General features: G+C 48.5%; 1 protein-coding gene across 2 annotated transcripts; it reads left to right on the forward strand.

The window, feature by feature from the left end:
• The first annotated feature begins 16,055 nt into the window (after positions 1-16,055).
• Positions 16,056-94,842, forward strand: LOC140399166 (uncharacterized). 2 transcript variants are annotated; one of them, XM_072488443.1, is made up of 6 exons: positions 16,056-16,265; positions 28,987-29,156; positions 50,887-51,032; positions 58,352-58,522; positions 72,222-72,387; positions 91,874-94,842. In XM_072488443.1, exons 1-6 carry the CDS (start codon positions 16,176-16,178, stop codon positions 92,487-92,489), a joined length of 1,359 nt encoding a protein of 452 aa, XP_072344544.1. In that variant the 5' UTR covers positions 16,056-16,175; the 3' UTR covers positions 92,490-94,842. The 2 variants fall into 2 exon arrangements, with proteins under 2 accessions (XP_072344544.1, XP_072344545.1); XM_072488444.1 differs by lacking the exon at positions 58,352-58,522.
• Positions 94,843-144,179: the final 49,337 nt, after the last annotated feature.

Here is a 144,179-nt window from a genome sequence, read left to right on the forward strand (position 1 = left end):
GGACATCACTCCTTCTCAGTGCACAAAGATGTGAATGTGGGGGGTATGATCAGTAAGTTCACAGATGACACGATAATTGGTGGTGTGGTAAATAGCGAGGAAGAAAGCTTTAAATTACAGGATATAGACAGGCTGTTCAGATGGGCAGAACAGTGGCAAATGGAATTTAACCCTGAAAAGTGTGAGGTGATGCGTTTTGGGAGGACTAACAAGGCAAGGGAATACACAATAAATGGTAGGATGCCAGGAAGTACAAAAGACCAAATGGAACTGGGGTGCATATCCAAAGATCCCTGAAGGTAGCAGTCAGCGAGATAAGGTGGTTCAGAAGGCATACGGGACACTTGCCTTTATTAGCCGAGGCACAGAATATAAGAGCAGGGAGGTTATGTTAAAGCTGTATAAAATGCTTGTTAGACCACAGGTAGAGTCCTGTGTGCAGTTCTGGTCGCCACACTATAAAAAGAATGTGATTGCACAGGAAAGAGTACAAAGGAGATTCGCCAGGATGTTACCTGCCCTGGAGCTATGCAGCTATGAAGAGAAGCTGATCATAACATGATAAAATTGGGGCAGCACGGTGGCGCAGTGGTAGCCCTGCAGTCGCACGGCCCTGCAGTCGCACGGCGCCGAGGTCCCGGGTTCGATCTCGGCTCTGGGTCACTGTCCGTGTGGAGTTTGCACATTCTCCCCGTGTTTGCATGGGTTTCGTCCCCACAACCCAAAGATGTGCAAGGTAGATGGATTGAACATGCTAAATTGCCCCTTAATTGGAAAAAATGAATTGGGTATTCTAAATTTATTTTTAAAAATAACATGATAAAATTTAATATTCAATTTGAGAGTGATAAACTTGTGTCAGAAACAGCTGTATTTAACTTAAATAAAGGGAATTACAATGAAATTAGGACAGAGTTAGCTAAAGTGGACTGGGCATAAAAATTGGCAGGAAAGATAGTAAATAAGCAGGCAGACATTTAAGTAGGTAATTTATGACTCTATGCAAAAATATATCCGAATAAGGAGGAAAGATTATAAGGAAAGGCAAGATGCAAGAGAGATACAAACAGTTTGCAAAGCAATGTTAAGTGGTTAAGTGGGCAAAAAGTTGGTAAATGGTATACAATGTAGAAAAATGTGAAGTTGTTCATTCACAGAGAACAGAAGAACAGAGTATTATTTAAATGGAGAAAAACTGCAGAAAACTGCAACACAAAGGGATTTAGGTGCTCTTGTGCACAAAACACAGAAAGCTAGCACACAGGTGCAACAGGTAATCAAGAAGACTAATGGAATGTTGGCCCTTCTTTTAAGGGCCCCCCTCCCCCAGCCAGACTGGCCAGTATTAGGACCGGCAGTCCATGGGTTGCACCTCTTCATCTCCTATCTCCTCTCTCTCCCACATCAGCCATGGCGCCTGTTTCCCGATTTTTATAAGTACAAGTGAACCTCGCCATCAGGAATTCCCCCCAGCTGACGCAGAGAATCGCAGAGTCCCTCGAGAATACTGTGTCAGGCCCGCTTATTGTATGTTAATGGCGTTTACTCTATGTGCAGAGTGGAATGCATTGACGTCGCTATCGAGGCACCGAAGAATTGGGATTTGGCGTGAACCCAGCGCCCGCCACAATTTCGCCGTCAAGACCAATTCTCTGCCCAATCGCCTTTCCCGATCATGCCGTTGGCCGACGGAGAATCCCGCCCATTATTTCATTGGAGGCGGTTCAGGGAAGGTTCACTAGGATGATTCCTGGTATGGAGTGATTGTCTTATGATCAAAGGTTAAACAGGTTGGGACTCTACTCATTGGAATTTAGAAGAATGAGATGATCTCATTGAAGCATATAGGAACATAGAACATAGAACATAACAGCGCAGTACAGGCCCTTCGGCCCTCGATGTTGCGCCGACCTGTGAAACCACTCTAAAGCCCATCTACACTATTCCTTTATTGTCCATATGTCTATCCAATGACCATTTGAATGCTCTTAGTGTTGGCGAGTCCACTACTGTTGCAGGCAGGGCATTCCACGCCCTTACTACTCGCTGAGTAAAGAACCTACCTCTGACATCTGTCTTATATCTATCTCCCCTCAATTTAAAAGTATGTCCCCTCGTGCTAGACATCACCATTCGAGGAAAAAGGTTCTCACTGTCCACCCTATCCAATCCTCTGATCATCTTGTATGCCTCAATTAAGTCACCTCTTAACCTTCTTCTCTCTAACGAAAACAGCCTCAAGTCCCTCAACTTTTCTTCATAAGATCTTCCCTCCATACCAGGCAACATTTTGGAAAATCTCCTCTGCACCCTTTCCAATGCTTCCACATCCTTCCTATAATGCGGCGACCAGAATTGCACGCAATACTCCAAATGCGGCCGCACCAGAGTTTTGTACAGCTGTAACATGACCTCATGGCTCCGAAACTCAATCCTTCTACCAATAAAAGCTAACACACCATACGCCCTCTTAACAACCCTCTCAACCTGGGTGGCAACTTTCAGGGATCTATGTACATGGACACCGAGATCTCTCTGCTCATCCACACTGCCCAGTACTCTGTCTTCCTGTTATTCCTTCCAAAATGAATCACCTCACACTTTTCTGCATTAAACTCCATTTGCCACCTCTCAGCCCAGCGCTGCAGCTTATCTATGTCCCACTGTAACTTGTAACATCCTTCCGCATTGTCCACAACTCTACCGACTTTAGTGTCATCTGCAAATTTACTCACCCATCCTTCTACGCCCTCCTCCAGGTCATTTATAAAAATGACAACAGCAGTGGCCCCAAAACAGATCCTTGAGGTACACCACTAGTAACTGGACTCATCTGAATATTTCCCATCAACCACCACCCTTTGTCTTCTTCCAGCTAGCCAATTTCTGATCCAAACTGCTAAATTACCCTGAATCCCATGCCTCCGTATTTTCTGCAGTAGCCTACCGTGGGGAACCTTATCAAACACTTTACTGAAATCCATATACACCACATCAACTGCTTTACCCTCATCCACCTGTTTGGTCACCTTCTCAAAGAACTCAATGAGGTTTGTGAGGCACGACCTACCCTTCACAAAACCGTGTTGACTATCTCTAACCAAATTATTCCTTTCCAGATGATTATACATCCTATCTCTTATAAACCTTTCCAAGATTTTGCCCACAACAGAAGTAAGACTCACTGGTCTATAGTTACCAGGGTTGTCTCTACTCCCCTTCTTGAACAAGGGGACAACATTTGCTCTCCTCCAATCTTCTGGCATTATTCCTGTAGACAAAGATGACTTAAAGATCAAAGCCAAAGGCTCAGCAATCTCCTCCCTAGCTTCCCAGAGAATCCTAGGATAAATCCCATCCGGCCCAGGGGACTTATCTATTTTCACACTTAAGTTCTTAGGATTCTTAAGGAGCTTGACAGGGTAAATGCTGAGAGGATGTTTCCCCTCATGGGAGGGTCTAGGACCAGAGGCATAGTCTCAGAATGAAGGGGTGCCTATTTAAGTCTAAGATGAGGAGGAATTTCTTCTCTCAGATGGTTGTGAGTCTTTGGAACTCCTTGCCACAGAAAGCTGTATGTTTAAGGCTGAGATAGACATTTTCTTGATCAGTAAGGGAATCAAGGGTTACGGGGAAAGGGAGTGAAAGTGGACGTGAGGAATGTTGGTTCAGCCATGATCCTACTGAATAGTGGAGTAGCTCGAGGAGGCGAACAGCCTACTCCTGTTCCCATTTCTTATGGTCAGGTTGGGTTGTACAAAATTATGAGGGACATAGATAGGTGAAATAATCCAAGCGACATGAAGATGTAAGTTTAAACAGATTTATTCTAAACACAAAAGTAACGACGCCCCCGCGACGCACAACATAAGTGACCCAGCCCAGAATTAATAAAACACCCGGTCCGGGTCTCCCACAGCGCGCGCCTCCACCCGTTACCATGGGAATTCGTACTCCATCGAGTTCCACAGGAACATGAATGAGGGATCCTCCATGGCCCTTGTAAGGGTTATCACATCCGCATCTCCCTCCCCATCCAAGTCCCTCCTCTTACGATAATGAACAGGGCCTTGAATCCACCGTCACCGTCAGCGGATCCGGTTCTGGAGGTGTGAAGCGGATCGTCGCTCCCATGCTGAGTTTCAAAGGGCCACTGATGGAGGCTCTTCCTTGACGTTGACTTCCAGCTGCGGATCAGTCACTTCAGCCTTCATTTCTTTGGCTTCTTGGGAGTGACTCTTGGGTTCTTGAGTTCAACATGGGTTGAGTGCCTTGCCTGGAGGTAGGATCCAAGTATATTGAGGGCATTGTCCTTCCCAGAGTAGATTCTGCAGTAGGGGGTCCTCTGCTCCTGAGATGGTCCACGTGTTTTTTTACGGTCCTCTTCCTGGTCTTGGCCTTGTGCAACATGGGGCCAGTATTTTCCACTGCAACTCCAGGGATTTAAGGGATCCGTCTCCAAAATTACGAACAGAGACGATATCTTCCGGCCTGAAGGTCTTGCCGGTCGTCGGATATCATAGTATTTTTTCTGGTCCTATTGTTTTGGTCCGCTTTCCCAGCTAGGTTGAGAAACAATAGACTAAATCTGGTCCGGAGGCATCAGCCCATCCGCAATTCTGCCAGTGCAATCCCTGTCGTAGTATGTGGCATGGTCCTATAATTGAAGAGGAACCGAGACAATTTGGTGTCGAGCGGGCCAGCCGTCAGTTTCTTCATGCTGCTTTTAAATGTTTGGATGACCTGTTTGGCCAGGCCATTAGAAGATCGGTGGTATGACACCGCTCAGATGTGTTTCATCTTGTTGGACTTTGTGACCGCCTGGAGTTCTCTAATAGAGAAGGGGGTCCAGTTGTCCAATATTCTATGAGTGCAAAATGATTGTTGGATTTCCTCTATAGTGTGCTGGAAGTCGTGGAGGACATCCGATGTATGTCCATACATTTAGAATGGGCTTCAATCAAGATCAAAAAAATTAAGCCTATGAACGGCCCAGCGAACTTGTGGATACCCGTACCCAAGGTATCCCTGGCCATTCCCACTAGTGTAGCGAGACCGAAGGGAGCTTTTGATTTTCCTGACGTGACGGGTACAGTTTTACCAAATTTTTAATGTCAGAATCAAGCCCGGGCCACCAGTCACAACTCCTCGTGAGCATCTTCATTTTGGAGGCTCCTGGGTGAGCACTGAATCGCTCCTTTAAAATTGGGCGTGGCCTGGCTCTCTACAGGTTGGATACTGTCGTCCACACCGAATTCTATGCATTTAGATAGGAAGGGTTTTGGGTCTTCTGTAAGGTGTCCTGAATTCCGCAGTTTAGGATCACATGGCATAGTTTTGCAACAGTGGGGTCATTCTGGGTCCATGTCTGGATTTGCTTGGCGGTTATGGGCAGGATGTCCATGAAGTTTAAAGTCATGGGGTACTAGGGGTACACATCTCCACAAATCTGTCCTGCTCCACCCACGTTGACGCTACCACCAAGGAAGCACAACAGCGCCTATACTTCCTCAGGAAACTAAGGAAATTCGGCATGTCCACATTAACTCTTACCAACTTTTACAGATGCACCACAGAAAGCATCCTATCTGGCTGCATCACAGCCTGGTACGCCAACTGCTCGGCCCAAGACCGCAACAAATTTCAGAGAGTCGGGAACACAGCTCAGTCCATCACTCAAACCTGCCTCCCAAGTGTTGATTCCATCTACACCTCCCGCTGCCTGGGGAAAGCGGGCAGCATAATCAAAGACCCCTCCCACCCGGCTTACTCACTCTTCCAACTTCTTCCATTGGGCAGGAGATACAAAAGTCTGAGAACACGCAAGAACAGACTCAAAAACAGCTTCTTCCCCGCTGTTACCAGACCCTAAACGGCCCCCTTATGGATTGACCTCATTAACACTACACCCCTGTATGCTTCGCCCGATGCCGGTGTTATGTAGTTACATTGTACCTTCTGTTGCCCTATTATGTATTTTCTTTTATTTCCTTTTCTTTTCAAGTACTTAATGATCTGTTGAGCTGCTCACAGAAAAAATATTTTCACTGTACCTTGGTACATGTGACAATGAACAAAATCCAATCCAATCCAATGATAGCTTCCTCCATCACTGGTGGGTGGGCGGGCATGCTTGTGGGCAGTGGTAGGCAACTCAGGGCGTCGGCATTGGCTATGTGTGTTTCTGGGCTGTACTTAGAGAGTACTCATAAGCCACCAACAATAGTGCCTAGCGTTGGATCCAAGCCAAGGTAATGTGAGGAGCACTTTCTCCTCCTTAAAATGCCCAACAGTGGTTTATGATCCATGATTATTGTAAAGTGTCAACCGTAGATGTACGGGTTGAATTTCTTCACTCCAAATGTCACGGTCAAGGCCTCTTTTTCGATTAGCCCATAGCGTCATTGCGTATGCGTATGCAATCGGTCACTGGGTGGCATCATCACATCAACGTGAGAGGACGGCGCCTCCTCCGTAAAGAAAGGCATTTGTTGCATTTTATTACCAGTGGCCTTGTGAGATCGTAGTGTGCCAAGATGTTGGACAACAGCAACTGCTGCTATAGGTTTGTGAATGCTTCGTTCTGTGGCGCCTGCCACGACCACTTTCGGTTCTTCAACAATGTGAGAAATAGTCAAAAATCAAAAAGGGCCACAGTACAGGGTACAGTGACTGAGGAGAGTGTGAAAAGGGAGGTGGCCAATGCAGGATTGAGGGTGTTGTACCTAAATGTGCGCAGTATACGGAACAAGGTAAATGAGCTTGTTGCGCACATTGAAATTGGCCGGTACGATTTTGAGGGCATCACAGAGACTGGGTGCAAGGGGATCAGGGCTGGGATCTTAATATCCAAGGATATATGTCCTATCGAAAGGACAGGCAGATGGGCAAAGGGGCGGGGTTGCATTGTTAGTAAGGAATGAAGTTAAATCGATAGCAAGGAGCGATATAGGATCAGAAGGCATAAAATCTCTGTGGGTAGAGTTGAGGAATCGCAAAGGTAAAAAGACCCTGATGGGAGTTATGTACAGGCCCCCAAGCAGTAGTGAGGATGTGGGGCAGAAAATAAATCAGGAGATAGAAAATGCATGTAAAAAAGACAATATTACAATAATCATGGGGGGACTTCAATACGCAGGTGGACTGGGAAAATCAGGTTGGTAGCGGATCCCAAGAAATGGAATTTGTGGAATGTCTAAGAGATGGTTTTTTGGAGCAGCTTGTGACAGAGCCTACTAGGGAACAGGCAATTCTGGATTTGGTGATGTGTCATGAGGCAAACTTAATTAGGGAACTTAAGGTGAAGGACCTTAGGGAGCAGTGACCACAATATGATAGAATTTACCCTGCAGTTTGAGAGGGAGAAACTGCAATCAGATGTAATGGTATTACAATTAAATAAGGGTAACTACAAAGACATGAGGGAGGAGCTGGCCAGAGTTGATTGGAAAAGGAGCCTAGCAGGGAAGACAGTGGAACAGCAATGGCAGGAGTTTTTGGGAGTTATTAGGGAGGCACAACAGAAATTCATCTCAAGGAGGAGGAAACATGCTATGGGGAGGACAAGGCATCCATGGCTGACAAGGCATGTCAAGGACAGCATAAAAGCTAAAGAAAAAGCATACAAATTGGCGAGGATTAGTGGGAAACCAGAGGATTGGGAAGCCTTTAAAAGCGAGCAGAGGACAACTAAAAAAGCAATAAGGAGGGAGAAGATGAAGTACAAGTGCAAGCTAGCTAGTAATATAAAGGAAGATGGGAAGAGATTTTTTCAATATATAAAAGGTAAGAGAGAAGCAAAAATAGACATTGGACCACTAGAAAATGTGGCTGGAGAAGTAATAATAGGAAACAAAGAAATGGCAGACGAACTGAATAGTTACTTTGCATCAGTCTTCATGGTGGAAGACACCAGTGGGATGCCAGAGCTCCAGGAGAACCAAGGGGCAGAGGTGAGTGTGGTGACCATTACTAAGGAAAAGGTTCTGGGGAAACTGAAAGGTCTGAAGGTGGATAGGTCACCTGGACAGGATGGACTACACCCCAGGATCCTAAAAGAGATTGCTGAGGAAATTGTGGAGGCATTAGTGATGATCTTTCAGAAATCACTGGAGGCAGGGAGGGTCCCAGGGGACTGGAAGGTGGCGAATGTAACACCACTGTTTAAGAAGGGAGGGAGGTAGAAGATGGGAAATTATAGGCCGGTTAGCCTGACTTCGGTCATTGGTAAGATTTTAGAGTCTGTTATTAAAGATGAGATCACGAAGCACATGGAAATGCATGGTAAAATAGGACAGAGTCAGTACGGCTTTGTCAAAGGGAGGTCGTGCCTGACAAATCTGTTAGAGTTCTTTGAGGAGGTAACAAGCAAGTTAGACAAAGGAGAACCAGTGGACGTGATTTATTTAGATTTCCAGAAGGCCTTTGACAAGGTGCCGCATAGGAGACTGTTAAATAAGTTAAGAGCTCATGGTGTTAAGGGTAAGATCCTGGCATGGATAGCGGATTGGCTGACTGGCAGAAGGCAAAGAGCGGGAATAAAGGAGTCTTTTTCAGGATGGCAACCGGTGACTAGTGCCTCAGGGGTCTGTGCTGGGACCACAACTTTTTACAATACACATTAATGATCTGGAAGAAGGTGCTGAAGGTATTGTTGCTAGGTTTGCAGATGATACAAAGATCTGTAGAGGGACAGGTAGTATTGAGGAAGCAAGGGGGCTGCAGAAGGACTTGGACAAGCTAGGACAGTGGGCAATGAAGTGGCAAATGAAATACAATGTGGAAAAGTGTGAAGTTATGCACTTTGGAAGGAGAAATCTAGGCATAGACTATTTTCTATATGGGGAAATGCTTCGGAAAACAGAAGCACAAAGGGACTTGGGAGTCCTTGTTCACGATTCTCTTCAGGTTAATGTGCAGGTTCAGTCGGCAGTTAAGAAGGCAAATGCAATGTTAGCATTCATGTCAAGAGTGCTAGAATACAAGAGCAGGGACGTACTTCTGAGGCGGTATAAGGCTCTGGTCAGACCCCATTTAGAGTATTGTGAGCAGTTTTGGGCCCCATATCTAAGGAAGGATGTGCTGGCCTTGGAAAGGGTTCAGAGGAGGTTCACAAGAATGATCCCTGGAATGAAGAACTTATCGTATGAGGAACATTTGAGGACCCTGGGTCTGTACTCGTTGGAGTTTAGAAGGATGAGAGGGGATCTTATTGAAACTTACAAGATACAGCGAGGCCTGGATAGAGTGGACATGGAGAGGATGTTTCCACTTGTCGGTCAAACTAGAACCAGAGGGCACCATCTCAGATTAAAGGGATGATCCTTTAAAACAGAAATGAGGAGGTATTTTTTCAGCCAGAGGGTGGTAAATCTGTGGAATCTTTGCCTCAGAAGGCTGTGGAGGTCAATTCACTGAGTGTCTTTAAGACAGAGATAGATAGGTTCTTGATTAATAAGGGGATCAGGGGTTATGGGGAGAAGGCAGGAGAATGGGGTTGAGAAAATATCAGCCATGATTGAATGGCGGAGCAGACTCAATGGACCAAGTGGCCTAATTCTGCTCCTATGTCTTATGGTCTTATGATGTGCAGGGCTGCCAATAAGATGGCATTTACTTTGCCCTCTACCAGGTGCAGGCTGTCTTTATCGACCCGGTATCCAAGTTATGTTACCTTGCCTTCTGGAAACACACACTTTTGCCGCATGAGGCGGAGAATCACTACAAGACTTCCTCTAAGTTTGCCAGGTGTTCTTTTCTGGTGGCCCCTGTGATTAATACATCATCCAGATACACTGCCACCCTAGGCAGCCTTTGAAGGATATTTTCCATTATGCTCTGGAAAATGGCACACACCAATGAGACTCCGAAAGGCAAGTGTCATGTGAGTGTCCCTTTAAGAATAGTTTTGTTTGACCACATGGCTTGTAGCTCGGCTTCAGTGATGTCATTTGTGGGTGGAGCTGGCTGTGGCTGTCAGGTGAGAGAGGGTTTAGGGTTTTGGTTTCCTTTTCAGTTTGTTGCTTTGGACTGCAGAAGAGAAGCAGTGTTTCCCTGTTTTCATTTTAAAGCTGTTCCAGTGAACTGAGAGCACACTGGGTGTGGGAAACTGCCTTGGTAACTTTAAAGGTAGAGTTGCTTTCCGGAAGGAGTTTTGAATCTGCTGGTTGGAGGCTGGATCTCAGGGAAAGGACCAGTCCCATTGAAGTGAGATTACACTGGTGCTGGCCCTTGAAAGGGGTTTTAGTTTTGTTGGATTTTGTATTGAATCAGAACAGCTAAGGGGGATTCATTAAGAGTTATATACATAGATTACTGTAGCTGTTGTGTGTTTTTTCACGTTTGTAATTGAAAGCAACTTCTTGCTAACTGTTTTCTATATGTTAACTACATTCTTATAATAAACTTTGTTTTGATAAAAGCGCCTAGGAAATCTGATGAATCACAAGTGAAGTGAAGGCTCTTGTGCTCATCCTAGCCAAATTCAACATAAACGTTATAGGTCAGGTGAGCTTCATAATACACTGTGGAGTTTCTAAACCCTGGCCAATAACACAAGGGTATTCATATAACCCTTATGGCTGTTGATGTTGACATATTTTCTGGATGCATATTGAGCTCTAGCTGGAGATATACATGCCTATTGTCCAGCTTGTAAATGTGGGGCCTCCAGCCAGTTTTGCGTACAAGTCTTCGATGCGCGGCATGGGGTATCGGAAGGCTCTGTTGATAGTTAATTTATAGTCTCCACAAAGGCTTTAGTACCAGGACCACTGGCGCAGTCCATTCCACAAATTGTACCGGGCATATAATGCCTAGGCTCTCCAGCTGCCCAGGTTCGACCACTACCTTGGGGACTGGTCACGTTCTGAAGTACTTAGGTATGGCCTCCCTCCGGATCTATGTAGATATTTGCCCTTGCTTCTTTAATTTTACCGAACAATTGAACATAAACGCAAGATTGCAATCATGGTGTGTTATCATATGGTGTATTATCACTTCTTGCTGTTTTTGACTTTTCAGCAGCCTTTGCAAGCAGCTACATCTACCCACATTCAAACAGACTGGCAATATTTGGTTGGCCAAGATTTGTTCAAAATATCTGTACGACCAAACTTTTCTCAGTGTACATTTGAGATTATATTTGGAGGGACGCCTTTTATACCATGTGGTAGTCATATGTATTGTGGCACTGCCCGTATAGTAGAGGTACATGGGTAAATCCCTGCCTGCTGGCTCCACCCAGAAGGCGGCGTATAAATGTGTGTGCTCGTCAGTGCTGAAGCCATTCTGGGTCCAGCTACAGGAGGCACCACAAGCTTGCTCGATAAAGCCTCGATTATTCCACTACTCTCGTCTTTGTGGTAATTGGTAGTGCATCAATTTATTGAGCAAAGATTTTTTTAAACGATGGATCTCCACATCAAGCCTGATCGCCTGCAGCTGAGCCCTCAAGCAGCCAACGCTACGTCCGCCTTTGACCACTGGCTAGCCTGCTTCGAAAGCTACCTCAGAACATCCGCTGAGGAACCCTCGGACTCGCAGAAGCTCCAAGTCCTCCATTCACGGGTGAGCCCTGACATTTTTCCTCTCATCCGCAATGCGCCCACTTATTCCGAAGCGATGGAGCTCCTGAAGGGACACTACGTTCGACCAGTCAATCACGTATTCGGCAGGCACTTCCGGGCCACGAGACAGCAACTCCGCGGAGAGTCTCTGGACGATTTCTGGCGTGCCCTGCACATCCTAGGTAGGTAGGAACTGTGACTGCCAGGCAGTTTCGGCAGTCCAGCACACCAAACTTTTAATTCGAGACACTTACGTTACGGGCATGAAATCTGCGTATGTCCACCAGCGGCTACTGGAAGGGGGTATGCTTGATCTTACGGGAACTAGGCAGCGCGCTAATTCGTTAGAAGTGGCCTCCCGTAACGTCCAGTCCTACGCCCCCGACCGCGCGGCACCCACCAGCTGCCAACTCCAGCTCACCACAAGCCTGCGGCGCGCGGCAGCCAGCCATTTCTGGTGGGCCCAAGTGATATTTTTGCGGGCAAAACAAACACCCCAGGCAGCGCTGCCCAGCGCGGAGTGCGACCTGCAATGGCTGTGGGAAGAAGGGACACTTTGTTTCTGTTTGCCAGGCCCCGTCAGTCGCCGCTGTTTCCAGGCGTTCCTACACTTCCCACGTGCGACCCACGGGTGCCGCCATCTTCTTCACCGCGAGCCACGTGCGGCCCGTGGGCGCCGCCATCTTTGATGTCGCACGCCATGTGCGCCCTGTGGGCGCCGCCATCTTCAGCGACATTTTGGACGGCGTCTCAGGACCCCTGTTCGTCTGGCCGTTCACCGCCTGCCGCTACCTCCACCACCGCTGACCAGCCCGGGACCTCCCAGCATCTGCCGCAGCTCACCTCTATCACCCTGGATCAGTCCCGGCCCCGCAACCTCGCGACCGCGACGGTGAATATCGATGGGCACGAGACGACCTTGCTTTTTGACTCCGGGAGCACAGAGAGCTTCATCCACCCCACTATGGTAAAGTGCTGCTCCCTCCCGGTACACCCCGTCACCCAGAAAATCTCCCTGGCCTCCGGATCCCATTCCGTGGAAATCCGGGGATACTGCATCGCAACCCTCATCGTCCAAGGCATAGAGTTCAGCAACATCCGGCTCTACGTCCTCCCTCACCTCTGCGCTGCCCTGTTACTCGGCCTGGACTTTCAGTGCCATCTCCAAAGCCTAACCTTAAAATTCGGCGGACCCCTACTCCCCATCATCGTATGCGGCCTCACGACCCTTAAGATCGATCCACCTTCCCTGTTTGCGAACCTCACCCCAGATTGCAAACCCGTCGCCACTAGGAGCAGAAGGTACAGTGCCCAGGACAGGACCTTCATCAGATCGGAGGTCCAATGGCTTCTGCAGGAAGGGGTCATTGGGGCCACAGCCCCTGGAGAGCTCAAGTGGTAGTAGTAAAGACTGGGGAGAAGCACAGGATGGTCATTGACTACAGTCAGACCATCAATCGGTACACGCAGCTCGACGCGTACTCCCTCCCATGCATATCTGACATGGTCAATCAGATTTCGAGTCTTTTCCACAGTGGACCTAAGTCCGCCTAACACCAGCTCCCCATCCACCCAGAGGACCGCCAATACACTGTGTTCGAAGCAGATGGCTGCCTCTATCACTTCCTTAGGGTTCCCTTCGGCGTCACTAATGGGGTCTCGGTCTTCCAGCGAGAGATGGACCGAATGGTTGACCGGTACGGACTGCGGGCCACCTTCCCGTACCTAGATAACGTCACCATCTGCGGCCACGATCAGCAGGACCACGACGCGAACCTCCAAAAATTCCTCCAGATCGCCAAACTCCTTAATCTCACATACAATAAGGAGAAATGCGTGTTCCGTACCAACCGCTTAGCCATCCTTAGCTATGTCATGGAAAATGGAGTCCTTGGGCCCGACCCCGACCGCATGCGCCCCCTCATGGAACACCCACTCCCCCACTGCCCCAAGGCCCTGAAACGATGCCTGGGGTTTTTCTCCTACTATGCCCAGTGGGTCCCTAATTATACGGACAAGGCCCGCCCACTCATTCAGTCCGCAGTTTTTCCCCTGACGGCTGATGCCCGCCAGGCCTTCAACCGTATCAAGGCAGACATCGCTACGGTCACGATGCACGCGGTCGATGAGTCCCTCCCCTTCCAGGTGGAGAGAGATGCATCGGACGTAGCTGTGGCCGCCACCCTCAACCAGGCGGACAGGCCCATGGCCTTCTTTTCCCGCACACTCCATGCCTCCGAAATTCGGCATTCCTCTGTCGAAAAGGAGGCCCAAACCATAATGGAAGCTGTGCGACATTGGAGGCATTACCTGGCCGCCAGGAGATTCACTTTCCTCACTGACCAACGGTCGGTCGCCTTTATGTTTAATAATACACAGCGGGGCAAGATCAAAATTGACAAGATCTTGAGGTGGAGGATCGAGCTCTCCACCTATAGTTATGTGATCTTGTATCGCCCGGGGAAGCTCAACGAGCCCCCTGATGCCCTATCCCACGGTACATATGCCAGCGCACAAGTGGACCGACTCCGGGCTCTCCACTATGACCTCTGCCACCCGGGGGGTCACCCGGTTCTTCCATTTCATCAAGGCCCGCAACCTGCCCTACTCCATTGAGGAGGTCAGGACCGTCACCAGAGACTGCCAGGTCTGCGCAGAGTGCAAGCCGCACTTCTACCGGCCAGATCGAGCGCACCTGGTGAAGGCTTCCCGCCCCTTTGAGCGCCTCAGCAAGGACTTCAAAGGGCCCCTCCCTCCACCGACCAACACGTACTTTCTGAACGCGATTGATGAGTACTCCCGGTTCCCTTTCGCCATCCCATGCCCCGCTATGACTTCCGCCACGGTAATTAAAGCCCTCCACAGCATCTTCACTCTGTTTGGTTTCCCACCAACATCCACAGCGATCGGGGATCCTCTTTTATGAGCGATGAGCTGCGTCAGTTCCTGCTCAGCAAGGGCATTGCCTCGAGCAGGACGACCAGCTACAACTCCCGGGGAAACGGGCAGGTGGAGAGGGAGAATGGGACGGTCTGGAAGGCCGTCCTGCTGGCCCTGCGGTCTAAAAATCTCCCGGTCTCCCGCTGGCAGGAGGTCCTCCCCGACGCGCTCCATTCCATCCGATCGCTCCTCTGCACCGCGACTAACGAGATCCCTCACGAACGTGTGTTTGCCTTCCCCAAGAAGTCCACCTCCGGGGTCTCGCTACCAACATGGCTGACAGATCCTGGACCCGTCTTCCTTCGGAAGCATGTGCGGACCCATAAGTCAGACCCCTTGATCGAAAAAGTCCACCTCCTACATGCAAACCCGCAGTATGCCTACATGGCACACCCCGACGGGCGCCAGGACACAGTCTCCCTCCGGGACCTGGCACCCGCTGGATCCCCCTCCCCCGGTTGCTTCATTCACCCCTGCGCTACTCACCCTCCCTCCAGCGAACCTCACCGCAGCCCCCAGTAGGATCCGTCCTCCCACTGGTTCCACTCAGGGGTGACGAAGACGAGGGCAACTCGCTCCCGAAGTCACAGGTGACCAAGTCGGCGCCCACATCACCACGAGGACTGAGGCGATCGCAGAAGAGGGTCAAAGCCCCCGACAGACTGAACTTGTAATGTTTTCCACCACCCCCGCCGGACTCTTCTTTTTAACAGGTGAATGTGGTAGTCACCACTAGTAGTATTTTACATGTATTACGGCACTGCCCGTATAGTAGAGGTACATGGGTAAATCCCTGCCTGCTGGCTCTGCCCAATAGGGGGCGTATAAATGTGTGTGCTCGCCGGTGCTGCAGCCATTCTGGTTCCAGCTACAGGAGGCACCACATCTTTGCTCAATAAAGCCTCGATTATTCCACTACTCTCGTCTTTGTGGTAATTGATAGAGCATCATACCAGTTAAAATAAAATGTAGCACCAGAGTTGCGTCCATATTAGGTTAGGTGGATTGGCCACGCTCAGTTGCTAATTAGAATCCAAAATCTAGATAGGGTTACGGAGATAGGGCGGGCAGGGGGCATGGGCCTAGGGTCGGAGTAGGCTCGATGGGCCGAATGGCCTCGTTCGGCACTGTAGGGATTCGATGATAATGTTACACAAGAATATTCTTTCAATTCACCTTTCTCAGATCTATGTGAAAAGTGTGACATCAGTTGTATGACAGGCAGATTGAGCTAACGTGGGGGGCAGAGTGAAATGGCGGGGTTGTGGTGGAGGCGGGCCTCTCTCTATCACCTCACTGACGGCTCCCGCGAACATGGGTGCTCTTCTTAGTTCTAAATTAAAAACTTACGTTTTCGATGGATAAATTGACGGACCCACAGAAATGCAAGCATCAATTTTGGCACATGGCAAATTGACAGCGAAAATCTCCACCCCCCCCCCCCCCCCCCGCCGCCCATACAAATAAACGCTAAACAAAATCAAACCCGGCGTCCGTTAGTGCGCGCGAGCGCCGTTACCATGGCGACGCGAACACGCTCGAGCGGCTGGTGCCAGCGAACATTTGGGAGCAATTAGCCCGTGCGAAGAGCGAGAGAGTTCGGCGCCGGCGCCGCCGCCGCCGCCTGAAGTAAATGAGAACAGCTTTCCAGCGAAGAGCGGAAATCCGATGGAAAAGTGCGCAGAAATTAACCGCGGGCGGAGAACTTTGCTGAGCTGCAGAGAAGTATGCGGGAATCCGGCAGCGCTGCATAAAAAGGTATAACCGAGCTCCCCGCGGGGAACAGATTGGAGGACTTCAGGTCACACTCAGCTGAACCCCCCGCCCCCCCCCCCCAATCTCTCTCTCTCTCTCTCTCTCTCTCTCTAAAGTTCCTTCTGTCAATGAAAGCTACTAATTTATCTATTTTTCAGTCTGGTAAATTGAAGCAAAAATGGAAGCCTTGCATTTATATAGCCGCCCTTCATCACCGAGGCATGGGCATGGTCGCACATCGACTGCAGGTTAATGGAGTGGAATCCTTTGCACACATCCGTTTATATGCCAGGTTTGCGTTCAGTCGAAAACTCTGTCCACCAATGGCAATGCCAAGTGCCCATTCCTTCTGTTTTTCTCTGGTCATCGAGAAGACTTGCGGCTAGATTCTGCGTTCCTGAGACTAAGTGTTGACGACAGGGCACTAATTGCGGACTTTCATGACAGCAAAACCGGCGCCGCACCTGGATTTATTGAGCGACCTTTAAGGGGCTAACACCGGCGCCGTGTTGAACACAATCGATTCCAATGAGAAACAGTGTGGGGTTCGCGATTGACACTCAGGAGGCTGACAAGATGCAGCTGCGTATACAAACTTCACTCTCCACACACACACACCAGCCCAGCCAACAAGATGGTAGCCAGGAGAGTGGCACCCTGTTTTACAGATGCCGAGCTCGAGACCCTGTTGGACACCGTGGTGGAGAGGCGCGTGACCCTGTACCCTGGCCCAGGAAAGAGGCGGTCCGCACCAACAGCAACACCGTCAGGACCGGATAGCAGTGCCGAAAGAAACTGCACAACCTCCTCAGCGCAGCCAGGGTGAGTAGGCAGCATTGTGCTATTAGAACCAACCCCTATCCCACACACCCATAAGGCCCCCCCCCCACCCCACCCCACCCTCCCAGGAGAAGGCCGCCCATAACCACCGGGAGCATGAGAAGACTGGAGGGGGGCCGCCGGACCTGCGGCCCCTCACCACAGCTGATCTGGACCTGGTCGGCGGGCTCAAAGAAACGGCAGTCACCAAGATGGAGGTCAGCATCAGGTGAGGAAGTAAGACTTTGCTGCGTTGCAGTTCCCCGTGATATGTGTGTCACCCCGGCCTGCAGGCTAAACATGTGTCTTGTGTGTCTTGCAGGACCTGCTAGCGATGAGGTGGGCCTTCTGGTGTCTCCCGACCCCAGCCACTGCCCGAACCCCAGGTGCGGACCCACGACATGACACTGACACGGACGTGAGCCATAGACACCCAGGACACCACAGAGCTCGAGACCAAGGATGACACAGATTTCCCATCATGACTGTCTCCAACACCCTCCACCATCCTAGAGACGCTCATCTCGGTTGGGCGTGTAAATGAACCTGGTGCGTGCCACACACATGCTCCAGTACAGAATGCGGAGGTAGGAACTCCCAAGGGGGCCGATCCCAGGGCTGTCCAAACGGGATTCGGACTCCTAGAATGGTCAATCCCATCAATTGTGGAGATGCAGTCGCAGAGCCAGGAACTGCATGAGGGGTTGTCTGCGAGCATCCAGCATCTGCAGGTGGAGGAGTCCAACCTCGTGCAAGAGCAGGAGGTGGTCCCGACCATGCGTGTCACCCAGACCAACACCGCACCGGTGGCGTCCGCAGTGGAGGCCTTGGGGGCAAATGTTCCGCCCATAGATCAGCATCTCCAAGACTTGGAGCAATCTGTGCAGCTGGTGGCTGAAGTCCAGGACAGGGCTGCCCTCTTACAGACAGCCATGTGCCAGAGCCATCTGGACATTGCAGCGGCAGTCCTGAGCGTGGCCAAGTCACAAAGGGCCATGGCTGAGAGCGTGGGCTGCATTGCCCAAGACACTGGCTGACATGGCGCAGACACAGAGGGAGATGGCGCAGGCAATGGCTGATGTGGCACAGACGCAGACAGTCATGGCACAGTCACAACATAATGTCCACCAAAACCGTAGTGTTAGGACGCGTAAGACCAGAAAAGTAGACACCAGTTAAGTTGGCATGGGCGCAGGGCACAGTTTAGCGATCGGGACTAGGGCACAAATCTGCACAAATGTTCTCCCATTAAACGCCTGTGCACAATGTTACAACCTGCCTCGATGCCCTGTCAAAAGGGAGAAGGGTGTGAGGGGTGGGCTGCTCCAAGCTAGCCATAGAATATAGAACATACAGTACAGAAGGAGGCCATTCGGCCCATCGAGTCTGCACTGACCCACTTAAGCCCTCATTTCCATCCTATCCCCGTAACCCAAGATACACTCTAGAGTGGGGAGGGGAATGTTCGGAGGTTGGGGTGGGTTTGGTTCAGGAACCGCAGTTCAGTCAACGCTCGCCACTCCGGTGTCCCCAACTCCACCACCCCAGGAATTCAATAGGACCATGTGATGGAATGGACAGGTCGCATGCAGGGATCATACAGGTGGATGGTGGAATGTGCTACCCTGGGCAGGAGTCACAACGATGCAAAGCACCAGAGCTCATCGCAGAGTGGGATATCATCATCCTCTAGCCCATGGACCATATCCGCTGTTACTGCCAACCCAGGGTCTGCACATTGTAGTGCAGCAGGTATGTATCACGGAGGGGGTTGCAGGCGGATGGGGGGATGCGGTGTCCATGCCCCCACCCCAGTCAGTAAACCTGGAGGCAATCAGAGTGTTCTGTGTGCATTGGACCTGGTTGTGCGGCCTCCCGTGCCTGTCCAGGCCCTGTCCAACCTTGCCCTCCCCTGCATCCTCCTCGTCGGACGAGGCCTGGCGTTCATCATCCTTCTCCAGCACATCGCCCCTCTGCTGTGCGATGTTGTGAAGGATGCAGTAAGCCACCACGATGCACCAGAGAATTGTGATTTGGTGTGAAACCGGCACCCGCCACAATTTCGGTATCAAAACCGATTCTCCACCCAATCGCGTTTCCCGATTCTGGTGCCGGCCGACGGAGAGTTCCGCCCATGAAGTCTCATTTCCTGACACAAATGTGATATTGCAGTCAGTTATTAACTTACAGGCTGACTCCAAATAAAAAGACTACGATGCTGTACCTGACCTGTGACAGCCAATTAAAAACACGCCAAAATTCCAAGAAGCTGTCAGCATTCTGGAGTAGCATCTCCCGGGAGTATCTAATGCTGAGTAAAACAAGCATTTTGTTGCTATTGCCGTCAACGACGACCTACATGTGCTACGTTGGATTTTCCATTCTCACAAAGATGAAGAAGGCACAAAGGAACTAGCTGAACTCTGCACCTGATATGCGCATTGCCCTCTACCTGTGAATCTGATTGGAGTGAGTTCACGAGGACCAAGCAAGCACCCCTTTCGCATTAAAGGTAAGCGAACATGACGTGGGTCGCGAAGGTCGGCTGGTTGGTAAAAGTGAGCCCTGGGAACAAAGGTTTAAAAAAACACTGGTCTATTATATGCTGTTTCCGCTGTATGGCATAGAACATAGAATATAGAAAAATACAGCACAGAACAGGCCCTTTGGACCACGATGTTATGCCGAACCTTTGTCCTCGATTAATCATAGATTATCATAGAATTTACAGTGCAGAAGGAGGCCATTTGGCCCATCGAGTCTGCACCAGCTCTCGGAAAGAGCACCCTACCCCAAGGTTAACACCCCCACCCAACACTAAGGGCAATTTTGGACACGAAGGGCAATTTATCATGGCCAATCCACCTAACCTGCAAGACTGTGGGAGGAGTGACCTGTGTTGTAGCTTCACCAGGTTGGCATCTCATTTTTAGGTAATAAAAGCTGAAAAGCACAGCAGGTCTGGCAGCATCTATGGAGAGAAACAGAATTAACATTCTGAGTCTGAAATAACTTATTTGGAGCAGGCCTGAAGAATCATACAGGCTCAAAATGTTAACTATGCTTCTCTCTCCACAATGCTGGTTTTTCCATCATTTTCTGTTTTTACTACAGATTTCCAGCATCTGTGGTATTTTGCTTTCATTTTTAGGTATGCCTCATTCTTAGGTGGCGCTCCTGGCATGCCACATGACTGCTTCATTTCACTCGTCTGTCTATTCCCCTCTGAAGTGTTATCTCTAATCTGTAACACACTTCAGCAATTTTGTTTCATTGTATGTGACCTTAGCTATTTCAAAATGCAGTTCAACAAAATGTTTTCTGAACAAGACTAAAAATCGTTGCAGTTTAAAAAAAAATAAAATCACAAATTTCCATGAATGAAAGGAGAATAAGTCGAGGGTCCTGGAGAGTGTTTTATCACATATGTGTTTTGCTTCCCAACCTCACCATGTATAGAAAAATAAAGATTTAAAACAAATTCTTCCTTGATGGTGAAAGTATATTTTAATATTCATTCATGTTGAAGGCCTATAAATTTGATTTGTGAATAGGACTGGATTACAATGGAAGGACGTCGGGTAAAGATTGTCCGGGAAAGACTTCCGGTTGCGGCTATGCAGAGCTAAGTCGCATGTTCGGCAGCTCCCGCTTGGAACGGACTTTTGGGCTCTTTTCAGGGCCCCCAACCGCACTTTTTCGACATTTCCCGGTGTGGGAAGAAGATTGCAATATTCCCCCGACAGTGTATGGCTTGGACCAGGAGTGGGGTGACTAAAAAAGTGGTGGTGAACCCAAAGAAAGTGCGAGGGAAGAAGAGCAAGATGGCGGCGGGCGGGGACCAGGCAGCGTGGATGCAGTGAACGCAGGAGGCAATCCAGCGCAGCTTCAGGGAGATCAAAGCGGACCTGCTGAAGCCGATGAAGGCTTCTATCGACAATCTGCTGGAGACCCAGACGGCCCAGGGGGTGGCGATCCGCGAGGTCTGACAAAAGATCTCTGATAACGAGGACGGGATCTTAGGCCTTGCGGTAAAGGTGGAGGCGCACGAGGCGCTCCACAAGAAATGGCAGGAACGGTTCAAGGAGATTGAGAATCAGTCGAGGCGGAAGAATTTGCGGATTCTGGGCCTCCCGGCGAGGCTGGAGGGGTTGGACGTGGGGGCCTATGTGGTCACCATGTTAAACTCGCTGATGGGAGCAGGGTCCTTCCAGGGGCCCCTGGAGCTTGAAGGGGCCCATAGAGTGCTGGCGAGGAGGCCCAAGGCTAATGAGCCGCCGCGGGCGGTGCTGGTGCGGTTTCATCGGTTCGCTGATCGGGAGTGCGTGCTCAGGTGGGCCAAGAAAGAGAGGAGCAGCAGGTGGGAAAACGCGGAGGTTCGAACATACCAAGACTGGAGTGCAGAGGTGGCAAAGAAAAGGGTCGGGTACAACCGGGCGAAAGCAGTGCTGCACAGGAAAGGGGTGAAGTTTGGCATGCTGCTGCCGGCGCGACTCAGGGTCATCTACAAGGACCGGCACCATTATTTTGAGTCTCCGGAGGAGGCGTGGGCCTTTGTTCAGGCCGAGAAGCTGGACACAAACTGAGGGTCGGGATGGGTAGTCGGGGATTGCTGTTGGTGTGTTACATTTTGAGGGGGGGTTCTTTGCACTTGTTTCTTTTTGGTTCGGTGTGGGTGGTTAGGGTGGATTGGGCACTGTTTTGGTTGGGTCTGTCGGGTGGGCTCTTGGAGGGGGGTAAGTAGATGGAGTAGGGGGGGGATGGCCGGTTGGGGGGGTGGCTGGTAGGGGGGATGGGGCCCCGCGGGAGAGGGGGAGGGGGAGGCCCGAGTCGGGGGTGAGGGGACTGGGCCTGTAAAAGGAGCTGCGTCAGTGGTGGTGGTGGTGGTGGCGGGGCCGGGCAGGTGGAAAGCGCAGGCTTTTTCCCGCGCTGAAGGCTGGAGGCGGCGGGGCGGGGAAGCAAGAGTTGTTTCCCGTGCTTGGGATGGAAGGGGGAGGCGGAGAGCCTGCTGATGAGTATTGGAGGAGGAGGGTATGTCCCACAATGGGAGGAGTCGAAGGAGAGGCGGGAGTGGCCGGGGTCAGCAGGAGTCAGCTCACTTGCGGGAGTGCAATGGGGGAGCAAAGCAGCTAGGAGGGGCCCTAGGTGGGGGTGGGGGGGGGGGGGGGGGGTAGGGGGGTCTGCCGCCGTGGGGAACGGGCTGGGCGTGGGGTGCGGGCGCGTGGCTGGCCGAGGAGGGGTTATGGCTAGTCAGCGGGGGAGGGGGGCGGGTAGCCCCCTGATCCGGCTGATAACCTGGAATGTAAGGGGACTGAACAGGCCGGTCAAGCGGGCCCGGGTGTTCGCGCAACTGAAGGGGCTGAAGGCGGATGTGGTCATGCTCCAGGAGACACACCTGAAGGTGGCAGACCAGGTAAGATTGAGGAAGGGGTGGGTAGGTCAGGTGTTTAATTCGGGGCTGGATGCCAAAAATCGGGGGTGGCGATCTTGGTGGGAAACAGGATGTCGTTCAAGGCGTCGAGCATTGTGACAGACAATGGCGGCAGGTACGTAATGGTAAGTGGTAAGCTGCAAGGGGAGAGGGTGGTGCTGGTCAACGTGTATGCCCCGAACTGGGATGATGCGGGTTTTATTCGGCGCATGTTGGGTCGGATCCCGGACTTGGAAGTGGGGGGCCTGCTAATGGGGGGGGACTTTAACACAGTGTTGGATCCGGCACTGGATCGCTCCAGGTCTAGGATGGGTAGGAAGCTAGCGGCGGCTAAAGTGCTGAGGGGGTTTATGGACCAGATGGGAGGGGTGGACCCTTGGAGATTTGCAAGGCCGGGGGCTAGGGAATTTTCATTCTTCTCGCATGTTCATAAGGCTTATTCCCGGATCGGCTTTTTTATTATGAGTAGGGCGCTGATAGCGAGAGTAGAGGATACCGAGTAGTCGGCGACAGCCATTTTGGATCATGCCCCGCATTGGGTAGACCTAGAGCTGGGGGAGGAGAGGGACCGGCGCCCATTGTGGCGCTTGGAGGTGGGGCTGTTGGCGGACGAGGAGGTGAGTGAGCGGGTCCGAGGAAGCATAGAGAGATACCTGGAGGCCAACGATAACGGGGAGGTCCAAGTCGGGATGATATGGGAGGCGCTGAAGGCGGTGGTTAGGGGAGAGCTGATCTCCATTAGGGCCCACAAGGAGAGAAGCAGGGAGAGGGAGAGGCTGGTGGGGGAGATGGTGAGGGTAGACAGGAGGTATGCGGAGGTGCCTGAGGAGGGACTGTTGAGGGAGAGGCGAAGCCTCCAGGCCGAATTCGACCTGTTGACCACCAGGAAGGCAGAGGCGCAGTGGAGGAAGGCCCAGGAGGCGATTTATGAGTATGGGGAAAAGGCAAGTCGGATGCTGGGGCATCAGCTTCGGAAGCGGGATGCAGCTAGGGAGATCGGGGGAGTTAAGGATAGGGGAGGGAGTGTGGTGCGGAGTGGGGTTGGCATCAATGGGGTCTTCAGGGACTTTTATGAGGAACTGTATCAGTCCGAGCCCCCGCTGGAGGAGGGAGGGATGGGCCGCTTTCTGAACCAATTGAGGTTTCCGAAGGTGGAGGAGGGACTGGTGGCGGGATTGGGGGCCCCAATTGGGCTGGAGGAGCTGTCCAAAGGGATAGGGAGCATGCAGGCGGGGAAGGCACCGGGGCCGGACGGTTTCCCGGTCGAATTCTACAAGAAACATGTGGACCTGTTGGGCCCATTGCTAGTTAGGACCTTCAATGAGGCAAGGGAGGGGGGGTCTTTGCCCCCGACGATGTCCCGGGCACTGATCTCCTTGATCCTGAAGTGGGACAAGGATCCCCTGCAGTGTGGGTCTTATAGGCCGATTTTGTTATTAAACGTAGATGCCAAGGTGCTGGCGAAGGTCTTGAGGATTGTGTGCCGCAGGTGATCCACGAAGACCAGACGGGGTTCGTGAAGGGGAGGCATTTGAACGCGAATGTGCGGAGGCTCCTGAACGTTATTATGATGCCGGCGAGGGAGGGGGAGGCAGAGACAGTGGTGGCGATGGAAGCTGAGAAGGCCTTCGATAGGGTAGAGTGGGGGGTACTTGTGGGAGGTGCTGAAGAGGTTCGGGTTTGGGGAGGGGTGTTGCTCTTTTTAGCCTTAGTTTATTAGCTCTGATTACGTCACCTTTGCTCACGAGTCGCTAGGTATCTTTCTGATACCGCCACGTGGTTCAAGTTCAAGTTATGATTAATAAGTCAGCACACCGCTTAGTAAGATTGAAATCAACGGTCATTTATTATATACAAGTAATGTTTACACAATAATCCTACTATCTATATAATAAACCTATCACTACTGGCCAATACTTAACTTTAGGAAGAGCCCACCAGGTCAGGGAAACGAATGGCTTATCCAATCGGATCTGGCCCGCGGGATTCAAAAGGCTGATACAGGTCGATGGCTAGGAGTCTTTATCGGATAGCGATCGCTGGATTCAAACTTACAGTTGCCGGTTGATGTTCTTGCGAAGGTCTCGAGCAGGCGAAGAAGGGAGAGAGAGAGCGATCTGAACTTGGCCCCTCACTTTATAGGGCCCAGGGGCTTCCCGCCTCCCAGGGCGGCCCTTGTCCCTGAGTCCCAAGTGATTGGACTTGTTCCCAATCACTGGGTTCGATACGTCCAATTGCGAGGCGATTCCCCGATCGGGGGGTGGTCGTTCACCTGCCTTTGTTTCGGCCACTGCAGGCGCCGACAGGTCTGGCCCGGTATTCAATTGCTAATATGTTGCAATTGTTCCCGGGGATAGCCGATTAAACTGCAGATGTCTGGGTTGATGGGCTCCTAATAGTCCTGAGTATAACTGCAGATGTCTGGGTTGGTGGGCTGTTCATAGTCCTGAGTATCGATCTGGGCCGACTTCCCCAGAGCCGAATATGATATTCTGCCTGCAGCTGTCCGTTTGTGTCTTGTTCCCTGCTTTTCCCATCAGCCTTTTTGGTTGGCCATTTTAAATCCGGTTTTGGCCAAATTAATAGGGAAGCAGCCATCTTACGGTTTGTTAGGTGGGTTCGGCTGTTGTTCGAGGTCCCGATGGCGAGTGTGGCCACGAACAAGAGGAGGTCTTTTTTATAAAAATATATTTATTAAAATTTTTTAACACAATTTTTCTCCCTTACAAACAATAACCCCCCCTCCACCTCGTAACAAAAAAAACCGAGAAATCGCGCAGAGCAAGACATGGCAAAATGATATATTTATACAGCTTTGTACACTGGCCCTCAACGTACGTGCCAGTTTCCCCAACCCTTCATGTTATCTCTTGCTCATCCACCCTCCCAGGCAGTCCCCCCTTTCCCCACCCCCCCCCCCCATCCCCCCTCTCCCCCGGCAAGGTTGCTGCTGCTGCTGACCGACCTTCCTCTAACGCTCCGCGAGATAGTCTAGGAACGGTTGCCACCGCCTGTAGAACCCCTGCGCAGACCCTCTCAAGGCGAACTTAATCCTCCCCAACTTTATGAACCCAGCCATATCATTTATCCAGGCCACCAGGCTGGGGGGCTTCGCCTCCTTCCACATTAGCAAGATCCTTCGCCGGGCTACTAGGGACGCAAAGGCCAGAATGCCGGCCTCGTTCGCCTCCTGCACTCCCGGTTCGTCCACTCCTCCAAATATTGCTAGCCCCCAGCTTGGCTTGACCCGGACTTTCACCATCTGAGATATTGCTCCCGCCACTCCTCTCCAGAACCCCTCCAGTGCCGGGCATGACCAAAACATATGGACATGGTTCGCTGGGCTCCCTGAGCACCTCCCACATCTGTCCTCTACCCCAAAGAACCTACTCAACCTCGCCCCCGTCAAGTGCGCTCTGTGGACCACCTTAAATTGTATCAGGCTGAGCCTGGCACACGAGGAGGAGGAATTAACCCTACCTAGGGCATCAGCCCACAGACCTTCCTCGATCTCCTCCCCCAGCTCCTCCTCCCATTTACCCTTCAACTCTTCTACCAGCACTTCCCCCTCTTCTTTCAACTCCTGGTGTATTTCCGACACCTTGCCCTCCCTGACCCATACACCCGAGATCACCCTATCTTGAACTTCTTGTGCCGGGAGCAACGGGAGTTCCCTCACCTGTCGCCTCACAAAAGCCCTCACCTGCATATATCTAAAGGCATTTCCCGGGGGTACAAGAGGAGGTCTGAGTACCTTCGGTTGCATCGAGGGACGAGGCAGGGGTGTCCCCTGTCTCCCCTGCTCTTTGCACTGGCGATTGAACCCCTGGCTATGGCACTGAGGGAGTTGAGGAACTGGAGGGGGTTGGTGCGGGGTGGGGAGGAGCATAGGGTGTCGCTCTATGCGGACGACTTGCTGCTATATGTGGCGGACCCGTTGGGGGGAATGCCGGAGGTAATGAGGATCCTCAGGGTGTTCGGGGATTTCTCAGGGTACAAGCTCAACACGGGGAAGAGCGTGTTGTTCGTGGTTCACCCAGGGGACCAGGAGAGGGGGATTGGCGAGCTCCCACTAAAAAGGGTGGAGAGGAGCTTCAGGTATTTGAGGATCCAGGTGGCCAGGAGCTGGGGGGGGCTCTGCATAGACTTAATTTCACGAGGCTGTGGAGCAAATGGAGGAGGCGTTCAAGAGGTGAGACGCGTTGCCGCTGTCCCTGGTGGGTAGGGTGCAGTCAGTTAAGATGACGGTGCTCCCAAGGTTTTTGTTCCTGTTCCAGTGCCTTCCCATTTTATCCCGAAGACCTTCTTTAGGCGGGTCAACAGGAGCATAATGGGGTTAGTGTGGGCGCGAGGGACTCCGAGGGTGAGAAGGGTGTTCCTGGAGCGGAGTAGGGATGGGGGTGACTGGCACTGCCCAACCTCTGTGGGTACTACTGGGCTGCCAATGCGGCGATGGTGCGCAAGTGGTTGATGGAGGGGGAGGGGGCTGCATGGAAGAGGCTGGAGACGGCGTCTTGTGAGGGTACGAGTCTGGAGGCGCTGACAACGGCGCCGCTGCCGCTCCCTCCAATGAGGTATACCACGATCCTGGTAGTGGCGGCTACCCTCAAAATCTGGGGGTAGTGGAGGCGGCACAGGGGGGAAGTTGGGGCCTCGGTGTGGACCCCAATATGGGGGAACCACCGGTTTGTCCCAGGGAGAATAGATGGAGGGTTTCCGAGGTGGCACAGGGCAGGGATAAGAAGGTTGGGTGACCTGTTTGTGGATGGGAAGTTCGCGAGCCTGGGTGAGCTGGAGGAGAAGTATGGGCTCCCCCCGGGAACACCTTTAGATATTTACAGGTAAGGGTGTTTGATAGGCGGCAAGTGGTGGAATTCCCGCGGCTGCTGCCACGCACAGTACAGGACAGGGTGCTCTCGGGGGGGGGGGGGGGTTGGAGAGGGGAAGATCTCGGAAACCTACCAGGTGATGCAGGAGGAGGAGGAGTTGGGGGAGGAGATTGAAGAGGGGACGTGGGCAGATGCCCTAGGGAGGATGAACTCTTCCTCTTCGTGAGCGAGGCTCAGCCTCATACAGTTTAAGGTGCTGCACAGGGCACACATGACCGGGACAAGGATGAGCCGGTTCTTTGGGGGTGAGGACAGGTGTGTTAGGTGCTCAGGGAGCCCAGCAAATCACACCCATAAGTTCTGGGCATGCCCAGCGCTGGAGGAATTTTGGAAGGGCATAGCGAGGACGGTGTCGGGGGTGGTAGGAACCAGGGTCAAACCGGGCTGGGGGCTCGCAATATTTGGGGTTGCAGGGGAACCGGGAGTGCAGGAGGCAAAAGAGGCCGGTATTCTACCCTTTGCGTCCCTGGTAGCCCGGCGAAGGATTCTTCTTCAGTGGAAGGATGCGAGGTCCCCAAGCGTGGAATCCTGGATCAACGATATGGCGGGGTTTATTAAATTGGAAAGGGTGAAATTCACCTTGAGGGGATCGGTACAAGGGTTCTTCAGGCGGTGGCAACCGTTCTTGGACTTCCTGGCAGAACGGTAGACAATGGTCAGCAGCAGCAGCAACTCGGAGGGGGGGTGGGGGGCGGTTCTATTTTATTTTTGTTTGTTTACACTGGGGGATATGAGGGGGTGTATATATTTGCTATGTTTGCTTTGTGTTAATTCGGGGTGTTAATTTATTATTTATGTATGGGGGGAGGGGGGCACGGGGGTTGTTTTATTTTGTTCTGTATTTAATTCTATTGGGTTCCTTTTTCATTCTGTTGTTGATATTTTGTGAAATCCTCAATAATAATTATTTTTTTTAAAAAAAGATTGTCCGGGAACAAAACTTCAGAACTGCCATGAGAATGTCGCTTTAAGAAATGTTTGGCTGCTCATATTACTGCAGTGATGTCAGAGTGTGGGTGGAGCTGGGCTGTCTGTCAGCTTTTTACTTTTGTTTAAGGCTGTTTGCTGCAGGGTGTGTTTTAGTTTCGATTGCAGTGTTGGAGCTGAATTCAGACAGAGCAGGTGTACTGTTGATCTCTCTGCCATGAAAAGCCTATCTCTTGATCATTTGGTGAATTCAGAATTATAAATGTTTTCAGTAGTGACTTTAACCTGATGTGCTTCTGTTAAAGGTTTTGTTTTCAAGTCGTATGGATGTTAAAAGGAAAGTTTAAAGGATTACTTAGTGTCGTAGTCTTTGGGGGTTGTATTTGAATTGATGGTTGCTAAGATGTTCACTGTATGTTTTAAAAAGGTTAACTTGAGTTCATAGAATAAACATTGTTTTGCTTTAAAAAAATACTTTTCCATTTCAGCTGTACTACACCTGTAGAGTGGGCCGTGTGCTCCCCATACCACAATCCATTAAACGTTGTGGGTCAGGTGAACTCCTTGATACACTTTGGGGTTCTCTAAACCCTGGCCCGTAACAAGAACACATGAACATATATAATTTGCGTTAATAAATAATTATTTCTTTTTATAGAGCCAGTTAAATTCTTCTGTAAACTGTGTACAAACCGTAGCGCCGATCAAGCCAACAGTCTTTAAAGTTGCCATCAAGAACAAGTATGAAATTAGAGCAACAGAACAATGGCCATTTTTCAAACAAGCTCCTGATTCTTCTCAGCCAAATCTAGGTAAAGTAACACCATGGTAAGTAACCAATATAGTCATTTTTATTTTGTAAAATGAGAAACTCTTAAGTGTGATGCACATTGTAATTTTATGGCTCTAAACATTGTAAATAAGTCATTTTCATATCATATTTTGGATACATATGTTTGGCAGGACAGGCCACAGTACTTCAGGCAAATGATTGACCTGTTTAACTGGTTCAGGTGTATACTCATCATCGAGTGATGTCTCATAACTTGGGTTCATGGGATGTGTTCAAGTAGGAGGAAAATGAAAATTCTTAAGCCATCTAGAATAGAGCCTATGTGAATGTCATACATGACTGGTTTCTGATCTGCAGCGCAATTTTCAAAGAAAATGACCAGGTATAATTGTGGTTGGGAAAACCGGTGATTCCCACCAGATTGGCCAGCCTGAAACTGATCGCAATCTTCCGACACTTAGTGCAATAAATGAAACCCCATGCAAAACACGCTGAGCTGGAGTCTCCAAGCGTCTAATTCGCCTGACCTGGGGCTCAGCTGTGCACTGCAAACAAGGAGGAGCTGTATTAAAACAGTCCCTCTGCGCTCACTCCCAGTCATGCCAAGAGGATGACAGCTTAGAGACCTGTTCTCCGCTTCATGGTGGGAGACCTGAACAGGCTTCTGGATGCCATGGAGGAAAGACTGGGCACCCTGTACCCCCATGTGGGTAGGAGACTGGGATGTGGTGGCAGCTGCAGCCAGTGCCACCAGCCTGACCAGAAGGACCGGGGTCCAATGCGGAAAGAAAATGAATGAACTCCTACGAGCTGGCAGGGTGAGTTCCCACTTGTCTCTTCCTGGCATGAGTACCATCAGTCACCACTGGAATGTCACCAGTAATCCACTCTTGGCCACCTCGCAGCCTCACAACCCTGTCCTCCCAGCATCTTACTCAAAAACAATTCCCCCAGCACTCCACATTATAATCCTTTTAGGTGAGGTATCCACATATGCCACTTACTGCACACCCTTAACCTGCCAAATGTCCAGGTCACAATATCTTCTTTGTGCCCACGCAGGAGAAGATAGTCTATAATTAAAGGAACAGGAAGAAGACGGTGGGGGGATTCCCAAGTTACTCCTCACCCCCTATGAGTGATTAATTATTAATTTTTAATTATTGCAATTTAGCGTGACCAATCCACTACTCTGCACATATTTTGGGTTGTGGAGGTGAGACCATGCAGACACAAGGAAAATGTGCAAACTGCACACGGACAGTGACCTGGGATTGGGGTCGAACCTGGGTCCTCGATGCCGTGAAGCAGCAGTGCTAACCACTGTGCCACCGTACCATCCCGAGTTTGCACTTTCTCCCCGTGTCTGCGTTGATTTCCTCCGGGTGCTCCAGTTTCCTCCCACAGTCCAAAGATATGCAGGTTAGGTGGATTGGTCATGTGTCCAAAGATGTGCAGGTTAGGTGAGGTTAAGAGGATAGGGTGGGAGAGTGGGCCCAGGTAGGGTTCTCTTTCAGAGGATCATTGCAGATTTGATGAGCCGCATGGTCTCCTGCACTGCAGCAATTCTATGATTTTATGAAACACTCTCGGCTTTTTGGAGTATCATTGGCTAATGGACTTTTATTTATATTAAGAGGGTTCCCTGGGGAGGGGATAATTAGAGTAATTGTGTTCAGTTTAGTAAGATGGTGTAGTTAATGGGAGGAGCCAGGGACTGAAGCAATCAGTTGTTGAGGTTTTCCGAGTATGTTTGTGGCTGGAAGGGAAGCTGAGACGCTTTTTAAAGAATACAGCCAGAGATTCTGCATTATTATAGCAGGGTGTCAGGTCTCTTTCTTGCAAACAGTCTCAAAAGATCTCTTTATCTCAAAGTGGAGTATCAAAGACATCTCTTTACAGAAAGTATTCCTGAGTCTGCCAACTGTATTCAAAAGTGGATTGTGACCTGAGATGGTTTTGTCAGTTGAATGGAAATAAAGGTAGCAGCTAAGCTGCCATTATATTGATTAGCATTGTTCAAAGGATTATTGTAAGCTATTTTAATGATGTTAAAGATTTTTTTTAAAATTATTTTTTAAAAACATTTTGTTTCCAATTATGTGGCAATTTAATGTGGCCATTTAGCATCGCCAATCCACCTACCCTATGCACCTTTGGGTTGTGAGGGTGAGACCCACGCAGACACGGGGGAAATGTGCATACTTCACATGGACAGTGACACCGGGCCAAGATTGAACCTGGGTCCTCAGCGCCTTGAGGCAGCAGTGCTACTAACCCTATGCCACCCCGTTAACCATATTTCAATACTGTGTTAGTAATAATGTTTGTTTCAATATACCACAACACTATTTTGCATGAAACCATTCCTGAAGCGAGGTATCCTTTCCTCACAGTCTTACAAAACTAAAATTAAATATTTGGGTTTCTTTCCAGTATCCCAGCAACAATTGGGATCTGGTTTGAGAGCCGCCAAGGTCAACTAGGGCTAGAGGATACGGAAGGCAGCAGGCCACTGATATGCATCCTGGGGTCACACCTAGACGTAGCAGTAGGCCTCAGAGGATTAAGAAGTTTTAGGAGCAGAGTGGCATGGGTGAAGTCAGACATCATTCGAAAGGGAATAGATAATGTAGCACTGTAACAATTCACAACATTAAAGAATCTCGCACCTCAAAGCCACCACACCTCTGTTTTTGACCCCTATCCCACAGGTAGGGATTATCTCCCAATCTGAAGTCAGATCCTCCTGGAGGACCTCCAAGTAATCCCATCAGTTAGACCCATAGAGACAGACATCCTGCAAACATTGCTTCTTCACTCAATGAACCCTTGGCCTTGCCCCCTTTCCCCCTTGGCAAAGTGGGACAAAGAAATGAACCTTCGATTGTTACTCAGAAATGAGCCCAGGAGTCAGACGTAAGCCAAATCTGAGGAGCATCACATCTTACCTCACAGCAAGTAGTCATCACCCTCCTGCCTTTACAAGTGATTCACTCACGCTGCTGACCAGGCCCATCGCCCTGGTGTGCTGGCAAATAACCCCTTGGTTTCAGGAGGTAAGGCACTGCCAGACCAGACCTGGCAGCAGAATTGCATCTTCAGCAGCCCAATGCACCACTCAATCACTGTCCAGGTGTCACTTGAGCTTCATTATCTCAGTATCAGGCCTCTGTACTGGCATCATCAGCCATGACCTCAACGGGTAACCCTTGTCCCCCATGAGACATCCTGGAAATCTGGAGTAGTTTGTCCTCTAAGACCCTGGGGAGGGAGTGTCCCAGGTTGTAGCTAACATGCACATTTTCTGGGTAGTGTCCACACATATATGATGTTGAGGTGGTGGTCACACACAAGTTGGACATTGAGGGGGTGGAACACCTTTCAGTTGACACAGGGCATTCCCAGTCCCAGGCCCTGGTGCTCTCAAGGTAACATGCATGCTGTCAGTGGCTCCCTAGAGCTGAGACATCCCGTCAATGGCAGTGAATCCTGCAGCCAGGGAATCTTGATGGGCTTGGTCCAGGTCGAAGTGGATGTATTCGGAGGCCTGGGCATACACCTCTCTGATGCGCTTGTGTGGCACTTCTCAATCCTCAGCCCACAAGTCCCTGCTGAAGCCTTGAAATGACCCAATGACAAAAAGGTTCAGGGCTGCCGTAAGCTTCATGACCACCAGGAGCGGGTGTCCTCCCCCACAAGGTGCCAGGTCCATAAGGATGTGACAGACTCCTTTGGTCAACCGGAGTCTTTGAGCTAAAATTCTCTGGCCATTCGCTGGTGGCGGGATTCTCTGGTTTCTCGGTGGCATGGGGTGGCTTCAATGAGATTTCCCATTGACCACGGCGGGAGCAGAGAATCCCACCACTGGTGAAGGGTGCACAACCTCTCGCCACCAAGAAACACGCAGCTGGGTGGACGGAGAATCCCACCCATGGTGTTCAACAGCTCGTTGAAGGACAAGTGGGTCCTGTACACCTGGGGTCTTCTTTTTCCGCTGTCTTTTTCTAATTATTACAAACATGTGTAAAAAGAACCGTAACATACACAACACACTCAATAACCTTATTATCTACAGTTTGTACAATTTGTACCCCCTACCCTCCCTCCTCCCCCGCGACGAACAGTTTCTTAAACAAAGAACAATACAGCACAGGAACAGGCCCTTCGGCCCTCCAAGCCTATACCGATCACGATACCATCCTTGGCCAAAACCCACAGCACTTCCTTGTGCCGTATCCCTCTATACCCATCCTATCATTTTCATTTTCATCCATGTATTTGTCGAGATGCTTTCTGAACGCCGTTAATGCATTTGCTTCCACAACGTCCCCTGGCAAAGCGTTCCAGGCACTCGCCACCCTCTGTGTAAAGAACGTGCCTCGCATGTTTCCTCTGAACTTTGCCCGTGGACCTTAAACCTATGCCACCTGGTGACTGACCCCTCCACCCTGGGAATGAGTGCCTGCCCATCCACTTGATCCATGCCCCTCATAATCTTGTAGACCTCTAACAGGTCACCCCTCAACCTCCGTCATTCTAATGAAAACAATCCAAATCTATTGAGCCTCTCTGCATAGCTAACACCCTCCAGATCAGGCAACATTCTGGTAAACCTCCTCTGCACCCTCTCCAAAGCCTCCACATCCTTCTGGTAGTGTGGCGACCAGAATTGTGTGCAATATTCCAAGTGCGGCCTCACCAAGGTTCTATATAACTGTAGCATGACTTGCCAGTTTTTATACTCTATGCCCTGTCCAATGAAGGCAAGCATTCCGTATGCTTTCTTGACTACCTTGTCCACTTGTGTTGCCACTTTCAAGGATCTGAGGATCTGCACGCCCAGATCTCTCTGACTTTCTATATTCCTAAGAGTGTTGCCATTTACGGTATATTTTCCTCTCTATGTTAGACCTACCAAAATGCATTACCTCACATATGTCTGGATTAAACTCCATTTGCCATTTTTCTGCCCAAGTCTCCAACCTATCTATGTTCTGCTGTATCCTCTGACAATCCTCAACATTATCTGCCACTCCACCATCCTTGGTGTCATCCGCGAACTTGCGAATCAGACCAGCTACATTTTCTTCAAAATCATTTATGTATACTACAGACAACAGAGGCCCAAGCACAGATCCCTCTGAAACACCACTAGTCACAACCTTCCATTCAGAAAAACACCCTTCTACTGCTACCCTTTGCCTTCTGTGCCTGAGCCAGTTCTGTATCCACCTTACCACCTCATCTTTGATCCCGCGTGACTTCACCTTTTGTACCAGTCTGCCACGAGGCACCTTGTCAAAGACTTTACTGAAGTCCATGTAAACAACATCCACCACCATCCCCTCATCAATCATCTTTGCCACCTCCTCAAAAAACTCAATCAAGTTAGTGAGGCACGACCTCCCCTTCACAAAACCATGCTGTCTATCGCTAATGAGTCCATTTGTTTCCGAATGTGTATGAATCCTGTCCCTGAGAATTCTCTCCAATAATTTACCTACAACCGACGTGAGGCTCACCGGCTTATAGTTTCTTGGTTATCTCTGCTACCTTTCTTAAACAGCGGTACCACATTAGTATTCTCCAGTCCTCTGTGATCACCTGTAGCAGATGAGGATACAAAGATGTCAGTTAAGGCCCCAGCAATTTCCTCCCTTGCTGCCCTCAGTATTCTGGGGTAAATTCATCAGGCCCAGGAGACTTATCTACCTTAATGTCTTTTAAAAGAGCCAATACCTCGTCCTTTTCGATGTCAACATGACTCTGACTGTCCACACACCCTACCCAAGAATCATCTTCCACAAAGTCCTTGGACTGTATTCTCCGTTTCTGAGACTATGGGCTAGATTCTCCGATTTTGCAGCTATGTCCGGAGGAAGTGTCTGGTCTTATGACCAAAATGTCAGTGCCACCAACACACCGATGCTCCGCTCGTTGGGGGACTAGCAGCTGCGCCACGTAAAGCCCACGGCTTTACCTGCAGATACGGAAGGAGAATGATGGCCAGGTCCGTGGCCGCGCATGCACATGGCAGCACCCGGTGGCGGCTGCGCCGTACAACATGGCGCTGGCCACGCGCGGACCCAGCCTGCCAGATAGTGCCCCCCTGTAATCCCCCGAACCACCCCGTCACCAGTCCCCCCAGCCCCCACCGATACAACCCCGGCCAGCGGAACGCCTCTCCCCCCCCCCCCCCCCTCCCCCCCCCCCCCACACCCTTCCCAACTGTGGCGGCGCTGCATACAGTCCACAGCTGCCACACGAGGTCCCTGAAAACTGAGAGGACACACGACTGACGAAATCGGGAAGTCGGCCCATCGGGGGAGGGCCTCAGGTGACGTCCTGAGGCCGTTCGTCCTGAGGCCGTTCCAATGGCATGCGGCGTACTCAGCGATTATGCCGTTTTTGAGGGGGCAGAACATCTGAGAAGTGGCACCGCCCCCGATTTCGGCATAAAAACTGATTTTCCGGCCAATCACCGAATGAGATTTCGGCGTCGGCAATCGGAGAATCCCGCCCTAAATGTTGACGCCAACGGAAAATCCATGGACTTCCACGACAGAAAGATCGGCGCCACACCTGCACCGATTGCACTGCCACTAATGGGCTAGCACCGGATGCATCATGTGGAACACAATCAGTCCTAATGAAAATCAATTCCTGATTCACTGGGTTCGTGATTGCCACTCAGGAGGCTGACAAGCCACAGCCGCACATAAACGATTCTCCCTCCCACATACACCATTCAAACCAACAAGATGGCTGGAAGGAGAGCGGCCCCAAGATTCAGAGACGCCGAGCTGGAGACCCTCTTGGATGCAGTGGAGGAGAGGCGGATGACCCTAAACAACGACCCGGGAAGGAGGTTGCCAGGCGCCGCTGTCCGTCGTGCCTGGGCTTAGATGGCAGAGGCAGTCAGCGCCACGGACATCGTCGCCCAGACCGGCATACAGTGCCAGAAGAAACTCCACGACCTCCCCAGGTCGGCCAGATTGAGTTGGCAGCGCTGCACCCCGGCACTAACTCCGCCGCCCCCACATCCCGCTGGGGGATGCCGAAATCCCCATCCTGCCCCACATGCCAGCACCCATGCGAGCCACCATGGCTGGGTGCCCTGACCACTGAGGCCACCATCTACCCAGCCCCTGAGCTGCATGCGTCAGACTGTCTAACAGTGTTGCTGTATGGACTTCCGGTGGCGGCTATGAAGCAGTAAGTCGCACATTTGGTGGCTCCCGCTCTGGTCGAACTTTTGGTCCTTTTCCCTCGATTTTTTAATGGTCTTGAATTGTAGAACGGATGTTAGTGGCAATTCTCTACTGAATTCCCACTTCGGTGCCTGGAGAAAAGGACTAGAAGTGTTCCTGAGGGCAGAAACAAAAAGACAGAGAAGACTTGTGCTGTAGTTGCAACAGGAGACAGCATGGCAGAGGGGCGAACCTCTGGCTTGTCGACCTAGCAGCCTATGGAGCAGCGGATGCAAGTCATTCAGGAGGGCTTTGCTACGCAGAAACGGGACTGCTTGGACCCGATAAAAGCGTTGATTGAGCAGTTGGAGCTTAGATTGGACGCCCAGGATCGGGCGATCCAGAAGGTGGAGAAGATGCTGGTTGAGCAGGAGGAGCATCAGACTGCGGTGGAGCTGGAGGTGGGGATGCTGAGGGACCAGCAAAAGAAGCTTCTGGAGAAGGTGGAGGACCTAGAGGATAGGTCCCAATGGCAGAACCTAAGAATTGTTGGGCTCTCGGAGGGGTCCAAAGGAACGGACGCTGGGGCATACGTCGCAGGCATGTTTGAGAAGCTGCTGGGGAATGGGGCATTCTCCTGGCCCTTGGAGGTGGTTAGGGCTCACAGAGCACTCGCGAAGAAACTGCGAATGGGAGACCCCCCCCCCGAGGGCTATGGTGGTGAGATTCCACAGGTTCTCGGATAAGGAGCATATTCTGCAGTGGGCCAAGTAGACACGGAGCTGTAAGTGGGACAATAGCATCCTGCGGGTTTACCAAGACCTGAGTGTGGAGGTGGCCAGGAGGAGGGCAGGCTTCAACCAGATCATGGCGATCCTTTTCAAGAAAAAGGTGAAGTTTGGACTGTTATACCCAGCCCGTCTCTGGGTCACGCATGAGGATCAGCACTTTTACTTCGAGTCGCCTGAGGACGCGTTGGACTTTGCAAGAAAGAAACGGCTGGCGAAGGACTGAGAACTTTTGAACTTGGCTGCAATGTTCTTGTTTTTGTTTTCTCTGTTTTGTTTCTCTGTTTCTGTAAAAAGTTTCTCGTTATGCGTTTTATGGAAGATGTTTGTCGTGCTGTTTGCATTGATTTGGAACCAGCAATAGAGCTGAGGGAGTTAAGGTTTTCATTTGCACTGTTGGGGGATGGAGGTGTGCTTGTTTTGATCTTGTTGTTTTTCTGTTGGGCAATTGTGTGGGGATTGTTTGATGTTGGAATTTGTTTGTATGAGGGGGGGAGGGAACAATAGGTGGGAGACTATCTGGCACCAGGGATGGGGGCCACCAAGCTAGCTGGGTGAGCTAGCTCTCGGGAGCGCAGTGGAGGTGTGCATATGTTTGGTTTAGGAAAGGGATTGGGTTACAGGGTGTTGTTGCTCGGGGAGGAAGGGGGGTGAATGTTCTGCTGACGAGGGAGGGACTTGGGCTGAGGGACAGAGAGGAGGTCGGGGGCGGGGGCGGCCTGGGGATGGACCAGTGGAGGCGTGGATCACGGGCTGGAGGCAGGCCTAAAAAAAGGGATGACTGATCGGCGGGGGGGGTGGGCGCAATGAGCCCCCCAACTAGGCTGATCACCTGGAATTTTCAAGGGTTAAATGGGCAGGTCAAAAGGGCACATGTGTTCACGCATCCTAGGGGATTGAAGGCGGACGTGGTAATGTTGCAGGAGATGCACCTTAAGGTAACAGACCCGGTTAGACTGAGGAAAGGCTGGGTCAGCCAGGTGTTCCACTCGGGACTAGATTCAAAGACTAGATGAGTCGCGATCCTGATCAATAAGCGGGTGGTGTTTGAGGCGGGTAGAATAGTCTCGGACATGGGAAGTCGGTACATTATGGTCAGTGGGAAACTTGAGGGGGTGCAGGTGGTATTAGTAAATGTGTATGCGCCAAACTGGGATGATATGTAGTTTATAAAGAGGATGCTGGGAAAGATTCCGGACCTGGACTCGCACCGGTTGGTCATGGGAGGGGACTTCAATACAGTTATGGACCCTGGCTTAGACCGGTCAAGCTTGAAAACGGGCAGGATGCCAGGAATGGCAAAGGAACTAAGAGGGTCATGGAGCTGATGATGGGGGGGGTGGATCCATGGAGGTTTGGGCAGCCGAGGGTGAAGGAGCTCTTCTACTCACACGTGCATAAAATGTACTCCCGGATTGATTTCTTTTATTTTGAGCAGAGCTTTCTGGCTGGAGTAGTGGACAAGGGGTATTCGGCAATTACAATCTCAGTCCATGCACCGCACTGGGTTGACCTGCAGGTTAGCAAAGACGTTAACCAGCACCCGCACTGGAGGTTGGATGTGGGGCTTTTGGTGGATGAAGGGGTGTGCGAGCGGCTGAGGAAATGCATTCAGAGCTACGTGCAGGTCAATGACACAGGGGAAATTTCGGCAGCGGTGGTTTGGGAAACACTGAAGGCGGTGGTAAGGGGGAGCTGATTTCGATCCAGGCTTATAGGGAGAAGGTTGACAGGGCAGAGACGGACCGACTGGTAAAGGAGATATTACAGATCGATAGGAGGTTGCAGGCGGAGTTTAGCTTGCTGCTGGTGGAGCAGCTGAGAAAGGTGAGGGGGGCGATTTATGAACATGGAGAGAAGGCCTGCAAAATGCTTGCACAGCAGCTTAGGAAGAGGGAGGCAGCTAGGGAGATAGGGAAAGTAAAGGACGGTGAGGGGAACCTGGTTGGTGATTCGGTAGGGGTGAATAAAGGGTTTAGCGATTTCTACAGCAGGTGTACAGGTTGGAACCCCCTACGGGGCTGGAGGGGATGAGGCGCTTCTTGGAGGGGCTGAATTTCCCAACGGTGGACGGGGAGCGGGTAGAAGGGCTGGGGGCCCCAATTGGGCTGGAAGAAATAATGCAAGGGATGAAGGCCATGCAGGCGGGTAAGGCCCCGGGTCCGGACGGGTACCCAGTGGTGTTTTATAAAAAGTTTGCTGATATACTGGGGCCAGTGTTGTTGAGAATGTTCAATGAGGCAAGGGAAAGAGGGGTGCTGCCCCTGACGATGTCACAGGCAATGATTTCGCTGATTCTTAAGCGGGACAAGAATCCGGAGCTGTGTGGGTCCTACAGGCCGATCTCCCTGCTGAATGTGGATGCCAAGTTGCTGCCAAAATCTTGTCCTCCAGGATTGAGGATTGTGTTCCGGACATTATTGGGGAGGACCAGACGGGGTTTGGTAAGGATAGGCAGTTGGTGGCCAATGTAAGAAGGCTGGTAAATGTGATTATGATGCCCCCGGATGGTAGGGAGGTTGAGGTAGTGATCGCAATGGATGCGGAAAAGGCTTTTGATCGGGTAGAATGGGATTATCTGTGGGAGGTACTGGGACCATTCGGATTCGGGCGGGACTTTATTGACTGGGTCAGGTTACTGTATCAGGCTCCTGTGGCAAGTGTACAGACGAACAGAATAACTTCGGACTATTTTAGGCTCTACCGGGGAACGAGACAGGGATGCGCCCTCTACCCACTGTTGTTTGCGCTGGCTATAGAGCCGTTGGCAATTGCTCTGAGAGCTTCAAGGGTCTGGAAGTGACTGATCCGGAGGGGTGGAGCACAGGGTTTCGCTCTATGCGGATGATCTGCTTCTGTACGTTTCGGACCCAGTAGAGGGGATGGAAGAAATCATGAAGATTTTAGGGGAATTCCGTCGGTTTTCGGGGTATAAGCTAAATATGGAAAAGAGTGAAATGCTTGTGGTTCGGCCAAGGGTCAGGAGGGGCGACTGGGAGAGCTGCCGTTTAAGTCAGTAGGGGGTAATTTAAGGTACCTGGGCATCCAAGTGGCGTGGAAATGGGATCGGCTGCATAAATTGAATCTGGCCCGGCTAGTGGACCAAATGAAGGACGATTTCTGGAGATTGGACGCGCTTCCGTTGTCTCTGGCCGGGAGGGTGCAAACAGTGAAAATGACGGTCCTCCCAAGATTCCTATTTGTATTTCAATGTCTCCTCATCTTTATGCCGCCGTCCTTTTTTAAACAGGTCAACAGAGTGATCACGGGCTTCATCTGGGCAGGCAAGACCACACGGGTAAGAAAGGTAATGCTTGAGCGGAGTCTGGGAGAGGGGGTGGGCTGGCGCTGCCAAATTTTAGCAACTATTACTGGGCGGCTAATATAGCCATGATCAGGAAGTGGGTGGTGGGGAAGTGGTCAGCATGGGTGCATATGGAGGCAGCTTTTTGTAAGGGCATCAGTCTGGGGGCGTTGGTAACTGCGCCTCTGCCGCCCCAACCGGCATGGTACTCCACCAGCCCCGTGGTGGTGGCGGCCCTGAGAGTTTGGGGCCAGAGGAGGCGGCATGTGGGAGCATCGGCCTGGGCCCCAATTTGTGATAATCACCGGTCTGCCCCGGGGAGGATGGATGGGGGGGTTCCGGTTATGGCGGAGAGCGGAGATTGAGAGGATGGGGGATGTGTTCATAGAGGGGTGCTTTCCGAGTATGAGGGCGTTGGAGGAAAAGTTTGGGCTGGCGAGGGGAAACAAATTCAGGTATCTGCAGGTGCGGGACTTCCTTCGTAAACAGGTGTCAGCCTTCCCGCTCCTACCGCTAAGGGGGATTCAGGACAGGGTAATTTCCAGAGGGTGGGTGGGGGACGGAAGCGTCTCGGACATCTATAAGGAGCTTATGGGGTCGGAGGAGACGCAGACCGAGGAGCTGAAGCGCAAGTGGGAGGAGGAGCTGGGAGGTGAGATAGAGGATGTTCTATGGGCAGACGCGTTGAGTAGAGTCAACGCATCTGCAACATGTGCCAGGCTCAGCCTGATACAATTTAAGGTTGTGCACCGGGCTCACATGACAGTGGCCTGGATGAGCAGATTCTTTGGGGTGGAGGACAGGTGCACAAAATGCGCGGGGGGAACAGCGAACCATATCCACATGTTTTGGACATGTCCAAAGCTTAGGGGATTTTGGCGGGGGTTTGCGGAGGTCATGTCCAAGTTTTAAAAACAAGGGTGGCGCTGAGTCCAGAGGTGGCGATTTTCAGGGTATCAGTAGACCCGGGAATCCAGGAGGATCAAGAGGCAGACATTCTAGCCTTTGCTTCCCTGGTAGCCCGGAGACGGAACTATTAGCATGGAGGGACTCAAAGCCCCCAAAGTCGGAGACCTGGCTATCGGACCTGGCTAGCTTTCTCTGTATGGAGAAAATTAAGTTCGCCTTGAGAGGTTCACTGTTAGGGTTCACCCGGAGGTGGCAACCGTTCGTCGACTTCTTCGCGGAAAATTAATCGTCAGCAGACGGGGGCGGGGAGGAGTAGTTTAGGCTAGAGTAGGGGGGTAATAAGGGTGGGACCTGTACGAAAGGTAAACGGCTTTTGCACTATGTTTATGGTTTCATGTATATTGTTTATTTTGTTCTTGTTACTATACCAAAAATACCTCAATAAAATGTGATGTGACTCCTGCCCTGTGACAAGGGTCTCCATTGGTGGGTGCCTTAAGGGATGGCTCCGCTCGCACCCCCGCCCCATGGAGTAGCTCAGGGGCCATCGGGCAAACTGAGGGAGGGGGAAGTGATGGGGCCCGTGACAATGACTCCTGTAGGAAGGTGCAGAACACCGCAGCACCTCGGGCTACCTGCCTGTCCCTGATGCATCTGGTGGGTACCGGGCAGAACAAGGTGGCACCATGCCACCTGGGTCACCCGAGCAGCGGCCGACCCATTCAGGCTTGGTCGCCCCGGAAGACACCCACCAATGGAGACCCTTGTCACAGGGCAGGAGTCACATCAGGCTGCCTTCGTTCCTGCTGTACTGTCTGGGGAACCAAGTGGACATAGTGTTAGGACCATGAGGCCAGAAAGTTAGACACGAGTTAAATTGGCACGGGTGCAGGGCACAGTTTAGTTCTAGGTGCTAGGGTACAGATCAGTCAATGTTCACAATAAACACCTGTTACCACCGTTACATCCTGCTTCGGTTCTCTGTCTGATGGGTGGTGGGCTGGCCCGGGAGGAGGGGGGGGCGGGGAATGTTGCAGGCCCTGTGGGTGGCCCATGTTCCCCACCGCCACCCCAGGGATTTGGTGTGACCGTGGCCAGCTCGCATGCAGGTGGCTAGGCAGAAACTGCCTTCTGGAGGTGGCCCGGCAATACTCCAAGACTGTAGAGCTTATGGCGGAGAGGAAAAAGCTATAAATGGACTTTAACCTGCTCTCCACTAGGAAAGCAATGAACCAACTCCGCCAGACACGGGGGGCCTTTTACGAACACGCAGATAAAGCCAGCCGCCTGCCAGTTCACCGGCTGAGAATGCAGGCAGCCACGAGGCAAAGAGCACAGATTAGGGAGAACAACAGCAGACTGGTAGCCGAGCTGGAAAAGGTCAATGAAGCATTCAAGACTTTCTACCGAGGGCTGTACATCTCCGAGCCCCCTGAAGGGGACTCAAGAATGAAGCAGTTCCTCGACGAAGTGGACACGCCATCGTTGGGGAGGATAGGAAACGCGGGCTGAAAACACCATTAGAACTGGGAGTAGTCATGGAGAGTATTAACTCCATGCAGGTGGGGAAGGTACAGGGGCCAGATGGATTTTCGGCAGCCTTCTACAAAATATTTGTGGCAGCACTCGGCCATACTTGTGGGAGATGTTCACAGACTCTGCCTCCAACGCCAGCACATGCCTCAATCTCGCTGATACCCAAGAAAGATAAAGACCCGACTGAATGCGGGTCTTACAGGCCCATCTCGCTGCTAAATGTAGATGCGAAAATACTGCCGACTGGAGAACTGTGTACCAGAGGTAGTCGCAGAGGACCAGACGGGCTTTGTTAGGGTAGGCAGCTAACTTCGAACATCAGATGTCTGCTGAACGTGATAATGACCCCATCCGGGGAGAGACCACCAGAGGTGGTCATCTTTCTGGACACAGAAAAGCCTTCAACAGAGTCGAGTGGAAGTACCTCAAGTGTGGTACTAGAGTGGTTTGGAATCAGAGCAGGGTTCACCTCATGGGTGAAACTTCTGTCCAACGATCCTATGGCAAGCGTGCAGACTAACACCACCAGCTCTAAATAATTCTAGCTGCACAGGGGCACATGGCAGGAATGTCCGCTGTCCCCACTTCCATTCGCCCTGGCAATCGAGACCCTGATGATTGCCCTCAGAACGATGATAAATTGAAAGGGGATCCAGTAGGGAACAGAGAGCACAGAGTCTCACTCTATGTGGATGATCTGTTCCTCTACATCTCGGACCCCCAAAGCAGCATGGAGGGGATTATGAGGCCCTGAAAGAGTTTGGAGCCTTCTCGGGCTACAAAATCAACCTGAGCAAAAGTGAAATCTTCTCGATGAACCTGCAAAGGAGAGGGGCAGAGCTGGAGGGAATGCTGTTCAAAAAATCCAATACAAATTCCGCTACTTGAGGATCCAAATTGCCCACTACTGGACACGGATCCACAAATGGAACCTGACAAGTCTTGTGGGGGAAGTAAAGAAGGAACTGCAGAAGTGGTGCACACTCCCATTCTCTCTAGCGGGGAGGGTGCAAACGATCAAGATGAATATGCTGCTTAGGTCCATACCTATCCACATCCGCAAGGCCTTTTTCACACCGTATACAAAATGATTATGGTGTGGAATCCAAGGATCCCAAAAAAAGTCCTGCAAAGAAAAAGAAGCCCTCCTAAAAATTTCAATACTACCACTGGGCGGCAAGAACAGAAAGATTGATGCAAAGGGTGTCCCTCCAAGCTCTTGCCACAACAGCACTCCCAGCCTGGCCAAGGAACACTCAAGCCCATTGGTAATAGCCACGCTCCGGGCATCGAACCAGCTAAGGCAACACTTCGGCCTGACCAAAATGCCCACCACAGCCCCAATTTGCAGCAATCATGGGTTCACGCCAGCCACAATGGATGCCACTTTTAAAAGGTTGAGACAGTACAGGAGACATTGACAGTTAGTGACTTTTACATGGATGATAGACTAGGCGACTTGAGAAGAATTGACTGAGAGGCTTCAACTGCCCAAAGGGAATGAGCTACGGCACATACAGATCAAAAACTCTTCCATAGGGAAACAAAGACGAACCCAGACGCTGGGACACCCGCTGGTAGAGGAACTGTTGGACGTGGGCAACTTAGGGGGGGACAACTGCAGGCAACGTTTGGAGGAGGCACTCTCCCCACTGGACGAGACAAGGTAAAAATGGGAGGAAGAACTAGGGGACTCTGGAGTGAAGTGCTGAACAGGGAAAACTCCACCTCCACATGCAAGGCTAAACCTCATGCAGCTAAAGGTGGTACACAGAGCGCACCTGACCAGAACCCGAATGAGCAGGTTCTTCCTGGAAATGGAGGACAAATGTGAACCATGCCAGGGGGGGTGAGGCCACCCACACCCACATGTTCTGGGCATGCCACAGACTTGCCGGGTTCCTGACTGCCTTCTTTGAGGCAATATCCACGGTTGTGAGAGTGGAGCCGTGCCCAAAAGTGGTGGTCTTCGGGGTCTTAGAACAGCCAGAACTCTTCATGGGGAGGAGGGGCCAGTGCCCTAGCCTTCGCCTGCCAAGAATCCTGCTCAGCTGGCAAACAGCAGCACCACCCAAAGCTGCAGACTGGCTGTCCGACCTGTTTGAAATTCCCCAACTGGAGAAAATCAAATACGCCATCCGGGGGTTGGACGAGGGCTTCCACATGACATGGAAACAATTCACCAACTTGTTCCAGGACCTATTTGTAGCCAACAGCCAATAGAGCGAGAGTGAGGGGGATCCACAGATGGACCACAAAGAGAAGGAAGAAGTGGAAGAGGGGGGATGATGAGATCTACCATGAGGAATTAGTGAAGTCTTGCGACACTAAAACTCAGTAGAAATTGGAGTTAAACGTCTCGGTGCAAACAAGAATCTTTATTGCCTCTATTTGATTACAATTAGGAGAAACTTAAATCTATTCTCAATAAAGTTCGGCTAGCAAAACGACTTAAAGAGAAGTAACTTATACACAATTTAACTTTCAGAATAATACAGAAATGGTCTCTTGCTTACGGCAAAACAGCTTACATTTACTTCAAGAGTTAGAGTGGAAAAGTGAAAATAGGAAAATAGAGATAGCGAATAGTTAGGTCAAAGTATATGATGATCCCGGAATAAAGTTGGCCATACGGACCATCATGTTTATAGGAAATCTTATCAGTCTTGAACCATCTATCTACACCTCTATGTTGTCCTAATTGGTTTGGGTTAGAATTAAATGTGTTTGATTCGACGGTTAGCTGTCAATCCTTAATGTGCAACGTAAGTTCTGAATGTTTCATGTTTGAATATTTGTGTATGTTATGGAATGCGATTCTGTGCTATTATCAAGACTAATTTCGACTGGTTTTCTGCTGACTTCGCTTTATCCACATTATGAACAATAGTGCCTTCATGTTGCCATGGTGCCTGCTTCATCCTTGATCAGATTACTGGTACAGCTCATGTCTTAATGTCAAACTGTCTTTGAAAATATGTTTTCTGGGAAAAAGCAGTCAGTGCAGGGATCCCCTGCGGTCGTTCCCCTGAGAAACAAGTATACCGCTTTGGATACTTGTGGGGGGGGGGGACTTACCAGGGGTAAGCCATGGGGTACGGGCCTCTGGCACGGAGTCTGTCCCTGTTGCTCAGAAGGGAAGGGGGGAGAGGAGCAGAGCATTAGTAATTGGGGACTCTATAGTCAGGGGCACAGATAGGAGATTTTGTGGGAGCGTGACAGACTCACGTTTGGTATGTTGCCTCCCAGGTGCAAGGGTACGTGATGTCTCGGATCGTGTTTTCCGGGTCCTTAGGTGGGAGGGGGAGCAGCCCCAAGTCATGGTCCACATTGGCACTAACGACATAGGTAGGAAAGGGGACAAGGATGTCAGGCAGGCTTTCAGGGAGCTAGGATGGAAGCTCAGAACTAGAACAAACAGAGTTGTTATCTCTGGGTTGTTGCCCGTGCCACGTGATAGTGAGATGAGGAATAGGGAGAGAGAGCATTTAAACACGTGGCTACAGGGATGGTGCAGGCGGGAGGGATTCAGATTTCTGGATAACTGGGGCTCTTTCTGGGGAAGGTGGGACCTCTACAGACAGGATGGTCTACATCTGAACCTGAGGGGCACAAATATCCTGGGGGGGAGATTTGTTAGTGTTCTTTGGGGGGGTTTAAACTAATGCAGCAGGGGCATGGGAACCTGGATTGTAGTTTTAGGGTAAGGGAGAATGAGAGTATAGAGGTCAGGAGCACAGATTTGACGTCGCAGGAGGGGGCCAGTGTTCAGGTAGGTGGTTTGAAGTGTGTCTACTTCAATGCCAGGAGTATACGAAACAAGGTAGGGGAACTGGCAGCATGGGTTGGTACCTGGGACTTCGATGTTGTGGCCATTTCGGAGACATGGATAGAGCAGGGACAGGAATGGATGTTGCAGTTTCCGGGGTTTAGGTGTTTTAGTAAGCTCAGAGAAGGAGGCAAAAGAGGGGGAGGTGTGGCACTGCTAGTCAAGAGCAGTATTACGGTGGCGGAGAGGATGCTGGATGGGGACTCTTCTTCCGAGGTAGTATGGGCTGAAGTTAGAAACAGGAAAGGAGAGGTCACCCTGTTGGGAGTTTTTTATAGGCCTCCTAATAGTTCTAGGGATGTAGAGGAAAGGATGGTGAAGTTGATTCTGGATAAGAGCGAAAGTAACAGGGTAGTTATTATGGGAGACTTTAACTTTCCAAATATTGACTGGAAAAGATATAGTTCGAGTACAATAGATGGGTCGTTTTTTGTACAGTGTGTGCAGGAGGGTTTCCTGAAACAATATGTTGACAGGCCAACAAGAGGCGAGGCCACGTTGGATTTGGTTTGGGGTAATGAACCAGGCCAGGTGTTGGATTTGGAGGTAGGAGAGCACTTTGGGGACAGTGACCACAGTTCGGTGACGTTTACGTTAATGATGGAAAGGGATAAGTATACACCGCAGGGCAAGAGTTATAGCTGGGGGAAGGGCAATTATGATGCCATTAGACGTGACTTGGGGGGGATAAGCTGGAGAAGTAGGCTGCAAGTGTTGGGCACACTGGATAAGTGGGGCTTGTTCAAGGATCAGCTACTGCGTGTTCTTGATAAGTATGTACCGGTCAGGCAGGGAGGAAGGCGTCGAGCGAGGGAACCATGGTTTACCAAGGAAGTGGAATCTCTTGTTAAGAGGAAGAAGGAGGCCGATGTGAAGATGAGGTGTGAAGTTTCAGTTGGGGCGATGGATAGTTACAAGGTAGCGAGGAAGGATCTAAAGAGAGAGCTAAGACGAGCAAGGAGGGGACATGAGAAGTATTTGGCAGGAAGGATCAAGGAAAACCCAAAAGCTTTCTATAGGTATGTCAGGAATAAGCGAATGACTAGGGAAAGAGTAGGACCAGTCAAGGACAGGGATGGGAAATTGTGTGTGGAGTCCGAAGAGATAGGCGAGATACTAAATGAATATTTTTCGTCAGTATTCACTCAGGAAAAAGATAATGTTGTGGAGGAGAATGCTGAGCCCCAGGCTAGTAGAATAGATGGCATTGAGGTACGTAGGGAAGAGGTGTTGGCAATTCTGGACAGGCTGAAAATAGATAAGTCCCCGGGACCTGATGGGATTTATCCTAGGATTCTCTGGGAGGCCAGGGAAGAGATAGCTGGACCTTTGGCTTTGATTTTTATGTCATCATTGGCTACAGGAATAGTGCCAGAGGACTGGAGGACAGCAAATGTGGTCCCTTTGTTCAAAAAGGGGAGCAGAGACAACCCCGGCAACTATAGACCGGTGAGCCTCACATCTATAGTGGGTAAAGTCTTGGAGGGGATTATAAGAGACAAGATTTATAATCATCTAGATAGGAATAATATGATCAGGGATAGTCAGCATGGCTTTGTGAAAGGTAGGTCATGCCTCACAAACCTTATTGAGTTCTTTGAGAAGGTGACTGAACAGGTAGATGAGGGTAGAGCAGTTGATGTGGTGTATATGGATTTCAGCAAAGCGTTTGATAAGGTTCCCCACGGTAGGCTATTGCAGAAAATACGGAGGCTGGGGATTGAGGGTGATTTAGAGACGTGGATCAGAAATTGGCTAGCTGAAAGAAGACAGAGGGTGGTGGTTGATGGGAAATGTTCAGAATGGAGTACAGCCACAAGTGAAGTACCACAAGGATCTGTTCTGGGGCCGTTGCTGTTTGTCATTTTTACCAATGACCTAGAGGAAGGCGCAGAAGGGTGGGTGAGTAAATTTGCAGACGATACTAAAGTCGGTGGTGTTGTCGATAGTGTGGAAGGATGTAGCAGGTTACAGAGGGATATAGATAAGCTGCAGAGCTGGGCTGAGAGGTGGCAAATGGAGTTTAATGTAGAGAAGGTGAGGTGATTCACTTTGGAAGGAATAACAGGAATGCGGAATATTTGGCTAATGGTAAAGTTCTTGAAAGTGTGGATGAGCAGAGGCATCTAGGTGTCCATGTACATAGATCCCTGAAAGTTGCCACCCAGGTTGATAGGGTTGTGAAGAAGGCCTATGGAGTGTTGGCCTTTATTGGTAGAGGGATTGAGTTCCGGAGTCGGGAGGTCATGTTGCAGCTGTACAGAACTCTGGTACGGCCGCATTTGGAGTATTGCGTACAGTTCTGGTCACCGCATTATAGGAAGGACGTGGAGGCTTTGGAGCGGGTGCAGAGGAGATATACCAGGATGTTGCCTGGTATGGAGGGAAAATCTTATGAGGAAAGGCTGATGGACTTGAGGTTGTTTTCGTTGGAGAGAAGAAGGTTAAGAGGAGACTTAATAGAGGCATACAAAATGATCAGGGGGTTGGATAGGGTGGACAGTGAGAGCCTTCTCCCGCGGATGGAAATGGCTGGCACGAGGGGACATAACTTTAAACTGAGGGGTAATAGATATAGGACAGAGGTCAGAGGTAGGTTCTTTACGCAAAGAGTAGTGAGGCCATGGAATGCCCTACCTGCTACAGTAGTGAACTCGCCAACATTGAGGGCATTTAAAAGTTTATTGGATAAACATATGGATGATAATGGCATAGTGTAGGTTAGATGGCTTTTGTTTCGGTGCAACATCGTGGGCCGAAGGGCCTGTACTGCGCTGTATTGTTCTATGTTCTATGTTTGTTAGAACAATAGCTTTTTCATCTTTGCTTAGTAAAAATGTTGTTTTAATCTCCAATGAGTTTATGCATGTGTCAGGCTTATTGTGTCCCTGTTGAAGCTATGTGTTTTATCATGACCTGAGGTTATGAGTGTGGAAATCTTCAATTTAAAATGGGTATTAAAACTGGGGCTTAATATTTACACTAAATAGCGTTCTTTTACCTATCCGATCTATCAGGAAGTAGTCGATTCCTATCAGGGGTAAAGGGAGGGGAGTAGGGGAAGCTGTCGGAAACCAAACAAGGTAGACCGTGGAAGGTCAAAAGCACGGCCGCAAAGGAAGGACCCAAAAGCAAAGCTTCTAGGGAAGTACAAAAATATATACACACCTACCACACTCTGTACGGAGTGCAGAGTGCAGCCACCCCATCCCCAGATAGAATCTTGTAAATATGTTAAGTAGATTAGGGTTGGACTATTGTCATGCCTTATAATCTGTTACTGTATGACCATGCTTTCCACAGTGCGCTCTATATACACTGATGTAAAATAACGAAAAGCCAATAAAAACATGTTTTTCTAAAGTAATGGGTTGAAGGGTTACAGAGAAAATGCAGGACGGTGGAGATGAGGCCATGATGAGATCAGCCATGATCGTATTGAATGGTGGAGCAGGCTCGAGAGGCTAAATTGTTCTAAGAAAGAACTATTCTGTCCAATTCCACCTTCAGCTCTTGGTCTGTAACAGCACCTTATGAACAAATCTGGTGTTCTTGATTAATAAAGGGATTTGTTGATTAATAAGGAGATCAGGTGTGAGGGAGATGGTAGGAGAATGGGATGAGGAACATATCAGCCATGGTCGAATGGCGGAGCAGACTCAGTGGGCCAAATGGCCTAATCCTGCTCCTATTTCTTATGGTGCCGGTTCCCTGTTTTTCAAGACCAGTAGTAATTTGTGCCCGGGTAACACCCTGCTGGTGGGCGGGAAGCTTGTCTGAGGCCAAAACACCTGACTTTAATCTTACTGATGAGATTACAATGAAGTCAAATGCATGCTCATCTGGTTCTCCCCTTTTCTGGGCAAGATCCGGTTCACGCCAGCTTGAAGAACCCAGGAAGATCGCAAATTGATTTGCGCCCAACCAAAATCCCGCTTTGGGCCTCATGCCAAATTTTCCTGACACAACGGGATTTGTGCCGTGCATGACATGGCTGGAAAATCAATCCCCCTAATGTTTCGGTGAGAGGAGAGCGAATTCACATCATCCTGGTAATGAAAGTAATATTCCTTGGTTCGCACTCATATAGCACCAATTATATAATGAAATTTGCTTTAATCATCTCAGGTAAATCAATGGTATAAACCAATACTTGAGTGTATACCAGCTGATAAATAATTTATACCTATTTATTTTAACTATAAGGAGAATTTCAAATTCCACGCCTGCATTACTAAACGAACAAACAACTCAAAGTAGGCATACAACCACAGAATCTCGAAGATGTCCTTCCAGATCAACAAGTGCAATAGCCAAAACACCAGCTGAGAACAAAATGTCCTTCATAACAGGTAATGGTACGAATGTAACATTAATTTAAGAATTTTTGCCAAAATAATGTTTGGTCCCCAAGTGGAAAAGGAATGCCTTGAATTAGAATTTTTATTAAGCTATACATTAAACTAAATATTGAATTTCCTACATAGTGGTCCCGATAGCAAAATCTCTGTTTAACGGACTTAAACCCGATCCATCCCTTGATTGGATATGATGGGTCAGTGCAGCTATCTGTCATAACTTATTTCCAGAATTCATTGTGAAAACCAATGTCTAGAATGTCTAATTTAATTTTTCTAATTATGCACATGAGTTGGGGGCAGTGATTTTTTAAAAAAAAATAATTTTTATTAAAGGTTTTCATAAAATATCAATAACAAAATGAAAAAAAGAACCCAACAGGGTTAAGTACAGAACACAATCTAGAAGAGCAACCCCCCATACCCACCCCCCCTGTACATAAATAATAAATTAACCTTGTACTGACCCTCTCAAGGCGAACCTCACCCTCTCCAACTCAATGTACCCCGCCATATCACCGATCCAGGACTCCACGCCTGGGGGCCTCGCATCCCCTCACCGAAGAAGAATCCCTCGCCGGGCCACCAGGGATGCAAAGGCCAGAACTCCAGCCTCCCTTGCCCCCTACACTCCTGGCTCCCCTGCCACCCCAAATATTGCGAGCCCCCAGCCCGGTTTGACCCTGGATCCTACCACCCTCGACACCGTCCTCGCTACGCCCTTCCAAAATTCCTCCAGCGCTGGGCATGCTCAGAACATATGGGTGTGGTTTGCTGGGCTCCCTGTGCACCTAACACACCTGTCCTCACCCAAAAAAACCGGCCCATCCTTGTCCCGACCATGCGTGCCCTGTGCAGCACCCGAAACTGTACGAGGCCGAGCCTCGCGCACGATGAGGAAGAGGGGGGGGGCAGTGATTGAAGAACAAATATTTGCTACCCTAATAGTTAGCAGTTGTATTGCTTCAATCAGTATTTGCATAATGTGGCAGTCAATATGATTTACCCTCATGAGAAACATTTTTTTTTTTTATTAAATATTTTATTGAAAATTTTTGGTCAACCAACACAGTACATTGTGCATCCTTTACACAATATTATAACAACACAAATAACAATGACCTATTTTATAAACAAAAAATGAATAAATAATAAATAACAAAAATGAAAACTAGCCCTAATTGGCAACTGCCTTGTCACAAGTAACACTCTCCAAAAATATAATTTAACAGTCCAATATATAATTATCTGTAGCAACGACCTATACATACTATACAGGATATATTAACAACCCTGAGAGTCCTTCTGGTTCCTCCCCCCCCCCCCCCCCCCCCCCCCCACCCCTCCCGATCCTGGGCTGCTGCTGCTGCCTTCTTTTTCCCATTCCGTCTATCTTTCTGCGAGGTATTCGACGAACGGTTGCCACCGCCTGGTGAACCCTTGAGCCGATCCCCTTAGGACGAACTTAATCCGCTCTAGCTTTATAAACCCCGCCATGTCATTTATCCAGGTCTCCACCCCCGGGGGCTTGGCTTCTTTCCACATTAGCAATATCCTGCGCCGGGCTACTAGGGACGCAAAGGCCAAAACATCGGCCTCTCTCGCCTCCTGCACTCCCGGCTCTTGTGCAACCCCAAATATAGCCAACCCCCAGCTTGGTTCGACCCGGACTCCTACTACTTTTGAAAGCACCTTTGTCACCTCCATCCAAAACCTCTGTAGTGCCGGGCATGACCAAAACATATGGGTATGATTCGCTGGGCTTCTCGAGCACCTCGCACACCTATCCTCCACCCCAAAAAATTTACTGAGCCGTGCTCCAGTCATATGTGCCCTGTGTAATACCTTAAACTGAATCAGGCTTAGCCTGGCACACGAGGACGACAAGTTTACCCTGCTTAGGGCATCTGCCCACAGCCCCTCCTCGATCTCCTCCCCCAGCTCTTCTTCCCATTTCCCTTTTAGTTCACCTACCAGAGTCTCCCCTTCATCCCTCATTTCCCTATATATATCTGACACCTTACCATCCCCCACCCATGTCTTTGAGATCACTCTGTCCTGCACCTCTTGTGTCGGGAGCTGCGGGAATTCCCTCACCTGTTGCCTCGCAAAAGCCCTCAGTTGCATATACCTGAATGCATTCCCTTGGGGCAACCCAAATTTCTCGGTCAGCGCTCCCAGACTCGCAAACTTCCCATCCACAAACAGATCTTTCAGTTGCGTTATTCCTGCTCTTTGCCACATTCCATATCCCCCATCCATTCCCCCCGGGGCAAACCTATGGTTGTTTCTTATCGGGGACCCCCCCAAGGCTCCAGTCTTTCCCCTATGCCGTCTCCACTGTCCCCAAATCTTCAGTGTAGCCACCACCACCGGGCTTGTGGTGTAGTTCCTCGGTGAGAACGGCAATAGGGCTGTCACCATAGCCTGTAGGCTAGTCCCCCTACAGGACACCCTCTCTAATCTCTTCCACGCCGCTCCCTCCTCCTCTCCCATCCACTTACTCACCATTGAAATATTAGCGGCCCAATAATACTCACTTAGGCTCGGTAGTGCCAGCCCCCCCCTATCCCTGCTACGCTGTAAGAATCCCTTCCTCACTCTCGGGGTCTTCCCGGCCCACACAAAACCCATGATGCTCTTTTCAATCCTTTTAAAAAAAGCCTTCGTGATCACCACCGGGAGGCACTGAAACACAAAGAGGAATCTCGGGAGGACCACCATCTTAACCGCCTGCACCCTCCCTGCCATTGACAGGGATACCATATCCCATCTCTTGAAATCCTCCTCCATCTGTTCCACCAACCGCGTTAAATTTAACCTATGCAATGTGCCCCAATTCTTAGCTATCTGGATCCCCAGGTAACGAAAGTCCCTTGTTACCTTCCTCAACGGTAGGTCCTCTATTTCTCTACTCTGCTCCCCTGGATGCACCACAAACAACTCACTTTTCCCCATGTTCAATTTATACCCTGAAAACTCCCCAAGTATCCGCATTATTTCTGGCATCCCCTCCGCCGGGTCCGCCACATATAGTAGCAAATCGTCCGCATACAAAGATACCCGGTGCTCTTCTCCTCCCCTAAGTACTCCCCTCCACTTCTTGGAACCCCTCAACGCTATCGCCAGGCGCTCAATCGCCAGTGCAAACAATAATGGGGACAGAGGGCATCCCTGCCTTGTCCCTCTATGGAGCCAAAAATATGCAGATCCCCGTCCATTCGTGACCACGCTCGCCACTGGGGCCCTATACAACAGCTGCACCCATCTAACATACCCCTCTCCAAAACCAAATCTCCTCAACACCTCCCACAAATAATCCCACTCCACTCTATCAAATGCTTTCTCGGCATCCATCGCCACTACTATCTCCGTTTCTCCCTCTGGTGGGGCCATCATCATTACCCCTAACAACCTCCGTATATTCGTGTTCAGCTGTCTCCCCTTCACAAACCCAGTTTGGTCCTCGTGGACCACCCCCGGGACACATTCCTTAATTCTCATTGCCATTACCTTGGCCAGGACCTTGGCATCTACATTTAGGAGGGAAATAGGTCTATAGGACCTGCATTATAGCGGGTCCTTTTCCTTCTTTAAGAGAAGCGATATCATTGCTTCAGACATAGTCGGGGGCAGTTGTCCCCTTTCCTTTGCCTCATTAAAGGTCCTCGTCAGTACCGGGGCGAGCAAGTCCACATATTTTCTATAGAATTCGACTGGGAATCCATCCGGTCCCGGGGCCTTTCCCGCCTGCATGCTCCTAATTCCTTTCACCACTTCTTCTACCTCGATCTGTGCTCCCAGTCCCACCCTTTCCTGCTCTTCCACCTTGGGAAATTCCAGCCGATCCAAGAAGCCCATCATTCTCTCCCTCCCATCCGGGGGTTGAGCTTCATATGATTTTTTATAAAATGTCTTGAACACTCCATTCACTCTCTCCGCTCCCCGCTCCATCTCTCCTTCCTCATCCCTCACTCCCCCTATTTCCCTCGCTGCTCCCCTTTTCCTCAATTGGTGTGCCAGCAACCTGCTCACCTTCTCCCCATATTCGTACTGTACACCCTGTGCCTTCCTCCATTGTGCCTCTGCAGTGCCTGTAGTCAGCAAGTCAAATTCTACATGTAGCCTTTGCCTTTCCCTGTACAGTCCCTCCTCCGGTGCTTCCGCATATTGTCTGTCCACCCTCAAAAGTTCTTGCAGCAACCGCTCCCGTTCCTTACTCTCCTGCTTCCCTTTATGTGCCCTTATTGATATCAGCTCCCCTCTAACCACCGCCTTCAACGCCTCCCAGACCACTCCCACCTGGACCTCCCCATTATCATTGAGTTCCAAGTACTTTTCAATGCACCCCCTCACCCTTAGACACACCCCCTCATCTGCCATTAGTCCTATGTCCATTCTCCAGGGTGGGCGCCCTCCTGTTTCCTCCCCTATCTCCAAGTCCACCCACTGTGGAGCGTGATCCGAAATGGCTATAGCCGTATTCTCCGTTCTACAAAGAACAAGAACAAAGAAATGTACAGCACAGGAACAGGCCCTTCGGCCCTCCAAGCCCGCGCCGACCATACTGCCCGACTAAACTACAATCTTCTACACTTCCTGGGTCCGTATCCTTCTATTCCCATCCTATTCATATATTTGTCAAGATGCCCCTTAAATGTCCCTATCGTCCCTGCTTCCACTACCTCCTCCGGTAGCGAGTTCCAGGCACCCACTACCCTCTGCGTAAAAAACTTGCCTCGTACATCTACTCTAAACCTTGCCCCTCTCACCTTAAACCTATGCCCCCTAGTAATTGACCCCTCTACCCTGGGGAAAAGCCTCTGACTATCCACTCTGTCTATGCCCCTCATAATTTTGTAGACCTCTATCAGGTCGCCCCTCAACCTCCTTCGTTCCAGAGAGAACAAACCGAGTTTATTCAATCGCTCCTCATAGCTTATGCCCTCCATACCAGGCAACATTCTGGTAAATCTCTTCTGCACCCTCTCTAAAGCCTCCACATCCTTCTGGTAGTGTGGCGACCAGAATTGAACACTATACTCCAAGTGTGGCCTAACTAAGGTTCTATACAGCCCTACCCAGCACAAAAAAGTCTATTCGCGAGTAGACTTTATGGACATAGGAGAAAAACGAGAACTCCTTACTCCTAGGTCTGCTAAATCTCCACGGGTCTACACCTCCCATCTGCTCCATAAAATCTTTAAGTACCTTGGCTGCTGCCGGCCTCCTTCCAGTCCTGGACTTCGACCTATCCAGCCCTGGTTCCAACACCGTATTAAAATCTCCCCCCATTATCAGCTTTCCCATCTCTAGGTCCGGAATGCGTCCTAGCATCCGCCTCATAAAATTGGCATCATCCCAGTTCGGGGCATATACGTTTACCAAAACCACCGTCTCCCCCTGTAGTTTGCCACTCACCATCACGTATCTGCCCCCGTTATCCGCCACTATAGTCTTTGCCTCGAACATTACCCGCTTCCCCACTAACATAGCCACCCCCCTGTTTTTCGCATCTAGCCCCGAATGGAACACCTGCCCCACCCATCCTTTGCGTAGCCTAACCTGGTCTATCAGTTTCAGGTGCGTTTCCTGTAACATAACCACATCTGCCTTAAGTTTCTTAAGGTGTGTGAGTACCCGTGCCCTCTTTATCGGCCCGTTCAGCCCTCTCACGTTCCACGTGATCAGCCGAGTTGGGGGGCTTCCTACCCCCCCCCCTTGTCGATTAGCCATCACCTTTTTCCAGCTCCTCACCCGGTTCCCACGCAGCTGTATCTCCCCCAGGCGGTGCCCCCCCGCCCATCCTCTCCCATACCAGCTCCCCCCTCTCCCCAGCAGCAGCAACCCAGTAATTCCCCCCTCCCACCCCCCCCCCCGCTAGATCCCCCGCTAGCGTAATTACTCCCCCCATGTTGCTCCCAGAAGTCAGCAAACTCTGGCTGACCTCGGCTTCCCCCCGTGACCTCGGCTCGCACCGTGCGACGCCCCCTCCATCCTGCTTCTCTATTCCCGCCATGATTATCATAGCGCGGGAACCAAGCCCGCGCTTCTCCCTTGGCCCCGCCCCCAATGGCCAACGCCCCATCTCCTCCACCTCCCCTCCTCCCCCCATCACCACCTGTGGGAGAGAGAAAAGTTACCACATCGCAGGATTAGTACATAAAACCCCTCTTTGCCCCCCACATTCGCCCCACCACTTTGTTCGAACGTTCTTTTTAATAACCCGCTCATTCCAGTTTTTCTTCCACAATAAAAGTCCACGCTTCATCCGCCGTCTCAAAGTAGTGGTGCCTCCCTCGATATGTGACCCACAGTCTTGCCGGTTGCAGCATTCCAAATTTTATCTTCTTTTTATGAAGCACCGCCCTGGCCCGATTAAAGCTCGCCCTCCTTCTCGCCACCTCCGCACTCCAGTCTTGATAAACGCGGATCACCGCGTTCTCCCATTTACTGCTCCGAGTTTTCTTTGCCCATCTAAGGACCATTTCTCTATCCTTAAAACGGAGGAATCTCACCACTATGGCTCTGGGAATTTCTCCTCCTCTCGGTCCTCGCGCCATCACTCGGTATGCTCCCTCCACCTCCAACGGACCCGCCGGGGCCTCCGCTCCCATTAACGAGTGCAGCATCGTGCTCACATACGCCCCGACATCCGCTCCCTCCACACCTTCAGGAAGACCAAGAATCCTCAGGTTGTTCCTCCTTGCATTGTTTTCCAGTGCCTCCAACCTTTCCACACATCGTTTCTGATGTGCCTCCTGCGTCTCCGTCTTCACCACCAGGCCCTGTATATCGTCCTCATTCTCGGCTGCCTTTGCCTTCACGACCCGAAGCTCCCGCTCCTGGGTCTTTTGTTCCTCCTTTAGCCCTTCGATCGCCTGTAGTATCGGGGCCAACAGCTCTTTCTTCATTTCCTTTTTGATCTCTTCCACACAGCATTTCAAGAACTCTTGTTGTTCAGGGCCCCATGTTAAACTGCCACCTTCCGACGCCATCTTGGTTTTTGCTTGCCTTCCTTGCCGCTGTTCTAAAGGATCCACTGCAATCTGGCCACTCTCTCCTCCTTTTTCCATCCGTATCCAGGGGGGGATTCCCTTCTGGTTTATCGCACAGTGTTTTTAGCCGTCAAAATTGCCGTTGGGGCTCCTATCAAGAGCCCAAAAGTCCGTTTCACAGGGAGCTGCCGAAACGTGCGACTCAGCTGGTCATCGCCGCACCCGGAAGTCCTCATGAGAAACATTTAATACAGTTTTTCTTTTCTTGGTTTTATTCTCCTCCCCAACCTCCCCACCCCCAATTTCCAAATGCAGCTTATGGGAAAAAATGTGGCCTTCTGGAGCGAACAAGCAGCAGAGCATCTTCATGCTGTAGCGCTATGTCCGCAAAGAATGAATCACAAATCAGGGAACTCAAATTTCAAAGTTTAGATGATGAACTAGAAAAACTTATTCAGCAGATTATTGATGAACAGCATATTACAAGTATGTATAACATTCAAAAATTTGTTGAAGGCAATTAATTTATGCCTAAATTTAGAAAGTGAGTGCAAACAAATATATTTCTTTGAGTGCTCCTGAATATGTGTATTGCGTGCAGGATTTCCCATTACTGTATTGAACTATAACTTATTTTTCAGTTGCAGTTGCAACCCAGGAATAGAACTGTTAGTGGTAGATTAGAGGTGAGTGGGCTGAGATCCTTGGTGCAACAGTCAGTCGGACCATTATTATCCAGAAATAATATAAATCAGGATAAATCTCAAAAGTTTGTTAATTATCGATGCTTTAGAGTGACTATCATCACTTCTCAATAATAACGCTTTTAGCATCTGCTGCTAATGTTGGCATAAGCAAAATGGAAGGTAGACTATAAAATACCTCAAACTTTATACTTTAGTCTGTAGATATTTTTGTTTAATCTTTGCTCGGAACTTTGCAGCACTCAAGACAAAATGTGTGTCCAGAGCCTGCGCAAAAACGGAGTCGTTCCCATCTTTGGAAATAACATGTGGCAGTTGGAATATGTTGGGCTTCCCTTCTACTGCTATTTTACTATCTGTCAAAGAACAATACAGCACAGGAGCAGGCCCTTCGGCCCTCCAAGCCTGCGCCGACCATGGTACCTTCCTAAACTAAAACCATCCTGCCTCCCATCCCATTTCCAATGAATTGGTAAAATCCCAGCCTTTTTGATTAAGAGATTGATTACTTCTGGTATCGTTTTGTTTTCTATAGTCTACACCAAAGATAAAATACCCTGCTGAAAAACTTAAAACCATGCCTTGACAAAGATCCTGCAATTACATTATAATTGTTTACCCTGTTGCAATTAATGCAACAAGAGACGGTGGGATTTTCCAGAAACTCCATCCCTGCCCCCACACCAGGTTTGATGGCGGGATGGGGCCTCTGTGCAATGTGGCATGAGGCAAAATGACGGGTTTTCACCGACGTAAAAAGACAGCAGGAACATGTGCTCTCAACTGGCATGGCGGGTTGCCATTCCACCAGAGGCCAGCATGAAACTATTTTGCATCCCATTAATGGAAGGCAGACAAAGGCCTGATTGAGATCAGCCCCCTCTGTCAAATTTTCTGCACCACCAGGGGGCTTTCACACCGGTCCAAAACATGCCTGGACCAATGTGGTATGGAAATGTCGGATGTGCCTGCACGAAGACCTGGGCAGGTCACAGAAATTGGAAGGGATGATGGGGGCCTCCAGCAACCAGACACGGGAATACCGAGCGCAGCATCGAGAATGTGGATCTTCTAATTTCAGGACCTTCCAGTAGGTGGATCTTCTGATTCCAAGACCTTCCCAGAGGATCTTCTGATATTTCAGGTCCTTCCCACTGGTGGATCTTCTGATTTCAGGACCTTCCCAGGGGTGGCTCTTCTGATTTCAGGACTTTCCAGGAGGTGGATCTTCTGATTTCAGAACCTTCCCGGAGGTGGATCTTCTGATTTCAGGATGTTCCAGGAGATGGATCGTCATACTTTTGGATGTTCAAGAAGGTGGATCGTCCACCTTTAATAGTGGTGTCCAGATATGATGGCAGGGTGCGTGCCGTCCAGCCCGCTTTGCAAAATGTCAGGAAGCCCCTGGCTGCATAATGAATTAGTCCAGCATTGCACGATACAGTCTCTATGGCAATGTCCTTTAGGTAACTTTGTCGTCCTTACCTGGTCTGGCCTACATGTGATTCCAGACCCACAGCAATGTGGTTGACTTTTAGGGCTGGGCAACAAATGGTGGCCCAGCCAGTCACGTCCACATCCCATTGAATAAGAAAAAAGGAAACTCTCCCCATTACAGTCCAAGCTGAGGGGCTTTATCCTAGAATGGAAAACGCCACATACAGCGTGTACCAACATTCAGGGGCTACTATGATAATTGCTGGCAGTAGAGTAAACAGACCAAAATGTAAACAAGACGGCATGGTACCAGACATTAATTTGAGGGCTTTAGTACACGGTTCATTGATCTCCAGTTCTCAGCACGACTGGTGCTCAGGGGAAGTTGGTTTAGAGGTACTGCTACAGACCTGTAGTGCTACTTCTCTGACAGATGCTCCTTTTAAATGCAGCTTTCCACTTGGAGCGCAAGATTTATCCTAAAATCTCATGGTGATGTTAATGGGCGTGATTTAACCACTTGTCATGTGAGAGTAGCTGCAGTGGTGTCAGAGAGTGGGTGGAGCTGGACTGTCTGTCTTTCACTTTTGTTTTTGAGCAGGCAGCTACAAGTTTTTTTTTTTTAGTTTCGTTTTGAGAGCTGGATAGCTGCAGGAAAAGCAAACAGCTGTATAAGGATCTCTCTGCAATCTAAAATCTGTCTCCAGATCATTTGGGTGATTTCAAAGTGATAATTGCTCTCAGTAGAGAATTTAAACCTGGTCTCTGTGTTAAAAAGGATCTTTTGTCTTATGGATGTTGCAAGGACAGATTAAGGGTTATCTATAGAGTACTGTATTCATTGGGGATTTATTGGTGTTGATAGTTGTTAAGATGTTTACTGTGGGTTTATAAAATGTTAACTGATTTCATAAATAAACAATGTTTTAATTTAAAAGTACTTTAGATCTCTTTTGCAACACACCTGTGAAGTAGGCCCGTGTGCTACCCATAACCACAATCTATTAAAAGTTGTGGGTCAGGCGAACACCATGATACACTTTGGGGTTCTCTAAACCCTGGCCCATAACACACTGTATTGTGCCTGCCGCGGATCTGGACACACCGGTTACATAGACGGAAAAGCCAAAATCGAGTTTTGTGCTGGGCGCGAATCACTTTGCCACCTAACCAGCCTGCTCCTGATGGCAAATTTCGGATCACACCCAAATAAGGCGAGCATATCATTAACCCTTATTTCTTTTATTTTTTAAATTATTTTTATTAAAGCTTTTTTCAACCAGGATTTTTATATAACAAAAAGAAAAACAGTAACCGGAAAATATTTAACAAAACATGGTGGCCGCTATCATTATACAAAACAAAGACACACGTTATATGAACAAGTCCCCCCACCTGAGCCCCCAACCCCCCCCTCTTTCTCCCCCCCCCCTCATTGCTGTTGCTGCTGACACCATACTGCTCCCCATGAAAGTCAAGGAAAGGTTGCCACCGTCGGGAGAACCCCATCAAGGACCCTCTCAAAGCAAACTTTATTCGCTCCAGGCTGAGAAACCCAGCCATATCGCTAACCCAGGTCTCCACGCTCGGGGGTTTCGAGTCCCTCCACATTAACAAGATCCGTTACCAGGGAGGCAAAGGCCAACACCTCGGCCTCTTTCGCTTCCTGCACTCCCTGATCCTCCAACACCCCAAATATCGCTATTGTTGGACTCGACTTCACCCGCGTGTCCAAAATCCTTGACATGGCCCTCGCAAGCCCTGCCAGAATTCTTTAAGCGCCGTGAATGCCCAGAACATATGGACATGGTTCGTTGGACTCCCTGCACATCTCGCGCACCTGTCCTCTACCCCCAAAAAACCTGCTCATTCTTGCCGTCGTCATGTGAGCCCAGTGCACCACCTTAAATTGAATCAAAAAGCCTGGCACATGATGCGGACGAATTCACCCTGCCCAGGGCACCAGCCCACAGGCCCTCATCCAGCTCCTCGCTCAGCTTCTCCTCCCACTTGCCCGTCAACTCCTCCACTGAGGCTTCCTCTCTCCAGTTCCTTGAAGTCCTAAGCGCTATGGCCAACGGCTCAATTGCCAGGGCAAGTAGCAACGGGGACAGGGGGCACCCCTGCCTCGTCCCTCGGTGCAACCTGAAATACTCCGACCTCAGCCGGTTCGTGGACACGCTCGCTACGGGGACCTGATACAATAGCTTGACCCACCCTATGAATCCCTCCCCGAATCCAAACCTACCTAACACTTCCCACAGGTACTCCCACTCCACTCTGTCAAAGGCCTTCTCCGCATCCATTGCAGCCACTACTTCTATGTCCCCCCCCTCCGAGGGCATCATAATAATATTCAGGAGCCTCCTCACATTCGTGTTCAGTTGCCTGCCCTTAACGAAACCCGTCTGGTCCTCCTCGATCACTCCCGGGACACAGTCCTCTATTCTGGTGGCCAGAATTTTTGCCAGCAATTTGGCATCTACATTCAGGAGCGATATCGGCCTGTAGGACCCACACTAGAGCGGATCCTTCTCCTTCTTCAAAATGAGCGAGATCAGTGCCTGCGACATCGTCGGGGGTAGGGTTCCACTCTCTACCTCGTTAAAGGTTCTTTTTTAAAAAAATATTTTTTATTCAAATTTTTACATGCCCCCCCTTACAGAAATAATAAAAAACAAAAAACTCATAAATAAACATCTTATAGACTTCCGGTTGCGGCGATGACCAGCTAGAAGAGAAGGGAGAAGCAAGATGGCGGCCGAGGGAGCCCAGATGGTATGGGGTCCGGAACAGCAGGAGTTCCTCTGACGATGTGTGGAGGAGCTCAAGAAAGAGGTGCTGGCGCCGATGTTACTGGCAATCGAGGGACTGAAGGAAACACAAAAGGTCCAGGCGATGGAACTCCGTGGAGTGAAGGCAAAGGCAGCCGAGAACGAAGACGAGATACAGGGCCTGGTGGTAAAAACGGAGACGCACGAGGCACTACATAAGAGGTGCATAGAAAGGCTGGAAGCCCTGGAGAACAGCTCGAGGAGGAAGAATCTAAGGATTTTAGGTCTCCCTGAAGGGACAGAGGGGGCTGATGCTGGGGCGTATGTGAGTACGATGCTCCATACCCTAATGCGAGCTGAGGCCCCAACGGGCCCCCTGGAAGTGGAGGGAGCGTACCAGGTCCTCGTGAGAAGACCAAAGGCAGGGGAAACACCAGAAGCAATAGTGGTGAGGTTCCATCGCTACAGGGACAGGGAGATGGTCCTGAGTTGGGCTAAGAGGACACGGAGCAGCAAGTGGGAGAACTCGGTGATGCGCGTATATCAAGATTGGAGTGCGGAGGTGGCGAGAAGGAGGGCGAGCTTCAATCGGGCCAAGGCGGTGCTCCATAGGAAGAAAGGCAAATTTGGGATGCTGCAGCCGGCAAGATTGAGGGTCACACACCAGGGCAAACACCACTACTTCGAGACGGCGGAGGAGGCATGGACATTCATTCAGGAAGAGAAATTGGACTAGACTTGAGAAATTGATGTCTGGAGAGAGGTAGCGAGGTGGTGGCACAGAAATGTAAAGTGGGGAGAGGGGAGGGCTAATACGTAAGAATGTTGGACGGGAAGTTTTTTTCTCTCCCCCCCCCCCCCCCCCCGGCCGCCCTGAGGGGGGGCCCTGAGGGGGGGACGGGGGGACACGAAGAAATGTGGGCACCGGCGGAAAAGGGGACAGGGAAGGAGAATGAGGGAACTGCGCCACTAGGGGCGGGGCCAAGAGGGAAGCGCTGGGTTTTTTCCCACGCTATGGAAATTGAGGCGGGAAAAAGGGGGCAGGAAGGAAGGGGGCCTCACACGCAGAGAGGTCAAAGGTTAAACGGGGGAAGCCGAGGTCAGCCAGAGTTAGCTGACTCCCGGAAGCAATATGGGGGGAGCAATCAAGCTGGGGGGGGGGGGATTAACTGGGTTGCTGCTGCTGAGGGTAAGGGGGAGCTGGTACGAGACGAGGTGGTCGGGACGGGAGGGCGCCGTCTGGGGGACAGACGGGTGCGTGGGACCTGGGTGAGGAGCTGGCTAAAAGAGGATGGCTAGTCGACGAGGGGGGGGGGGGTAAATGGCCCCCCAACCCGGCTGATTACGTGGAATGTGAGAGGTTTAAATGGGCCGATTAAGAGGGCAAGGGTGTTTGCGCACTTAAAGAGACTGAAGGCGGACGTGTTTATGCTCCAGGAGACGCACCTGAAATTGGCGGATCAGGTTAGACTGAGGAAAGGATGGGTGGGACAGGTATTCCACTCAGGGTTAGATGCGAAAAACAGAGGGGTGGCAATACTGGTGGGGAAACGGGTATCGTTCAAGGCTAAGACCATAGTGGTGGATAGTGGGGGCAGGTACGTGATGGTGAGTGGCAGATTGCAAGGTGAGGCGGTGGTGCTGGTGAACGTATATGCCCCGAACTGGGATGACGCGGGATTCATGAAGCGAATGCTGGGACGTATCCCGGACCTGGAGGCGGGAAGCTTGGTAATGGGGGGGGGATTTTAACACAGTGCTGGACCTAGGGCTGGACCGGTCCAGATCCAGGACCGGGAGAAGGCCGGCAGCGGCCAAGGTGCTTAAGGGATTTATGGAGCAGATGGGAGGGGTAGATCCGTGGAGGTTTGCTAGTCTGATGGGGAAAGAGTTTTCCTTCTTCTCCCACGTCCATAAAGTATACTCCCGGATAGACTTTTTTGTCTTGGGAAGGGCGCTGATCCCGAAAGTGGCAGGAACGGAGTACTCGGCTATAGCCGTTTCAGATCACGCCCCACATTGGGTGGATCTGGATCTAGGAGAGGAAAAGGAGCAGCGCCCACTTTGGAGATTAGACATGGGACTACTGGCGGACGAGGGGGTATGCGGAAGGGTGAGGGGATGCATCGAAAGATACCTGGAGGTCAATGATGGTGGGGAGGTCCAGGTGGGGGTAGTATGGGAAGCGCTGAAGGCGGTGGTTAGAGGAGAGCTGATTTCCATTAGAGCCCACAAGGGGAAACAAGGGTAAAGATAGAGAGAGATTGGTAGGGGAAATTCTGAGGGTGGATAGGCAGTATGCGGAGGCCCCAGATGAAGGGCTATACAGGGAAAGACGAAGACTACAGACGGAGTTTGACCTGCTGACCACGGGAAAGGCGGAGACGCAGTGGAGGAAGGCACAGGGAATACAATATGAATATGGGGAAAAGGCGAGCCGGCTGCTGGCCCAACAACTTCGAAAGAGGGGGGCGGCGAGAGAGATCGGAGGAGTTAGGGACGAAACGGGAAAGATGGAGCAGAGAGCAGGGAAAGTGAACGAGGTGTTCAAGACATTTTATGAGAGACTGTATAAGTCCCAACCCCCGGAGGGGAAAGAGGGAATGATGCACTTTTTGGACCAGCTGGAGTTCCCGAGGGTGGAGGAGCAGGAGGTGGCAGATCTTGGGGCGCAGATTGAGGTGGAGGAGGTGATCAAAGGAATTGGGAATATGCAAGCAGGGAAGGCCCCGGGACCAGATGGGTTCCCGGTGGAATTTTACAGGAAGTATATGGACCTGCTGGCCCCACTTCTGGCGAGAACCTTCAATGAGGCTAAGGAAAGGGGGACACTACCCCCGACAATGTCGGAGGCGACGATATCGTTAATTCTGAAATGAGACAAAGACCCGCTGCAGTGCGGGTCATACAGGCCCATCTCCCTCCTAAACGTAGACGCCAAACTGCTGGCCAAAGGATAGAGGAGTGCGTCCCAGGGGTAGTACATGACGACCAGACAGGGTTTGTTAAAGGGAGACAATTGAAAGCCAATATACGAAGGTTGCTGGGGGTGATGATGATGCCCCCACCGGAGGGGGAGGCAGAGATAGTGGTGGCGATGGATGCAGAGAAGGCATTCGATAGAGTGGAGTGGGACTATTTGTGGGAGGTGCTGAAGAGTTTTGGATTCGGGGCGGGGTTCATTAGATGGGTTAGACTCCTGTACGGGGCCCCGGTGGCAAGCGTTGTTACAAATAGGCAAAGATCGGGGTACTTCCGATTACATAGGGGTACAAGACATGGGTGCCCCCTGTCCCCGTTACTGTTTGCATTGGCAATTGAGCCATTGGCCATAGTGCTGAGGGACTCTTAAGAAGCGGAGGGGGGTGCTTAGAGGGGGAGAGGAACATCGAGTGTCACTATATGCAGACTATTTACTGCTATATGTGGCGGACCCAGTAGAGGGGATGCCAGAGGTAATGCAGATACTCAGGGAGTTTGGAGAGTTCTCGGGATATAAATTAAATATGGGAAAGAGCGAACTTTTTGTGATGCACCCCGGGGAACAGGGCAGGGGGATAGATGCCTTGCCGCTGAGGAGAGTGACAGGGAATTTTCAATACCTGGGGATTCAGGTGGCCAGGAACTGGGGAACCCTACACAAACTTAACCTGACGCGACTGGTAGAGCAGATGGAGGAGGACTTTAAGAGGTGGGATATGGTGCCCCTGTCATTTGCGGGCAGAGTACAGGCGGTCAAGATGGTGGTCCTCCCGAGGTTTCTTTTCGTGTTTCAGTGCCTCCCCATCCTGATTACTAAGGCCTTTTTTAAAAAAATAGATAGGAGCATTACGAGCTTTGTATGGGCGGGAAAGACCCGAGGGTAAAGAGGGGGTTCCTGCAGCGCAGTAGGGACAGAGGGGGATTGGCACTGCCGAGTCTGAGTGACTACTATTGGGCCGCCAATGTGTCGATGGTCTGTAAGTGGATGAGGGAAGAGGAAGGTGCGGCGTGGAAAAGGCTGGAGATGGCGTCCTGTAAGGGAACAAGCCTGAAAGCGCTGGCGGCGGCGCCGCTACCGTTCTCCCCGAAAAGGTACACCACAAACCCAGTGGTGGTGGCGACCTTGAAGATCTGGGGGCAGTGGAGACAACACAGGGGAGTGACGGGTGCCTCGGTGTGGTCCCCGATAAGGAAGAACCACAGGTTCGTCCTGGGGAGGACAGATGGGGGATTTCAAAGTTGGCAGCGAGCAGGAATTAGGAAGCTGAAGGACCTGTTTGTGGACGGGACGTTTGCGAGTTTGGGAGCATTGGAAGAAAAATATAAGTTGCCACCAGGGAATGCTTTCCGATACATGCAAGTGAGGGCATTTACGAGGCAACAGGTGAGGGAATTTCCTCAACTCCTGACGCAAGGGATCCAGGATAGAGTGATTTCGGGGGCATGGGTTGGAGAAGGTAAAGTGTCGGAAATATACAGGGAGATGAGAGACGAGGGGGAGACTATGGTAGAGGAGCTGAAGGGAAAATGGGAAGAGGAGCTGGGGGAAGAGATTGAGGAGGGGCTGTGGGCAGATGCCCTAAGCAGGGTAAATTCCTCGTCCTCATGTGCCAGGCTTAGCCTGATTCAATTTAAGGTTCAACACAGGGCGCATATGACAGGAGCAAGACTGAGCAGGTTTTTTGGGGTGGAGGATAGGTGTGGGAGGTGCTCGGGAAGCTCGGCGAACCACACCCACATGTTCTGGTCGTGTCCGGCACTGCATGAGTTTTGGGAGGGTGTGGCAAGAGTGGTCTCAAAGGTGGTGGGGGTCCGGGTCAAACCAAGCTGGGGGTTAGCTATATTTGGGGTTGCAGAAGAACCGGGTGTGCAGGAGACGAAAGAGGCCGACGTTCTGGCCTTTGCGTCCCTAGTAGCCCGGCGAAGGATTCTACTCATGTGGAAAGAAGCGAAGCCCCCGGGCTTGGAGGCCTGGATAAACGACATGGCAGGGTTCATAAGACTGGAGCGAATAAAATATGCGTTAAGAGGATCGGCTCAGGGGTTCACCAGGCGGTGGCAACCGTTCCTTGACTATCTCGCGGAACGATAATGGAAAAACAGAAAGGACAGCAGCAGCAACCCAGGGGGGAGGGGTGGGGGGGGGGGGGGGGGTATTATCCTGTGTTTTTGTTTTTTGCCAGTTGTTGATATTTGCTTTTTGTTTATCTCTTTTTTCATTTGTTGTTAGTTTAATATATTATTTAAATAACGTTTAATGCATATTTCTTTATTATGTTGTAAAAACGGAAAATCTCTGTTTGAAAAATGTCAATAAAATATATTTAAAAAAAAATAAACATCTTATAGCTCTGTCACGTATTCCCCCAATATACAAGCCCCCCATTAAATGATAATAAACACAGTAGTAAACACAAAGTACCCCCCCCCCCCCTTCCCCACTCCTCCCCCCCCCCCCCCCCCCCCCCCTCCTCTGGGTTCCTGCTGCTACTGTCCACCTCCTAATGCTCCGCTAGAAAGTCTAGGAACGGTTGCCACCGCCTGAAGAACCCTTGCACAGATCCTCTTAAGGCAAATTTTACCCTCTCTAATTTAATAAACCCTGCCATGTCGCTGATCCAGGCTTCCACGCTTGGGGGCCTCGCATCCTTCCACTGTAGCAGAATCCTCCGCCGGGCTACCAGGGACGCAAAAGCCAGAATACCGGCCTCTTTCGCCTCCTGCACTCCCGGCTCGTCCAATACCCCAAATAGGGCGAGCCCCCAACTCGGCTTAACCCGGGTGTTTACCACCTTAGACACCGTCCTCGCAACGCCCCTCCAGAACCCATCCAGAGCTGGGCATGCCCAGAACATGTGGGCGTGATTTGCTGGGCTCCCCGAACACCTCACACGCCTGTCCTCTACTCCAAAAAACCGACTCAGCCTTGCCCCAGTCATGTGCGTCTTGTGCAGAACCTTAAATTGTATAAGGCTAAGCCTGGCACAAGAGGAGGAAGAATTTACCGTACCCAGGGCGTCAGCCCATGTACCCTCGTCTATCTCCTCCCCCAGCTCCTCCTCCCATTTACCTTTCAGCTCCTCCACCGAGGCCTGCTCCTCCTTCTGTATATCCTGGTAGATCGCCGAGACCTTGCCTTCTCCAACCCACACCCCCGAGAGCACCCTATCCTGGATCCTATGTGCTGGCAGCAGCGGGACTTCCCTCACCTGTCGTCTTACAAACGCCCTTACCTGCATGTACCTGAAGGCATTTCCAGGGGGGAGACCAAATTTTTCCTCCAATGCCGCAAGGCTCGCAAACGTCCCATCTATAAACAGGTCCCCCATCCTTCTAATACCTGCCCTGTGCCAGCTCAGGAACCCCCCATCCATTCTCCCCGGGACAAACCGATGGTTCTCCCGGATCGAGGACCACACCGAAGCCTCTGCCTCCCCCTGTGGCGTCTCCACTGCCCCCAAATTTTGAGGGTCGCCGCCACCACTGGACTCGTGATGTACCTTGTTGCCGGGAGCGGCAGCGGCGCCGTCACCAGCGCTCTCAGGCTCGTGCCCACACAGGACGCCATCTCCAGCCTCTTCCACGCCGCCCCCTCCTGCTCCATTACCCACTTGCGTATCATCGCCACATTGGGAGCCCAGTAGTACCCACACAGATTAGGCAGCGCTAGCCCTCCTCTGTCCCTGCTCTGTTCCAGATACACCCTTCTCACCCTCAGGGTCTTTTTCGCCCATACAAACCCCATGATGCTCCTGCTGACCCGCTTAAAAAAAGGCCTTAGGGATCAGGATGGAGAGGCAGTGGAATATAAAAAGGAACCTCAGGAGCACCGTCATCTTCACCGACTGCACCCTACCCGCCAGGGAGTTGTTAAAGATTCTGAGCAGGAGTGGGCTCAGTAGCTCCGAGCACTTCTTATAAAATTCTACAGGGAAGCCGTCCGGACCCGGGGCCTTGCCCGACTGTATACCTGCCAGCCCCTTAACTACCTCCTCCAGCTCAATCGGGGCCCCCAGTCCCTCCACCCGCTCCTCATCCACCCTTGGGAACCTCAGTCGATCCATAAATTGCTTCATCCCTTCCCCTCCCCTCGGGTGTTCTGACTCGTATAGCTTCCCATAGAACTCCTTGAAGACTTCATTGATCCTCTCTGGGCTCAACACCGTGTTACCTTCCTTATCCCGCACTCCCCCGATCTCCCTGGCCGCCTCCCTCCTGCGCAGTTGGTGCGCCAGCATCCCACTTGCCTTCTCCCCATACTTGTATACTGCCCCTTTCACTTTCCTCAACTGTGCCTCCGCCTTCGACGTGGTCAGCAGATCGAACTCCGCCTATGATCTCCGGCGCTATTAATCCTCATTTCTAATCATTTCCATCGCATTAGTGAAATTGAAGTCGAATGCAACAGCCTCCCGGAAATTAACCGGCTCCCCAGCGAGAAATCACGTGTGCGTCGTTTAGTACTCCTTTTTAAAAACGTGAAGGGGGTGCAATAGCTGCTGAGGGAAATTGAGGACGTGAGTAGCTGTTTCCATTTTCCGGCATGCAGCTCAAGGCCACTAATTGGTGCCTGGTTGAGGCCTTGCCAGTACTGCTGGTGACTCCCAGGCTCTGGGAGAATGCAGCTTCAAACAGGCCGTGCATATTTAAATAAGCCTAATGACTCATTTAGATATGATTATCTGGATCACGTCCAGCAAGGGAGTGATCCAGATTGCAGTGTGCACCGTGAGTCAGGTGACTTGTGTACGGTTTAGAAGCCCGGCACAAAGCCAGATTTGGGCTTCTCCCGCGGTGCTCCCATCGCAACGAAATCGGTGCCAGGCACAACGAGGTGGCATAATCGTGCCCTTTTTGTCTTTTTAAAATCAAATTACAGAATATCTGTGCGTCAGTTCTATCTACTTCCTTTAACCACATTTAAAAGATGTTTTGATCAGGTGAAACTCAACTTCAGGATGTAGGTTACATTTTATTTAATATATATTGCCAAGATAGCATGTGATGCACGCTTTAGTTCATGATTATGAAGTACAGAATTTATTCCATGCAAGTGAAATAACAATCCAATTGTTAGAAATGCTTGCCCTCTCCATCAGTGAGTGTCAGTGCGAACCCCCCACCCCAGAAGTATTGTGGAACTCTTGTATCATACAGGTGAAATATGAGAGCCGGAACAAAGTAGTACAAAAACAATCTGGGCAAGATCAATGGGAAGGGAAATCAGACACAGGGCGTGATTCAGCAACCGTGTTGCGCCCAGTGCAGATCTGGGTGCAACAGGTGAATTGCACGAGAGCTCCAAATTGCAGTAATTCGCGCCCACGTGACGTACGCCTGAGGGGGCGGACCATCATGGAAGGGAAGAGCACACTGTGTCCAAGCCACTAATCAGATTTAAAGGCATGCACATGCTGGTTTTGCATGCCCCTGCCAGAGCAGGGTGCAAATGTTGCTTTCGTTCCCAGGGAGGGACCAGAGCATGGTGCCAGACACAAACCTCAATTTTTGCAGGACGCCGGATTCTCCACACGATCGTGATTCGTGTTTCCGGCATCACAAGGCGGGAGAACCCAGCCCCTGATCAAATGGTTAAACAGGCCCAAGGGGCTGAATACTCCTGTTCCCATGAAAACAATTTGGAAATTGGCCAATTCTTCCCACTAATTGAAGGAAAATATTCTGGGATCGACTACCCTCACCTCTTGATATATCATAGAAATCATAGAATTTACAGTGCAGAAGGAGACCATTTGGCCCATCGAGTCTGCACCGGCCCTTACAAAGAGCACCCTACTGAAGCCCACGTATCTACCCTATCCCAGTAACCCCCACTTAACATTTTTTGGACACTAAGGGCAATTTAGCATGGCTAATCCACCTAACCCGCACATCTTTGGACTTGGGAGGGGACCGGAGCACCCGGAGGAAACCCACGTAGACACAGGGAGAACGTGCAGACTCCGTACAGCAAGTGACCCAGCCGGGAATCGAACTTGGGACCCCGGAGCTGTGAAGCAACATTGCTAACCACTATGCTACAGTGCTATGTATGGGGTGGTCCTGAAACTGCAGAAACAGAAATCAATCTTTCTTTCACTTAGTATGCCTAAATATGTAGAACTAATTAGAATTAGATACTTCCTTTCTGATGACCATTTGTTTAAAGCACAACTTTTGTTTCAATTTCTAATATAGTCCTTCACCCTTTTACTTTGGTACATAAAATGTGAATCTGTAGTTCTGAGAGTCTGGTCCAAAATTGATATTTTGGTTCAATTTTAATAGAAGAAGAAATTAACAGTCCTCACCACGCTGTTAAAAACCATCTTTCAAGGAAAGAAGTTGTGTTGGGAATACCCTGTCGGCAGGCTGAAGTAAATGTCCGTGAATCGCTTCACCTTTACCTCCCTACCCATGACATTCAAGAAGAGGAAGAGTTCACAACCACAGGGTAAATTCTATTCTATATTCCTTCTTCTTAAGTTTTTCCTATGTTACACAAGGTAGCCACAATGCTGGTTGATCATCCTTCATATCAGACATTATTTTTGTTTGTTGGATTTGGTGATAGTTTTACAGATGGATGCCCTTTTTTTAAAATAAATTTAGAGTACCCAATTCCTTTTTTTCTAATTAAGGGGCAATTTAGCATGGTCAATCCACCTACCCTGCACATCTTTGGGTTGCAGGATGAGACCCACGCAGACACGGGGAGAATGTGCAAACTCCACATGCTCAGTGACACGGGCCGGGAACGAGCCCAGCTCCTCGGCGCTGTGAGGCAGCAGTGCTAACCACTGTGCCACCGTGCTGTCCCTGGATGCCCTTCCTGCCATTCACTTTCCCCATTTACCAATTATGCTATATTAACAAGGTTTTTTTGTTGCAAACAATGGAAGAAGTTGCATGTATATGCATTTCATGTCCCCTGAACATCTCAAAGTGCTTCAGAACCAATTAAGCACATAAAATACATTTGCTGTTAAAGTGTAGGGTAACAAAGCAGATCAAGACCCTTTTGATGCAAACAAGCTGATGTAATACCAGAATACCAAAACTGGCCAATAAATGTGCAGCCAACACATCTTCCTGAAACAACAAACATTATTCAGTAAAGTGGGCCCTGTTCTGTGCTGTCAACAAGAGATTTTGCTGAGGTACATAGAACATAGAAAATACAGCACAGAACTGGCCCTTCGGCCCACGATGTTATGCTGAACTTTTGTCCTAGATTAAGAACAAATTAATCCACACCCCATCATTCTACCGTAATCCATGGACCTATCCAATAGCCGCTTGAAGGTCCCTAATGTTTCTGACTCAACTACTTCCACTACTCTCAGGGTAAAGAACCTACCTCTGACATCCCCCTTATATCTTCCACCATTCACCTTAAATTTATGTCTCCTTGTAATGGTTTGTTCTACCCGGGGAAAAAGCCTCTGACTGTCTACTCTATCTATTCCCCTGATCATCTTATAAACCTCTATCAAGTCTCCCCTCATCCTTCTCCGTTCTAATGAGAAAAGGCCTAGCACCCTCAACCTTTCCTCGTAAGACCTACTCTCCATTCCAGGCAACGTCCTGGTAAATCTCCTTTGCACCTTTTCCAAAGCTTCCACATCCTTCCTAAAATTAGGCCACCAGAACTGCACACAGTACTCCAAATGTGGCCTTACCAAGGTTTTGTACAGCTGCATCATCACCTCATGGCTCTTAAAATCAATCCCTCTGCTAATGAACGCTAGCACACCATAGGCCTTCGTCACAGCACTATCCACTTGAGTAGCAACTTTCAAAGATCTATGAACATAGACCCCAAGATCTCTCTGCTCCTCCACATTGCCAAGAACCCTACCGTCAACCCTGTATTCCGCATTCATATTTATCCTTCCAAAATGGACAACCTCACACTTTTCAGGGTTAAACTCCATCTGCCACTTCTCAGCCCAGCTCTGCATTCTATCTATGTCTCTTTGCAGCCGACAACAGCCCTCCTCACTATCCACAACTCCACCAATCTTTGTATCATCTGCAAATTTACTGACCCACCCTTCAACTCCCTCATCTAAGTCATTAATGAAAATCACAAATAGCAGAGGACCCACAACTGATCCCTGTGGTACGCCACTGGTAACTGGGCTCCAGGTTGAATATTTGCCATCCACCACCACTCTCTGACTTCAATCGGTTAGCCAGTTCATTATCCAACTGGCCAAATTTCCCACTATCCCATGCCTCCTTACTTTCTGCATAAGCCGACCATGGGGAACCTTATCAAATGCCTTACTAAAATCCATGTACACTACATCCACTGCTATACCTACATCCACGTGCTTGGTCACCTCCTCAAAGAATTCAATAAGACTTGTGAGGCAAGACCTACCCCTCACAAATCCGTGCTGACTATCCCTAATCAAGCAGTGTCTTTCCAGATGCTCAGAAATCTTATCCCTCAGTACCCTTTTCATTACTTCGCCTACCACTGAAGTAAGACTAACTGGTCTGTAATTCCCAGGGTTATCCCTATTCCCTTTTTTGAACAGGGACACGACATTCGCCATTCTCCAATCCCCTGGTACCACCCCTGTTGACAGTGATGACGAAAAGATCATTGCCAACGGCTCTTCAATTTCATCTCTTGCTTCCCATAGAATCCTTGGATATATCCCATCAGGGACTTGTCTATCCTCAAGTTTTTCAAAATGCCCAACACATCTTCCTTCCTAACAAGTATCTTCTCGAGCTTACCAGTCTGTTTCACACACTCCAACAATATGGCCCCTCTCATTCATAAATACTGAAGAAAAGTACTCGTTCAACACCTCTCCTATCTCTTCAGACTCAATGCACAATCTGCCGCTACTGTCCTTGATCGGACCTACCCTCGTTCTAGTCATTCTCATATTTCTCACATATGTATAAAAGGCCTTGGGGTTTTCCTTGATCCTACCCGCCAAAGATTTTTCATGTCCTCTCTTAGCTCTCCTAATCCCTTCCTTCAGTTCCTTCCTGGCTATCTTGTATCCCTCCAGTGCCCTGTCTGAACCTTGTTTCCTCAGCCTTACATAAGTCTCCTTCCTCTTAACAAGACATTCAACCTCTCTTGTCAACCATGGTTCCCTCACTCGACCATCTCTTCCCTGCCTGATAGGGACATACATATCAAGGACACGTAGTAACTGTTCCTTGAACAAGTTCCACATTTCAATTGTGTCCTTCCCTGACAGCCTATGTTCCCAACCTATGCACTTCAGTTCTTGTCTGACAGCATCGGATTTACCCTTCCCCCAATTGTAAGCCTTGCCCTGTTGCACGCACCTATCCCTCTCCATTACTAAAGTGAAAGTCACAGAATTGTGGTCACTATCTCCAGAATGCTCCCCCACTAACAAATCTATCACTTGCCCTGGTTCATTACCAAGTACCAAATCCAATATGCCCTCCCCTCTGGTCAGACAATCTACATACTGTGTTAGAAAAGCTTCCTGGACACACTGCACAAACACCACCCCATCCAAACTATTTGATCTAAAGAGTTTCCACTCAATATTTGGGAAGTTGAAGTCACCCTGACCACTACCCTGTGACTTCTGCATCTTTCCAAAATCTGTTTCCCAATCTGTTCCTCCACATCTCTTCTGCTGTTGGGGGGCCTATGGAAAACTCCTAACAAGGTGACTGCTCCTTTCCTATTTCTGACTTCAACCCATACTACCTCAGTTGGCAGATCCTCCTCGAACTGCCTTTCTGCAGCTGTTATACTATCTCTAATTAACAATACCACCCCCCCCCCACCTCTTTTACCACCCTCCCTAATCTTATTGAAACATCTATAACCAGGAATCTCCAACAACCATTTCTGCCCCTCTTCTATCCAAGTTTCCCTGATGGCCACCACATTGTAGTCCCAAGTACCGATCCATGCCTTAAGTTCACCCACCTTATTCCTGATGCTTCTTGCATTGAAGTATACACACTTCAACCCATCTCCGTGCCTGCAAGTACTCTCCTTTGTCAGTGTTATCTTCCCCACTGCCTCACTACACGCTTTGACGTCCTGAACATCGGCTACCTTAGTTGCTGGACTACAAATCCGGTTCCCATTCCCCTGCCAAATTAGTTTAAACCCTCCCGAACAGTACTAGAAAATCTCCCTCCCAGGATATTGGTGCCCCTCTGGTTCAGATGCAACCCGTCCTGCTTGACCTTTCCCAGAATGCGCTCCAATTATCCAAATACCTGAAGCCCTCCCTCCTATACCATTCCTGCAGCCACGTGTTCAACTGCACTCTCTCCCTATTCCTAGCCTCGCTATCACGTGGCACCGGCAACATACCAGAGATGACAACTCTGTCTGTTTTAACTTCCAGCCTAACTCCCTAAACTTGTTTATTACATCCACACCCCTTTTCCTACCTACGTCGTTGGTACCAATGTGCACCACGACTTCTGGCTGCTCCCCCACCCCTTAAGGATCCTGAAGACACGATCTGAGACGTCATGGACCCTGGCACCCGGGAGGCAACAAACCATCCGAGAGACTCGCCCGTGCCCACAGAATCGCCTGTCTTTACCTCTAACTATTGAGTCCCCTACAACTAGTGCTCTCCTAATCTCCCCCCTTTCCTACTGAGCCCTAGAGCCGGACCTCGTGCCAGAGACCTGGTCACTGCAGCCTACCCCTGCTAGGTAATCCCCCCTAACAGTATCCAAAGCGGTATACTTATTGTTGAGAGGAATGACCACAGGGGATCCCTGCACTGACTGCTTCCTCCTCTTCACACCTCTAACTATTACCCAGCTACCTTTGTTCTCAGGTGTAACTATGTCCCTGTAGCTCCTATCTATCACCCCCTCAGCTTCCCGAATGATCCTCAGTTCATCCAGCTCCAGTTCCCTAACACGGTCTGTGAAGAGCTGGAGCTGGCTGCACTTCCCGCAGGTGAAGTCAGCAAGGACACCGGTCCCCCTTACCTCGAACATTCTGCAGGAGGAACATTCCACTGCCCTAGCTGCCATGAAAAAAAGTAAATAGCTTACCTGCTCACAGCAATGAGTCTTTTTTTTAGGTTAGAGGAGGAGGGAGGGTGGGAGTCACTACACGTGTAGTGTCTCGGGTTTCCTCACCATTCAAATTTATTGGGTAATACAAACCTTCCCAGGTCTCCCCACGGCCGACTTCCGGTTTCCTGCTGCTCTGAGAAAAAAGAAGCTTTGGAAAAGTAAGTTTAAAAATCAAAAACTCAGCTTACCTTGAAATGAAAATCGCTTATTGTCACAAGTAGGCTTCAAATGAAGTTACTGTGAAAAGCCCCTAGTCGCCACATTCCGGCGCCTCTTCGGGGAGGCTGGTACGGGAATTGAACCCGCGCTGCTGGCCTGCCTTGGTCTGCTTTACAAGCCAGCTATTTAGCACACTGTGCTAAACCAGCTCCAGTCTCCCCTCCAAAAATCGCTCCCCTCTCTGCCCGCTCCGCTGAATGAATAAGGCCGAAACCTCGGAGGTAAGTGCCTTTTAAAGAAAAATTACAAGCCTTCCCAGGTCTCCCGACGGCCGGTTTCCTGCTGCCCTGAGAGAAAAAAAGCTCCGAAAACGTAAGTTAAAAATCAAAAACTCAGCTGACCTTCCATCTCCCCCCTCCAAAAATCGCTCCCCTCTCTGCCCGCTCCGCTTTTGATGCTTTTGATTTACTTTTGTTCGGCAAGGTTTGTGGAATTTGGAGATTTTTGATGACCACAGAAAGGTGTAAAATGGCATTGCTTTACAAAGGTATGGGGACAGTAGATACAGTGCCATGCTCTGCAACATGATCTGGGCATGCAGGTCTGTCAGGTGCATCATTCCTAAATAGCAATAAGCTAGGAACAGTGCCTGGGGAGGCTACGAACAGGAAAATCTTCCCAGCGGGAAAATTTCACGCTATGCTACAAAAACGCAGTAGTGACAAAGTTGTGCCACCTCCTTCATGACGACCTGGAGCTGCCCTCCCAGTGACTGTGAAAATCACCATCATACTTTCATTTTATGTCATGAGAATCTTCTTGGTAGGAGCTGGCAACATCAACAACATGTCACAGTTCACCTTCGGTAGAACATCATGAAGATTAAAGAGGCACGTACAGAGGAGGGAAGACCGGGATAAAGGGCACTTGGATAGTGGGCTTCAAGATGGTGCAGGCTCTCTGGCCACCCTAAATCAACAAAATAGATATCACAACCTGTGGTAGTACCAGGTATTGCGGTACCTGAGAGGCTGACGCCATTGATTAAGACCCTGGAGTCTACCATTGGCAGTATGACGTAGCTCAGCCCTGAAGGCGGGGTATAAGAGATGGTGCCGTCCCAGCAGCCTTCTCTTTCTGTACCGAAGCTGCTGGGGTAAAGTTCTAGTGCATTAAAGCCTCAGTTACTTATTACCTTCGTCTCGAGAGTAATTGATTGTGCATCAATTTAATGCACTAGATTTAAGCTGGAAGGATGGATCTCCGGACCAAGCCAAAGTGCCTTCAACTCAGCTCCCACGCGGAGAACCCGGCTGCTGTTTTTAAACACTGGCTGGCGGGTTTTAAAGGGTACCTGGAGACGGCCGGAGGTGAGCCCACAGAAGGGCTGAAAATGCATCTCCTGCGCTCAAGGGTCAGCCCTGGGATCTACCTCCTTATCGAGGACGCGGAAAACTACAATGCCGCCATCCTACTACTGAAAAGACATTATATCCACCCTGTAAATCAGGTCTACGCTCGCCACCTGCTTGCTACGAGACGGCAAAGCCCCGGGGAATCGCTGGAAGACTTCTACCGGGCACTACTGGTGCTGGGCGAAAACTGTGGCTGCCCGCCAGTTTCGGGGAGGGAGCACACGGAACTTTTAATAAGAAATGCTTTTGTGGCGGGTATGAGCTCCTCGGATACCCGCCGAAGACTCCTAGCGAAGGACACCCTTGGACTCAGAGAGGCACGGGCCCTGGCAGGGTCCATGGATGTCACTTACCTAAACGCGCAGTCGTACGCGCCCGACCGCGCGGCGGCCCCCTGTCCCACGTGGCACCCCGTAGCGGCAGCCCCACAGACCCCCCCCCTCCCTTTCAGGCCCCGACCGGCCAGCTCTTCATCACAACCATGGCATAGAACTATCCCTCTCTCATTGAACTGTTTATGTCTGACCCGATGAGGAATTTAAGCTCAGTGAATACCTGCTATCCTAGCAACAACCATAATGCCTTTATCTAGTTACAGTCAGCAATACCAACCAGGCCTCCAAGACACACGATAGGATACCCTTTCCACACATGGCTCATGATTCCTTCTCATCATCATACCATTTGAGATCAGAGGACCTTCAGTAATAGCTATGGGGTCACCTACAACACCATGGAACAAGTGATTAGTCGACTAAACCAAATGTTTTACTGCTTAAATTGCTCAGGGAGGTCTCTACAGCACATGCCAGAGAGAGTGTCCATGCTTGTGAAGGTGTTTCACCCTCCACAACCTTAAATTATGAGGGCTCAGTCACTACCTCCTGGAATCAGCAAATCATGTAAGGAAGAGAAGGAAATGGAGGAGAACCGGAGGGCAAAATGAAATTTTGCTTCGGTTGAAATGAACTGTCCCACCACCAATATGGGTCCACCATTCCCTCATATTCCATCCATTTTAGATTCCCAATCTCAATAGTCTCCTTGACGATATCATTCAACAAACACCAACAGCAAACATTTTCACTCAACGGCTTTATCCAGCAACACATCAATAATGCAAAAAAAACATAATTTATCACCCCTCAGTTCCTGTCTTGTGGGTACCCTTACCTGGCCTGTGCAGTTCTATCCCACTGGCTGCAGCATAGCTAGTGGATCTGGTAGATGGCTGCTGAGTTTCACTGAAGGACACTGCAAATAGAGTTCGATCATCCTTTGATTTTGTAGGCCCAGCTTTGCACAGTATGACTTTAGCATAGACCACAGCAGTCTGAGCTGGCAGGCTGAGAAGCAATTGCAAGAAAGCCATAGTAGGAGTACAAATACTATCACTAGAGGTTTGCAGGTTTGTGCTCCACGGTGCCACTGCCATTTATATGGGCACCACCTCATTGATTCTTATTATCTGGAGCACAAATTGCTGAAATGCTGTTCGACCCTGCATGCCTCATAAACACTGAGAACCGCATCCACGATGATAGCTGTGTGTATCTGCATGCCAGAAACCCTAGCTTGCATGACCAGGAATCTCATGACCTCAATTTGAGCTTCCACTTGCAGCACTAAGACATTGGGAGGTTTCCCCCTGTTCTGTAGTGGTAGCTGACATGACAACTAGCTTTGTTGTTTAAGGATGGCATCCGGGCAATAGTAAGGGATGATATTGGTGCTAAGGAGGACAAGGTTGAATCAATTTGGGTGGAAATCAGGAATAGTAAGGCGAAAAGGTCACTGATAGGAATAGTCTATAGGCCACCAAATAGTAACAGGATGGTAGGGCAGGCAATAAGCAAAGAAATAACGGATGCATGTAGAAATGGTACAGCGGTTATCATGGGAGATTTTAATCTGCATATCGATTGGTTTAACCAGGTTGGTAAAGGCAGCCTTGAGGAGGAGTTTATAGAATGTGCCCGGGATAATTTCCTGGAACAGTATGTAATGGAACCTACAAGGGAACAAGCGGTCCTCGATCTGGTCCTGTGTAATGAGGCAGGATTGATTAATGATCTCATAGTTCGGGATCCTCTTGGAAGGAGCGACCACAATATGGTGGAATTTAAAATACAGTTGGAGGATGACAAGGTAAAATCAAACACTAGTGTTTTGTGCTTAAACAAAGGCGATTACAATGGGATGAGAGAAGAACTAGCTAAGGTAGACTGGGAGCAAAGACTTCAGGGTGAAGCAGTTGAGGAACAGTGAAGAACCTTCCGAACGATCTTTCACAGTGTTCAGAAAAGGTTCATACCAACAAAGAAAGACGGTAGAAAGGGGAAAAATCGACCGTGGATATCTAAGGAGGTGAGGGAGAGTATCAAATTGAAGGAAAAAACATACAAAGTGGCAAAGATTAGTGGGAGACTAGAGGACTGGGAAGTCTTTAGGGGACAACAGAAAGCTACTAAAAAAGCCATAAAGAAGAGTAAGGTAGACTATGAAAGTAAACTGGCTCAGAACATAAAAGCAGATACTAAAAGCTTCTACAAATATATAAGACAAAAAAGAGTGGCTAAGGTAAATATTGGTCCTTTGGAAGATGAGAAGGGAGATTTAATAATAGGAGACGGGGAAGTGGCTGAGGAGCTGAACAGGTTTTTTGGGTCAGTCTTCACAGTGACAGTGGAGGACACAAATAACATGCCAGTGACTGATGGAAATAAAGATATGATAAGTGAGGACCTTGAGATGATTGTAATCACTAAGGAGGCAGTATTGGGCAAGCTAATGGGGCTAAAGGTAGACAAGTCTCCTGGCCCTGATGGGATGCATCCCAGAGTGTTAAAAGAGATGGCTAGGGAAATTGTAAACGCACTAGTGATAATTTATCAAAATTCACTAGACTCTGGGGTGGTCCCAGAGGATTGGGAAGTAGCAAACGTGACACCACTGTTTAAAAAAGGAGGTCGGCAGAAAGCAGGTAATTATTGGCCGGTAAGCTTAACTTCGGTTGTAGGGAAAATGCTGGAATCTATCAGTAAGGAGGAAATAGCGGGGCACCTGGAGGGAAATTGTCCCATTGGGCAGACGCAGCATGGGTTCACAAAGGGTAGGTCGTGTCTGACTAATTTGGTAGAATTTTTTGAGGACGTTACCAGTGCAGTAGATAACGGGGAGCCAATGGATGTGGTATATCTGGATTTCCAGAAAGATTTTGACAAGGTGCCACACAAAAGGTTGCTGTATAAACTAAAGATCCATGGCATTGAGGGTAAAGTGGTAGCATGGGTAGAGGATTGGTTAACTAACAGAAAGCAGAGAGTGGGGATAAATGGGTGTTTCTCTGGTTGGCAACCTGTAACTAGTGGGGTCCCTCAAGGATCAGTGTTGGGCCTGCAGTTGTTCACAATTTACATAGACGATTTGGAGTTGGGGACCAAGTGCAATGTGTCAAAGTTTGCAGACGACACTAAGATGAGTGGTAAAGCAAAAAGTGCAGAGGATACCGGAAGTCTGCAGAAGGATTTGGATAGGTTAGGTGAATGGGCTAGGGTCTGGCAGATGGAATTCAATGTTGCCAAGTGTGAGGCTATCCATTTTGGGAGGAATAACAGCAGAATGGATTATTATTTAAACGGTAAGATGTTAAAACATGCTGCTGTGCAGAGGGACCTGGGTGTACTGGTGCACGAGTCGCAAAAAGTTGGTGCGCAGGTGCAACAGGTGATTAAGAAGGCTAATCGAGTTTTGTCTTTCATTGCTAGAGGGATGGAGTTCAAGACTAGTGAGGTTATACTGCAATTGTATAGGGTGTTGGTGAGGCCGCATCTGGAGTAATGTGTTCAGTTTTGGTCTCCTTACCTGAGAAAGGACATATTGGCACTGGAGGGAGTGCAGAGGAGATTCACTCGGTTGATCCCAGAGTTGAGGGGATTAGATTATGATGAGAGGTTGAGTAGACTGGGACTGTACTCATTGGAGTTTAGAAGGATGCGGGGGGATCTTATTGAGACATATAAAATTATGAAGGGAATAGATAGGATAGATGCGGGCAGGTTGTTTCCACTGGTCGGGGAAAGCAGAACTAGGGGGCATAGCCTCAAAATAAGGGGAGGTAGATTTAGGACGGAGTGTAGGAGGAACTTCTTCACCCAAAGGGTGTGAATCTCTGGAATTCCTTGCCCAGTGAAGCAGTTGAGGCTCCTTTAAACGTTTTTAAGAAAAAGATAGATGCCTTTCTAAAGAATAAAGGGATTCGGGGATATGGTGTACGGGCCGGAGAGTGGAGCTGAGTCCACAAAGATCAGCCATGATCTCATTAAATGGCGGAGCAGGCTCGAGAGGCCAGATGGCCTACTCCTGTTCCTAGTTCTTATGTTCTGATGTACTGGACACTCCATCAAGGGCCAGTTAGACAGTGCTGTCATGGCAGTGCCCACCTCTTCCAAATGTAGAAAAGGAATTAGTTCTGAAACAAATGGTAGCACTCAGTTGGATAAGTCACTGGATTCTGAAGTATCTTAGTCTATAGTAAAAGTTAGAGAATAGATACCAGAGGTTTTGACTGTAGAATGTAATGAACATTTTGAAATGTTCATTACATTCTACAGGGGCAGCACGGTAGCATGGTGGTTAGCACAATTGCTTCACCGCTCCAGGGTCCCAGGTTCGATTCCCGGCTTGGTTCGCTGTCTGTGCGGAGTCTACACATCCTCCCCGTGTGCATGGGTTTCCTCCGGGCGCTCCGGTTTCCTCCCACAGTCCAAAGATGTGCAGGTTAGGTGGATTGGCCATGCTAAATTGCCCTTAGTGTCCAAAATTTCCCTTAGTGTTGGGTGGGGTAACTGGGTTGTGGGGATTGGGTGGGGATGTGGGCTTGGGTAGGGTGCTCTTTCCGGGAGCCGGTGCGGACCCGATGGGCCGAATGGCCTCCTTCTGCACTGTAAATTCTATGATAAATGCATGGACAGGCAAGCTCAGCCAAAATGCATTTGTATTCAAAAAATCAAGGGCGGGACTCTCCCATCTGCCAGTCGCGTTTTCCAGGGAGGCATGACCCCGCCAGCAGCAGGATTCTCCATTCCCGCAGCCGACCACTGGGATTTCCCATTCGGGACACCTCAAGCCATCATGAAACCCATGGGTGTGGGTATGCTGTTGGCAGACCAGAGGTTCCCGCCGACGGAGAATTCCGCTGCAAGTCTTTTGAAGAAATTACTAATTGGAGAGATGTATATAGAACTTCAGAAGGTGTTTTTGAAGGTGATTCATGGGAGGCTCAGCAGAAAAGTTTAGGCATTTGGTATCAGAGTTAGTGCAGCAACATAGAAGAAAAATTTGGTGGATGTAAAACAAACGGTTGGGATTGCTCAGACTAAAAAAGTTTGAAAGTGAAATATTGCAGGAGTCAGTGCTGGGTCTATTTTTTTGTTATTCGTATATAACTGATTTTAGACTTGAGCAAAGGGAACACAAAATCCAAACTGCAAGCAACAAAAGGTAACAAATTTGGCAAAAAATGAAGTAAACTATAAAAGCCATCTTTCAGTGGAAAAGCCGACAATTGGTAAATGCCAGTCCCCCTCTCTCTTTCCCCCTCTCTTTCTCTCTCGCTCTTTTCCCCCTCTCTCCTTCCCCCTTCTCTCTCTCTCTCTCTCTCTTTCCCCTTCTCTCTCTCTCTCTTTTTCCCTTTCTCTCTCTCTTCCTTTCTCCTTCTCTCTCTCTCTTTCCCCTTCTCTCTCTTCCCTCTCCCTCTCCCTTCCTCGTCATTTCTCCCCCTCTCTTCCTATCTCTCTCCTCTCTCCCCTTCTCCTCCCTCTCTCTTTCTCTCTCTCCTCTTCCTCTCTCTCTTCCTACCTCCCTCCCTCTCTCTCTATTTCTCCCCAATCTCCTTAACTGTCTTCTATCCCACCCTCCATATACATTTTCTGAGGACGAAACTAGGAATATGGGTGTACACACTGAAGCAAAAAAAAACATTGATCTGCCTGGAACAGAGAGGGGGTTCACATAAATATCGTCAAAGTATAACTATATCTCAAGCCATAAAAAGGCAGCCTTTTGGATTATTTAAGTATGTGTAAAATAATGATTAACTTTGTACAAGATGATAGGCCACCAATTGCTGTGTGCAATTTTGGCAACGTTTTATAGAAATGGCACTAAAGTCATTGTAAATTCCAGAGATGGAAAAACATTAAATATGAGATGGGCAGCACGGTAGCATTGTGGTTAGCACAATTGCTTCACAGCTCCAGGGTCCCAGGTTCGATTTCCAGCTTGGGTCACTGTCTGTGTGGAGTCTGTACATTCTCCCCGTGTGTGCGTGGGCTTCCTCCGGTGCTCCGGTTTCCTCCCACAGTCCAAAGATGTGCGGGTTAGGTAGATTGGCCATGCTAAATTGTCCTTAGTGTCCAAAATTGCCCTTGGTATTGGGTGGGGTAACTGGTTTGTGGGGATTGGGTGGAGATGTGGGCTTGGGTAGGGTGCTCTTTCCGGGAGCCGGTGCGGACCCGATGGGCCGAATGGCCTCCTTCTGCACTGTAAATTCTATGATAAATGCATGGACAGGCAAGCTCAGCCAAAATGCATTTGTATTCAAAAAATCAAGGGCGGGACTCTCCCATCTGCCAGTCGCGTTTTCCAGGGCGGCATGACCCCGCCAGCAGCAGGATTCTCCATTCCCGCAGCCGACCACTGGGATTTCCCATTCGGGACACCTCAAGCCATCATGAAACCCATGGGTGTGGGTATGCTGTTGGCAGACCAGAGGTTCCCGCCGACGGAGAATTCCGCTGCAAGTCTTTTGAAGAAATTACTAATTGGAGAGATGTATATAGAACTTCAGAAAATGTTTTTGAAGGTGATTCATGGGAGGTCAGCAGAAAAGTTTAGGCATTTGGTATCAGAGTTAATGCAGCAACATAGAAGAAAAATTTGGTGGATGTAAAACAAACGGTTGGGATTGCTCAGACTAAAAAAGTTTGAAAGTGAAATATTGCAGGAGTCAGTGCTGGGTCTATTTTTTTGTTATTCGTATATAACTGATTTTAGACTTGAGCAAAGGGAACACAAAATCCAAACTGCAAGCAACAAAAGGTAACGAATTTGGCAAAAAATGAAGTAAACTATAAAAGCCATCTTTCAGTGGAAAAGCCGACAATTGGTAAATGCCAGTCCCCCTCTCTCTTTCCCCCTCTCTTTCTCTCGCTCTTTTCCCCCTCTCTCCTTCCCCCTTCTCTCTCTCTCTCTCTTTCCCCTTCTCTCTCTCTCTCTTTTTCCCTTTCTCTCTCTCTTCCTTTCTCCTTCTCTCTCTCTCTCTCTTTCCCCTTCTCTCTCTTCCCTCTCCCTCTCCCTTCCTCGTCATTTCTCCCCCTCTCTTCCTATCTCTCTCCTCTCTCCCCTTCTCCTCCCTCTCTCTTTCTCTCTCTCCTCTTCCTACCTCCCTCCCTCTCTCTCTATTTCTCCCCAATCTCCTTAACTGTCTTCTATCCCACCCTCCATATACATTTTCTGAGGACGAAACTAGGAATATGGGTGTACACACTGAAGCAAAAAAAAAACATTGATCTGCCTGGAACAGAGAGGGGGTTCACATAAATATCTTCAAAGTATAACTATATCTCAAGCCATAAAAAGGCAGCCTTTTGGATTTTATAAGTATGTGTAAAATAATGATTAACTTTGTACAAGATGATAGGCCACCAATTGCTGTGTGCAATTTTGGCAACGTTTTATAGAAATGGCACTAAAGTCATTATAAATTCCAGAGATGGAAAAACATTAAATATGAGAAATATGAGATGGGCAGCACGGTAGCATTGTGGTTAGCACAATTGCTTCACAGCTCCAGGGTCCCAGGTTCGATTTCCAGCTTGGGTCACTGCCTGTGTGGAGTCTGTACATTCTCCCCGTGTGTGCGTGGGTTTCCTCCGGTGCTCCGGTTTCCTCCCACAGTCCAAAGATGTGCGGGTTAGGTAGATTGGCCATGCTAAATTGTCCTTAGTGTCCAAAATTGCCCTTGGTATTGGATGGGGTTACTGGGTAATGGGGATAGGGTGGAGGTGTGGGCTTGGGTGGGGTGCTCTTTCAAAAGAGCCAGTGCAGACTCAATGGGCCAAATGGCCTCCTTCTGCACTTTAAACTCTATGAGAAGAGGCTTGAGGTACTGAGATTATTTCCACTAATGCAACAAAGGTTAAGAGGAGATTACTAAAATTATGGTCTGTTTAGGGAGTCAATAATGAAGAATTATAAATTTAACATTGTCACTAAGAAAGTGAAGTAGTGGGATAATTTCTTTACACAGAAGCCTCAACATTTTGCAACAGGGAATTGTAAAGGTGAAGGCAATTTTATCTTTTAAGGAATAAGTGGATAAATGTTGAAGTGCTGTGGTGGGAGAGCAACAGTGAGATTATAGTTTTGAAATGTTTTATCAAAGGGCCAGCACTAATACAGAAGGACAAATGATTTTCTTCTGTATTATAAGCTATCATTTATTCCAAGGTAATAGTTATCTGCTATTAGAGAGTTCTGAGCGTTCTTCCAGCAAAGCAAAGCAGAGGTTCAACTGGCAAAAGTGTCAGTGAGCATGCAAGAATACACTTCCAAAATGTCTTCCAAACAGCCAGGGATTCATAAACAAAAATCTAGCGCAAACACATGCACAGTAATGGTCTCATGTTGACATTACTAAAGCAGGAAAATCTAGCACACGGATATTTCAGTTAGGTTCAGCATTGTTCAGCCAAATAATGTTGATACTAATGCAAGCAATTTTCATCAAGGAAAAGATACTGAAACAAATAACAATTTCTGGGATAGTGTCTAGACTCAGTACTTTAATGGAATCTAATATCCTATTTAAAAGTAATCCAAATCATGTTTATATTGAAGATAGTTACTTTTGACCACAAGTAAGTTAGTTATGTAAAGTAATTAATGGTAAATTGCTTCAACTGGCACTTTACGAACTATGTCTCATTACCGTTTTGAAACTGTGACATTTAGTGAGTGTAAATGCAATATAGAAACTGCCCCACTGCTCATTCTTTTGAATGTTTTGTAAGCGTTCTACTTTAAAGAAAATCCTTATTCAAAATTGTACATTTCTAGATAAATTCACATTTTAGTATTATGCTACTAAATTAGGAATCAAACTCAATCTTAAATCCTCTCAGAAGAAAAATTGATATATAAAGCTGTTACATTGATTACTTAAAATATTTTTTTGCAAACTGCAGACAAAAGTGACCTACTGGCTATTATAATATTGTTGCAACTTTTTAAAATTGAAATAAATCTATTAGGCAACACAAATAAGATAACACTTTTTTCTTTGCTGTTAAATCCTGAAACCCCTGAGCTGAAATCCATCATTTAACATTAATTTCTATCTTGCAGACTAGAAAGTACTTGGACCAATTTTGATCAAAGCTGACCGGGAAAAAGCTGATCCGACTCAAGTTATCTACAAATAACTACATATGCAGTTTTGAATACCAAACTTTCCACAAAACTCTCTTAATGCTCTCTAGAATTGTCTGTGGAATTGACAAATTGGAAAAAATCTCCGCTTTTTCATTACCTTCAGTTTTCCTGAATTGATGCTGGACTACCAAAGTTTGTTTTTATAAATTTGGAGTGCCCAGTTATTTTTTTTCCAATTAAGGGGCAATTTAGTGTGGCTAATCCACCTAACCTGCACATCTTTGGGTTGTAGGGGTGAAACCCATGTAAACATGGGGAGAATGTGCAAACTCCATACGGTGACCCGGGGCCGGGATCGAGCCTGGGTCCTCATCGCCGTAGGCAGCAGTGCTAACCACTGTGCCACCATGCCACCCCTTCTAGACTACCAAAGTTGTAGCGCTTAACTGTATTTTTGCTCCAAGACAATGCAATACTTTCAAATAAGTGGAAGATGAAAGGATCCAAAACACAGTTTTGGGGCACATTCTACCGATCTCGTTGCGCCGGACTCAGGACGCAAGAGACTGGTAAATTGCGCAAGAGGCCTCTCGTGAGATTTACGATGCTCATTACGCATTGCAAGATCTCAGGAGGCGTTGCAAGAGATTTACATATTCAAGCTCACAAACGTGGACCAGATATGGGGGTTATCATAGAATTTACAGTGCAGAAGGAGGCCATTCGGCCCATCGAGTCTGCACCGGCTCTTGGAAAGAGCACCCTACCCAAGGGCAACACCTCCCCCCTAATGGTGGGGCCCATCCAGGCGGTCAGGGGTCCCTAGGTGGCTGGGCTCTGGGCAGGGTGGTAGCCTGGCACCCCCAGTGCCACCTGGGCACTTTGGCATCAACAGCCTGTTACCCTGCCAGTGCCAGCCTAGTGCCACCATGTCAATGCCAGGGTGCCTAGGTAGCACTGCAATGTGAACATAGAACATGCGGAAATGCTGGGGATTGGGCCCGGGGGGGGTGGGTGCCCTGTCCTTATGAGGTGGGTGCAGGGGGCTTGAGGCGTCCTAATTAGTGAGTTGGGGGATGTCCAGAGGTCGTGGGGGGGGGGTTAGAGATCGGGGCACCATTTTACTGCAGGAAATTAGTCTAAACGCACCCTTAGTGGGGCGTTCTTCACCGAGGCCCGAGAAAGAAGTACAGTCCCGTTTAATAGCGGGGTCGTTCTCGTCGCTACAAACTCCGGGAAACATCCGGCTAAATGCGCTCAAAACAGCCTCTGTTGGGTTTCCATTAAATTGAACCCAAAGTGTTCTGAGAATCTATGGTGAATCAGTTAGCCCAAAAACCTACAATGCCTGACTTTTATCTTCACTCAAAAATATCTGTTTGGCATCAGACATTTAAGAAAGATTACTGTGCCACAAGTTGAGAATGCAATTTTATTGTTAATTGTAAAAAATTTAATGCTTCACAATTGGTACTAATGATAGATAAATTGTGACCTCAATACAAATCAGTTATTGGTGGTTTCCGAGATGCAGTTATTTCCATAAGACCATAAGACATAGGGGCAGAATTAGGCCACTAGGCCCATCAAGCCTGCTCCACCATTCAATCATGGCTGATATTTTTCTCATCTCCATTCTCCTGCCTCCTCCCCATAACCCCTGATTCCCTTATTCATAAAGAGCCTATCTATCTCTGACTTAAAGGCACTCAGTGATTTGGCCTCCACAGCCTTCTGCGGCAAAGAGTTCCACAGATTCACCACCCTCTGACTGGAGAAATTCCTCCTCATTTCTGTTTTAAAGGATTGTCCCTTTAGAGGAGATTGTGTCCTGTGGTTCTAGTTTTTCCCACAAGTGGAAACATCCTCTCCACGTCTACTCTATCCAGGCCTTGCAGTATCCTGTATGTTTCAATACGATCCCCCCTCATCCTTCTAAACTCCAACGATTACAGACCCAGAGTCCTCAACCGTTCCTCATACGACAAGCTCTTCATTCCAGGGATCATTCTTGTGAACCTCCTCTGGACCCTTTCCAAGGCCAGCACATTTCAGTGCAATTTCCAATTCTGTGGTTTTTCTGTACATCCTCTCCAATAATCCAATTCCTGGCACTAAAATGCATCTTTACAATCAAAATTTTTAAATGGCGTCCCGATCACTCGCTACAATGGGGTGTTCTGGTGAATGAAACAGGGCTATGTGCAGCCTCAGCCGCACGTTCCCCGTTCAGGCCACTTATTCAACTTGGTCGTGTTGAGTAGCCGTGTGTTTCTCGGTACTCCGAGTGCCAGGAAACACACGGCTAAATGTGCTCGCCAGAGAACGTTTTTCCCTTTTGGTAGAATCGCGCCCACTGTTTCCAGCACTGATCCTTGTTAAACACCACTTGACACCTTGGGCGAAATTCTCCCACAATAGCGCGATGTCCGCCGACTGGCGCCAAAAACGGCGCCAATCAGACGGGCATCGCGTTCCCAAAGGTGCGGAATGCTCCGCATCTTTGGGGGCCGAGCCCCAACATTGAGGGGCTAGGCTGACGCCGGAGGGATTTCCGCCCCGCCAGCTGGCGGAAATGGCGTTTGTTGCCCCGCCAGCGGAAATGCGGCGCATGCGCGGGAGCATCAGCGGCCGCCGACAGTTTCCCGCGCATGCGCAGTGGGGAGAGTCTCTTCCGCCTCCGCCATGGTGGAGACCGTGGCGGAGGCGGAAGGGAAAGAGTGCCCCCACGGCACAGGCCCGCCCGTGGATCGGTGGGCCCCGATCGCGGGCCAGGCCACCGTGGGGGCACCCCCCGGGGTCAGATCGCCCCGCGCCCCCCCAGGACCCCGGAGCCCGCCCACGCCGCCTAGTCCCGCCGGTAAATACCAGCTTTGATTTACGCCGGCAGGACAGGCAATTTCTGGGCGGGACTTCGGCCCATCCGGCCCGGAGAATTGAGCGGGGGGGTCCCGCCAACTGGCGCGACCCGATTCCCGCCCCCGCCCAATCTCCGGTACCGGAGACTTCGGCGGGGGCGGGGGCAGGATTCACAGCGGCCAACGGCCATTCTCCGACCCGCTGGGGGGTCGGAGAATGACGCCCCTTTTTACCAATTTAAGTAGCTACCCTTAACAGCTACATTCTCTTTTCTATTTTGTAGCCAGCTTTCTATCTAGTCTGCTACCTATCCCCTTACTCCACTTAGTCATGAGTCTACCTTATCACAGGCCTTTTGAAAATGCAAATGCATTACATTCACTGTAAGATCCTATACTGGCAGTTACCAAAAAGATACCTCGGCAAAAACAGATTTTTGTTGCACCTCATCTCCTGAAGAGGGAGAAAGCTGCATGCTGGAGACAAAATTTCAGGGTGCCATTTGTAAGATATTGAACAAAATCACTACACTTCATCTGAATTAGGATGGCGTTGCCAGGCTATTTGACTCTGAAAGGCCATTATGTCTGTTCTCATGCACAATTCACATAATTAGATATATAATGGAGAGATGGAGGCATTGAATTGAAATCAGATGCAGAATTGTTGGCTCTCGAATCTGCTCATAGTTGTGTGTCCAATTGTCAGGTTCACACTCTTCCCATCTTCATTCTGATGGAGATCCATTTAACTCAGCACACACCAGCAACTGAACCTGAAGTCTTTGTAATGTGTCTGTGTAAGTCCCACACTATTGACACATTAAGCGATTATATCTTCAGAGATTTCAGTGAAACATTACATTTTGAAATGTAGTGTCTCTGTTCAGGAGCATATGTTTATAAAGTTAGTAGTGTAAATGAAAATTGCTGGAAACAAAAAGAATGGTGAAAACACTGGTATTTGTTATTTCAGAAATCTTTGTTTTAACTTATCTCACAGGGGACCATCTGAAGATGTTTCACAGAATCTTGAAGTATCCAATGTAGATTTAAACGGAAAACAGAATTGGAAAAAAGCTGAAACAAAGCAAGAAGAGAAGAATGCCTGCTGCATCAGAGATTCTGCCTGGGCATCTCCGCCTGGTAGTAGACTCAAAGATCAGATGCAGAGAGGAATTACATGTGTACAGAAGAGTGTTCCTGCTCCTGCAGTTAGTGTAAATTCAATAGAACAAAAAAAGTATTCTGAATTATTGGATGATCCCTGGAACAGACTAAATCAAACACAACCATTAAAGCACAATTATGTCAACCATCCAATGGTTGATTTAACCATATACGACTTGGAAGCTGAACTGGACAATATCCACAGCCTCCAGGAGAATAAACACATCAAAAATTTGCGGTCCAATACCAATGAGCAACTTACTCTTGCCAGCAGTACAGAGAATGACAAAGAGAAAATAAAGATCTTTGGAACTGGTATATGGAAACCACAATACTATGTTGTCAGTCACCAAACTACCTCCTTGGATAAACCTCAGGATATTCATCAAAAACAACACATTTCAAGGGTACATATGGCCCAAAATATGTCACCACATGCCAAGCAGTAATGCTATCGTAGGAGGTTAAGTGGTGGTTAAGGGAAAACTTGATAAAGGTGTTCAACTTTTTGAGGGGTTTTAATAGTAAAGGAGAAACTGTTTCCACTGGCAGGTGGGACTAATTTGAAAAGACAGGTTTAAGATAATTGGCAAAGGAACCAGATTGGAGAAGAGGAGAAATTATTTTATGGAGAACATTATGATAATCTGAAACATTGAATGTATATTTGAAAAATAAATATTTACAGGGTTATGGGGAAGAGCAGTGAAATGGGGTTCACTGGATAGCTCTTTCAGAATGCCTGGTATTCACCGGCATGATGGGTCAATTGCCTCCTGTGGTCTATGATACTGCATTTAAAAGGTCCTCACTACATAACAATGCAAAAGTTAAGATTATTGGAACCAAATATGCAATAGGCTTGGCAGCTAATCAAGCGAGAAAAACTAATGTATTGAAGATGTCTGCAATCTTTGATGTCACTACAGGAATAATTAGTAATACTACACCAGTATTATGACCAGATGGGAAGGAGTTAACTGACTCCCCTCTATTCAACTTCCTCGGTTGGTCACAATAAAGTTTTACTTTCTTTTTATGAGGATATGCCTTTTGCAAAACCAAATGTATTTTACTATTTAAGCTAAGAGCAATAAAATGTCAATTAAACAAGGTTTTCTTGAATCAAGTCAAGAGCAATTTATTAATCACTAAACCTGAGAAAAGTAATGAAAACATGTCAACCATTTGGTCCTCATGCAGTCATTAGGGTATGAGAAATAAGGGTTATTCAAGTCCATTAAAAAAAGCAAATGAATATATGGTTGTGTCCTTTGATTGTCCTTGAGGCATAGATTTTAAACGTTGAGGCCGATTTAGGTTAGCAGGTTTCTTTGATGCGGTCAGATGTACAGAATGTTGCAATTATTAAAAGATCTAGATTCGTTGGTAGGTTTCTGGTAGACTTAGCTTCTCAAACTGGATGACATCCATTTCAAAAGAAAGCGAGGAAGTGAAAGAGTCCCGAGAGAAGCCAATTCTTTCAATACCCAGCGCTTTGCATTTTTAATGTCTCTTCCGAGTTTAGATGGGGGTCTGAATTCTAGGAAAGGTCTGTCTCTTCACATTTTGCTGTGGGTGATTTGTTGGTTTCTCACCGTCACCTTGGAATGTGCTTGCATTTCTAAGCCAATTTGCTCTGTCTCAGTTCAAATTGCTAAATTTCCAGTTGAAAATTGAAAAATCCTATTTTCAAAAATAAAGAGTCCATAGCTTCATAACAAAGCATTTCAAAGCATCCAAACATTTACAAATAATCAGCAATGTTTTAATCATTTCTGAAGCGGAGAAACCAAAAATAAGCTATGAAAAGCATTCTAGATTTGATCTCAAGTATTATGTGAACATCGTAAGTAGGAGATAGTTGGTGCTGTAAACATACTTAGGCACACAGATGAATTTGGAGGTTATTAAAAAAAAGTTCAGTATTCAGCTGGAGCCAGCAATCTTTTCTATTTTTAATTACATTTTATTAGGAACATGGTTGGATTCGATGAGCTTTAAATTACGCTTCTTATGAATCATAGAATTTACAGTGCAGAAGGAGGCTATTCAGCCCATCGAGTCTGCACCGGCTCTTGGAAAGAGCACCCTACCCAAGGCCAACACCGCCACCCTATCCCCATAACCCAGTAACCCCAACCAACACTAAGGGCAATTTATCATGGCCAATCCACCTAACCTGCACATCTTTGGACTGTGGGAGGAAACCGGAGCACCCGGAGGAAACCCACGCACACACGGGGAGGATGTGCAGACTCCGCACAGACAGTGACCCAAGCTGGAATCGAACCTGGGACCCTGGAGCTGTGAAGCAATTGTGCTATCCACAAGACTACCGTGCTGGTAGTTGCAGCAGGCAAAATCTTCAATTCTTTTGATCCTGCTAATGAACTCTTATGAAAGATGCATGTGTCAAGTATTCATCTCCTCTGCTACTTTCTACTCACTATTTAGGGATTCCTGGCCAATATACCATTCCATTGCAGGTGGAAAGCCTGCCTTTGAGACTCTGCCAATATCACCCAAATCAACCACAAATGTGAAAAATGAGCTCAGGTTGACAACCACAATATTTAGCCAAGAATTGATCTTGATACTTGGTTCTAATGCAGCTGGTATGAAGATTACAAGCATGTCTTATATTTCCTTTGAACTCTGCATTGTATAACTAGTTTCAGAAATTATTTTATGCAATTTATTTTGAATGAATATTTCTAATTAGTTTAATTTGAAGAAACTGAATGAAAATTAATACAATTTCTAATGTAATTATATGCAAGGTTATAATTTTTTTCTTCTGTACACTGTAAAATCCATTAAACTCTGAAAATATGTGATCATTTTGTGTTGTTAATGAATCATATTATACAATAGCCAATGCCTTTAACTGCAATTCAACTGTCAACTTTTGAGGCAATTGAAAAATCAAGAATTATGATGATACAAGATGATTTAACCTAGAGTCCAGAAGACACATTTGAATTGGCTTAAACTGCAGTTATAGCTGAGTCCATGTGAGCTCAAAAACAAAATTATTCCTATTTCAGTTGTTCACACATTATTCTACGTATTTTCTATTTATGAGGACAGTGTATTACTATAATTTGTTATTCAAGAGATAGCTACATACTAACCTACAAGTTACACTCTGCAATTACTATGGATTAAGATTGTGACTAATTGTCTTCAGACCAAGCACAATATTTTATTCTCAGTACTGGGGTGAATGGAATTTCAAAACAGAATATGGTCAATGAAGACAGACACCATTTTTGTCATTTGGTTAGTTACCCCCGATGTAATTTTTCAGTGTAAAATAGCCAAGACTGATACATGTGACCAATGTCTGTTATGCTGCATTCTGCATTTTTATCTGGTTTACTCCCATTATTTTGGGGCAAGGAGTATTAATTGACGGTTAGTCATGTTCCAGTTACTATAATCAATAAAATTAGGCGAGCATTTTCAATGTAGGAACCCTCCTGCAAAGCTTTATCCTATGTGCTCAACATTGCATGGTGATTCAGGGGAGAAATTCTTCCACTTCTAACCATAACTTGGAATAAAGTGGAAATGAAGGGCTGAAATACAGCCTATTTATCATGTAGCATGCTCCAAACATGTGGGTAACCTTCTACAACTTCTATGCATTTATTTAGGCGCAGACCAACGCGGAATAAACAACTGAACAAATGCACTAAAAGAAGCAATCGTGGTGCCCAGCGGATGGAAATTGGTCCTTAAGCTTCCCAGCAAATTTTGGCTAATTATTCTCCAGACAGTCTTGAGTCATTTATACAATATCTGAACAAAAGGATTCAAGAATTAAAGAAAGATATTAATATTTTGCCAGCCTCAGCTCTGTTGTGCTTTCTTGTGAAAAGCCCATTACTAAATATGTCTGTGCACAAGAATAATGTACAACAATTAGCTCATAAAGGAGATTCCATAATGGTGCTGAATTGTGGCTATTTGTAAACAATGCATCTAATAATCATTTTTGCTTAAAATGCTTTTGTGCAATATATAATTATTGCCTTGAGAAAGCCATTTCTCATTCAAGTTGATATAAATGATCAGTAGATGAATTTTTTTTAAATGACTCTGGATAAGTTGGTAATCTTTGTTGTTCTGTGTTTTCCAATTAATTTCCATCCTCCAGCATTTTACTATCTTTAAACTTGAGTGATGAGTGTCATTTGGTCCTGTGTTCTATGGCCAAAATGTCCGATTGATACGAGATGTACACTGACGTTCTGTATAATGCATGCTATTCCAGAAGACAAATGAAACTGGCTCATTAAAATACTATATACATTTTTGTCTTTAATGAGATAATATATATTTCAAGAAGATAGTTTCAGAGAAGTCTAAATGATTTAATTTTCCTGTCAACCTTTTATAAAAGTTATCATAGAATGATAGCGAGCCCTAAAATAGACCACTTTTTCCATCAAATCTGCACAATGCTTTCTCCACATTAGCCATTTAATGTAATCCACTCTCTTCGCTCAACATGCCTTTAATATTTCTTTGTCATAAAATTTGGCTTCATAGCGCCAGTAGTTTCAGTGCAATGGTGCCATTTTAGTACCAAAATGACATTGTGCTGCTTCCATTCACATCTGGAAGACCAGCACCAAACCCCAGCACAGATTATTATGAGCATGCACTAGAAGTATGCAGCTTTTATCAATACACTACCAGTACTATTTAAAGATATCTAATAAGGACACAGGAAGTCAACACCGAGTAAAATATGAAGCAGAGTTTTATTTACACAAACAATGTGTACACTACAGGGTTCCTGTTCTGGTCGGTGCCTTACTTTTATACATTGGTTAATTGAGATACCGTGCCCCTAGAGGGGGAGCTTGTACTCAGCAAGGAGCGTGGGAAGATAAGCATTCCTACCTGGTAGATCCTATGCTACATTCCTCCCCCCCAAAGTCCCCCTCAACGAGCGATGAGAAGGAGGAGCAGGCAGAGGACGACGGAGTCTACGGCTCAGGCAAGTCATCATAAAGTTGATGTGCCAGATCAGTCGGTGTATACCTCACCGATGAACGGTGTCTGCAGCAGGAATGTCATGGCACCTGAGACCCCAGTGGTCTGTGTCTCCATTTCAACATCAGAAAACACGCCAGGCATGTTGTCGGGGTGGCTGAACTTTAAAAAAAAAAATTTTTTTTTAATTTACAGTAGCCAATTATTTTACTTTTCCAATTAAGGGGCAATTTAGCATGGCCAATCCACCTAACCAGCACATCCTTGGGTTGTGGGGGTGAAACCCACGCAGACATGGGGAGAATGTGTAAACTCCACACGGACAGTGACCCAGGGCCGGGATTCGAACCCGGGTCCTTGAAACGTCCTCCGAACGCCGTAGACCCAGTGCTAACCACTGCACCACATGCCTCCCTAGGGGGTGTCTGAACTATGTAGTCGCCGTCTGAGACCTCAACGGTCTATGTCTCCATTTTGGCATCGGAAAACACAACATCGGGCATGTCAGCATCGAGAGAGACTGGAGTCACAGCAGGCTTCTTTCGAGGAACCTCATAAGGGAGCAACCTCCAAGAGTGAATATGATCCAGGTACCACGATCGCGGAACATATCGGACAAAACAGTTCCATACTCACAAAACTCGGCTATCTTCCTTAGCCGAGATACAAACTCGGTGACGGACTCACCGGTGGATCTCTCCACTGTATTAAATCAATACACAAAGGCAAAATGGGTAAGAGAGCCAATCCATGGCTTACAAAGAAAATTAAAAATAGTATCCAATCCAAGGAAGAAGCATACAGACTGGCCAAGAAAAATAATAGGTCTGAGGATTGGGAGCAGTTTAGAATTCCGGAAAGAAGGACCAAGGGATTGATTGATTAGGAATGGGAAAATACAGTACGAAACTAAGCTTGCAGGGAACATAAAGACTGACACTAAGAGTTTCTATAGATATGCGAAGAGAGAGAGATTGGTAAAGACAAATGTAGGCCCCCACAGACAGAAACAGGGGAATGCATAATAAGGGACAAAGAAATGGCTGAGCAATTGAATACATACTTTTGTTCTGTCTTCACAAAGAGGACACAAATCAGAAATGTTGGAGAATGAAAGGTTTAGTGAGAGGGAAGAACTGAGGGAGATCAATATTAGTAGAGAATGGTGCTAGGATGATATTCAGATGCCGACGTTGGATTGGGGTGAGCACAGTAAGAAGTCTTACAACACCACGTTAAAGTCTAACAGGTTTGTTTCAAATCACTGGCTTTCGGAGCACTGCTACTTCCTCATTTACCTGAGGAAGGAGCAGTGCTTCGAAAGCTAGTGATTTGAAACAAGCCTGTTGGACTTTAACCTGGTGTTGTAAGACTTCTTACTGGGAATATTGGTGGGATTGAAGGCGGATAGATCCCCAGGGCCTGACAATCTGTATCCCAGAGTTCTTAAGGAGGTGGCTCAGGAAATAGTGGATGCATTGGTTGTCATCTTTTGGGATTCTCTAGACTCTGATACAGTCCATGCAGATTGGAGGGTAGCTAATGTCACTCAATATCCAAAAAGGAAGGTAGAGAGAAAACAGAATTATAGACCAGTAAGTATAACATCAGTAGTGGGGAAAATTCTTAAAGCCATTATCAAGGACTTTATAGCGGAACATTTAGAAAGCAGTGGCAGGATCAGTGAGGGTCAGCATGGATTTATGAAGGGGAAATCATGCTTGACAAATCTGTTGGAATTCTTTAAAGATGTAACCAGTACAGTTGACAAGGGGTGGCAGTCTATGTGGTATACTTGGACTTTCAGAAGGGGTTTGACAAAGTCCCGCATAAGAGATTATTGTGCAAAATTAAAGCACATGGGATTGGGGAAAGTGTATTGAGGTGGATAGAAAACTGGTTGGCAGAGAGGAAACAACAGTAGGAATTAATGGGTCCTTTTCAAATTGGCAGGCCGTAACTAGTGGGGTGCCACAGAGATCGGTGCTGGGACCCCAGCTATTCACAATATATATTAATGATTTGGATGAGGGAACAAAATGTAAAATCTCAAGTTTGCAGTTGATACCAAGTTGGGTGGGAGGGTGAACTGTGACGAGGATGCAGAGATCCTACAGCATGATCTGGACAGGTTGGGCGAGTGGGCAAATCAATGGCAGATGCAGTATAATTTGGATAAGTGTGAGGTTATTCACTTTGGAAGCAAAAACAGTAAGGCAGATTACTACTATCATGTGAGAGTACCTTTAAGAAATGGGTGTTTATAAATGGGTGTGTATATAAATATCTGTAGTGAGAGTACCTTTAAGAAATGGGTGTTTATTACTGCAGTGATGTCAGAGAGTGGGTGGAGCTGGGCTGTGTTAGCTTTTTACTTTCGCTTTAGGCTTTTGGTTGCAGGGTGGGTTTGGTTTCATTTTAGTTTTGGAGAAGCTGCAATCACAGCAGGGTGTGTGTGAATCTCTGCAAGCCTATGAGTGTCCATTTGCTGATTTCAACGTGGTAACTGTTCTCAGTAGTGAAGTTAAGCCTGATGTCTTATGGATGTTGAAAGGAAAACTTAAAGGATTACTTAGTGTTGTAGTCTTTGGGGGTTGTATTTGAATTAATGGTTGCTAAGATGTTCACTGTATGTTTTAAAAAGGTTAACTTGAGTTCATAGAATAAACATTGTTTTGCTTTAAAAAATACTTTTCCATTTCTGCTGTACCACACCTGTAGATTGGGCCGTGTGCTCCCCATACCACAATCTATTAAAAGTTGTGGGACAGGTGAACTCCATGATACACTTTGGCGTTCTCTGAACCCTGGCCCATAACACTACCTGAATGGTTGTAAATTGGGAGAGAGGAGTGTGCAGCGAGACCTGGGTGTCCTTATGCACCAGTCGCTGAAGGTAAGCATGCAGGTGCAGCAGGTGGTAAAGAAGACTAATGGTATGTTGGCTTTCATTGCTAGAGGTTCCGTGTATAGAAGCAGGGATGTGTTGCTGCAATTGTCCAGGGCCTTGGTGAGGGCACACCTGGAGTATTGTGTACAATTTTGGTCTCCTTTTCTGAGGAAGGATGTTCTTGCTCTCTAGGGAATGCAGCAAAGGTTTACCAGACCGATTCCAGGGATGGCAGGTCTACCATATGAGGAGAGATTGACTAGGTTAGGATTGTTCCCGCTGGAGTTCAGAAGAATGAGGGGGTATCTCATAGAGACTTATAAAATTCTAACAGGACTAGACAGGGTAGATGCAGGGAAGATGTTCCCAATGGTGGGTGTGTCGAGAACCACGGGTTACAGTCTGAGGATTCAGGGTAAACCATTTTGGACCGAGATGAGGAGACATTTCTTCACCCAAAGAGTGGTGAGCCTGTGGAATTCATTACCACAGGAAGTATTTGATGCTAAAATATTGATTTTATTCAAGAGGCGGCTAGATATAGTACCAGGGGCGAATGGGATCAAAGGCTATGGGGAGAAAGCAGGATTAGGCTATTGAAAATGAAATGAAATGAAAATCGCTTATTGTCACAAGTAGGCTTCAAATGAAGTTACTGTGAAAAGACCCTAGTCGCCACATTCCGGCGCCTGTTCGGGGAGGCTAGTACGGGAATTGAACTGTGCTGCTGGCCTGCCTTGGTCTGCTTTAAAAGCCAGCGATGTAGCCCAGTGTGCTAAACCCCTGGTGGCAAGGGCAATGCTCTTATGATGGTCAGGTGGTAGAGAATGCAACAGAGCACCACAAATACACATACTCAATCCAGTGAGCACTGCAGGGCTGCTTTACAGTGGTGGTTCACAGTATTGAGTTGGATGATCAGCCATGATCGTGATAAATGGTGGAGCAGGCTCAAAGGGCCAATAGGCTTCTTCTTGCTCCTATCTTCTATGTATCTATGATATCTTTGAACGGGTTAGGTTAAAGTGTTATGCCACAAGTGTCACAAGCTGGTCAAATGATCACGTATCCGATGCTGCTCGGTATCAGAGACTCCGGATCACCCCCAATGTATGATCGTCTGCCGCTCGTTCTCTGTGAAATTGTTGGCCCGGAAGAAATAATACATTTGTTCCGCGTATTGCTTCCAGTCTTCAACACCGGCATCAAATGCATCTCATCACCCAAACAGAGGCATGGTGAAGCAACGAAATCCAGACCTGGGTCCAGAAAATTGGTGTGGTGACTCAGCTGAGTATGTCACAGCATCGACAACAAACCAGTTTGCTCCTCATCACTAGCCTAATAAGGACACGGGGGAGTCCACACTGAGTAAAAGAAGAAACAAAGTTTTATTTACACAAACTATATGTACATTACCCGGTAGATCCCGAGTGGGTTCCTCTCTGGTCGGTGCCTTACATGCCGACCTTTTATACATTGGTTAATTGAGATATCCCGCCCCTAGCGGGTGAGCTGGTACTCCGTAAGGAACATGGGGAAGACAAGCATTCCCACCCCGTAGATCCCGTGTGGAATATTACAGTATCAACAAAAACTTGCAGGTTAATTGCTGATTACTTTCTACTGGCTCTGAGTTTGTGGAAGGTCCAAGATTTTTGAGGAGTTGGTTGCAGTTGATGAAATCTGCACATAAAAACTATGTTACTTGTCTGTGAGGTCTCTAGACACACCATTCACTTTCAATCATGGGTGCCATAGTGGCAGTCTCCTTTTGGGCTGCCACACAATAAGGAGATGGTGTAGAATCATCAAGTAAAGAGACAACCTGCGCTCAGAGGGATAAGGGGGCTCAACAGGAGGAGCATTCTAGGAGCAATTCTCTTATCTCTGACTCAGCCAGGAGCATTGAGGCACCTATGATTCATGGAGGTGGTACTCACAGAACTCTGCCAGCTCTTGCAGCCATATCCGCAGCTTCACATCAGGGCAAGGATGGCACTTCCAATGACTGTGAAGGTGACGGTGGACCCAAAATTCTTTCCCTCAGGGTCCTTTCTGGCTAGAATAGGCAACTTAGCTAACATCCCAGTTTACCATTGGTTGCTACAGAGGGTTGACAGAGGGTCTGTATGTTAGAAGTGGCAACTGCATTGCATTCTCTCTCAACAGAGAGAAACAGGCAGAATGTACACATGACTTTTGTCAGGACAACATGATGATGGTGTTCGCTCGAGTGCACAAACATAGCTTAGCAAATGGCACATCTCAATGGAGTGATATTTTACAACTGCAAAGATTACAACTTGCTTAATGTGCAGTAGCTGTAAGACCATACTCAGGATATCATGCTGGAAAATGCCCTCTAGCCTGCCAACAGACATGATGTGTTTATTCACACCAGCCACTGATCCATCAATCTTTCAGTTCCCACATAAAACCAGAAAGTGTATCCAGGAAAACAAAGCTTTTTCATTCTACAACTGGCTCCCTTCACAATTCAACCACACCTAGTCCACACATATGCAATGACAGACGTGCTGCCTGTCATGATATTCAGGTAAACATCATGGTGCAAACAAACATATAGATGGACAGATCAATGGACCAATCAATACACACACAACACCACAGCCAATCACAGGCAAGAGCATACACACTATAAAACGGGGAACACGACACTTCCCGCTCATTCCAGCAGGAGACAGCTCAGGGCACAGAGCTCACAGCAAGCCACTCAGACATCCACCATGTGCTGAGTGCCACTCCAAGATAGTGTTAGGGATAGGTTCACAGATTCAAGGGTAATGAATGAACCACAGTAACCAGTTTACCATTGTAAATATTGTTAGTCATAAAACTGAATTGTACCATCCGCAACCATGTTGGTTCGTCTGTGTAGCAGAGCACCCAACGCGACATAGTACCAGGATTGGAACCCGGTAACTGTGAGACCTACCTACGAATCCTCAGGAATCCGCCATCCTGCACCATGGACACAGTCAGCACGCTGCAGCCGTTACAAATCGCTGGAAACCTCGGCGTCAATTGGAAGCTGTTCAAACAGCGCTTCCAGTTCTTCCTGGAAGCCACCGAAAGGGAGAGCGCTTCGGACACCAGAAAAATCGCCCTCCTCCTCTCCACGGCAGGGCAACACGCCATTCATGTCTACAACCTGGTGTTCGTGGAAGGTGAGGACAAGACCAAGTACAAGATGGTCCTTCTCAAACTCAAGCAACACTTCAGCGTTGAGGTAAATTAGAGTTTTGAGAGGTATCTCTTCCAGCAGTGCCTGCAGGGTAAGGATGAGCCCTTTCAATCTTTCCTTACACACCTCCGTATCCTCGCGCAGTCCTGCGGTTACGACACCACCTCTGATTCAATGATTCGGGACCAGATTGTTTTTGGGGTCACCTCGGGCGCCCTACGCCAGCAGCTCCTCAAAATTAGAGGCCTCGCCCTAGCCTCTGCAATCGAAGCCTGTGTCCTTCATGAAAACGCGACCAGCCGCTACTCCCAATTTCAAGTGGCCAAATCGGCGCGGCAGGGGTCCTACGCGCCCGAATCAGCAAGGCAGGCGTCTTACGAGGCCGAACGAGTCCAGGCGATCGAGTTCCTCCCGGCCCGCAGCCTGGACGAGGGCAGCCATTTCGCGCGCTTTCCGCAGCCTCCCGCGTTTGTGCGCGCCAAAAAAGACGTTGACGCAGAGGGACGTGATGCGCAGGTGTGCTCGACGCAAGACCGAACTGCGCAAGCGCGGTGGCGCAACAAACGCCATGACGTCACGACGTGCGGCAACTGCGGAGCCGTACATTTGAAGCGGCAATGTCCCGCAAAAAAACGACAATGCCTCCGCTGTGGCAAGATGGGCCACTGCGCTGCCTGCTGTCGAGCAGTTCAACCTGCCAATGCTCCCCAATTCCAACAACCTCGCAGGGACATGTGGACCATTCAGCCTCCGTACTACGAGTCGTGCCCAGACGACATCCAAATCAGTGACACAGACGACCGGGACGCCTTCCATGTTGCGGTCATTGATAGGAACCGGATGTCTCCAGGCAGGACCCACCAGCCGATGCCAGTGAACAGTGTCAATCCGGGTGATGAATGGTGTGCCACCCTAACGGTCAACGATCACCGATAACATTCCGTCTGGACACTGGTGCCTCCGCCAACCTCATAGCATGGTCAGCCATCTATGCCTTGAAGGTCAGACCACCAATTCGGCCATCCCGTTGCAAGATGGTCGACTACAATGGAAACGTTATCCCGGCCATGGGATCCTGCCAGCTCCAGATGACACACAACACATACACGGCCACACTGTCCTTCGAAATAGTCGGATCATCAAAGGACTCCCTGCTAGGCGCACAAGCATGCAAGGTTCTCCACCTCGTGCAGCGGGTCCACGCTCTGTCTACAGAAGGCACATCAGACTTCCCGGATGCAGGATTTAGGGCACAGCTTCAATCGCTCCTTGCCCAAAACCAGGAGGCATTCGAGAGCATGGGCACACTGCCCTATACCTACAGAATACGACTCAAACCGGACGCCACCCCGGTCATTCACACACCTCGCAGGGTCCCAGCGCCACTCCAGACCGCCTCAAGCAGCAGCTGTAGGATCTCCAGGACCAAGGGGTGCTATCCCGGGTCACGGAGCCCACGCCATGGGTCAGCTCCATGGTGTGTGTTAAGAAGCCCTCTGGCGAATTCCGGATCTGCATTGACCTGAAAGACCTGAACAACAACATAATGAAGGAACACTACCCCATACGCAAACGGGAAGAGATCACGAGTCAAATGGCCCGGGCTAAAATCTTTACAAAGCTGGATGCCTCGAAGGGTTTTTGGCAGATCCAACTGGACCAGTCCAGCAGGAAGCTGTGCACCTTCAACACTCCTTTCGGCAGGTTCTGCTATAACAGAATGCCGTTTGGCATCATCTCGGCATCCGAGGTCTTTCACAGGATCATGGAACAGATGGTGGAGGGCATCCAAGGGGTGCGTGTCTACGTTGACGACATCATCATCTGGTCCACCACACCACAGGAGCACATCAATCGCCTCCAGCGAGTCTTTGCGCGGATACGGGAAAACGGCCTGCGCCTCAACAGAGCCAAGCGCGGATACGGGAAAACGGCCTGCGCCTCAACAGAGCCAAGTGTTCTTTCGGCCAAACCGAGCTGACGTTCCTGGGGGGACCACATTTCCCGGTCAGGGGTCCGTCCAGATGCAGACAAGGTGAGCGCCATTACAGCCATGCCGCAGCCGGCAGACAAGAAAGCAGTGCTACGCTTCCTAGGCATGGTCACCTTCCTGGGGAAGTTCATTCCCAACATTGCCTCCCACACGACGGCTCTGCACCACCTCGTCAAGAAGTCCACGGAGTTCCAGTGGCTGCCCACATACCAGAAGGAATGGGAGGAGCTCAAAATTAAGCTCACCAGAGCCCCGGTATTGGCTTTTTTCAACACATCTCGTGACACTAAAATTTCGACTGATGCCAGCCAATCCGGCATTGGGGCGGTACTCCTCCAGCGGGATGACACTGCATCATGGGCCCCGGTCGCCTATACCTCGCGGGCCATGACCCCCACAGAACAGCGCTACGCGCAGATCGAAAAGGAGTGCCTGGGTTTGCTAACCGGAATAGACAAGTTCCATGACTACGTGTATGGTCTCCCCCAGTTTACCGTTGAGACTGACCATCGCCCCCTGGTCAGCATCATACATAAGGACCTGAACGAGATGACCCCTCGCCTCCAGCGTATCCTACTCAAACTCAGGAGGTACGACTTCCAACTGGTCTACACCCCGGGAAAGGACCTTATCATTGCGGATGCCCTATCTAGAGCAGTGAGCACACAGCACGACTCGGAGGGGTTCGTCTGTCAGGTCGAAGCGCAGGTGGCCTTCACATCGGCAAATCTGCCAGCCGATTACTCCAGTCTGGCCCGTATTCGCCGGGAGACTGCGGCTGACCCCCTTCTACAACGTGTGATGCGCCACATGACGGGAGGGTGGCTCAAAGGACAGTGCCCGCAGTTCTACAATGTCCGGTACGACTTGGCCGTCATTGATGGTGTCCTCCTAAAGCTGGACCGGATTGTGATTCCACACAGCATGCACAAGCTGGTCCTCGAGCACCTACACGAAGGCCATCTGGGGGTCGAGAAGTGCAGACAGAGGGCCCGAGAGGCGGTATACTGGCCGGGCATCAGTGATGACATTGCCAATATGGTGCTCAACTGCCCCACCTGCCAAAGGTTTCAGCCGGCGCAACCTCCTGAGATGCTTCAGCCCCATGAGCTGGTGACGTCCCCCTGGGCGAAGGTGGGTGTGGACCTTTTTCACCCGCTCGGCAGGGACTATGTAATCATCATAGATTATTTTTCAAACTATCCAGAGGTCATACGCCTGCATGATTTGACATCGTCCGCTGTCATAAGGGCCTGCAAAGACACCTTCGCTCGCCACGGCATTCCGATTACTGTCATGTCGGACAATGGGCCCTGTTTTGCCAGCCAGGAATGGTCGTCCTTTGCTGCTTCGTATGGCTTCACACACGTGACGTCCAGCCCTCTGCATCCCCAGTCCAATGGAAAGGCGGAGAAGGGCGTTCACATCGTCAAGCGGCTCATCTGTAAGGCTGCTGCTGCCGGATCGGATTTCTGCTTAGCCCTGCTGGCCTATCGCTCGGCCCCACTAGCCACTGGCCTCTCACCAACCCAGCTGTTGATGGGTCGCGCTCTCAGGACCACTGTGCCATCCATTCTGGTCCCCACAACCAACCATGCTCCAGTACTGCACAGGATGCGACAGCAGCGCGTTCGCCAGAAGGTGGCACATGACACACGGGCAACTGATCTTCACGCCCTGGCGCCTGGGGCCGACATCCGCATCCACCTACCAGGAGGTGGCTGGTCAGCACCTGCCGAAGTTTTCCGACGCGTGGCTCCCCGCTCGTTCCTGGTTCGCATGCCTGATGGCTCCATTCGCAGGCGCAATCGCCGGGCTCTTCACCTGCTTCCACGCTCGCTACGGGAACTTACATCGGTGCCACGCCCTCCTGTTGTTCCTGATGTCGACTTCGTGGAGCTTCCTGCCACCGTGCCCATTCCGTCGTCGCCCGTGGCCAGGCCCATTCCTCAGCCGGTGAATCCTGACCCACCCTTGAGGCGATCAACCCAAATTCGTCGCCCACCTACTAGGCTGGACATATGAGCCTGTTTGAACATTGAACTCACTGATGTAACATACCACTGTGTTAATATGTTTCTCTTTTTCCTTGTCGTTACAGGAGTTCGTTTTGACGTTTAACATTTCCACGTGTTTTGTTTATGGCACAACCTCGTTGCTATGTCGCACCTGACATCGCACCATGTATATAGTTTAGCCTCAGGTACATGCTGTACATATTGCACACACACACACATTCAGCTGCACTCAGTACACATATCTATTTATAACCACATAGGCACATGTTCTTGTAAAAAAGGGGAGATGTCATGATATTCAGGTAAACATCATGGTGCAAACATACATACATACTGATGGACAGATCAACGGACCAATCAATACACACACAACACCACAGCCAATCACAGGCAAGAGCATACACACTAAAAAACAGGGAACACGACACTTCCCGCTCATTCCAGCAGGAGACAGCTCAGGGAACAGAGCTCACAGCAAGCCACTCAGACATCCACCATGTGCTGAGTGCCACTCCAAGATAGTGTTAGGGATAGGTCCACAGATTCAAGGGTAATGAACGAACCACAGTAACCAGTTTACCATTGTAAATATTGTTAGTCATAAAACTGAGTTGTACCATCTGCAACCGTGTTGGTTCGTCTGCGTAGCAGAGCACCCATGAGAAACATCTTCGGGCAGACAACCGGGGTTCTGAAACAAGGTGCCTCAACCACTGTAAAGCAGCCCTGCAGTGCTCACTGGATTGGCTATGTGTATATGTGGTGCTCTGTTGCATTCTCTACCACCTGACCATCATAAGAGCATTGCCCTTGCCATCAGGGGTTCAGCAACCATCTCAGGGCAAGGAGAAGGGAGGGAGAAGGTAACCAACACATCAACGAGCATTTAATTAAACTTTTATTCCCATTAATACAACCCCTAATCCCCACTGTACTACAATTCGAAATCTGATAATCCCTCAGATACATCTCATTGGAACATTCTCTCGGCCACAGTCATAATAAAAACCACCCCAAAACACCCATTGCATACCAGCTTTATCCAACAAAACATCCAATATTCCAAACAAAACTCAACTAACCATCCCTGTGCATTCTCTTAGTTCTTGGCCTGTAAAGTCTAATGCTCCTACACAGTTGTACCCCAATGTTTGTAACGTGGCTGATGGCAGCTGAATCGCCATTGAGGGGGACTTCCATTTTTAAAGAGGTTGGATTGTGGTCAGAGTGGCTATCCACCTGCATGTGGTGGGTACACACTCACCATTGAGCTCTTTGGATCTTCACCCACATCCAATACTGGCAAGTTGATTTTTCCCAATAAAAATTCAATGGCACTTATACATTGAATGAACCTCTGCATGAGGGATTGTAAATGTAAGGCTTGTTGACATCTTGCCTATTGTACATCTAAATATCACATGTACAAAGCGCACTCATGTGACCCCACTTGGTGACAATTGTTGAGTTGTGTCAAATTGTTTCTTTGTGCTCTGGTGCAGTGTTCCTGCCTCACTTGCTTCGGCACTGCAGAGAGGTTGCTAATCTACTACCCTGCTTGGCCTGGATAACCTTGACAGACTTCCCCTGTGTGACTGAGGCCTTGAGGGCCTGCCGCATTAGAAGACTCATAATTGAGTTGCAGGAACAGTTCCTGTCACCATGGCATTCATTGAGTATTGTGACTTCTGATGGCGACCATGGTGTGAGTGGTCGCACACAGGGCAGGTCCCCCTTGAAGGTGCAGGGAAAAGCTCTTTTCACCCCAAAATCTGGTGTAACTTCGACAGAAAGGTGTAACTGAAGGTTGGAGGAGACGTTCCCAATGGGAGTGGCATGTCTCCTGGTTACCAACCCCGGCAGAAGAAGTTGAAAGACCTGGCCAAGGAGTTGGAAGAGACCTGTGGTGCAGCAGTCAGTGGAACGATGGCAGAGGGGGAAGGGTCAGTGCAAGTTGGAAAGCCCCAGATGGAACAGTTGATTGTCTTTATTAAGGAAGAGTTCCACCAGCAGAGGAAGGAGATGCAGGAGGATCTATCGAAGGCCATCAAAGGGGCTGGGGAGTCCCTGAAGGGCTCAATGGTGAAAAATGTCTGGAGGCTCAGGGGTCACAGATTCGAGAAATCAAGAGGGTGATCTCTGAACACAGCGATAGAGTGGTGCCACTGGAGGCAGAGGTGGGGCTCTTCGGGGACCTTTGCAAGATGTTGACAGCAAAGATGGAGGAGCGGGAAAACAGATCGAGGAGGCAGAATCTGTGAATAGTAGGCCTGCCTGAAGGAGTGGAAGGTGTGAGTGCCACGAGGTACGGTTGGAGGATGCTGACGGGGCTGGTGGTGGAGGGGGTGCGGGACAAGACCCCTGAGGTGGACAGAGTGCACAGGTCTCTGAGGTTGAAACCAAGAGCTGAGGAGCTGCGGCGGGCGGTGATCGTGAGATTCCACAAGTTTCTGATGAAAGAGAAGATCTTGCAGTGTGTCATGATATGCAGACATGCAGATAATGATATACAGACAGGCACAGACAGGCAGCTAATGAACACAGAGAACAGGACATGACCAATGAGCAGGCAGGACACTCAGGGGTGGTATCTCACTGTAAAAGGCACGAGGCACTCACACTCCGCCTCTTTCCACTGATGAACATCTACAGAGTGAGTCAGGGTGTATTTACAGTATCACACCTACAGCATGTGGCTAAGAGCTAGTCTGGTTCAGTCAGACAGAGTAACCACATTTAGGCTAGCAAAGAGTCGAACTCATAGAGAACTGTGCTAACTGTGCAACTGGTTCAATAAATCAGATTGAACTAACTTCAAGGTCTGGAGTATCTTTTGGTTAAAGCTACATCCAGTTGCAGCCTGTGTTATTCCAGAGTACAGAACACATCATGCTACAAGGAGACTGCTTAATCTAGGTGGTTTACCTCAGTCCGTTCCGTGACGACCAGTGAATGTATCCCGGCACCATGGAGAAGATTCAGGCTCCTCACCAGCTCAGGACCTCCGGCAATCTCAGTGCCAACTGGCGGACATTCAGGCAAAGGTTTCTGCTGTACATCGAAGCTTCAGACCTCGTGGGTGCGTCTGATGCAAGAAAGATCGCGCTTCTCCTCTCAACAGCGGGTGGTCAAGCCATCGAATTTGTACATACTGTATGCTTGTTTGTTGGGGAGTCTGTTCCCCGAATTGTTTATGTTTTGCAACCTTTTATATAAGTTTAGAATAAAATTTTAAATCATGGAGGATTGTGTCAATGGTGGATGGGTGGAGGGGAGACTCCCTCCATCAGATTATGCTGATCCTCTGCCATAACATCTAAATGGTCCTCGCTGCCTTCCCATGAGGTTCCAGCAGCTGGATCAGTGCCCAGGCTCCCGAGCTTAGATCCAGGCGATGGTATGCAGGTCAGAGTGCAAACGCTCGATCACCTGTGCAATAACAGTCATCAGTCTGTCCATGGAGAAAGCTTGATGCTCCAAAGGATGGGTGATTGCAGTGCACATGGCCTGGGTGCACATCCAGATTAGAGCACTCAAACCCTCAGGCATATCCATCAAATCTCCACGTGATGGACATCCAGCATCTGCCGGCTCTTAGATGATGCCAGACATTCATCGCCCAACTTGGAATCAACCTCTGGATCAACTTAAACCCTCCTTCAACTGCCAGGGCCTGTTCCACCACATTCTCTGGTAGCTGCACATGCGATTGTGAAGTGCCCTCAATGGATTCAGCTTGCCCTTGTCCCAGAGTGCTAATCCCCGCTGAGATGCCAGTATCTGTGCGAGGTGCAGAGAAAAGGCTGCACACTTCAAGATTTCTTCTTCAGCCTTGGAGACAACAGTCGGGCTTGCAGATCTGTCGGGATAAACAGAAAAGCTTCACCTACAAACGAGACACAGAAAAGGGGGCTTACTGTAATTGAAGAGCCTTCAACAGGTGTGTACGGCCACTGTGTTTAACGCCATAAACAACATTCTGACACCTGACACATTGCAACCATTAACCACAGTTACACCAAACTCACCCAACGATATAGTGGCCCTGTTAGTCGTGGGCACATATACCATAATGGCTGCCGAATCTCGCAAGTGTCCAAAAGCAGGTTTTGTGCTGGAGAGATCTCAGTTTGAGATCCTCCCCACACCCCGCCGGTAACGTGATCAGGTTCACACCCAGAAAGGGCATGAACCTGATTTCCATACATTTTCATTTTTTAACTTTTATGAATGGGTTTGACGTTGTATCAGACAACCACGGTGCATCATCTCCCTCGGTGACATCACAACAACACGAATCACTACTGGTTTTCAAAAGTGGAAACCAGTCAGGATGGTTTCCTGGGTAACGACTGGGGGCAGAGGCTAAGGGGGTTGAGGAAGAAGGCTGGGCATTGCCTCCTAGCACCCTGGTAGTGCCCCTGGCAGTCCCAAGGGGTCAGTGCCAAGGGGGCACATGCAGGGACCACTGCCAAGGTGGCACATTCAGGGGGATCTAGCAGGGGCAGTAACCCTCCTCCATTGGGGAGGTTCCCCTTCTGTGTGTGGGGTTGGGGAGTGTTCCCCTTGTCCGCCAGGGGAATCCCAATGTTCATGGGGAATCAGGCGATCTCAGAATCCCGGTGTGCCAGCATGTTTGGGTATAGCCCCTCCGTCTGACTGTGTGATCCTCACCGGCACTTTGAAATAGCACAGAGTGTTGTTAACTCAGGCAAGGTGAGATGTCTGTGAAGCCAAGGAGTTTCATACAGTTTTTCTCGCCTGTTCCGACACTTAGTGCAATTTTGGGAAAATTGCACCTATAATATTTCCACTGGGAAGTTTCCGTTCCTTTGAACACATAAATTATGCATGTACTATTCGTGCAAGCATGTCAGGAATTAGTCTCCTCCCCATTGCCCTCTCCCCGCTGTGTCCCAGATCTGGTTTCAACCCTTACAATCTCACCAGCCCCACACCTTCCTCCAATCTCGCCTTTGGTGATTGATCAGGTCCATTCACTTGGGGTAGCAAAATAACCTCCTCTTCCTACAGCGTAAGGATTGCCAAATCGGGCACTCCACCTCCAGCCCTGTTTCTTTCTCTTGACGTTTAAGCCTGTTTCTTCTGAAATTAGTTGTAGTATTGCAATGATTATCACTCTTAGGTAACTTAATGTCAACTCAACGCCAAGGTAAGAGAGAAATACATGATCTACACAATGCTTGTTTGCCAAGGCATTGTTCACTTTCCTCATGTCTAAGGCCTCCCCCACCCACCCAGAACCACAAATACATCTCTACAGAGGCATCACGGCCATGAACAGTCTATAATGCTGCCTTGGACCCCAGTACATACTCATAAGGCTCCAGCATTTTCAAACCTTGTGTGATGATTGGAGGATTTTAGGAATATTGGTTCTAAGTACTGGGACAAGCTTTTTTCAGCTTGGGCTATGAGGTCATTGCTGGGTGGAGTATTAAAGGCAGAGAGGCAGTGAGTTTGGAGAAGCTGAGAGAGAGAGAGCAACTCAGTTCTGATCTTCCTAGCTTTGAGTCCACAAGTCTTTCCGAGTAGGATAGTTAAAAGAAAAGAGTAATAATACTTTTTTTTTAATTCAGAGGACCTAATTATTATTTTTTTCCCTTAAAGGGCAATTTAGTGTGGCCAATCCACTTAACCTGCACATCTTTGGGTTCGGCAACGAGGCAGAGAATCCAGTTTCCCACATGACATCGGGACCGGTGCCAGTTCAGCGATTCTCCGTCCCCCAAAAAGCGGAGTACTCAGGGAGTACATCATGTAGACTATCCACCACCTGAGGCCATTGCCAGAGGCCCGCCCCCCTTTTCTCCACTGTCGACTGGCCAAATTCCCGTCGGCGTGGATCTAATCTGATACTCGCGAGGCGGCTGCGGACTCAGTGCGCGGTCGCCACAGTCGGGGACGAGCCGATCGGAGGGCATGGGGGCTTCATTCGGGACAGGGCATTTTGTGCGGGTGGTCCGGGTCTGACGCACGGCCGATCGGGGACACTACTTCCACGGTCCGCCATAGAGCACGGTGTGGCTGTTGGAGGTCGTCGCCGTGCGCAGGCGTGACCTCTGACCCGGAAGTGCTGGGGGCCATATCGGCAGCTAGAGCTGCGAGCTCGACAACAGCTGCCTGCTTTCCCCCTGCAGTTTTTCTGGCGTAAAAGACCACAGTTATCATGACGGCGTAAGGACATAGTCCATGAAATGGAGAATCCAGCCCCAGATATGTAAACTTGCTTTAAGAATGGTTGGTACATCTGAAAAATTGCTGAGGGGAAGAGCTACAGTGCTATCTTTAATTAAAAATGCCATAGATCAATTTTTTTGTCATATGAATCCTAAAATACAAAATTAGCAGATTCAATAGGACAAGTGCGTTTAGTTATTTAGAACATAGAACATAGAACATAGAAAATACAGCACAGAACAGGCCCTTCGGCCCACGATGTTGTGCCGAACCTTTGTCCTAGATTAATCATAGATTATCATTGAATTTACAGTGCAGAAGGAGGCCATTCGGCCCTTTGAGTCTGCACCGGCTCCTGGAAAGAGCACCCTACCCAAACTCAACACCTCCACCCAACACCAAGGGCAATTTTGGACATTAAGGGCAATTAATCATTGGCCAATTCACCTAACCTGCACATCTTTGGACTGTGGGAGGAAACCGGAGCACCCGGAGGAAACCCACGCAGACACGGGGAGGACGTGCAGACTCCGCACAGACAGTGACCCAAGCCGGAATCTAACCTGGGACCCTGGAGCTGTGAAGCAATTGTGCTATCCACAATGCTACCGTGCTGCCCTTAAGAACAAATAAATCTACACTATATCATCTTACCATAATCCATGTACCTATCCAATAGCTGCTTGAAGGTCCCTAATGTTTCCGACTCAACTACTTCCACAGGCAGTGCATTCCATGCCCCCACTACTCTCTGGGTAAAGAACCTACCTCTGATATCCCTCCTATATCTTCCACCTTTCACCTTAAATTTATGTCCCCTTGTAATGGTTTGTTCCACCCGGGGAAAAAGTCTCTGACTGTCTACTCTATCTATTCCCCTGATCATCTTATAAACCTCTATCTGGTTTTTAGGTCAATCTGTTCTAAACTGTAGGATTTCTTTTTAATAAACCAAACTTGACAGATCAGTATGCGATTAGTTTTTGATGAGGAACTTTAATTACATCATTCATTTCGATTTAATTTCAGCCATTCCATTCAGTCTGTGGAAGATAATTCAAAGTTTAAACCTATTTTTATAGGCCATTTCATTCCATATGCTGTGATCATTGAAGTAACTGGAATGAATCACTAAGTTAATTAAGTCTGTATTTCTACACATTTTTAAAAAAGTTTTTACAGTCAGTATTTTCATTTCTTCAGAACAGGAGTGGGATTCTCCGACACCCCCACCGGGTTGGAGAATCGCTGGGGGGCGGCGTGAATCCCGCCCCCGCCGGCTGCCGAATTCTCTGCTGCCAGGGATTTGGCGGGAGCGGGAATCGCGCCGTGCAGGTCGGCGGCCGCTGGCAGCAGCACCCCCCCTGGCGATTCTCCAGCCCGCGATGGGCCGAGCGGCCGCCCGTTTTCGGCCAGTCCCACCGGCGTAGGTTACACCAGCTATTTGCCAGCGGGACCTAGCTGCGCGGGCGGCCTCTGGGGTCCTCGGGGTGGCGTGGGGGGATCTGGCCCCGGGAGGTGCCTTCACGGTGGCCTGGCCCGCGATCGGGGCCCACCGATCCGTGGGCGGGCCTGTGCCATGGGGGCACTCTATTCCTCCGCACCGGCGGCTGTACCGATCCGCCATTGCCGATGCAGAGACGAACCGCTCTGCGCATGCACTGGGATGACGCCAGCACACGCTGGCGCTCCCGTGCATGCGGCAACTCGTGCCAGCCGGCGGAGGCCCTTTGGTGTCGGTTGGAGTGGCGCCAAGCCCCTTCCCCACCGGCCGGCACGGCGCAAACCACTCCGGCGCCGGCCTAGCCCCTGACAGTGCGGAGGATTCCGCACCTTTGGGGCGGCCCGACGCCGGAGTGGTTCACGCCACTCCGTCCCGCCGGGACCCCCCGCCCCGCCGGGTAGGGGAGAATCCCGCCCCTGATTTTTTTAAAGAGATAAAGAGGATACTCTGATACCTCGCATTATCCTTGGTGCGAGCAGGTTAAACATGAGCCTTCATCTCTGCATTCCTGGACAGCCCAATATGAAGCACAGTGGACTGGACAGGAGTTCTTCTGCTGATTTGGTATGCCTATCCTTCAGGAGAATGTTATGTAGGGAAATCATTCGCTGGCCTAGCCAGCGAAGCTCAAACCCTATTAAGTACTAAACTAAATTAGAGAAAGTTTCTGCACTACCATGCCATTCTAGAATTCCATTTCATGGATCAAAAGAGGGGGCCGGGGAAATAAAGGAAACAGGAAAGTCACTAAATAAAATGATGTAGCATAAGTTGAGAGCAGGAAGCAACTAAAGTAATGTGTCCATCTCATTAACAGATGATTTTGATTTAAAAACTGAGGGATCACGTCTGGATTTATGGGCTGATTTTAATAACCACAGTGTTGGTCTCATCCACTGGCTAGAAAGCTGGTGGCAAACCCGCCACAACCATTTCCGGGCGCCCCAATGGAATTAAAGGTCAATGAGGCAGATCACTGCTAATCAGTGGAGCTCCCGTGTCTTTTAAGTTGAAGAGCCCCACCTCCAAGTACTGCCAGCCAATCAGCAGCTCTTCAGTACCAGCAGCGCTACTGGTTGTGGTGGCCTCTGCTGGGACTGCAGGAGGCCAAGAACAACAGTTGTGGGATAAGAGTCTAAGATTAATATCAGCATTTCAGGTCGATGACCTTTCATCCGAACTGGAAATGTTGGAGAAGAAAAGTTAGGAAAGTGTTCCAGTTCTGAGAGGCCATTGACCTGAAACGTTGACCAGGATTTTCCCGCCCACCCCGGGACCGGAAATTCTCGCCTGAGGTCAACGGACCTATCCATTGTCCGTCAAATTGTCTGTGCCGCCCGTGAAGATTCCCGCCGTGGATTCTGTTCCTCTCCCCAGACGCTGCTGACCTGTGGTGTGTTCCCAGCATTTTCTGTTTATATTTCAGATTTCCAGCATCCACAGTGATTCGCTTTTAAACAAAGATTCACCAGCCAAACCCGGGTTGAAACAATTAAATGCATTTAGTTCAGAGACGGATATTTAATAACCCGATACACGTAATCACAATGTTAACCATCACTCGTATAGAACCTTGCCACTGAGTGAGGGAAGCCTCAAAGAATTCCCAAAGATGCAACTGGCAATCGCAAATAAAAACAGAATTCCTGCATTCATCACTGTCTCATCTGAATGAGCTTTCCAAATGAGCAGTAAATTTGAATTTAGTTTTACGTTGTAGATGGTTTTAACTAGATTGAAATTTCCTAGAATTGTTTAATTAGCAATGGCTGGAATTTTACTGAGGTCATGCTGGTCATCTGCCATCAGTCCTAGCTAAAGAATGGTGAAAACTGAAGGATGCGCCAGTGTTTACTGATACAACAGAACAGAAGGACGCAAGCTTGTCACTGATGAAGTAGAGAAATAAAGATAGCAATTGGGCCCAGCATTTGGATTTTTAAAAAGCAATGCATGCCATTGTATTAAAGAGCACTTTATTGCTCCTACCACCTGGTACAGAATGAAATGTTCCAAAGGCATATGAAAGGGCTTGTACAGAGATTAGGAACATCTCAAAAATCACACGCCCTGCAAAAAAAAATCAGTGACTTTGGAATTCTGGAATTCCATAGCTTCTGTATCACCTATTGAATTGCCCAATTTGCTACAGAAATTGGCAGGTGGTGTGGATTAGTAATAGAAAATGTAAACTGACTGTTTGCTGCAGGCTCCCTGTATATGCCGGTGAGCTTCAGTTATTCCCAGGCTTCGCAGCCATTAAGTAACGTTTCTGTTGCATTTTACAGTGATTTGTTGTGGATCCAGTGTTGACTACAGGCTTCAATGAATTATGACAGATTTCTGGTCCGTGTTATGTTAACCCAGCTGTCACAGCCTCCAGCTCAGGCGTGTATATTTGTGGAACTAATCCCATTTGGAGCCTGTTTAGACTCCACAGCCAAGCATAAGCATCAATCCAAATTCCAAGATGTACTTGTAAAGGGAAGAAGCATTGCTGATCAACAAGGTATGTAGTGTACCCTTGCTATATAATGGAATAGTGGGAGGGAACATTTCTTTTAAAAGTCTTTCATGGGATGTGGCCATTTAATACTAACGCCTTTGAGAAGCTGGTGGTGAGCTGCCTTCTTGAACCGCTGCAGTCTATGTGGTGCAGGTACACTCAGAGCTGTTAGGAAAGGAATTCCAGGATTTTGATCCAGCTATAGTAAAGGAACAATGTAATGAGTCCACGGAGGCAGAAGTCTCTTCACCAGAATCCCTTTTATTAACAAAACCAACAGTAGTACACCTATGTACATTCAGCTTGCTATCTACATTGGAAGTGCAGAGGATTTGACACTCCCTGTTATATCCAATAAGAAGTCTTACAACACCAGGTTAAAGTCCAACAGGTTTGTTTTTTTTCCTGGTGTTGTAAGATTTCTTACTGTGCCCGCCCCAATCCAACGCCGACATCTCCACATCATGTTATATACTAAGAAGAGGTTTCCTGATTGACCCACTAATCAGGGAACTCGTATTCCAATTGGTCAATCTCAAAGGCTTGGTCTAAGTTAATACAAACAGTAATATAGTTTCTGGTCAGGGTGGTGTATAGCTTTTCCATCCATCTGATGTCCTTCCCTGTTAGGTGGTAGGAGTCATGGGTTTGGAAGGTGCTGTTGAAGGAGTCTTGGTGAGTTGCTGCAATGCAACTCCTATAGACTATGTTCTGCTGCTACTGTGTGTGGTGGGGGGAATGAATGTTTAATTTGATGGATAAGGTATTGATTAATGGACTGCTTTGTGCTGGACCTTTTATATGGTCTAACTACTCTAATTTAACAGGGGAAAAGAAAAAATATTTTTGTTTATGTGTTTTGTCTTTTTTATTATTTTGGGGGTTTTTGTGTGGTGTTTTTTCATGAAGTGATGACCTGTACGTTTATTTACAATTACAGGATTTAAGCCAGCATCCGCCACTGACACTAACGTGATGCTGGGTGCGACAACCAAGCAAAAGAACATAAAGTAACTGATGGATAAAACAAAAGAGGGGAGTGCCCCAAAACAACGAGTGGAGCACAGCCCAAAAAGAACGAGAAAGGAAACAAAAACTTATCAAAAACCCGTCAAATTAAAGTGCGAAAATCGGGGTCGATAAGGCAATCCAACCCCTGCGGTGCCCACCGAGCACGGAAGGCCTCGAGTATGCCCGTGGACACCGCATGCTCCCGCTCCAGGGATACCCAGCCGCGAACGAGACCGCGGAGGATGGGCAGACAGTCAGGCTGGATGACCCCCTGGTCGCCCGCTGCCAGGTGCTGGATGAAGCCGAACTCCTTGAGAGTAGTTGGAACCATACTCATCCAGGCAAGTGGAGTGCATTCAATCTCACTCCTGACTTGTGCCTTGCAGCATTCAATACAAGCCTATAAAACATTTCAAGAATAAAAATGAATTTGTTGGTAAATCTGGAAGACAGTTTAAGTTTTCTTTGGTGTATGAGTGCAGTTATCACTACTGGATGTCTAAGCACCATTCCTGGTATTGTTTCAAATAGAGTTCTTTACATGATTATTGAAGCCAAAGAAAACTAAATTAATTGAATTAGGGCCCCACCAGAGCATTCTTGTTTTATATGCAGGATCCCAGCGGACTTGCTCACCTTAATAGAAATACATAATTCAGTGCTATAAAGGTATAAAATACATATGCAGTGAACAATATGCTGAACAGTTGATTTCTGCACATGTAGAGTAAAAGCACTTCAGCCAAATTGAACGATACTTGAGATAGCTTCACTGTATTAATAAACTGAAACATGGTCTAAAAGATGCACACAGTGCACAAATGTTGTGGGAAATGTTGCCTCTTATGTAAAACGCAATGTGAAATTATTCAGCAATCTATTGTCTTTAAAGTTTACAAGGCATTTTGGAATCCTAAGCTGACTCTTAAAGTATAAGAAACAAACAACTTCTTTCAGTTAAATCTACAAACAGTCTTAAAATATGTTTGTCTTCTTTCATTCTCTCACTTGAGCAAAAAATCAAAGCTAACAAAATGATGGTTATGGCAGCTCTAACTTGCTGAGGGAAACTTAAGAACCATGCATGTGATCAATCAATTATATACACATTTTACACATCAGCTTCAGTGCATGTAAATTCCTTTGCTCATTACAATGTCTTCACCACAAAGAGAGGGAAATGGCCATTTCCCCAACCAAACCAGCTTTAAACACCATCTGTCAAATCGGAACTTATATTCTATCATATGAGGATTCCAAAAACCAGCTGAAATAAGAGAGCGCATAATCTTCATACATGTGATATGTGAGCTGAACATTTGCCAAGTTCTCATGTTCAATTAGAATTAACAGAATTATGGAGCATCCAAGGCCATTCAGGCCAGCTTCTGTGGCAGCTCTTTGAAACCACTATCCAATTATTCCACATTGTGCGGTTTCACCAATAACCTGCAATCCCTTTAATAAAAGCAGAAAGTGCTGAAAAAGCTCAGCAGGTCTGGCAGAATCCGTAGATAAAGAAATAGAGTTAACATTTACAGTGGGCTAAATAGCTGGCTTGTAAAGCAGACCAAGGCCAGCAGCGCAAGTTCAATTCCTGTACCAACCTCCCCGAACAGGCGCCGGAATGTGGCGACTAGGGGCTTTTCACAATAACTTCATTTGAAACCTACATGTGACAATAAGCGATTTTCATTTCATTTCATTTTCATTTCATTTCAATAAGACCTCTTCAGGGGCGAAATTCTCCGTAATCGGCGCGATGTCCGCCGACCAGTGCCAAAAACGGTGCAAATCAGTCCGGCATCGCGCCGCCCCAAAGGTGCGGAATCCTCCGCAACTTGAGCGGCCGAGCCCTAACCTTGAGGGGCTGGGCCCGCGCCGGACTGATTTCCGCCCCGCCAGCTGGCGGGAAAGGCCTTTGGTGCCCCGCCAGCTGGCGCGGAAATGACATTGCCGGCTGGCGCATGCGTGGGAGCGTCAGCGGCGGCTCACGGCATCCCCGCGCATGCGCAGTGGAGGGGGTCTCTTCCGCCTCCGCCATGGTGGACACCGTGGCGAAGGCGGAAGGAGAAGAGTGCCCCCACGGCACAGGCCCGCCCGTGGATCGGTGGGCCCCGATCGCGGGCCAGGCCACCGTGGGGGGCCCTCCCGGGGCCAGATCGCCCCGCACCCCCACCCCCCAGGACCCCGGAGCCCGCCCCCGCCGCCTTGTCCCGCCGGTAAGAGAGGTGGTTTAATCCACGCCGGCGGGACAGGCATTCCAGCAGCGGGACTTCGGCCCATTTGGGCCGGAGAATCGCCGGGGGGGGGGCCCGCCAACCTGCGCGGCGTGATTCCCACCCCCGCCGAATATCCGGTGCCGGAGAATTCGGCAACCGGCGGGGGCGGGATTCACGCCAGCCCCCGGCAATTCTCCGACCTGGCAGGGGGTCGGAGAATCTCACACCAGAACTGAGGCAACGAAATGGCTTAGAGGGCAATTAAATAACAAAGCTGTAATGGAACAAAAGGCAGAGGGAGTGGAAATGGAAAGTAAAATGGGAATAAATAAACAAAGCATTGGTCCAGAGAAAGTGTTAATGGCAGTATAGAGCTCAGCTCTGTATGAAAGCGAAAACACAAGAGCAGCATTGGTTGAAAAAAAAAATTCTAAATTGTTTTTGTTTTAATCATTTACAGGATGTCAGTGTCACTGGCTGGTCCACCATTTATCGCTCATCCCCAACTGCCCTCCCGTTTCAGAGTTGCTGCTGATTTAGAGTCACATGTGGGCCAGACCAGGTAAGAGTGGCAGATTTTCTTTCTTGAAGGTCTTTAGTGAACCCGGTGAGATTTTACAATAATCTACAATGGTTTCAGAGTCATCATTAGACTTTTAATTCCAGGTTTTTTATTGAATTAATATTTCACCATCTGCTGTGGTGGGATCTGAATGCAGGTCCGTGGGTCTCTGGATTACCTAGCCAGTGACAATACCGCTATACCACCCCCCACCCCCCCCACCGTCCCGCACCCTATAAGGGGCGAAATACTCCCCCAACGGCGGGATGTCCGCCGACTGGCGCCAAAGCCGGCGCCAATCAGACGGGCATCGCACCGGCCCAAAGGTGCGGAATGCTCCGCATCTTTGGTGGCCTAGCCCCAACATTGAGGGGCTAGGCCGACGCCGGAGGGATTTCTGCCCCGCCAGCTGGCGGAAATGGCGTTTGTTTCCCCGCCAGCTGGCGCGGAAATGCGGCGCATGCACGGGAGCGTCAGCGGCCGCTGACAGTTTCCCGGCGCATGCGCGGGAGCGTCAGCGGCCGCTGAAAGTTTCCCGCGCATGCGCAGTGGGGAGAGTCTCTTCCGTCTCCGCTATGGTGGAGGCCGTGGCGGAGGCGGAAGGGAAAGAGTGCCCCCACGGCACAGGCCCGCCCGCGGATCGGTGGGCCCCGATCGTGGGCCAGGCCACCGTGGGGGCACCCCCCGGGGTCAGATCGCCCTGTGCCCCCCCCCCCCCCCCCCCCCAGGACCCCGGAGCCCGCCCACGCTGCCTGGTCCCGCCGGTAAATACCAGGTTTGATTTACGCCGGCGGGACAGGCAATTTCTGGGCGGGACTTCGGCCCATCCGGGCCGGAGAATTGAACGGGGGGTCCCGCCAACCGGCGCGGCCCGATTCCCGCCCCCGCCCAATCTCCGGTACCGGAGACTTCGGCGGGGGCAGGATTCACGGCGGCCTACGGCCATTCTCCGAACCGGCGGGGGGCCGGAGAATGACGCCCCAGGTTCTGAATTTGTTGAACTCAATGTTGAGTCCAGAAGGCTGTAAAGCATCTAATCAGAGGATGAGATGCTGTTCCTCCAATTGTTTCTTGCAATCTCTTATGCTTTTCAAGTGTTTACCCAATTCCCTTTTGAAATTTGCTTCCACACCCTTTAGTCAGTGCATTCCAAATCATAACAATCCTCTTCCACCCACTGTATAATGATTATATTTTAATAGACTGACACGCAAAAGTTTATCGCATCAGTTTTTATTTGACAACGATGAATGTAACTGGAAAGATCCCCTGCAAGTGGTCCTGTTACTTCACAATGTGTTACTTAACATTGTGGAGTTTATTAATATAAATATATTTAAATTCAAAATGTCACAGTATTTGGACTGGCAAAGGTTTTTTGGGAATTAGTCACTATTCCTGTAATGTCGTAACAGACAAAGAAAAAAACTATGATGTTACATAGCGAGTGCGATCCAACGGCCACGCTGCGCCCGAAAAGCTGCTCGCCACGGCGCAAGGCAGCACGGCCAATAAAAGCCAGGATACCCCACTCCAGGGATTTACCCAGCACACAACGTTTCACGAGATCAAATGTGATCGTATGAGACGTTGCGATGTAAACCTCGCCCATTGTGGGCAGGATAACCTTTTAGCAAATCTGCATATTAAAGCGAGACAGCTGGTTTCACTTTAATGTGCAGATTCCCGAGGTACCTGAGGGGTTGGGATCTATCCCCTTTGCCTTAGAGATCTCAGGTTAGTGTTGTTCAGCACTAGTCCCAACAAACAGCTAACTCTGGAAGAGCTGACAAAGGCCGTCAGGTCCTTTGAGACAAGTAAAACTCCCGGAAGCGATGGCTTACCGGTTGGGTTGTATTCGGCTCTGTGGGACTGGATGGGCCCAGACCTGCTGGAAGTGTACGAGAATATGCTTCTGGACGGCAGCATGCCAGAATCCATGAGGAAACATCATCATCCTCATCTACAAGCAGAAGGGGGAAAGGGAAGAAATTCGAAATTGGCGCCCCATTTCACTGTTGAATGTGGATTATAAAATTCTGGCCAAGCTCATCGCCAATCGGGTCAGGTCTGCTCTGGAGTCGGTGATCCACCCTGACCAGACCTGTGCTATACCCGGCAGGAAGATCTCTGATAGCCTCGCGCTACTCAGGGATACAATCGCCTACGTGTAGGACAGGAAGATAGACACCTGCCTCATCAGCCTTGACCAGGAGAAGGCTTTTGACAGAATATCGCACACCTACATGATGGATGTGCTCTCCAAAATGGGGTTTGGGGAGGGAATTCGCAATTGGATCAAACTGCTCTACACAAACATCTATAGCGCAGTCTCAATCAAGGGGTGGGAATCAGAAAAGTTCCAGATCAAATTAGGAGTCAGGCAGGGCTGCCCTCTCTCCTCGGCCCTGTTTGTGTGCTGCATAGAACCTTTTGCCGAGTCCATCAGGAAGGATCCGGGTATAAGAGGAGTGACGATCCCAGGCAGCGGAGGCGTGCAAGTTAAGGCCTCCCTGTATATGGACGACGTCACCGTCTTCTGCTCGGATCCCGCATCTGTACGCAGGCCATGTAAACCGCGGCAAGAGCGAGGCCATGTTCTTTGGGAACTGGGCCGACCGGTCCTTTGTCCCCTTCACTGTCAGGTCAGATTACCTGAAGATGCTGGGGATATGGTTTGGAGCGGCCGGGGCGTGCACCAAAAATTGGGAGGAGCGCATCGCCAAGGTAAGACAGAAACTGGGCGGGTGGGAGCAACGCTCCCTCTCCATTGCGGGCAAAACCCTGGTCATCAAGTGTGAGGCACTCTCGGTGTTACTGCATGTAGTGCAGGTCTGGCCCATTACCCGACCCTACACCGCAGCAGTCACCCGGGCCATCTTCAAATTCATCTGGAGATCCAAGATGGACCGTGTCCGAAGGGACACCATGTACAAACCTCTGGATAAGGGAGGGAAAAACGTACCTAACGTCACCCTCATCCTGATGGCCACAGCTGCATTAAGCTGTGTGTGGACCCCCGGTATGCAAACACCAAGTGTCACTACATACTGAGGTTCTGCCTGTCCCCGGTGTTACGAAGGATGGGCCTGGCCTCATTGTCGCGGAACGCTCCAAGTAGTTGGACCGTGCCGTACCACCTGCCCCTCGTGGAAACGTTTTTGAAGAAAAACACCTTTGACCACAAGGCAATGAAGCAGTGGTCAGCACGTAATGTCCTCGAGGCCCTCCGGGAAAAGGAGACCGTGGAAGACGTTGGACGGTTCCCTGAGCAGACTGTCAGAGCCATCTGGCAGAACGCCTCATCACCAGAACTTACAAACAAGCACCAAGACCTAGCTTGGCTGGTGGTGAGAAGGGCCCTCCCCGTCAGAATCTTCATGTACACCTGAAGACTCAGCGCCGTTGCACGCTGCCCTCGGAGTGGCTGTGGGGGAAATGAGACGGTCACCCACCTCCTTGTGGAATGTGCCTTTGCAAAGAAGGTCTGGAGAGAGATGCAGTGGTATTTGTCAAGGTTCATCCCGAGCAGCTCTGTGACACAGGACTCTGTACTCTACGGACTGTTTCCAGGGACACACACCGAGACAAACATCAACTGCTGCTGGAAGGTCATCAACTCGGTGAAAGACGCTCTTTGGTCTGCCCGAAACTTGCTGATTTTCCAGTGCAAAGAGCTGTCCTCGACCGAGTGTTGCAGACTGGCACATTCCAAGGTCCAGAACTACCTGCTGAGGGACGCACTCAAGCTTGGGGCAGCTGCCGCCAAGGTGCAATGGGGAAAGACCACTGTGTAATGTCTTACCAGCAAATGTACACCAAGGGGCGGGTAACAGTGTAAACCCACCTCGGTCTGGGCCATTAATACTCCAATGTATAAAAGAAACATGACAATGTAAATGTTTAAGAAGGAATTGTAACGTAAAGAGCGATATGTGTGTAATGTTATCAAAATTGAATGGAAGAAAGTCAATGGAATGTGTAACTCTGATGGAAATGTACAGTCAAGACAATTCAAAATGTTCTGTAATGTTTGGTATAGATTTTATGAATAAAGTATTTTTTTTGGAAAAAATAACTAATCCCCCAAAATGGGGACTAGGTGGAACAGCACTCATGGGGGTCTCCCAGGGGCTAGAGGCCCCCAGGTGCATGCCCATTGTGCAGAGTAGCACCTTGGCACTGCTGGTGAAATGGGTATCCTGGCAGTACCAGCCTGGCACCCTGGCAGGGGCACTGCCAAGGTGACAGGTTGGTATTTTGTTTGTGCTGGTGATCTTGCTGGTGGTGCCCTATGTGGGTGTCGGGAGGGTGTGGGAGGCTGAGGACCATTTTTAAATGGCATCCTGATCTCTCGCTACACTGAGGAGTTCTGGCGAGTGGAACTCTGTAGAAAATGGGACTACGTCCGCCCTTGGCCATGCATTCCCCGGTGAGGCCCCTTATTTAATGCGAGTGGCGTTGTATAGCCATGTGTTTCTCAGCGCTGCTAAGGCAGGGAAACACGGCTAAACACGCTTGCTCTGGGACTTTGTTCCCATTTAGTTAAATCGCACCCATTGTGTAACATGGCCCATGACCTGTAACAATTTCTTGCTTAGGTACAATATTTGTTTAGTATTGGCAAGTTACATAGAACAGCACACTTCAATACAAGTACACTAGACCTACCCCAACAGAGAAATGTATCACTTGCTAATACCATGGCGACAATTGTACTTTAATTGTGCACACAAGGATTGGCTCAATTTATACAGTAATGTATACTATCTTCCTGTTGTTCATTTTGAAAAATTCAGGTATCAATATTCTCCGAGTCATTGCTTGGTTTCTGATTCAAACTCTTTATATTGCTGGCGATGAGTTCAAATAATACTCTACAAGAGGCCAACTGATCTCTTTTGAATTCATTACACCCATGGTCATGAATTAAAATTCTTCTTCCCTCCATGACTGTTCTTCTTCTTCAAAGGCAGTCCCTTGGAATCGAAGATGACTTGCTCGCACTCTGGCTCGATACGTTCTGAGACTGCAGACAACCAAATTCTATTGTCTCATATTTATGAATGGGAAGGGAAGGGACCTCAAAAAGGGACATCGTACTAATGTCTTAAATCTGTCACCCTCAGCCCCGCATCATGCCTGATTTTCATATCTGAACCTTCACCAGTGGGAGATATCCTTAGTTTTGTTTAAGTGGGGAAGGATAGCCCATTGCTTTGAAATAGACCTTCTAGCAGAAATTAATGGAAGTGTCCATAGTCTAGCCTATCCCAAACTTGTGACATTTACAGTAAGAACTTCCAAGAAGAGATGGATCAAAAGATCAACAGCAAAGAAATTACTGGCTCCATGAAATATCATGCCGGTTTTCCCAAACATAAAATTGGTGGGATAATTTGTACTATTGAGTCATATTTTAAGACAGTTATTACAATGTTTGCCAGGTCACAATGGGATTAATTTTGACATGCCATTAATCATCCAGCACTGATTTACACAGATGTGTCAGAGGTTCGAATGGTCCTTTTGATTTGTTCCAGATCTTGCTGGTTACGGTACTTGTGTTTAGAACAGTAACATTTCTAAAGTTTAAGAAAATAAAGGTGATTGTGTTACCAGCAGGTGATTGTGTTACACATCAATATATGGTCGTATAGGAATCCTGTTGATGTTAATCCCCAGCATGCATGCATTGAGTACGTTCTTCAAAAGGATTTTAAGAATGCAGTAAAAGATCAAAGAGTGACTAGCCGCTCCAACAACAATTTGTCTTATTATTTATAAAACTCCCCAAAAGTCAAGTCAGTGTAATTAGGATTTTTCTTAAATCACAAGACTACTGGTGGTGGCCATGAAGTGAGAGGTCTCGCATAAGGTGGCTCTTGCCTGTGTATTTGATTTTTGGTCCTCTTTCCCTGTTTGACGGGTGCTGTGCAGGTGAAAAAGTGATATAGTGGTCCATTTAGGTGTCTTTTCGGGTTATAAATTCAATGTGGGCAAGGTGTTCCCAGGGAAAGGTTCCCAAGGATGCGGATCTGGAGAAATTGCCGTTTTGGCTGACCAGGTCGAGTTTTAGATATTTCAGGATGCAGGTGACTTATGATTGAGCCTTGCTGCAAAAGCTGAATTTGACACGTTGAAATTCATCCTGTTAGATTGGTTGAAAAGCATCATATTACAATGAAGGGTCGATGGTATCCCTTGCACATTCATCGAAAACACATTGAGTGTTGATGTGTATTTTGTCCATGGTGAAACAAAGATTTGATTTGATTTAGATTTATTGTTCAGTGCACAGTTCAGGCAGATTGTTCCATACATGAAAAACATAGGACAGACGATAAATACACAATGAAAAGACATAGACATAGACCTCGGGTGAAGCATACCGAGTGTAGTGCTACTCAGAAGAGAGTTGATGAGTTGTCTGGAATACACTGGGCGGGATTCTCCGCTCCCGCGCCGGTTGGGAGAATCGCCTGGGACGCCGAATTTTCCCGCGACGCCGGTCCGTCGCCGTCCGGGAACAGTGCGGGAAAGCTGGGGGGGCGGCCTGCGGGGGGGGGGGGGAGGGGGGATCCTGCACCGGTGGGGGCCTCAAATGGGGTCTGGCCCGCGATTGGTGCCCACCGATCGTCGGGCGGTCCTCTCTGAAGGAGGACCTCCTGTCTTCCGCAGCCCCGCAAGATCCATCTGACATCTTCTTGCGGGGCGGACTCGGAGAGGGCGGCAACCACGCATGCACGGGTTGGCGCGGCCAACCCGCGCATGCGCGGGTGACGCCAGTTATGCGGCGCCGGCCGCGTCATGTATGCGGTGCCGCCTTTACGTGGCGACAAGGCCTGGCGCGTGTAAATTACGCGACCCTGCTCCTCGCCCATTATCGGGCCCTGAATCGGTCGGGATAGGGGCCGTTTCGCGCCGTCGTGAACCTCGACGGCGTTCACGACAGCGTGGGCACTTCGGCGCGGGAGCGGAGAATCGCGCCCTATAGCTTTGTTGTTGATGGTCCATCTTTAAACAATGAGCTGTGTGAATTTCTGTCTAGCTGTGAGTGTCCGTCCACGTTTAATGAGGACTGTCTAGAGCCCAAAATGCCAAATGTCGTATGATTTGCAGTAACCATTTTAATAGACTCCTTGGTTTTAAAGATTTGAAATATTGTTTGATAATTCATAATATACTGAAGCATAAGAAAACCTTTTCACAGCCTTACAGCATTCCAAAGCATTTCACCGTCAACATAATCCATGGATTGTATTGTAATAGTAATTTTGCACACAGAACAAATTAGATGATAGCCAGTTAATCACTCTTTGGTGTTGTCGGTTGAGGAAGTTGGCCAGGAGAATTTCTGACTCTTTTTCAAATGGCATCATGGGATGTTTCACATCCCCTGAGCAGGCAATGTTGTACTTGCACGTGTCCATGGACTTTGCACTGGAGCTCACTGTAAGTTAAAGTGCCACAAATGCAGGGTTTTTCAAAGTGCGGGTCGCAACCTGTGGGTGGGTGTCGGGAGGGTCGTGGTGTGACATTACCGCAGTGGTCCCAATCACGGGAGAAGTGCTCAATCGCCGCTGCCGGCATTTTTATTGAGAATGAAATTATGTTTTGTGCAGTCTTCCGGCCAGAAGCGGCAGCAATGATCAGGGCATACACTCTGCACATACACTTGACGTTAAACGCCCTGTATGGACATGCTTTTGGTGCCAAATCACAGAGGAGAACTTCTTCAATTTTCTAGCTGCTAGCAAGCAAGGTTGTGACGAAGAATCATTTTCTTACAAGTGAGAAATGGCCAGAGACTCAAATACGCAGTGTACCTTCTGGCCAGGTTCTCACATCTGCATCTGCTGGAGAGAGCTGCTCAGGAGAGTCCAGGGCAGGACAGAGTGGTACTAGTGCTAGCTCTGTGCAAAGTTTCATGGTCTCGGGTTAACAGCCTATGAAGAAGAAATTGAACTTAGGAACAAAGCAGTATAAAGATAGTCTGCACCTAATATGCGCATTGCTCTCACCTTCTGTAAACCCGATTGGAGTGAGATCGCGAAGACCAAGCAGGCTCCCGTTTCACATTAAATGTAAGCGAATGTGGCGTATGTCATGGTGAAGGGTGGCCAGTATGGGTCGCAAAGGTCGGCCGGCATGGATCTCGAAGGTCAGCCAGTTAGCAAAAGTGGGTCTTGGGGAAAAACGTTTGAAAAACACTGATCCAGATAGCAACTTGGACCCATGTGAACGGTGATGGCAGCCATGTATATCTCTTTGACCAATCAGATTAAAGAATCATTAATAAACAGTCTAATGAAGCATGGGTCAGAAACTGGTAGACAGGATATTTAATTGCATGTCAAATCAGTTCCAGACAGTAAAGTAGGAAACAAATAGAGAGTGTTGGCATTGAGAGAGAGAGAGATAAAAGAAGTTGAAAGCTAAAAGTAAAATAAAATGGTCTGGATTCTCCGTTTGTGCGAGTAGGTGTTGATGCCAGCACAGGATTTGTGCAGTTCCATGACAGCAAAGTCGGCGCTGCACCTGGACCGATTCGGCTACTGTTGAGGGGCGGGCACCGGTGCCACGTGGTACACAATCGATTCCAATGAGAAACAGTGTGAGATTCGCTGGCTTCGCGATTGACACTCAAGAGACTGACAAGCTGCAGCTGCAAATACGCACTTCACTCCCCACACACACCATCCCAGGCAACAAGATGGCAGCAAGACAGGCGGCACCAAGGTTCATGGACACCGAGCTGGAGACCCTCCTGGACTCCGTGGAAGAGAGGTGGATGACCCTGTACCTCGGTCCGGGCAGGAGGCTGCCAGCCGTCATCATTCGCCGCGCCTTGGTGCAGGTGGCAGAGGCCGTGACCGGCCAGCAGTGCTGGAAAAAACTGTACGACCTCCTCAGTGTGGCCAGGGTGAGTAAGCAGCACTGTGTCCCTGGCATTGACCCCCTCCCACACATCCATAACCCTACCCCCCATAAACCAGAGGGCAGCCACCAAGGCCGGGTTCCCTGGCCACTGAGGCCACCAGCTACCCACCCCCTGGGCTGCATGCGTCAGACTGTATAATACTGTTGTTTTCTGTTTGTGCCCTCCCCCTCCTCCCCAGGAAAAGGCCGCACATAACCGTCGGGAGCGGGAAAAGACTGGAGGGGACCGCTGGACCTGCGGCCCCTCACCATGGCAGAGCAGAGGGCCCTGGATGTGGTCGGCAGCCTGGGTGGAGTTCAGCATTGGGTGAGGAAGAGAGACCCTGCTGAGTTGCTGCTCCCCGTGACACCTGTGTGAACACCCCCTCCCCAACACCAAGCCCACCACCCTCACCCCCCCCACCACCCTCACCCCACCCTCACCCTACTCCACCCTCACCCCCACCCTCATCCTACACCCAACATAACATTCCAAGAAAATTGGAGATATCTTTGAATTTAAATCATGGAGGTTTGCCTCACAGTCAAGTGTTGATATGGAAATTGTCAGTGTATATTCACCTACGTAGTAGCTCCTACATAATAAATTTGGATTTAAAGTTGCTCCATGTGGTACTTACCATGACACATAAATACAAGTTCATTTGACACACTTCCTACATCAGCTATATAACTTCTTTAATTTGAAGACCTACAAGGTCTTGTGGCGCAGCAGGTACGACCCAGCCTCTGAGCCAGAAACTGCAGGTTCAAGTCCCACCCTAGGACTTGATGGCCAAGGAAGATGTGTTCATGATATGGTCAAGCAGGTTGAGTGTGACAACCTGCAAACCCTTCCAACACACCAGAGATTCCTGGTCAGCCACGCTTGATGCGGAATGGTGCCCCTCAAGCTATAAACTCCTGACAACAGACTAGTGACCTGTTCCAGGAATTACTAGCTATGGAAACAGATGCAAGTCTGACTTAGTGCGCCACTAAGGCAGACTTCAGTGAATTGGAATGGAATTTGAAGACCTGCAAGTTTAACACTTCATAATACAGCTCTTAGCCTTGTGAGAAAGTCACTTTGTGAACAATTCCATTTGAATACAGTTTCCCCCTGGTTTTTCTATTGGCTCCAGATTCTAATAATAGATGATCCGTCCAAATAGTCCACCATAATGCTTGAGACGGGGGGGGGGGGTTGCTTTAAAGAATATTTCCCTCCTTTTGTCCTGCGCTATTTTTTTCTACTATTAATCTGGTTCCAAAGACAGGCAGTAACATCAACAACATGACATAATTTGGCAGAAGCAGTTTTCAGGGGCTGAATAAGGAAACACTTATCATTTTGCTGAAGTTTGCAGACTGCAAGATCAAGCTAATCCTCTCGAGTCCAGGGCCAGACCACCTACCGACATTATCGTATATCTAAAAGGCCATTTTACTACAGAGCCAAAAGTCAAACTCTGCTCGGCCTTAATCAGCTGCGTAGGAAATACATGTTTTAAGTTTTGAAAATGCAGTAAAAACGGATTTCGCACCCAAACGTGCGTGGTGAGGCAATTACATTGAAAAACATTTTTTTTTAATGCATCCTGCATTATCTGCGAATACGGGTGATGTCTATAACAAATCATTCCTACCCAACTGATTTGCAACCGAAAAGAAATCGCAGTTTCAAAACGCTTCAGGAAACATAATTTCTTGGCCATAAATATGAATACTTTATAAGCCATTGTTGTGGATCCAGACCGAGAGAACGATAAAGAACAGCAGCAGACGGATTGAGAAGGGACTCAGCAGAATATTAAATCAAAGAGCTTCAGATAATAACAACAACTTGTATTTATATAGCATATTTGATGGAGGAAAATACCACAAGGCATTTTGCAGGAGTGTTGTCAAACAAAATTTCACACTTTTCCATGTAAAGAGTGGTTAGGGCAGATGATGAAAAGTTTGCCCAAATAGGTGTGTCTTAATAAAAAGCTTCTTGAGGAAAGGGCAGGACTGAGGTGGAGAGATTTAGGAAGGAGATTCCAGAACCTTGGGCCTTGACAATTGAAGACATGGCCACTAATAGTCGCGGTTAAAATTGGGACTGCTTACAAGGCCAGGACTGGAGGAGCACAGACACCCTGGAAGTTGGTAGGGCTGGAGGAGATGACAGAGATAGGAAAGGGTGAGGCAATGGAGGGATTTGAAAGCAAGAACTGGAATTTTAAAATCGAGGTGTTGCTTACCAGGGACTGATGTAGGTCAGCCAACATAGAGGTGATGCTTGGAAAGTCACAGTCAGAAGGTGCGAATGCTGACCTCAAGGTTATGGAGGCTAGAATATGGGAGACCAACCAGGAATGCTTTGGGAATATTCAAATCTGGAGGCGACAAAGCTGTGGATGGGGGTCTCAGCAGCAGGTGATTTGAGGTAGGACAGAGTGAAGTGATGTTGTAGAGTTGGAAACAGGTGGTCTTAGTGACGGTGCAGATATGTGGTCAGAAGCTCATCTCAGGGTCAAATATGACACCAAGATTGCAAGCAGTCTGTTTAAGCCAGAGACAATTGCCAATGGAGAGAGAGATGCAGGTGATGGCTGGGGTTTGACATGGGGTGCAAAGAGAATGATTTTTACCGTCCCAATGTATTGTTAGAGGAAACTTATGTTCATCTGGTACAACACAGAGACAGTGTTTGAGAGAGATGGTGGTGATGTTGAGGATGTTGGCAGCATAAATGTGGAAACTGATGATGAGTTTTCAAATGATGTCACTGAGGGGCAGCATGTATAGATTAAAAATAGGAAAGGGTCAAAGATGGTTCCTCATGGTGACACAAGAGTTAATGGTGCAGTAGCAGAGGAAAGCCATTGCAGCTTATTCTCTGCCTATGATCAGATAAGAACGGAACCAGGCAAGTGTAGTCCATCTAGCTAGACGAAAGTGGAAAGGCATTGGGGGAGGATGGTGGGGTCAGCCATGTCAAAGACTGGTCATGTTGAGGAGGATGAGGAGAGATAGTTTGCCACAGTCATGAATAAGAAAGGAGTAAATAAGATGACCATTTTTGCTAAATGTATGATTGTGGATGTCAATAATTATAGCACAACCTATTCCACAGCGCATTTGTGTCAATGGAATACCTCATCTGGAAACATTCAACAACTGCAGGGAGTGGGAAATTGCGACATTTATCGGTTTCATAAGGACAAAAACAGAACTTTTTTCCCTTTGACATATTGACTTAAGCACTTAAGTTTAGATTTTAAAACAAATGCAATTGGAATTTGTTCTTTATCAAAACAATGAGGAAAGGTTTCTCATTCTGTAATGATGTCGGCTCTACAACTAAATGTCCTATAACAGCTAATGTTCTTATAAAGTAAGAATCTTAAAATATTCCCATTATGCACATCAGATACAGCTGTATTGGTAACCAAATGTTACAAATGAGTTTATTTTGCTTGCTGGGAATTTCTCTTGTTGCATTCATCTGCTATACATGACTTATTTCCGCCTAGTCAGAATTTACTTTTTCTAAGATTCAGTTAATGACTAGCAGGTTATCAAGAGAAGCCTGTTTGGCTATATAATGGTGACTAAATGATTCATTGGGAGGACATATTTTATGATCCTTAGACCAAAGTAACAGGAAAATGAAAACTTGCATTTATAAAGCATGATTCATGATGTGCAAATTAGTTGGATTTGCCATGCTAAATTGCTCCCAAGAGTCTGAGCATTAGACGGTGTTATGGGATTATGGGGATAGGGCGGGGGATTGGGCCTAGGTGGGGTGCTCCTCCGGAGGGTCAGTGCAGAGCCAATCAACCAAATGGCCTCTTTCTGCACTGTAGGGATTCTATGATTCCATGATCATCATTTAAAACACTTTACAGCCCTTGAAAACCTTTGAAGTGTAGCCATTATGTTTGGATTATTTAATGGGATGTGAGCATTGCTGGCATGTCCAGCACGTGTTGCTCATCCCCAATTGTCCTTCAGAAGCCCTGGCCCTTCCAGGAAGAGGTCACATTGGAACCATTTCTGGGTCCTGTCCATAGGTGCTTCAGGAGCATCTGTCGCCTTATTTCATGGGAAGCAGCCTCTGTGTCCATCATCTACAATAGAGATGGTAAACAGACTGCAGAGGCAGGAGCGCCAACTGGGAGCCAGGTTAATGGAAGGACAGCAGCCTCCAGTGAGATTACTGCTACAATAATTGGGACCCAATGGACTCAATACAAAGAGGAGGAAGGAGCTGCACCGATTCTCTTAATTTCCAGAACTCTCAGTGGCAAAGGACAGTTGCCTCAAATACGGAACAATGCTGTAAAATATGGGATGGTCGGACATCCTCTCATCTCCCTTCATTGGCTTTCTGCCACCACTAGGTGGATAGTCGTCAGTGATGTGATGCCACCCCTGATGATAATGCGTGGAGGCAGAAATGTATCGAGGAGAGGACCCAAAGTGTTTCTCTGCCACTCTTCCGCCACATTCCCTAACCCCACTTCTGAACCCAACTCCCAATTGCTGGGGAAATTAGACCCTTTTTTAAAAACATTTTTGCATTTAAACTTACTTTATCTGTAGTGTAAACGTTTGAATTAATATCTGTATCACATAATCTCATGTAAACTACACTTATCATCTTGCAGAATAACCGCAACAGCATAATGCTACAGTGTCCCAGGCAACTAGCTGGATGTCCATGTTAATAAAATACCCAATCATTGTGGATTACCACATTATATTTTCACATCTGGGACCAGAGTTCAAATCCACTTCAGATTGATAGCGTTAGAGCATTCACTTTCTGCCAACATGCCATAAGATTAAGAGGGTATCCAATTGCACCCCCATGAGCAATTAGTGTACCTAGAGGCACTGTGCACCAAGGCAACGGTGTAATATTGACCAACAACTGTATTACTGTACCTAAAATAGTAAATCCCTATTACGGTATTAGGGAATAAGTAATGTAGCAACAGAAAAGGATTGCACTTGAGAAATGTTGAATTACACAATGAAACAAAGGAAGCATATGGACCTTTTCCTTGATCCAATCTTTTATGACAATTAGAAACATAGAAAATAGAAAGAAGAGGCCATTCAGGCCTTAGAATTGTCCTTCCTTTAGCTGATTGTTCTTTGAAGACATTTTATTTAGATACTATTGTAATAACATTTAGTTACTCTTTAGGACTTCATCAAAAGCTCAGTGGCTGAATCGCAATATTTTGTTTTACCCATTCATGAGTGTCACTGGCAAGGCCAGCATTTGTTGCCCAGCCTAATTTTCTTTCAGAAGGAACAATCCATGTGGACAACTGAGTGGCTCACTCAGCCATCTCAGAGGACATTAATGGTCAGCTACGTTGCCGAGGGTCTGATGTCACCTGTAGGCCAGACTGGGTACGAATGGCAGATTTCCTTACCTGAAGGACATGACTGAACCAGATGGGGTTTTACGACAAAGCAATCATTTCATGGTCACCATTATTAAGATTAGCTTTTTATTCCAGCTTTATTGATGAATTGAATTGAATTTTCACATTGCTGGGATTTGAACTAGAGTCTCTGGATCATTATTCTGGGTTACTGGTAATGTTGCCACTATGTTGCCTCTCATCAGTCTAATGAACCATGCTTGGACCTTCTTTAAAGAAAATGTATCTTTCCTTGGTTCAGGAGTGCAAATCCGAACTCCAAGAATGTTTTCACCAAAGCCCTATGTAATTGCAGAAAAAACTCCTCACTCTAAATTCCAACACCCTGACAATAAAGGTTAACATGTTTTCACCTTCCTAATTGCTGGCTGTACCTGCGTGCTCATATTCTTTTACATAGTTTGCGAAGACCATGAAGAATCCAGCACGAATTTGTAAAGTCAAACACAAAGTAACTTTATTTACAACAATATGTACACAGTACCAGCAGTTGACTACTGGTTCCCTCTGTAGCCGGTACCACACTGGCCAACGCTATTTACACAGTTGCACTGCTAATGTTTGCCCCCCCCTCCCTCATTGGGGGAGTTCATATTCCCCAAGGAGCATGGGGTAACCAATTATCCCCAGCCAATAGGATCCAGGAAGGTTATAACAATATGTATTCATGAACCCCCAAATACTTCTGAAATCCGCCATTTACTAGTCTCTAACTTTGAGAAAATATTTTGCTTTTTCATTCTTCTTACCAAAGTGGATAATTTCACACTGTCTCACATTAAACTTCATGTTATCTTTTTACCCAATCATTCAACAAATTTACATCATATGCTGCCTCTTTGTGTCTTCCTCACAGTTTACCTTCCCACCTAGCTTCGAATCATCAGCAAACTTGGATATCTTACAGTTGGTCCTCTCATCTAATTCATTGATATAGATTGTAAATAAGTAAGACCCAAACATTGATCTGCAGCAATAACATTCTGTCATCACCAAAATGGTGCCTTTATTCCTACTTTCTGTTTTTTGTCAATTAATTAATCCATGTTAATTTATTATCCCCAGTTGCATGCGGCCTAATGTCACAGTCTCCTGGCACCTTATCAAATACTATTGAAAATTCAAATATACTGAAAAATATGCAATCATTCACTTGTTTCACCTTTGTCTACTCTTCTGGTTACACTCTCAAAAATTTTAATTGATTTGTTAGACATGGATCCCTTTCATAAAACTACCTGGTTGAGTGCCTGATCATTGTGACTTTCCAAGTGTCTGTTATAATATATTCTAGCATCTTCCTTATTATTGTCAGGCTTACTGGCATATTGTTCCTAGTTTTCTCTCTCCTGTCTTTGCAGAATCCTTCTAACTGTCCTGGCTTGAGACAATTCACACCTCGATTACCTGTGATTATCGCTCGCTCCACTCACACTGTTTGTTCCTGTAAAGATTTGCTTACCTGTAAAGACTCACATTCCAATCATTCTTCACATTCAAATCTGTAACGACCTGGCAATTGTGTCTCTCCTATATATGCTGTGATCGTGAACCTGTCCACTTCACCTGATGAAGGAGCAGCGCTCCGAAAGCTTATGATTTCAAAAAAGCCTGTTGGATTTTAACCTGGTGTTGTGAGACTTCTTACTGTCTTTCTTGAACACTGGAGTCAAATTTGCTACCTTCCAATCTACAGGGACCATTCTAGTATCTAGGGATTTCTGCAAACCAACTGATCCATTATCTCCACAGTCACCTTTTTTAAACCGCTAGGTGTAAACAACTGTGTCCAAAACTTCTTTAGTAGGGAAAATTACACTTTTGCACTGGAGAATTAGAAATATGTGAAATAGAATATAAGCACTCAAGACTAACATTTGTGTATCAAAAAAAGTTTATTTTGGCAGGTGTTTTGTTACATTTGTGACCATTTATAATTTGTTACATTTCAACTTTTGAAGACAAAAGTAAATTTGAAATGATTACGGGTACGTCCAATATTAAAATGACAAGTCGCAACTAACTTTTCAGTTTTGTGCTATAAGAAAGAAATGCACAAGAGTGGATGGATCTGCTGTGTAATACTGTAAAGCAGAAGAAGGCAAACTAACATCCCATTTTACGTCACTCCCTGATTTCTACTGAAGTCAGTTGAAATAAATATGGCCGAGTTTTAAAACAGGCTGGTAACTCACTATCACCAACCTTACCCTCTTGCACAAAGCCAAGATCTACCCCAATAGGTATAACACCAGTATGCCTATGTCCGGTCACATGATATCCAATCATCTAACATCTGCCCGCCATTCGCAAACATTATTATATTATTATTTCATCTGAAATGGAAAATGTTGGAAATGTTTTAAACTTGGCAAAATACACAAAGGCAAATCCTACCAGAGAGATCAACAGGACCTATGCAAGGAGAGAATTCTCGCAGAAGAGAAAGGGCCTACAAGTAGATTTTTGTTACTTATTCATGGGATGTGGATTACTCTGGCTCGGCTAGCATTAGTTGCCAATCCCTAATTGACGTTGAGAAGGTGGTGGTGAGCTGCTTTCTTGCACCTCTGCAGTTCATGTGGTGTAGGTACATGCACCTTGTTATATGGAGGGAGTTCCAGGATTTTGACCCAGTGACAGTGAAGGAATGGTGATATATGTCTAAGTCAGGATGGTGAGTGACTTGGAGAACTTTCAAGTAATGGGGTTCCCATATGTCTGCTGCCCTTGCCTTTCTAGATGGTAGTGGTCATGGGTTTGGATGGTGGAATCTCAAGAGCCATGACGAGTTCCTGCAGTGCATATTGTAGACGTTGCTGCCACTGTGCATCAATGGTGGAGGGAATGAATGTTTGTGGATGGGATGCAAGTCAAATAGGCCACTTTGTCCTGGCTGGCGTCAAAATTATTGAGTGTTGTTGGAGCTACCTCTGACCTTCTCTTGTAGTCACAGTATTTATATGGTTAGTCCAGTTCAGTTTCTGGCCAATGGTAACACTCAGAATGTTGGTAGTGGGTAATTCATGGTAATCCCATTGAATGTCAAGGGGTGATGGTTAGGTTCTCAATTGTTGGAGGTGGTCATTGTCTGGCATGTATGTGATGCGAATGTTACTTGCTACTGGTCAGCCCAAACCTGGATATTGTCCAGGTCTTGCTGCATTTGAGCATGGAATCGCTGACAAGTAGATTTTTATTATTTATTCATGGGATGGGGATTACTCTTCCTGACTTAGAAGTACATCACCATTCCTTCACTGTCACTGAGGAGTCGTGAATGGTGTTGAACACTGTGCAATCATCAGCAAACATCTCCACTTCTGACCTTATGGTGGAAGAGAGATCATTTATGAAGCGGCTGAAGATGGTTGGGCCTGACTAAGGACACTATCCTGAGGAACTCCTACAGTGGTGTCCTAGTACTGATTGACCTCCAACCAGTACAAGTGTCTTCCTTTGTGCCAAGGAAGCAGGTTATTGCTGAGCAAGTGCGGCTTGATGGCACTGTCAACGACATCTTTCATTACTGATGATCGAGAGTAAACTGATGGAGCACTAAGTGGATTTGAGCTGTTTTGTGTGCACAGGACATACCAGGGCAATTCTTTACATTTCCGGATAGATGTCAGGGTTGTAGATAATATGCGTAATTACCTTTTATTCGTTCATGGGATGTGGGCGTCGCTGGTTGGACCAACATTTATTGCCCATCCCTGAGGACATTTAAGAATCAACCACATTGCTGTGGATCTGGAGTCACATGTCAGCCAGACAAGGTAAAGATTTTTTTTTTTTAAATTTAGTGTACCCAATTCATTTTTTCCAATTCAGGGACAATTTAGCGTGGCCAATCCACCTAGCCTGCACACCTTTGGGTTGTGGGGGCGAAACCCATGCAAACACGGGAAGAATGTGCAAACTCCACACGGACAGTGACCCAGAGCCGGGATCGAACCTGGGACCTCGGTGCCGTGAGGCTGCAGGGCTAACCCGCTGCGCCACCGTGCTACCGTAGACAAGGTAAAGATGCCAGATTTCCTTCCTTAAAGGACATTAGTGAACCAGATGGTTTTTTTGGATAAATTAATAATTTGCAAATTTTGAATTTCTAAACTCAGATGTTGATTACATGAGTGGAAATACTTGGCATTTAGCACCTGAGACCAAATCATATTTCAAAAACAGACGAACAGTACTGACAGTTAAGCAGACTGTCGAATTTCAATGCTTTACTTAAAGTGTATCCTGATATTCTGGATTAACATTCATGACTGTTACTTTAGTAATTAAGTGGCCAGCAAACCACTTAAGCACAAAATGGGAGTTGTAGATCAGTCCTGCATGGCCAGATTTCTGCTGAAACAAAGGGCCCTTCTGCAAGTGCATACACATGTCCTCTAGAGTGGATAGGATATATTCCAGTGTCCAATGCATTCTACTTCGGAACGCCTGTCAGTGAACTCGAGCATCATGGAACCAATCCTATTAAGATTGAGCTAAGAGTATCCTGTATAGATTTTCATATTGGTGAATTGAACACAGCAGCATTATTGTCTTTGTCTAATAGTAGTTCAGGCCCATTTCTGACCCATGAGAAGTGAAAGCATACAGCCACAAAACACAAATGCAAAATAATTTCTCCCAAGTTACCAGCAACAGTGGCCAGGAGACGGAACCTCTACTCCGGGAGACTCCTAAACAATCCCAAAGGGTTGGCAACCCTAATTTACCAACAGAAGGTAATATATGGCAAATGTAACATGCTTTCAGGAATGAATGCATGGTGAGCGGAATGCAGGATCCCTTTGCATGCACACAAAGAAATTTTAGAAAACCCCGGATAAACTTTTCTCAAGAACCGCCAGAATCAGTAAAGCACTGGTTTCTCTCAGCCAGCAACACTGGGAAACCCTGGCTATCAACATGAAGTGCTGACATTTGGCAGGTATGCCGAACAGAGGAAGGAGATTAATTTAAGTTCAAATGACCCATGACAGCGGTAGCAGCAACTAGGTGTGCAGTAAAGAAACAAAATATTGGTGATGCATTTAATTAAAATTTTATAACATGACAGCAGGCAGTCAAGAACCATGCTATTGTTTAATGTAATCCAATATGACATTATTACCTACATCTCACAACATAGACATAGGAAATAAATAGCAGCTGGCTCAGAAGGAGACTTTTTCATTATCAAAACAATAAAAAGCCATTTTAAAAGAGTATTCTCCTTTCATACATGGGATTGCTCAGTGCTGACCACATTACATCTATGCACCTAACTCACCCGCTCTCTCCAGAAGTTGGTGGTTAATGTATTCTTATAGGAAAGGTTATTTGAATTGTCCCCTAACATGGTTTATCCGCTCGCAGTTTAATTTGTCATTTGTTAAAGTCTGCAAACCACATCCTTGTAATGTATCAGTAATTTGCCTTAGGTCAAACCTTGTGTCAAGTCCAAATTTCTCACAGCAGTAAATGAGCACATTAATGTGGGGCACTGCTCATTATGTAGACACCATGTAGAGCAATATTATGAAATTGAGAGAAAAATAAACGGGCTTTATCTTGGCCTGAGCCAAGAGCCTCCACTGCTCCCAGGTTCAATGTACAGGTAAAGCAGCATCGACTCTTTCTGCAGGAGGTTGGTCCTTGGCTTCTGATAGGGCTACTCTTCATAGGATCTCCTCGAGCGCTCTCCACAAAGTGTCATTATTAAATGATACTATTATGTCTCCTGGTTCCCCTTAAACACTACTACTCAATTTCCCATTAAACAACAAGAAAAGAAACATACAGCTCTCTATCTCTCTTACTGTGGGAGAATTGTGGACTCAGCATCAGGCAGATCAGAATTCAACTCCTCTCTCCAAAGAATTCTCCAAAAACTACGGGCGGGATTTTTCAAAAACCGGCGAGGCGGACAACTCCGGCGCGAAGGATTGGCGTGAACCACTCCAGCGTCGGGCCGCCCCAAAGGTGCGGAATCCTCCGCACCTTCAGGGGCTAGGCTGGCGACCAAGTGGTTTGCGCCTCGCCGGCCGGCACGGAGGGGCTTGACGCCACGTCAATCGGTGCCGAAGGGCCTCCGCCGGCCGGCGCGAGTTGGCGCATGCGTGGGAGCGCCAGTATGTGCTGGCATCAACCTGGCATCCGTGCCGGCCATCGTGGACTGTTACAGCGGCCGACACAGAGGAATAGAGTGCCCCCACGGCACAGGCCCGCCCGTGAATCGGTGGGCTCCGATCGCAGGCCATGCCACCATAGGGGCACCCGGAGGGGCCAGATCCCCCCGCGCCCCCCCCCCCCCCGAGGACCCCGGATGCCGCCCACGGAGCCAGGTCCTGCCGGTAAGTACCTGTTGTAACATACGCCGGCGGGACCGGCCGAAAATGGGTGGCCACTCAGCCCATCACGGGCCGGAGAATCGCAGCCGCCGACGGGTGCGATTCCTGCCCCCGCCAAAACCCCGCTGCCGGAAAAGTCGGCAGCCGGCAGGGGTGGGATTCACGGCGCCTCCCGGCGATTCTCCAACCCGGCGGGGCGTCGGAGAATCCCGCCCTACCTCTCTGCAATCTTTGGCTCCACCCAGCAAAGCCCTCATTGCCCCCAGTTGAAAAACAAATGGGGCGTCATTCTCCGACCCCCCGCCGGGTCGGAGAATGGCCGTTGGCCGCCGTGATCTCTACAGGCTGCGAAGTACAGCCTATAACTCCACAAGCACTTTCCCAGTCAAACTACAGACCATTAGTTCAGACCTTCTGGCTGCTAAAAGCACCCAGGCCCTGCAAAACAGAATTTAAAAAAAAAAAACATGCACACTCTAGGTCAAATACACACTAGCCCCTGGCTTTTAACCCTCATATTGCCCAATACGTAGAATCCAATATTCCTTAAGTCTTCCAGTCACCACAAGACTCAAAATGTTGGAGCTTCATTGAGTGTGTATTTTCAATTCTCCACATGGCTGCTCGACTGATACATCATTACTCGACAGCAGTGAATGTAGCACCCCAGAATATATAATTCACTTAACAATTAGACATTAGAAGATGGCGCCGCAGCGAGGCGACTCTCTGCGCGCTCTCCCCAACAGATCCACTTTTTACTTAACTTATACTTGTTCTAATCTTTTAAAATTTAATTCTACGACTAACGTTATTACTAACTCTCTTTTATCTTTTCTTGCAGGCTTGAACATCCTCCGAGGCCCGTGGAGACCTTTTGACCTGATCTGAACTGACCTCCACGACCTGGAAGTAGATCGGGCCCAAACCAGAAGTGAAGCCCCGGACCTCGGAGCTCCCAACCCGGCCTAACAACCAACGCCAGCCCCGGATCTCCCTGGAGCTCCCGACCCCCGATGACGAGACCCGGCCCAACTCGACCCCGAGCGACCCGACCCGGAGAGGCCCGCCCAGCAACCCGACCTACATGGAGATGGAAGAAAGAAAAATCCATGTGGAGGCCCGACCGGGCCTACTTCAAGACCCGACCCCAGGAGCGCCCAGGGAGGGAACAGACCAAGGGACCCAGCCCAACCTGCCTCAGGAAGCCTTTGCCCACGACCCAGGACCCCCGAAATGGCGGAGACCCCGCGAGAGGACCCGAACACGCTGCAAGGTATTCCCGTGCCCGCAGAACGCCGGGACCCATCCGGATCGCAAATATGCCCCCCCTAGCAACCCCTCTACCTCAATCAGCGCCCGGGACCCTGCCAGTCGCAACCACCTACCTTCCACAAGGTCAGACTTCTCCCATGGGATTCCAGGATCATCCAGCCGCAGCCGCCGACCGAGGAAGCGAGGGAAACGCGGCGGTCTGCAGGTTAGCCTGAAGCAACGTGGTTTCAAGACCCCTCTCCCCAGCAGACTCCTGGCAAACGTCCAAGCGATCGAAAACAAGCTGGATGAACTTAACGCTTGACTTACCGCTCAGAGGCAAGTAAGAGACTGCTGTGTGCTCTGTTTCACAGAGACATGGCTCATCCCCACCTCACCGGACTGTGCCATACAACCTGAAGGCTTCTCAATTCACCAGGCGGACCACATCGCATCATCAGGCAAACCAAAGGGTGGAGGATTGTGCCTCCTGATCAATTCCTCCTGCTGCTTAGATGTGGCGACCCTGGCGACCTACTGCTCCCCGGACCTGGAATACCTGACCGTGAAGTGCCGCCCATACTATCTTCCACGTGAGTTCACTTAAGCAATTATCACAGCGGTCTACATCCAACCCCAGGCAGAAGTGAGGAAGGCGCTGGACGAACTGTACACAGTTATAAACAACTACGAAACAGAACACCCGGAGGCCTTGTTCATCGTGGCCGGAGACTTCAACAAGGCCAACCTCAAGAGTGTACTGACAAAATTCCACCAGGGGCGACAACACTCTTGACCACTGCTACTCAGAAATCAAGGGCGCCTACCATTCCATCCCCAGATCGCACTTTGGTAAATCAGACCATAAGACGGTGCTCCTTCTCCCGGCGTACAAGCAGAAACTCAAGCGGGAGAATCCAGCTAAGAAGGTCATGCAGTGCTGGTCCGAGGAAACAGAAGAGCTTTTACGTGACTGCTTAGAGACAGTGGACTGGTCCAGATTTAAGAACTCAGCGACCAACTTAAATGAGT

This window comes from Scyliorhinus torazame, chromosome 22, assembly GCF_047496885.1.
Source record: "Scyliorhinus torazame isolate Kashiwa2021f chromosome 22, sScyTor2.1, whole genome shotgun sequence".
NCBI lineage: Eukaryota > Metazoa > Chordata > Chondrichthyes > Carcharhiniformes > Scyliorhinidae > Scyliorhinus > Scyliorhinus torazame.

Coding starts and splice junctions, on each gene's coding strand:
- LOC140399166 (XM_072488443.1), top strand. CDS start 16,176: ATGGAAAAGTGCGCAGAAATTAACCGCGGGCGGAGAACTTTGCTGAGC. Junction 58,523..72,221: donor TGATGAACAGCATATTACAA/GTATGTATAACA, acceptor CAATTTTAATAG/AAGAAGAAATTAACAGTCCT. Junction 72,388..91,873: donor GAAGAGTTCACAACCACAGG/GTAAATTCTATT, acceptor CTTATCTCACAG/GGGACCATCTGAAGATGTTT.